Source organism: Lynx rufus, unplaced genomic scaffold (genome assembly GCF_022079265.1).
Source record: "Lynx rufus isolate CCGP_SWC_20201006 ecotype Redwood Valley unplaced genomic scaffold, mLynRuf1.p SCAF_11, whole genome shotgun sequence".
Classification (NCBI taxonomy): domain Eukaryota; kingdom Metazoa; phylum Chordata; class Mammalia; order Carnivora; family Felidae; genus Lynx; species Lynx rufus.
The window spans coordinates 43,423,643-43,532,585 of NW_025814825.1; the positions used below are offsets into that span (position 1 = coordinate 43,423,643).

Sequence of the window (108,943 nt, forward strand, 5' to 3'; positions counted from 1 at the left end):
CGAAGGGACGCGCGGGCCTCTCGCCCCAGGAGCAGACGGCTGTGGAGGAGACCTTGGGCTCGCGTCCGGAGGCGAGAGAGCTCGGCCTGCCGACTGCCCGCTTCAGGGGCCGCCGGCCGCGTCCCTCGCCCGGAGTGGCCGCCGCCCCAGGAGACTCGCCGTGACACGGGCCTAAGCCGCGGCGGCCGCGGACGTCCGGACCTCTCGGACCGGGTCGGGTCGCGGCGAGCGTCCGGGCAGGTGCCGCCCCCTGAGGGCCGGCCGGGCGCGCGGCGCCTACCCGCGCGGCCCGCGGGCCGGGCTCGGCAGAGGGGCCGCCCGCGCAGCACCCCCCACCCCCCCCTGCCGCCCGTGGGCCGGAGCCCGAGTAGCGCGCCCCGCCCTCCCCGGGCACGGCCCGGCCGGAGCGGCGGGAGCCGGGAAAGCCCGCGCCCGCCGCCGCCCGCCGGGCTCGCGCGGCGAGGAGGGAGGAGAAACTTTGCTTTTTATTGTTGCTTTTCGTGCTTAAGTGCGAGGAACTCTGCCGGGAGGAAAAATGTCCTTCTTCAATTTCCGTAAGATCTTCAAGTTGGGGAGCGAGAAGAAGAAGAAGCAGTACGAACATGTGAAGAGGGACCTGAACCCCGAGGAGTTTTGGGAAATTATAGGAGAACTGGGCGACGGAGCCTTTGGGAAAGTGTACAAGGTAAGAAGGAGAAAACGGGAAGTTGCACTTACTTGTAAGACAAAACAGCCACCGGTGCGGAGTGGCACGAGGAGTTCTCGCTCCCCTTGTCCCTTCCCTGCCTCTTGCCCCTTCTTTTTCACTTCGTCAAGGTGCGTTAGAACTTTATTTGGGTTTATCATCCAAGGAGTAGCTAAGACAGTGGAGCGTAAGGTTGAACAAAATGGGGCCTGCATGTAGCTCAAAGAGAGATTGCTAAAGGGAGGCCGGGTTGCAGAGGCTCCTCTGTCAAACTTTAAAGGAAATGAGGTGTTCTTTAATTTAAAGGAGGGGTCTGCCGATAGCCCTCAAGTGTTTTAAAATCAGACACTCAGTGTGCTTTTCAGTGGATTTATGTTTGTTTACGAGCTGTTTGCGTTCGTTTAGGTATGCTTGTGCCGAAGCAGTTCCCTCTTTAGGATCCAGGGCTTGTATCTGGTTTTATCTGTCGCTAGTAAGTACATAACCCATCTTCTGAGATGAGAGCAAAGTGCTCCTTGCAAGCTCGTCTTCAGTGGGTTGCTTGACAACATGCTATAAAATGGAATGGAATTTCTGATAGAACAGAAATTTTCCAGAAAGAAACCTGCATCTGGTCCTGGTTTCTAAACATAATTACAGCAAGCGTGGAGTAGAAGTCACTACCAGCGCTTAAAAAATTTAAAAAATACATACACACCCATCTTTATATATATATATATATATATATATTTATTTATTTCAATAGAAAGAGTTTTGATGTTGCAACGTGAAGGCATTAATGTTAACTGTTATTTCATAAGCAGTATATGAATGATGTCACTGGAATATTTTCATCCTGAAGGGTGAGGTTTTTATGAGACACAGTTCAGGAGGAAGGACCCACAGGGTTGCCTAGAAGTGAAGCCATAAATAACTGACGTTTACACAGGACTTTGTAGTTTTCAAGGCACTTTCTCATAATTCGGCCCCCGCCAAAGGCCTGTGAGGTAGGCAGGTCAGTGGTATCTACATTTCACAGATGCGGACACTGAAACTCAGAAATGTTTCTAAGTCATCCCAGTCAGTCTAGATTTGAACTCCCAAATTCTGGCCCTGTGTTTACTGCTGTTTCTCACTTTAATGTCCATTGGTAGAAATGATAGTATTTTTCTCCTTTGTAAGCACCATCATACTTTTTGCCTTTGCCCTGCCTCACATGCATCTCACAGCTCCCAATCCTTCCCATTTTCCACTCAGGCTGAAATAGCCACTCCTCTCTCTGTGCTTCCAAAACACATTGTCACACGGCTGCTGTAGCATTTGTTACATATTATAGTTAATGATAAGAACAGGCCCAAGATTGTGATATACAGTTGGGTTCATCTGTTGCCGTAGCTCATAGTGCATCTCTCTGTATTAATTTGTTGAATTGAAAGAATGTATGTTACCTGCATGTGAGTTCTGTGGAAGCTTTCATACTCTGGGAAAATTGGCGAAATAAACGTGCGAGTTTGTGTGGAGGGTAGAATATGGGCTGCAGCAAGAGCTTACAGCACAGTGTAAGATACTTAGAGTACAATGTAAGAGCTTTTAGTGCTGTGGGAAGATCACTCTTGGGAGTCAGGAATTGGGTTGTAGTGCTGGCTGTCACAAACCAGCTTTGTGGTCTTGCACCTTCCTTTTCTTAGCTGGAGAATCATGGATATCCCTAAATGTTTGTTTAGCTTCCTTCACTTCGTTAACATTACTGTGAGTATGCAGTTACCTAAGGCAAAAATAAATCCTCAAGGCACCTGGAATGCAGTAGTTAGAACGTGGTAGGTGATTATGAACAGTTTTCGTGGTATAAATGTTTTATCAAATAGAAACAGTGTAGTATTAAGACCCTGGCTTTGGAGTTGGACTGTATCTGGGCTCTCTCAAGTAGCAGCCTGTGACCTTGGACAAGTTACTCAACTGTTCCATGTCTCACTTTTCTCATAAGACTTGCTCCTCAGTCTGTTGAGAATTAAAGGACTAAATGTAAGGCATATGGGAAGGGCTCAGCAAGTGGTAGGAATTACTATTATGTTTAGAACTCAGAAGCAAGATACTGTTTGGGACAGGAAAAGAGGCCTATGAAGATACTAAACCATTTTCTTGTTCTCCCAGGGCACAGACAGATTGTGGGGACATACTCATAATGCTCAGTGATTTAATTCTTTAATGACACTTTCTGCAAAATGCAACACATCTTCCAATAATGAAACATCAATTGAAAATTTTCTGAAAAATAAGCAACTTACTCTATATAGTTGAACACTGTAAAATTGTGTCAAAGGTAATATTTGTGGGCTTGATGACTATTTTAGTGTGACATTTGAAGAACGTGAGTTCTTTGCATTTTACTTTTTCATTTCACAATTCTGTGCTTCTGAGGAATGAGCTCTGAGATTTTGTTTTAAAAGAAAATTTAAAATTTAAACTTACCTGGCCTGTTGTGCAACTTTTTCCGAAAAACTTTTGTTGTCCAAGATCTCTAGAAATTCTAAATCTATATATTTCCTCTGTGTGGACGAATAAGCTATCAAAGCTTTATATCATACATACAGTAGTATGCGGTAGAAAACTTTCAAAAATTGATTCAAACTATCATTTGCTTGTAAAAATTAGTAACTGTCACCAAGATTAAATGGTAAATAGGTAATCATCTTGTGTATATAATTTAGTTTATTTGAAACATTTTTTTTAAAAAAAATTTTTTTTCAACGTTTATTTATTTTTGGGACAGAGAGAGACAGAGCATGAACGGGGGAGGGGCAGAGAGAGAGGGAGACACAGAATCAGAAACAGGCTCCAGGCTCTGAGCCATCAGCCCAGAGCCCGACGCGGGGCTCGAACTCACGGACCGCGAGATCGTGACCTGGCTGAAGTCGGACGCTTAACCGACTGCGCCACCCAGGCGCCCCGAAACATTTTTTTTTTTTCTATCGTATAGTTGTATTCCTTCCATTCAGTTCAGCACTATATAACTGTAACAGTTACTTTCTTGTCTGAAAAATCTTCACTATTTTAAACTTATTTTCGCTTTTTAATGTGGTATTGACATATAAACAAAGTTATGTAATATCACAATTTTTTATGTTTGGATTTTTGTTGCTTTTAACAGAAAAAAAAAATGACATAAAGTTACGTATTAAATGGAAGCTGAATTACTGACCGTGTGCTGGATGAGTGATTCTTTTTATGGCTCTGATGGGCAAGTGCCTTTTTAAAAAAATAGTGAAATACATATGTGCTGTTCATTTTTATCGCTTAGACCTGTAGTTTATTTCCATTCTCAGAAATAGAAGTAGAATTGGGTTATAGAATAGCATATCTGTAATTTCACTAGTGATACCAAACTATATCAATTTATGTTCCCACTAGGAACGTATAAGAAGTTTTTCTTTGTATTTTTGCCTACAGTTGGTGTTGTCAGAATTTTTAATTTTTGACAATCCAATGTTATGTTTTTCATTATTGTTTTAATTCATCTTTCACTATTAATAAGTAATTCTTTTCATAGGTTTATTGGTAATTTGGATTTCTTCTTTTGTGTTCAAGTTTTTTCATGTTCCTATCGGATATCCTTTTATTGTTTATTTGTAGTATATTCTGGATTTTAACCATTTGCTGGTTATAGTTATTGCAGATACATTCTTATTCTCTGGCTTGTCTTTTCAGTTTCTTTATGGTATCTTTTTATGAACAGGAAGTTCTTGATTTTAGTGTGGTGTAATTTGTCAATTTTTTTCTTTTCAGTTAATACTTTTTGTATTATGTTTAAGAAATTATTTCCTAACCTGAGATCATGAAGATAACCACTTGCATTATCTTCTAAAAGGTTTATAGTTTTGCCTTTGACAGTTAGGTATACAACCCACCTGGAATAGGTTTTTGTAAATGGTTTGAGGTAGGGGTCCAATTTCATTTTTTTCCTCATCTGAATACCTAGTTATCCCACAACCCATTATTGGGGGTAAACTATCTTCTTACTGCTCTACAGGGTCCTGTCTATTATGTAATGTATCTGTCTCTATGATCTTGATTGTCTTCATTGATGTGTTTCTGTTCCCATACCAATATCTCACCATCTTAAGTAGGAAAGCATTAAAATAAATTTATGCTAGAGTACAGCTTCCTCATGTTCTTCATCAACAGTGTCTAGTATATTCTTGGCTCTTGGTGCTTGTATGGATACTGTAGAATTAGCTTAAGTTCCACAAAATTCTACTGTGGGTTTTTTTTTTTTTTTTGAGGGATGATTTTGAAATCAATTTTGAAAAAATGAACATCTCTATGATATTGAGGCCTCCTATCTGTGCATATGTTTTCTCTCTAGGTCTTCTTCAGTATCTCTCAATAACAGGTTATAAATTTTCTCCCTAGAAGTCTTGGGAGCTCAAACTACTTCAAGAGTGTCTTAAATGTTTTGTTTTTCCTATTGGAGTTTCCTCCTTGATTTGGTTGTATACAATCATCAGTAAGTCTTCTGAGAAAGGATCCATGAAAGGTACATTTTTAAAAATGTTGGCTGTTTGAATATATCTTTATTATAATGTCATACTTGATGTATAGTTTGGTTATAGAATTCTAGTTCAAAAATAAGGGTTTTTTAGAATTTTAAGGACTTTTTCCATTCATTCCCTCTTATCTTCAAGCGCTGATGTTAAAAGTCCCATACCATTTTGTTTAGTGATTCTTTGCGATCTTTTTCTTTTCATCGTTCTTAAGGTTCTCTTTTTATTCTGTTTATGGTGATGTACTTTGATATAGGTTCTTTTCCCCCTTTCATCTTGCTGGCCTCTTGGTTAGTTATTTCAATCCAAAAACTTGTATTCTTTGATCCTGTGACTTTTTTTTTAATGTTTATTTTTGAGAGAGAGAGAGACAGACAGACAGACAGAACACAAATGGAGGAGGGGCAGAGAGAGAGAGGGAGACACAGAATCCAAAGCAGGCTCCAGGCTCCAAGCTGTCAGCACAGAGCTGAACGCGGAGCTTGAACTCACGGACTGTGAGATCATGACCTGAGCTGAAGTCAGAGGCTTAACTGACTGAGCCACCCAAGTGCCCCAAGTCCTGTGACATTTTTATGTGTAATTTATTTGAACCACCCCTCTAGGTAGTGGTTCTTGCTATGGTCTCAGGATTTCCGTTGTTTCTAAATTCAGTAGGTACTTATATCATATTTGTATTCTCAGGGGCATTTGAGACACTTGACCAATTCTTTATTTTTTATTTATTTATTTTTAATTATTCCTTTTTTTTTTTTTAACGTTTATTTATTTTTGAGACAGAGAGAGACAGAGCATGAACGGGGGAGGGTCAGAGAGAGAGAGGGAGACACAGAATCTGAAACAGGCTCCAGGATCTGAGCTGTCAGCACAGAGCCCGACGCGGGGCTCGAACTCACGAACCGTGAGATCATGACCTGAGCCGAAGTCGGCCGCTTAACCGACTGAGCCACCCAGGCGCCCCTTGACCAATTCTTTTTTTTTTTTTTTTTTCAACGTTTATTTATTTTTGGGACAGAGAGAGACAGAGCATGAACGGGGGAGGGGCAGAGAGAGAGGGAGACACAGAATGGGAAACAGGCTCCAGGCTCTGAGCCATCAGCCCAGAGCCCGACGCGGGGCTCGAACTCACGGACCGCGAGATCGTGACCTGGCTGAAGTCGGACGCTTAACCGACTGCGCCACCCAGGCGCCCCTGACCAATTCTTTAAAAACCTCAACTTTTGGTTTTTAGATCACCACATTCTTGATATTTTTCCCACTTGTGTCTCTACTCCTCAGATGCTTTTGCTAGCTCTTCTTTCTCTTTCTGACTTTTAAGTGTTGGGATTTCACAGGACTTGGGTGTAGGTCCCCTTCTCTTTTTCTTTTCCTATGAGAATCCATCTTCTCCTATGGCTTCAGTTACCATCTAAATGCAATTTATGTCTCTACCCCAAGGCCTCCCTTTTGAACTCCTGACCCATGCAGCCAAGTATCTGTTAGAGATTTCCACTTAGATATCTCATAGTTTTCTTAAACAACAAGTCCAAAACATGAACTAATTGAACTCGTGATGTCAGCTCTGTATTTGCTTCTTTTATGTTTTCCATTCAGTAATTGGCATCTCTGTCTACCAGTTGCACAGACCAGAGACCTGAGGTCATTCTTAACACCTCCTTCTTCCTTACTACCAAACCCAATTAATCACCAAGGCTTGTTAATTCTATCTATTAAATATTTCTTGGGGCACCTGGGTGGCTCAGTCACTTCATGTGACTGACTCTTGTGTCTGACTCTTGATATTTGCTTAGGTCATGATTTCATGGTTATGAGATTGGGCCCCATGTCAGGCTAGTGCCTAGCATGGAACTGCTTGGAGTTCTCCCCCTCTCTCTCTACCCTAGCTGGCACGTGCTCTCTCTCTCAAAATAAATAAACTGAAAAAAAATATTTTAAAATATTTCTTGAATCTGTCTCCTTTCTTCACTGTCATAATACTAGTCAAAACTGCCACTACCTAGACTTTTGCAAGTTATTGGTTTGTTTCAGGCTTCATATATATGTAATCATACATGTGTTCTCTTGTGTCTGGCTTCTTTTGCTCCACAGTTTCATTTTTTTTTTTTTTTTGTATAGGTACCCATTTGTACCAGCACCATTTACTGAAAAGACCATCCTTTCCTTACTGCTTTGTGGTGCCTGCATCATATATCAAATGTTCATATATACATAGTATGTATTTCTATGATGTTTATTATTTCTTTAGGACAGATTCATAGAAGAATTGCTAGGGCAAAATAAATGATCATTTATCAATGGTTACTGTGAAATTATCCTAGAAAGGTTGTGCAAATTTATTTTTCAATTAATTTTTAATCACACAAAGAATTTCTATTTATTGTAAAAATTAACTTATTAGAAATAAAGTTAGTTTTCTTTGACCATTACTCCAATTATTGTTCCTTCCATTATCTCCCTAGTTTTACCTATTATTATCTGTTTCATGTACATGTTTCCATATTTTTTTATGTACTTATGTAGATGTACATAGGTTCTACCTACTTAGACAACCCAACAGTTGGTCTTTTTCTGTGCCTTTGTTCCTTAACTTGAATTCAGTGTTAGCCCTTATCCTTTAAAAAAAAGTATTTACTTTTTCAGTAGGCAAAAGAGTACCAGTTTATTTCATTTTCCAATTTTTTGATTTTACACATTTTAAAAATCTATCCATATTCTAATAGAGTTTGTTGATTTGTAAATATTTTTTATGTACTATGGAAATGAACACTTTATCATAGATGCTGCAGTGTATAGTTACCTTAGTTTATGGTACTTTTAAAAAATTTTTTTATATTTATTTATTTTTGAGAGTGCACGAGTGGGGAAAGGACACAGAAAGACAGACAGACTCAAGCAGGCTCCAAGCTCTGAGCTGTCAGAGCAGCACCCCATGCAGGGCTCAAACTCACGAACCATGAGATCATGACCTGAGCCAAAGTCGGATGCTAAACCAACTGAGCCACCCAGGCACCCCTTTTTGATATAAAGATGTATTCTTTTCCTTATTCTACAAAACCTGTCAATATGATACTTTTTTTTCTTTTTGCTTTCATGCTTAGAAAAACCTTCCCTACCCAGAAATTAGATAAATGTTTATCTATATATTCTTCTAGACTTCTTGATAGTTCAGTTATAAGGAATTTTACTTTTTGTTTATCTGAAATTTAATTTTCTCTGTGGATTGATATGAGGCTCTCTTTCTACCCAAAAAACTAATAATGTAATCATTTCCAGAAATTTAAATGCTATTATTTTGAAAATATAGCAAAGTATAAAAAATACATAAAAATAATTCTACCATCCAGATAACTTTTGTTAGCGATTTTTTAAAAACTCAAGAGGGCATTAATATGGTTAGATTTTTGAGCACTATAAAAAATGATAAAATTGAAAAATAAAAGACTTCCCACCAGTTCTTTTTCCCAAATGGGAAAGAATTGTCAAATGGGTTTGTTACTGGTAGTTATATTCATATTATAATTCTGGAACTACTTTTGTATATATCATAGGAATATTATAGGATAGAGCAAATGAGTTGTTATGTTGATTGTTTTGCAAATATTTATTTATTTTTGAAAGAGAGAGTGCAAGCAGGGGAGGAGCAGAGAGAAACAGAGGGGCAGAGAATCTGAGGCAGGCTTCAGGCCCTGAGCTCTGAAGCAGGCTCTGAGCTGTTAGTGCACGTGGGGCTTGAACTCATGAACCGTGAGATCATGACCTGAGCTGAAGTCAGATGCTTAACTGATCAAATCACCCAGGTGCCCCGGTATATTGATGTTTTAGAAATTAGGGTTGAAATTCTGGGAAAAAGGAGTTAGAAACTTGGAAAGGAGAAAAGATAAGAAAGAACCCTGTGATGTTGATTTTTGAATTGGAAGTTTCAGTTTGAACTTGAGATAGTACACACACACACACACACACACACACACACACACACACACACGCACACAGTCCTGTTTTCCCTGAAATGGCCTAGAAATAATTATATTATAACTAGCATTCCCAGCTCTTGGCTTCTAAATACCATTCCACAGTAAAAAGAACCAGGGCTCATTGAAATGGCTAATCCAGGTCTGGGGTAGGGAAGTACAGAAATAATTGAAAAGTGAAAGCTTTCCCACTAGTCCTTTTTTTCCCAAAGGAGCCTGGAATATCTTATACCAGAAAGCAAGGACATGCTCAAAAATTAACGGAGACATGCCAAATGTTCAGGGTAGTTTGAACAGATCTATCAATGATAAAATAACAACTTAATAGAATAATGGTAGTTAATATATAAAGATTGATAAGATTGGAAAAACCACTATTTTGCAACCACACTATAATAATTTAGGCAAAGATTATTGACAGATGCTAAGATCATTGTGTGAAGAGTTTTGGGGGAGCAGGATTTATATACATGGTTTGAAATTATCACCCTTTAAAGGTACTTTTTACAGTAGAGAGATCTGATGGATACTGTCTTAAGTGATCAAATCTAAGGTTAATCACCAGTAATAGGACAAAGTGTCATTACGTGTCTTCTAATGTAATTTGATGAGAAATATATAATCACCTAATGCAGTATTCTTGTCAAAAATAGTTAACTTGAATCTAATATGAAGAATAATCAGACAAATCCAGATAGTGGGACATTCTACAAATAAATGGTTTGTGTTTTTTAAATGTAAGCAATGAAAGATTTTTCAAAGACATTTGAGGAAATTTAAATATGGAGTATATATTAGGTATATCAATATTAAATTCTTTTGGCATGATAATTGTAGTTATGTTGGAAAACATCTTTGTTCTTGGTGGACATATGCTGAAGTTTTGGGAAGTGGAATGTAGCTTACTTCCAGATGGTGTAAGTAAAAAAGGAATGCCTGTATGTGTGTGCTTGTGTGTACATATCTATATGTAAAATGTATGTGTATGTATGCTTTGTGTGAGAATGAGAGTACCAAATGTGACAAAATGTTAACAATTGGTGACTCTTGGTGAGGTGTATAGGTATATGAATGTTTACTGTTCAGTTCATTCATTTTCTCTGTAGGTTTGAATTTTTTAAAATAAAGTGAGGGGTCATATTTTATCGTTTAAAAATTTTTAATTGACATACAACATTATATTAGTTTCAGGTGTACAACATAATCACTCTATATGTGTATATGTTGAAAGTAATCACAGTAAGTCTAGTTAAGATTTGTCACCTTACAGAGTTACAAAAAAAATTTCTTGTGATGAGAACTTTAAAAATATTTTTGTCATGTTTATTTATTTTTTTAGAGAGAGAAAGGGAGGGAGGGAGGAAGGGGCAAAGAGAGAGAATCCCAACCAGGCTTGTGCTGTCAGTGAGGAGCCAATGCAGGGCTCAGATCCACAAACCATGAGATCATGACCCAAGCTGAAATCAAGAGTCAGACGTTCAACCAGCTGAGCCACCCAGGTGCCCCAATGGTGTATTACATGTTTAAAAGTTGTTCTGTGCTGACAGCTCAGAGCCTGAAACCTGCTTCACATTGTGTGTCTCCCTCTCTCTCTCTCTCTGCCCCTCCCCCTCCCTCCCTCCCTCCCTCCCTTCCTCTCTCTCTCTCTCTCTCTCCCCCCCCCTTCCCTTCAAAAAAAATTAATAAAAATGTTAAAAGTTGCTAAGAGACTAGATCTTAAAAGTTGTCATCACAGGGGTGCCTGGGTGGCTCAGTTGGTTGAGCATCCCGACTCTTGGTTTCGGCTCCTGTCACGATGTCATGGTTTATGAGTTTGAGCCCCGTGTCTTCTCTTTGTTGACAGCACGAGCCTGCTTGGGATTTCTCTCTCTCTCTCTCTCTCTCTCTCTCTCTCTCTCTCTCTCTCTCTCTCTCCGCCCCTTCCCCACGGAATGTTCACTCTTTCTGTCTCTCTGAAAATAAATAAGTAAACTTACAATACAGCATTGTTAATTCTAGTCACCATGCTGTACATTATATCCATGTAACTTATTATTTTATAACTGGTAATTTGGTACTTTTGACCTCCTTCCCCCATTTCTCCTACCCTTACCCCCTGCCTCTGGCAACCACCTGTCTGTTGTCTGTATCTGTGAGCTTGGTTTTTTGTTTGTGTTTTTAGATTCCACATATCAGTGAGATCATATGGTATTTGTCTTTATCTATCTGACTTTTTTCACTTAGCATAATGCCTTCAAGTTCCAACCATGTTGTTACAAATGGACCCACATAACCTGGGTCATACTTTTAAATACTCTTCTGCACCATTACTTTATTACACTTAACAGTTTCCCTTTTCACATTTTCTTTCTCCCTCCATATATTCATTTTTTCTCTCTCTTTTTCTATGAAAGGAGAAAGAAAGTCTCCTTTCAGTCAAGTAATTATTTTTATATCATGCTGTTAAAGTTATTTGGCATTTATTAAATATTATGCTTTCTACTCAATACCACATGAAGTCTAAATTCCTAGCACATAGACATTTATGTTTTAAAGAGGTAACTGAGACTTAGGATTGTAAAAATAACTTTAACATGCTGGCTTTTCTTTTTTCTTTCCTTGTAAAATTCATGGTGAGTTCCTTACCTTAACACCATGCATTTTAGTCCTTTATAATTTTAGATTTCAGAATATTTGTGTGGAAATTATCATCCCTAATATATAAAAACCTTTATTTTTCTTGAAATAAGTGAGAAGACTGTGTGATCTGAGAAGTGGTGAAACATTTTGGAAAGTGCAGATTTAGCCAATGTTATCTTATTATTGACATCATTTTGTTGGTGGTTATCTTGACCGATCAAAGACTAAGTTTTGAATAAATAACCAGAACATGGGATGCTTGAGTGGCTCAGTCGGTTAAGCATCTGATTCTTGATTTCAGCTCAGGTCATGATCTCAAAGTTTGTGAGTTTGAGCCCCACATGGGGCTCTGTGCTGACACTGTGGAGTATCCTTGGTATCTCTCTCCCTTTCTCTCTGCCCCTCTCCTGCTTGCATGCATTTGCTTGCTCTCTCTCAAAATAAGTAAATTAACTTTAAACAAAAATAACCAGAACAATATAAATAAAATGGTGTTTTGAAATATAAAGAGAATATAAGGTGTATTCCTCTCACTTTTGCAGAATTGAGAAAATGACATTAAAATGGTTTTTTGAGAAAGGATTTCTGTAATATTTTACAGAAATTATGGAAAGCGCATGTACAGTCAGTACTCATTATTTGCAGATTCTCTATTTGTGAATTTGTCTGTTGTTAAAATATATTTGTAGCCCCAAAGTCTGTACTCAGTGCTTTCAGTCATTTGCATGTATGTGCAGAGCTGCAGAGAGTGAGTGTGCACATTCCCAGCTGAGATGTAACAGAGTGACACTCTGCCTTCTTGTTTCAGCTCTCACACAGCTTTGACCGGAAGATGAGAGACAGTAGAGGGCAGTGCAGTGTAGTGTAAGAAGTCTGGCTTTGGTCCCATTTGGATGGGATTTGAATTGTAACTGTACACCTATTTTGGGGCTGCCTCAAGCAAGGCACTTCTGAATCTTGTTTTCTCCTTTGTAAACTAAAGAGGATGGAATCTCCCAGGATGAATTATTTTTAGGATATAAGGTTATAATCTATATCAGATATGTTTGTTTGTGTACATATTTCTCCTAGGAGCAATGGGTCAGTATTTGCTAACAGTGTTCATACCCATAACTACTTTATGTCTATAGCGACTTTAGAGAACATAACTACCACAAATAATGGAAATCAACTGGATGTCTTTACTAAGTGATGTTGAATAATTTTACTTATTTGACACTTGTTCCTATCAAAATCTTACCAGGACTCTGAAGAGATCACTAGAATTAGCCTATAATCGGAAACAGGTAGGAAACAGGTAGCAGTAGTATCAAAAGTCAAACCGTATGTTTTCTTCAGTGCTGTTTCCTCTCTTCTCACTTAACAGTTCTTTGGAACTCTAGATATTTATTACCTAGATACTTCATACTACTCTGTTCCTTCATTCTCTCGTCTGTCACCCTGATCAATTTTAGAAGGATTATGCCAACTATTAAATTATTGTTTTTCAGCTCCAAACACACCCTTCTCTGCCCTGCTTTGTAATACTATTGTGAGATTCTGCAGAACTCATTTCTACCTTGCCAGATGCTCACTTTTAGGTTTCACAAGTACAGGGTGCTAGAGGGAGGCTGCAAGGTGGAGGAGGAAGAAGGGACTCGCGCCTTTCTCTCTGTTTCTTGAGGGCTCCCTGTCTGCTTTTCTGTTAGTGTGACCACCATTCTGGTGGAGTTCTTCATCCTAGCATCAGCAGTTTCTCTAGATAGCAGCAGTTGAATCCAGTTAATAGTTTTTCCTGTACTCAAGAGCTGGCCTCATCATAACCCTTCATAACACCAGCTGCAGTTGGCTAGCCCCCCTTCCTCAAAAGGTACCCCAGTCCCATAGGACCCCTCTTCCAAAATCAGAGAGGTTGACACCAGCTGAGCAGCACTCTCCTCAGGGATCTGAGTTTCAGCTGTTTAGAACCTTCCCTGCAAGCCTCTGGGTTTTAATAATTCCAGTCTCTTACCTTGAATCTCTAGTCCTGTGGGTGGTAGCTTTTCCCTGTAGTTGTTACATCCCTCATTTTTCTCATTCTTTATCTTTTTAGTTGTCTACATATCAACATAGTTAATGATGACATTGTCTCTATTAAAATATATTGATTTCTTCCTGTGGTGGGGCCTTTTCTGATACAAAGATTAAATAAGTTAATAAGTGGAGAGTGCAGAGAGCAATGTTTGGTGCAAGGTAATTACTCAGGGAATAATATCATCTAAAGCTTAATGGATATTATTATATAGACTATCATACTTGGAAGAATTTGAGATTTTTATAACCTGTTTCTTTGCAAAACACTAAAATTTCCAGTTTAACTACATAGCTCAAAAAACATAATCATTGAATTTATTAATCTTGATATGCTTGTCATCTTCTCGTGAGGTCTAACTTAACTACCCTATTTAAGTTGTAACTTCTTCCCTGTGTACCTGCCCACTCAGCCATCTCCTCATCTTTCTTATTACCTTATTTTTTCCGTAGTATAATTACTAATATATTCTTTATTTCCCTATTGACTGTCCTCTCCCCACAGTTATAAGTATCATGAGGGCAGAGAGATTTTTGTATATTCTTTATATTGTCCGTATCTGGAACAGTACCTGACACATAGAAGGCATTCAATAAGTATTTATTGAAAGAATGAATTGATTTTATTTTATTTTATTTATTTTTTTTTTAATTTTTTTTTTTCAATGTTTATTTATTTTTGGGACAGAGAGAGACAGAGCATGAACGGGGGAGGGGCAGAGAGAGAGGGAGACACAGAATCGGAAACAGGCTCCAGGCTCTGAGCCATCAGCCCAGAGCCCGACGCGGGGCTCGAACTCACGGACCGCGAGATCGTGACCTGGCTGAAGTCGGACGCTTAACCGACTGCGCCACCCAGGCGCCCCAAGAATGAATTGATTTTAGCAGATCAACTCTTGAGTACACTTTCAGTAGATCTTTATACTGTGTTTCTTTCCTACAACCATGTTTGTGGAATGTTGTGTTTGTGTTTCTACAGCTCTGGCTAGTGTCTTGTATGTAGTTGATGTTTATGAACTATGATTTTGATTGTTTGGTTTTTGTATTTTGTTGTGGTTGTGTATCTTTATACACTGGACAGTTAGGGTCTTACCTCTTGGTAGGAGGAGGAATAAATACCTTTGAACTCTCAGCCTTTAGACAAATCATCCAAATCAGTAAATCACTCTCAGTGATTACTGAAGTGATTGAATTAATTTCTCTCTCTTTTTATTTTTTGTCTTTTAGATTCTTTTTAATTAATTAACTTGTTCATTTTTATTTTTTGGTCTTCCCCTTTTGATTAACACTTCTGTGTTACTAAAAAAGTCATCTATATTTTCTGTGCTGGTGTTTCAGTTGCCAGCTGAGAATTGTATTGAAATATATTTCTCATTATGTAAGTATGAAAGAGCTTTAGAAAATGTAGGAATATAGAAAGAAAATAAATGAAGGTTTAAAAATCACTTATATTCTTACCACCCAGGAAATAACCACTGTTAAAACCAGTGTAATATAAGAGGATATAGTTTTTACCCTGCTTCTTTTAGAACATGAAACCAGTTCAGGAAACTCATTGTTTTCCCTGCAGTCACTTACTTGTTTATATAATGTAGCCAGGCTTTATTCATGATCCATGAAAATAAAAACATACTGATTTTTAAGTGATCATGACTGATCTTTGAAAACTTTTTATCAGAAGTTATATCTTATTTATCTATTTATGAGAGAGGGGGGAGAGAGAGAGAGAGAGAGAGAGAGTGAGCGAGCCAGGGAGGGGCACAGAGAGAAGGAGAAAGAATCTCAAGGAGGACGTGGGGCTCAAACCCACGAACTGTGAGATCATGACCTGAGCTGAAATCAAGAGTTGGACACTTAACTGACCAAGCCACCCAGGCACCCCGGTTATATCTTCTTTAAATTAATATCTGGGTATTCATTATTCCACTATTAACATTTGTTTAGTTATTACATTAAATCTTTATATGAAGAATTTTTGTGCTTTTAGTTAGGTGAAGCTGTTTCTTTTTTTAACATTTTATTTGTTCAAAGTATAGTTTCACACATTTACCAGTATTTATTTCAATTTTGATTTTCTGAGTTCTCTAGAACCAGATCCTGATGAGTAATCAAGTTATTTCCAAGCAATAATGTAAGAGACACTATATTTTCTTAAGTTTATTTATTTTGAGGGTGGGGGAGGGACAGGGAGAGAGGGAAGGAGAACCCCAAGCAGGCTCAGCACTGACAGTGCCCCACTGTGGGGCTCAAACTCAGGAACCATGGGATCATGACCCAAGCTGAAGTCAAACTCTTAACTGAGTGAGCCACCGCAGGCACCCTGACACGCTTTATTTTCTAAATGTTACTTTCATTTATTACTTATAGTAAACCAAGTGGTACCATTGTTGGCTTAATTTTATCCAGAGGAATGGAATAATGAAGTTTGTTACTATAAAGAAGTTTAGAGAGGCTCCTGGCTGGTTCAGTTGGAAGAACATGTGACCCTTGATCTTAGGATTGTGATTTCAAGCCCCATGTTAGGTATAGAGGTTACTTAAAACTTTAAAAAATTTTATTTCTTAAAAGAACTTTAAAGGTTATCTAGTGTTAATTATTTTTTCCATTCCATTTACAAGGCACATCTTTAAAATCTTAAAGGACATCAGTAGAAGTGTGCAGAAGCAGGATGACTTTTAACCCCACATGGTCTCCTAAGGGCTCATATATTATAGTGTTTCTGTTCAAGGACAGCTCCTCTGGTCTTTTTCCTCTCAAAGTATTACAGTAAAATAGTGAGAGAACGGCTTACCTCTCACTGGCTTGTTTCCTCTGGCTCAGAAGACGATGAATTCTAATTATCATTGGCTCCACTGTAGTCTCTTTCTTTGAGAGACAAACTTGATACCATGTTTCGCTAGTTGTGACAGACTTTTTTACTTTTTGACATCTTTGGAAGGGATATGTCTTTTATCCAAAGATGCCTTCGTATTTTTGTTGGCCAGGGTGGAAGTCGTGCTCTCTTTGTCATTGCCTGTGCATTGTGAACTTAGTTGTATCCCTAGTGTCATGTAGTTGCAGCCCCTTGATGTTTCAATCAGTAAACTATTTAAGTGCCTTTGGAAGAAAGAATGTGAGGACTGATTGTTATCTAAAAATCTTGTAGCACCTGTGTTAAGATCAAGACAGTATCAGTATTATAATTGGAAAACAGGAGTCTATGGTTTCAAAGAAAATTTTGGTGACAGTAGTAGGGGAGCACTCTTAAGAAATGCTGCATCACCAAAGCTTTTAATGGCCAGAGAATGATGTCCTGTGGAAAAACACAGACATTAGATAACTGAGTGACAAAGTGTTTCAGAAGTGTTCAACTTAAATACCAAAAGGCGTTTAATTTCTTACGTATGCACAAGGAGAATGGATACATATTAACCATCTTTGTCTGAATGTGTCCAAAAGAGCTCTTTAAAAAGGTATAAGAATTCAAAATGATAAAATCTTGTCATAGTTTAATTGGCAGATTTTCTTCCTTAGTGGAACATAAGATAGTGGTGCATCTTAAAAGGCATCCTAGATTTGACAAAATGTGGTAGATCAGACTATTCTTCTAGAGTGGTAGTGATGACCAGTATAAAGTTCTCTTTTTATCCAAAACATATTTTCTGAACCCTGAGTCTTAGGGTTATTTAATTACTTAAGTAGTAATTAGTATTACTTTTTACTTTTGTTTTTTCTTAAGTAAAACATAGCAACAATCTACTTAGGAAAATTGCCATATACAGGCTGATACCTGCTTTATCTTTTCATCATCATTTCCAAGGTTAGATAATAGATCCCTAAGAAATCTCCCGTATACTGATACAATTTTTGGTACTTTATTGCATCTGTAAAAATAATCCATTCATTTAAAAAATTCAAACAGTATGAAAAATACAAAAAAAGTAAAAAATACTTGAAACTCCACCATTCTCACTGATGATGTCTCTCCAGATACTTCTTGTGCAGCTATTTGTATGTGAAAGTGGGTGTATACTTTCTGTAAAATTGCTTACCTCTCATGTTTAGCAAGTTGCCTTTGTTCCATTCAGTGTTATATTATAGCTATTGTTACATCTGAAATATTAATTGATTAGTTATTGACTTTAATGGCTGCATAATTTTCCATTGTAGAACTGTGCTGAATTATTTAAGCAGGTTCCTGTTAATGGACATTTATGGTCATTCAGTTTTCTTTACTCTAAATAGTGTGTTGATGAATATTTTTGTGTATGCATATTTTTTATTTTATAAAATTATCTCCTTATGATAAATTCTTGAAAGTAGGATTTGGACATTATATATTGAAATTTTTATTAGTAGCTTTTAAAAGTTTGGTATTTTTTAATTTTTAAAAAAAATTTTTTTTTCAACGTTATTTATTTATTTTTGGGACAGAGAGAGACAGACCATGAACGGGGGAGGGGCAGAGAGAGAGGGAGACACAGAATCAGAAACAGGCTCCAGGCTCCGAGCCATCAGCCCAGAGCCTGACGCGGGGCTCGAACTCACAGACCGCGAGATCGTGACCTGGCTGAAGTTGGACGCTTAACCGACTGCGCCACCCAGGCGCCCCAAAAGTTTGGTATTTTTTTTAAAGGGTAATAATAGATGCAGTTTTGCTGAAGCAATGATAACATATAATATTGAAATGTCTTTTAAAAACCTACTTAGTATTTTAAGATCTGATTCCTAATTTTTAAACAAATGATCTTGGCTCCTGTAGCATACTTGGAAACCTTTCATTTATAATAAATGGAAGTGAAAAGTTATTCAACCAAAGAAAGAAAATGGAAGAGTTAAAGTACTAAGTACAAAGAAAAATATAGAAAATGGAAAGAAAAAGAAAGAAAGAAAGAAAGAGAAAGAAAGAAAAAATGGAAAAGTTAACGTACTAAGTATAAAGAAAAATAAACTGATGGAAAGATAGGAAAACTGGAAAGGGTAATAGAATGATTCAGATAAAGAAAGGGCTTTGGAAACAGACCTAGATTTGAATCCTCATTTTGCCTCTTACTGCATGACCTTGGGGAAGCTTTTTGATTTCTCCAAGTTTGTATGTCCCCCTCTAAGGATAATAACATATCACATAGTTGGTGTGAGGATTAAATAATAGGAATAATTATAGCTAACATTATTGAATTCTTACTATCTGTGGCAGGCATTTTATTCAATGTTTATATGTATTTTTTCACTTGGCTAATACTTATCTTAATTTTCACAAACTTTACAAACTTGTGCGATGTTAATATGTTTTACTGATAAGGAAACTAAAACAGAGAGATTTTTTAAGTTGCCTCAGGCAACATAGTAAGTGGCAGAATCAGAATTTGAACTTTGACCAGTAGAGCCTGCAGTGTAAAACACTATTCTATGTGTATACAAAACACTTAGCACAGTGCATAGCATATGTGAGTTAATATACATGTTGAGGCTGTCTTTTAAAAATAAGCATGTCAAGAGAATGAGAAGACAAGCCACTGACTGGGAGAAAATATTTGCAAAAACATATCTGATAAAGGATTGTTACTCAAAATATATAAATAACTCTTAAAACTGAGCAGTTAGAAAATCAACAGTTTCATTAAAAACTGAGCCAAATATGGGGTCCCTGGGTGGCTCAGTCGGTTAAGTGTCCGACTTTGGCTCAGGTCATGATCTCATAGTTCATGAGTTTGAGCCCTGCATCATGCTACGTGCTGACAGCTAACACCTGGAGTCTGCTTCGGATTCTGTGTCTTCTTGTCTCTCTGTCCCTCCTTGCTCACTCTCTCTCTCTCTCTCTCTCGATCTCTCTCTCAAAAATAAATATTAAAAAAAATATTTTTTAAAAATGAGCCAAGTATCTGGACAGACACCTCACTAGAGAAGGTGGCCAGTAAGCATATGAAAGGATGCTTATATTATTATATATTAGGAAATTGCAAATTAAAAAAGGAGAAACCACTGCATACCTTTAGAATGACAAAAAATTCATACTGACAACACCAAGTGCAGGCGAGCATGTGTGGAGCAACAGGAACTCTTGTTCATTGCTGGAGGGAATGCAAAATGGTACAGTTTGGCAGTTTCTTATAAAACTCAACAGTCTTACCATATGATCTAGAAATTGTGTTCCTTGGTGTTTACCCAAAGAAGTTGAAAACTTAGGTCCACACAAAAACCTGCACATGGATGTTTATAGCAGCTTTATTCATAATTGCTAACACTTGGAAATATCCAAGATGCTTTCAGTGGATGAATGGATAAACAAACTGGCACATCTATATGTAATGGACTATTTAGTCCTAAAAAGAAATGAACTATTAAACCATGATAAGACATGAAGGAAATTTAAATGCATGTTACTAAGTGAAGGAAGCCAATCTGAAAAGGCTACATACTGTATGATTCCAGTTATGTGATAATTCTAGAAAAGCTAAACTGTGGATGCAGTGAAATGATCACTGGTTGATAGTGGTTAGGAAAAAGGGAGGGATGAATAACCTGAGCATAGAGGTTATTTAGAGCAGTGAAACCATTCTGTATGATATAATGGTAGATACATATCATACATTTGTCAAAACGCATAGAGTACACACTAAGAGTGAATCCTAATGTAAACGTGGTCTTTGGGGATGATGTGTCAATGAAGGTTCATCAGTTGTAACAAATGTACTACTGTGGGGCAGGATGTTGATAATGGGAGAGGCTGTACATTTGTAGGGGCTGGGACTACATGAGAACACTCCAGCTTTGCTGTGAACCCAAAACTACTCTAAAAAGATAAAGTTTATTTTAAAAAGAAAATAAAATTTAAAAAGTCAAGTATACATTATAAGTGTGACACTTGTGATGCTTTCATTTTTAGGCTCAGAATAAAGAGACCAATGTTTTAGCTGCTGCAAAGGTGATTGACACGAAATCTGAAGAAGAACTTGAAGATTACATGGTTGAGATTGATATATTAGCATCTTGTGATCATCCAAATATAGTCAAACTTCTAGATGCCTTCTATTATGAGAACAATCTTTGGGTAACTATTTTCTATTGATATTATTATAAGAGCCAAAATGAGTTAATTGTCTGAAAGAGATTTCTAAGTTGTGGTAGTCTATTTTATGTATTATCTCTTCTGTTTTATTACTTATGTTACTTGAATGGGAGTTGATCTGATGAGAGGGTCATTAACAACATAATTATCCTAGCTTCAGCAGATGTTCAGATGAATATTTCAAATGTTTATTTCTTTTTTTTTTTTTTAATTTTTTTTTTAACGTTTATTTTGGGGACAGAGAGAGACAGAGCATGAACGGGGGAGGGGCAGAGAGAGAGGGAGACACAGAATCGGAAACAGGCTCCAGGCTCTGAGCCGTCAGCCCAGAGCCCGACGCGGGGCTCGAACTCACGGAGCGCGAGATCGTGACCTGAGCTGAAGTCGGACGCCCAACCGACTGAGCCACCCAGGCGCCCCTTCAAATGTTTATTTCTGAGAGAGAGAGACAGAGCACGATCAGGGGAGGGGCAGGAGAAAGGGAGACACAGAATCCTAAGTAGGCTCCAGGCTCTGAGCTATCAGCACAGAGCCTGACGTGGGGCTGGAACCCACGAACTGTGAGATCATGACCTGAGCCGAAGTTGGACGCTTAACCAGCTGAACCACCCAGGCGCTCCTCAAATGAATATTTCAAATTGTACAGTATTTCATGATTGTTTGACATTGGACCCAAACGGAGAAACTTGGTTAAGAATATTAAATTTTCTAAATTATGAAATTAAATGAGTTCTCTTGTTTGTAATTTAAATTTAGGCATTTAAATTTTTTGGAAATTTGTTTTCTTAGAAATTGTTTTAAATTTCTTATCCTAAACTTTTTGTAAATCGTAATAAATTACAGAATACTTATTAGAAATATTAAATATTTATTTTCTATTCACCAGACTCACCTTTGAATAGTAGTAGCTAAGGCTGAATATATAAATTTTGTTCATTTTTAGAAAACATTAGGCACAAGTGCATATAGAAATAAAATATTTATTATAATAGCTGGTCAACCATTTGCTCCAAACTGACACTCATTTAATCAAGATGGCTTTCTGAAATGGAGTTTCTTTTCTCCTTGAAGGACAGTGTTATGAGAGAAATGCTAAGAGTATGTAGTAGAAGTAATATCTGATTGGAAATCAAAAGCCCTATATTTTTTGATCCTGGTGTTGCTATGTTGAATAAGTCAGTTAACCTTTGAGTGTATTTACTCATCTATAAGATGAGTAATGACCTATTTTTCAAATGATATAATGAATTTGAAAACCATCTGTAACTGGCAAACACCTGTAAAAAAATAAGAGTATTGTTATACAAAAGGGAAAAAGCAGGAAGCTACACAATTTGACAAGCTAAGTAATTAAAAAAACTATCTTATAATTATCATCAGTGTGGTGTCCTCTAATATAGTTGTTCAGGGCTCTAGCAGAATGTTCCCGGAGGTTCTAATGAAAATGAATTCCTAGATAATAACCAGATAAGATCTTTACTTGAGATTGTTGCAAAATAAAAAGTTGGACAACTGTGAGATATAGTCTAGTGGGAGAGATTAATATTAATTATCTATAATAATTCAATGAATTATGATATATATAAAATTACAACTGTGATGGGATAAGAGAGAAATGTACATGGTGGTATATACCAGGGAGATCTGGGAAGGCCTCCCTCAGGATGTAATCATTTAACTATGATCTGAAGCTTTGTGTATGTCTGTGTGTGTGTGTGTATGTATGTGTGTCTGTGTGTATTTTAACTAAAATAAGTCTCTTAAGTATTTTTAGGATTTATTCCTATTAGTAAAGTTAAAAAATAGATTTGATCACTTAAAACACAGTAGTTACATTAAAAATGAGTATAATAAAATCTGTCGGTGGTAATGAGATGGATATATAATACTGTCCTGAATAAAAATTGTGTACCTAGTAATTTTAGAGAAGCAGGGACACTAAAAATGGTGATTTAAAAATGCACATATGTCTACAGTGTGTTCTCTTTGTGTTTTCTCAAAATGTATATCATTAAGACTCTTAACTCTTTAAACAAAAAAAACCCTTTATGGTCAGTGTAATATTGTTTCCATAACCTAGTTATTTATCTTTTTGCTAAATTGAAGAAAAAATACTCACTGTCATGTTAGACACATGCTTTTTTTGTTTGCCTGCAGATCCTCATTGAATTTTGTGCAGGTGGAGCAGTGGACGCTGTGATGCTTGGTAAGCATCTTTTTATTCTTTATTTTGTTTATTTTATATTTTAAGTTATTCTTAAAGGATTTAAAACATTTATACATATATATCTTATTGAGTGAAGTTCAATAAATTAAGAAATCAGCTTAATTACATTTTATACTTTTAAATAATTGTTACAAAATTTCTAAAATGAAATGTTAAATATATGAGGAAAAGTAATCTTTGCAGATATTTAGTTCTTCTAAAATGAATTCATTGTAAAAAAAATAAATTCACTGTGCAATCTTTGACAGTGATGGTAAAGATATATATATTATATTGCCGATGTGTTTTCACTAGATAACAATGCAGATTTGTTTACCCTTTCCTTACAGAACTTGAGAGACCATTAACTGAGTCCCAAATACAAGTAGTTTGTAAACAGACTCTAGAGGCTTTGAACTACTTACATGATAATAAAATCATCCACAGAGATCTGAAGGCTGGCAACATTCTTTTTACCTTAGATGGAGATATTAAGTTGGGTAAGTTTCTTCCCTTAAATAAAACATTTGAATTTGTGCTGAGACTTTGCTCTATATGTATGTGACTTAATACTGTTTAGTTATGGCTTAAATATGTAAAACATGGAGAATTACTCCATGTTAATTTTTTAAATACTTAAATATAAATAAATAGTGGATAAATAATTATTCATTAACTCCCATAGTATAGACAACTAATGTAAAGATGCTTCAAAAAGAAAGGATGGATTTCATTTTCAAAAAGACAAGTTTTAAAAAGTCTGGTTGGGGTGCCTGGGTGGCTCAGTTGGTTAAGCATCCAGCTCTTGATTTTGGCTCAGGTCTTGACCTTACCTTTCGTAGGATCTAGCCCTGCATCAGGCTCCAGGCTGACAATGTGGAGCCTGCTTGGGATTCTCTCTCTCTTTCTCTGCCTCTCCCCCACTCAGTCTTGCTCTTTGTCTCTCTCTCAAAAAATAAATTAATTAAAAAAAAATAAAAAGACTGGTTAATTATTTTTTACCCTAAATTTTTGTATGTAGACTTAATACTTATAAATGTAATACATTTAGAATATGAGCAGATATGTCAGACTAACTTAGTTTTATCTTCATTTCCAAAACTCTAGTGGGTTTCTTTTCCCATGTTTAGTTTTTTTTTTTTTTTAATTTTTTTTTTTTTTTACGTTTATTTATTTTTGAGACAGAGAAAGACAGAGCATGAACGGGGGAGGGGCAGAGAGAGAGGGAGACACAGAATCGGAAGCAGGCTCCAGGCTCCGAGCTGTCAGCACAGAGCCCGACGCGGGGCTCGAACTCACGGACCGCGAGATCGTGACCTGAGCTGAAGTCGGACGCTCAACCGACTGAGCCACCCAGGCGCCCCTCCCATGTTTAGTTTTATACTCTATTTTATAAATATGGAATCTTAGCTAAGCTAACAAAGTAGATCTGAAATGGATGCCTAAAATAAGTATTGAGGACTAGAATTTTTAATTTTGTTTTTTACACTGAGGAAATAAATAACTTCATAAGAAGAAATAGATGTAGATTTTAGATGGAAAACGGATTAATTTCGTATGTACACACATACAAATGGAAGATACAGCCCTCTTTAAGTGCCCCCAAGATATGACTTTTTAAAATATTTTTAATGTTGGGCGCCTGGGTGGCGCAGTCAGTTAAGCGTCCGACTTCAGCCAGGTCACGATCTCGCGGTCCGTGAGTTCGAGCCCCGCGTCGGGCTCTGTGCTGACTGCTCAGAGCCTGGAGCCTGTTTCCGATTCTGTGTCTCCCTCTCTCTCTGCCCCACCCCTGTTCATGCTCTGTCTCTCTCTGTCCCAAAAATAAATAAACGTTGAAAAAAAAAAATTAAAATATTTTTAATGTTTATTATTTTGAGAGGTAGAGAGACAGAGCACAGCAGGCGAGGGGCAGTGAGAGAGGGAGACACAGAGCACAAAGCAGTCTCCAGGCTCTGAGCTGTCAGTACAGAGCCCAACACAGGGCTCGAACTCACAAACCATGAGATCATGACCTGAGCCGAAGTCGGGTACTTAATCAACTGAGCCACCCAGGCACCTTGTAGATACAAATTAAAAAATATATATATCTAGTGCTGAAGGGGCACCTGGGTGGCTCAGTTGGTTGAGCATCTGACTCTGGATCTCAGCTCAGGTTATGATTTCATAGTTTGTGAGTTCAAGCCCCATGTCTGGCTGTGTGCTGACAGTGCAGAGCCTGCTTGGAATTCTCTCGCTCCCTTCTATCCTCCCTCTCTTTCTGCCCCTCCCTTGCTCATGCTCACTTGTTTGCTCTCTTTAAAAATAAATTAAAAAACTTAAAAAAGATAAGTAAAAATCTAGTGATGAAGTCTAAATTTGTGTAATTTGGAAGGACATGGAAAGGACAGAATATATTTAAAAGCCATCTTGATACCGGTGATCATAGTCATTTCACTTCATTTTCATGACATCAAACAGGTATAATTTGATATACTAAATTTTAATCTTTTTATTATGAAATAAAGATACAGAAAACCACAAGAAATTGTGTAGCTTAGTGATTCTGTAGCATTGTAGATGATAGCTTTGTAACCACCACCTAGGTCAAGAAATAAAACTTTGTCAGGCACCCCAGCAGCTCTTCCATGTGTCCCATCTGAATCACTGTCCCTCTCTTCTCCACAGGTAACCTTTATCCTGACTTCTGTAGTAATTACTTCCTTGCCTTTCTCTATGGCTCTATCACCCAGTGCTCATCTCTCAAGTTTAGATGTGCTCATATTTGAAATCTGATTTTCTTTTTAAGTCTCTTAATTTATAGGTCTCCCCTACTGGCCATCTCTTTCTTTTCTGTACATTTTATTTATGGTGTGCATTCCCATGAGTGCCAAAATTGGTTCTTTGGGGGCAAAAAAGATCTTAGATATTACAATGCTTAGTAACTCTGCAAAGGCCCACGCTACACAAACAGTATATCTGTGGCGTTAAAATTCCGTGGGGGGTAAGAGGATTAGGAAAAAAATGTCTAAAAAGGCTCCTTAGGAGCATGATGATGAAAAAAAGGTTGAGAAACACTGATCTATGAGACCTGAGTGTTGGACCTGTAGAGTTTCCCTCAACCTGCATTTTGCTAATTGCATATTTATGATCATTTGTAGTAAGTTCCTCTGTGTATTTCCTTCAGATTTGCAGATAAATAAGGCCTCATCAGTCTCAAGTTTGATTGTTTGGCAAGACTATATATAGGTGGTTTTGTATCCTTTCATTGGGCGGCACATATGTTTTGCTTTTATTTTATTTTATTTTATTTTATTTTATTTTATTTTATTTTATTAGCAGCTCTTGATGCATAATGCCTAGATCTGTTCTTTGAGTTGAAAAATGAATTGTCACTTTGTTTTCGTTTATTTTTTGATAATTTTGATAGAATTATTCACCAATTATTTCATTATTTTTATTTATCCTTATTATAAAATTAGGAATAATTATATGAAATGACACTTCCCTTCAACTGTTTCGTTATTCAGGAGTGTAGTTCATATGGAAAAGACAGGAAAAATGGTTGATTCCTTCTTTTTATTTATGTAACTTGGAAGACCATGAATTGGTTCTCTCTCATCCTCAATTAGTGACCAGTATTTTTAAAAATATTAATTCATGAATTTAATTTTGTAGATTTCAAATCTATAATTTTTTTAATGTTTATTTATTAGAGAGAGAGCATACGTGTGTGCGTGTAAATTGGGAAGGGAGGGAGGGAGGGAGGGAGAGAGAAAATTCCAAGCAGGCTTCATGCTTAGCACATAGCCTGACTTGGGGCTCGATCTTGCCATCATGAGATCATTACCTGAGCCGATAACAAGAGTTGGGTGCCCCCAGATCTATAATTTTTATCCTTATTGAAGCTTAACATTGTACCATCTTTGGTCAATGGGAGCCTCTTCATGTTGGTATATTAATCTTTTTGATATGACTTTAGTAGCCTTTGATAGCTTCGTTATCAATATCGTGTAACAGTCTAACCTGTTAGGTTGAGATGTTTCAGGCTTGTCTTCTATATTTCTTGCCTCCAACCTGTAATTAGCCATTTCTTTAAGAAGTCCTGGTTTCTTTTAGTAGGATATGGTATTTCAAGATTATATCTGGGGTACTTGGGTGGCTCAGTCAGTTAAGCATCCGACTTCGGCTCAGGTCATGATCTCACATCTCCTGAGTTCGAGCCCCACATCAGGCTCTTTGCTGATAGCTCGGAGCCTGGACCCTGCTTCCAGTTCTGTGTCTCCATCTCTCTCTCCCTCCCTCACTCCCTCCCTCTCTCTCTCTCTCTCTCCCTCCCTCCCTCCCCCCCCCTTCCTCCCTCCCTCCTCTGCTCACACTCTGTCTCTGTTTCTCTCTCAAAAATAAACATTAAAAGAAAAAAAAGACTGCCTCTGAATGTTAGAGGTACTTAACAGTTTATGGATTGGTCATCATTCTGGGCCTTTCTAGAGGACAAAGCTAGGCTGTCATATGAGTTCCTACATATTTTCTGATCAAATTTAGGATAAGATGTGTTTTATTTTCTTTTTAACCTAACCACTTCTGTATTACATGTATATCTCCTTCTATCCTCAGAGTCCTGGTTCTTAAGGACATTGATGATAGATTTATAATATCCCATAATTACTCATTTTAGTCCTGTTTTCATACGTTTAATGCTCATCACTGGTCCTTAATGTTAGTATTCTCTGTGATCATGTTGGTTGTCTGAAGTTCATTCTCTGGTAGATAACTCTGGAAGGGCTCTCCAAGTTCTTATATAATAACAGTTCCACCCATATTTATACTTTGAAGGTCGGTTTTGCTGGATAGAAAATCCTTGGCTTACATTTTGTTCCTTGAATCTGAAATATCTTATTCTTATTTTTCTGTTCTAAGTGTTGTTGTTGGAAAGTCTGATGATAATCTGATTTTATGTCTTTTTCAAGTTGTATGCTCTTTTTGCCTAGATGCCAAAGAATTTTTTTCTTCAAGGACTAATAATTTGACTATACTTTTCTCTAAATATGCTCTTATAATATTTATGCTTTTCACACTGTAGGAAAAATGTTTGTCAGTTAATTGTAGCATGTAGTACTAGTTGTTTTGAAGTGGGTAGACTGGTTTATTTTAAAGTTACTTTTTTTTTTATCAGTTGTGAAGTATTCATGATCTGAAGATGTATAAAGGAGGTAGTAGTTAGTATATTAATGATGGGATATTTTATTTGACAGTTATTTTGGAGGGGGTTTGTCAAAATTAGGATGGTAGAGAAGTTACTACTCTTTCTGTTTTGTTTACCCTTTAATAAGAGTGGCCTTGTTAAAGACTTGAAATGCTTTTCCCTGTGTTAAATACAGTGAGCTTTGCTAAAAAACTATCATTAATACTTTTGTATCATTGCTTATTTCAAGCGGATTTTGGAGTATCAGCTAAAAACACAAGGACAATTCAAAGAAGAGATTCCTTTATTGGCACACCATATTGGTATGTATTCATCTTTATGGATGTACTACTGTATTAGTTATGTTAGAAGCTATTATCACTCATTAACTTATCTACATAATTGATTATACTGTCTATCTTTTATGTGGCTTGCAATCAATATTCTTAAGCTAAACATCTTAACTTTCAATTCTCTGTCTGTACAGGATGGCTCCTGAAGTAGTCATGTGTGAAACATCTAAGGACAGACCCTATGACTACAAAGCTGATGTTTGGTCCCTGGGTATCACTCTAATAGAAATGGCTGAGATAGAACCACCTCATCATGAATTAAATCCAATGCGAGTGCTACTAAAAATAGCAAAATCTGAGCCCCCTACATTAGCACAGCCATCAAAATGGTAAAATATTCTAAACAAAACCTTATACAAAGCAATACTTGATGTTTTATTCTTTGACCTTTTCAAGGGTAGATTTAGTTACATGGTACAAAGACTGTATGAGTAGAAAACTTGATTTTTGGTACTTTTTTTTAAGAGTTAAGGACCATAGTTGTGCCTGGGTGGCTCAGTTGGTTGAGCATCCAACTCTTGATTTCAGCTCAGGTCATGGTCTCACGATCATGGGATTGAGCCCTGCTAAGCATGGAGCCTGCTTGGAATTCTCTCTCCCTCTCCCTCTGCTCCTACCCCACTCATGTGCATGTACTCTCTCTCTCAAAATAAATAAATAATCATTTTAAAAAAAGAGTTAACCATACAAACTCTTATAACTAACTCTTCTTATAAATTTGAAATCAGTGATTTGAGTTCTACACGAAACAACTGTATGTAGTACAGTATTTACTATGAGAAAGTGAGGCATATATGTGGTTGATTTATATTTGTGGAATTTAATAGAAGAGTTTTGTGATTTTTGGCATATATGACTAGATCACAGTGGCTAAAACTATGACTCTACTTATATTTAATTTTGTATTTACAGATGATACTCTAGTATTTATCTTAATATTATTTTGAAATCTGGTATTCTCATTAACTACTTATGTTGAATTAATACAATTACATACATCATAAAATACAAGCATAACTTAGAATTTTGTTTGATTTTAATAACAAAGTAAAATAGAATGTCATTGTCAAAAATTTCATTTTGAAGGTCTTCAAATTTTAAGGACTTTCTAAAGAAATGCTTGGAAAAGAATGTGGATTCCAGGTGGAATACATCTCAGCTACTGCAGGTAAGATCAGAGTAATATGACAACAGCAAACTGTGTAATTATTTTAATATCTCATTGAGAAGAGTACAATTTCAGATTCAGTGTATTCTCCTTTCACTGGAGTTTCTCTATGGAAACTCAGAATACATTGTAAAATATGTTGTACACATACAATGTGTACAGCATACTTGAGTACAAGTAAACATTTCCTTTATAAACATATGCTGCCTTTACTAAAAGGCATTTAGCTTATAAGTCATTCCTTTTGTGTTTTTTTGATTTCAGTTTGTGTTTTTATTTTGTTAGTTATTCCACTTTGTTAGTTACTTGCAGTTTTTCTCTCCAGTTACTAGAAAGCAAGCCCCTTGGGCGCAGGGGTCATGAGCTAATTGGTTTTTTTAATATTTCTTACAGTGAGGATAATGTTCAGTAAATATTGCTGACTTTTTTTAAAAAAGTGTTAAAGTGATTAGATAATTTTGTTTTATAGCAGGACCTATTTGTAATATTTGAAATAGGAATTTGTTACATAATATAGGTGGACAAACAAAATGACAAATCTTGAGGCACTTACTGTTAGGTTGAGTTACTGTATAATTCCTGCATTACAGTGTATTAAGTTGATCTGTTTATCTCAGGGGAAAAAAGCAGAAGAAATTGCCTTCTTCTATGCAACAGTACATCCCTAGAACACACTTTCTCTTATTATTTTTTTACCCTCACTTTAGAAGGTCTTAGTCTGTGACAGACACTGTTAAATGCTGCTGAGTATACAAAGGTGAATAAAATTTTTTCTTACTCTTAAGAGTGTTAGAACCATGTCAAGAAAGCAGTTATTTGCAAGACTCTAAACAAAACTCTAAGGCTTTTTGTAAACATTTTATTAAGGATTATACAGGATTTAAACATACTGTTGTTACTTTTAAAGAACTAAAAATGTACCAGTTTGAAACTTTTAAAATTTAATTTAAATTTAATTTAATTTAAAATTTCAAACATACAGAAACGTACATGCACCTATTATCCAGATATGTGGTACCATTTTTGACCTATTTCCTTCAGATTCTTTAAAAAAGATGTATAATTGTAGGCAGTCCCTATTATTCCTGCTCAATCCCCTTCTTCTTCCTTGCCCAGATGTAACATCATCTGAAGTTTTTTATATTTTTCTTACTCATGTGTTCATATTTTTACCGCATAATAATGTGTATTTTTTGTGTTTGAAATTTTGTAAGCCAGCATTTCAGCTGTTAGTAAGTTTGTTCTTCTTAATGATCAAACAGCATCCTTTTGTTACGGTTGATTCCAACAAACCAATTCGAGAGCTGATTGCAGAGGCAAAGGCTGAAGTAACAGAAGAAGTTGAAGATGGCAAAGAGGAAGATGATGATGAGGAAACAGAAAATTCTTTGGTCAGTATTTAAAAAGGAAATGTCATTTAGGTAATATTGAGGGTTGGGTTTTGAGGTGTGATTGCACCTGTATGTAAGGATTAATTGTAATTGATAGCAGTACAAAAGTGTTAATTTTAGGGGCGAAGATTAACAAGTTTGCTCCTTGCTCACCATTTTTGTCCTATTTATTATGTGAAGATTTGTCAGTTCTTTATTTTTATAACTTCATCAAATTTTAATTGAGATACTAAATCATGTATGTATGTTTTAAATATTTATTTATATACAAAATATAGTTTTGGTCACTATCTTGAAGTTACGTTTTAACATTAAAAATGTACAAAATCTTTTTCAGCCAATACCTGCAAGTAAACGTGCCTCTTCTGACCTTAGTATTGCCAGCTCTGAAGAAGATAAACTTTCACAAAACGCTTGTATTTTGGAATCTGTCTCTGAAAAAACAGAACGTAATACTTCTGAAGATAAATTTAACAGCAAAGTTCTTAATGAAAAACTTACCACAGATGAACCTGAAAAAGCTGCAGAGGATATTAATGAACATATTAATGATGCTCACTTAGAAGCTATGGCTGAACTTGATAATAGGACAATAGTAATCAAGGAAAATGGCAGAGAGGAGAAGAGACCCAAGCTTGAAAGTCTGCCTGATACAGAAGACCAAGAAACAATGGACATTAATTCAGTCAATGAAGGAAAAGAGAATAATATAATAACTTTAGAAACAGATACTGAACAGAGTCTGAAACCTGAGGAAGAAAGGGATCAAGAAAAGCAACAGATATTTGAAAATAAGATTATAAGATCTGAAGAAATTAAAGATACTGCTATTCAAACAATGGACTTAGTTTCTCAAGAGACTGGAGAAAAAGAGGCAGACATTCAGGCAGTTGAAAATGAAGTTGCACTTACAAAGGAAGACACCCAAGAGAAATTGGGAAAGAATGACGAAACTCCAGAAGAAGTGATCAGACATATAAGCGATGTCATAGGAACAAATGAGGCAGGAGACGTTGCCCAGAAGGCAGTTGAAAACAATGCTGAGGATGCTCAGAGTAATGATGGGAATGAAGTGGTTGAAGTAGACCAGAAATTAGTAAGTAAGCCCACAGAGGGTCCTGAGGCTGGTGGTTCTGAGGAAGTTCCTTTTAAAGACATAGTGGAAACTAAGGAGATAGATCAGAAGTCTTTGGAAGATAAAGATGAAGAACAGTCACTCAGCAGTTTAGAGAACATAGTGAAAACCAGTGAGGAATCTGGCACAAATGAAGGTGAGGAAATTACTGAGTCCAGTAGCACTGAAGAAATAGAGGTCAGACATGCAGTAATTTATACTGACCAAGAGGCTTTAGGAAATGAAATTCCAGATGCTCATGAAGCTACTGCTCAGATAGATACAGAGCAAAAAGCAATACCATGTGAAGTGCCAATTGAAAGAGAACCTCCCGTGACTTCCTCTTCACAGCCTAGTGAACCTCAGCCTGTTCCAATACCCAGTATTAATATCAACTCTGAAGATGCAGAAAATAAAGGGGAAATAGGTGCTTTATCAAAAACTGAAGCCATGTTGCTTCCAGAATCTGAGAATCAAAAGGAAAATGATACTGATTCAGGCACTGGTTCCACCGCTGATAATAGCAGCATTGACTTAAATTTATCCATCTCTAGCTTCCTAAGCAAAACTAAAGACAGCGGATCAATATCTTTACAAGTAAGTGTATGTGGGCCCTTCTTTGTCATTTTGGCAATTTGCAGTTTATGTGAAGTATGTTTTGAAAATAAAACAGCACTAAATCAGTGTAGTACTGACCCTATAAGATTCGTAAGGCCTATGAAGGCAATCAACTAAAAACCCAAGGAGAGAGATAGATACTGGATGTAATCATAAATTTTTTGGTAATATCTACCTGTTTTTGCCAACTTGATGTAAACGGTGTAAGTTACTTGGTGTGGTTGGATTTTTTTATTGAACATATTTAAATATATTTTAGCAAGAATCCATAATCTATGAAAAAATTGAGAAATTGAAAGAATGATCTCTTTAAGCACTTTTAGGATGTAAACAGCCCTCGATTTACCAGTGGTCCATGGGGTTTTGCCGTCTTGGTCATAGTCCTCACAGCTGCCATGAGAACCGATGTGGGAAAGCAAAAAAACAAAAAAAATCAAAAACTAAAATGCAAAAACACTTGGAGCTTTTAGAGCCATTCTCAAATCTTAATGTGTTTAAGAGTTACCAGGGGTATGTATGATTAGGGATGTTAACTAGACTTATGGTGATCATTTAGCAATATATGCAAATATTGAATCATTATGTTCTGTACTTGAAACTAACATACTATTATATATCAAGTATACCTCAACATGAATAAATTATTTAAAAACAGAGTTTTAGGGGGAGCTATGTAGAGGTCTAGGGTGGAACCCAAGAATCAGTATTTGTAACATAAGATTCCGTGGATTTCTGATACAGGTGAGTCATGTATTACTTAGAGACTCTGGGTTGACAGCAGAAAAGAGTGGAACAACTTAGGAAACTGACCTTGGGAACAGGACTCCAGGGCATAATTGCAGCAAATTACTACACATATTGCATAGATTGTCTTCAGTTTTCAGTTTATTTTGTTTCACTGACTGGAATTCCATTAATCTGAAATTTATTCACTGACTTAATAGCCTTTTAAAAAAATCCGAATACTTTTTTGAGAATTAAGGTGATATTAATTGTGGATACTTTACTAAGAACTGAAGAAATAGAAAGTTTAGATTTTCAGTGTGGTAGATAATATTTTGGGAGCATGCCCACTTTAGATTTTAGGGGAAGCCTGGATAGGGTATCATAGTCCAGGGCTTAGGAAGAGAAGCGTGAGGATACCAGCAGCCTGGAGAGTAGAATAATAAGAGGTTGCAGAACCATGCTTGGAAAGTGCCAGAGACAAACTAAAATCTAATGCATTTTGAATTTAGTATTTTCACATTCCACTTTTGCTCCCTCAGCTTTTAAACCCCTTCCCCTATATCAAAACCAAGTAATTATCTGCTGTCAATACTTACATGTTTGCCAAACTGTGTTTTTTGGAGTGTCATACTTCTGTTATTTCTATTTGGATTTGAAAAGCATTTGGATGAGGAATGGAATTTGGTCTTGATAAAGAATTGTAGGCAATAGCTATCAGGCAGTAGACATTTTATCTTTCTAGTAACTCAAGAATCACACATTCATCTCTGTTCCTGAGATGGAGGAGGGCTGTTGATAATATTGTTGCTGATGAAATGGATTTTGATTCCCAGTCCAGGCAGTGTTTAAAAATTACCTGGGGAGCCTTTTCAAAATGCAAATTCTCAGCCACCCTCAGACTTATTGATTTAGATTCTTTTAGGGATGAGCCCCAGGCATTCCTTTAAGTGTTTTGTTAGTGGTTCTAAAACTGAAAAGCCAGAGGTATCTGAGAAGTTACAAGATCAAAAGAAGAAGAAAAATGATTAACATGTAAAAGTTATACTAATTAGTCATTTATATGAATTGTTCTTTATGATTTGTGCCTAATTATGATGTGGTATAAAAATTATATGTGTACAGTTCTGTGTTTTGTTCTTTTTTTTTTTTTTAAGAAGAAAATGTTTTCTGTCTCCAGTATTTTCCATATAAAGCCTAACTAAAATAAAATCTCACTCAGGAAACAAGAAGACAAAAGAAAACATTGAAGAAGACCCGCAAATTTGTTGTTGATGGCGTAGAAGTGAGTGTAACCACGTCAAAGATAGTTACAGATAGTGATTCCAAAACTGAAGAGTTGAGGTTTCTTAGGTGAGTAGAGAACATAATTAAAATCGTTTTTGTAACGACTTTTCAGTTTTTGCAAAGTATAAGAATAGAAGCAAGAGTAAAGTCTTGGCTGATTATTCTTACTACTTTTCCATTTGAAAATAGTATTTTTTAAGTTTTTAAAAAAGTATTAGTTCAAAGGTGTAATTTTTTGCTGTCTTTCCCTGTTATTGATATTAAATTTTATCAGACGTCAGGAACTTCGGGAGTTAAGATTCCTTCAAAAAGAAGAGCAAAGAGCCCAACAGCAGCTCAATAGCAAACTGCAACAACAACGAGAACAAATTTTCCGGCGCTTTGAGCAAGAAATGATGGTAAAGTTTTAGATTTTGTATCCTTTTATTAACACTGAAATTTGATGCTTTAAAAAAATTCCACTAGCATGTTTTAGAACTTGTTCTTTGATTATTAGATTTTCTCTGGCTTTGTCAGTATTTCTGGCCTTTGTTTCTTCAGTGTTCTAGATGCTGTTTTTTTCCTCCCTTTTGCCTGAAAGCATTTTCTATCTTAGGCTTCCTGTCACTGACTTATAGTGTGATAGGTGTCTTCCATTTTCCTTTGGTTAAAATTTGTTGTGAAAACCTGGAATCATGAAGCTGGTAGATGGTTTACAAAGTTCTTAGGTGTGCCTATTTCTGGATACTTTTTTAGTGTTATAATTTGACCTCTCAGATTTAGAATCCAAGAATTTTTTTCCAAATGTTTATTTTATTTTTGAGAGAGTGCACATGAGCAGGGGTGGGGCAGAGAGAGAGGGAGACAGAGGACCCGAAGCAGGCTCCACGCTGACAGCAGAGAGCCTGATGTGGGGCTCGAACTCATGAACTGGGAGATCATGACTTAAGCCGAAGTCGGAAGCTTAATTGGCTGAGACACCCAAGCACCCCTAGAATCCAAGATTAATTTTTTTAAGTTTTTTTTTTTTTTTTAACATTTATTTATTTTTGAGACAGAGAGAGCACAAGTAGGGGAGGGGCAGAGAGAGAGGGAGACACAGAATCTGAAGTAGGCTCCAGGTCCGAGCTGTTAGCACAGAGCCTGATGTAAGGGCTCGAACTCACATACTGCGAGATCTTGGCCTGAGCTGAAGTCGGATGCTTACCTAACTGAGCTACCCAGGAACCCCTAGAATCCAAGATCTTAAGGCAGTCTAGAATAGTTGTCTTCAAACCTGGCTGAGTATTAGAAATACTTGGGGCTTTTTCAAAACACACTTCTCTGGCTCCTACAGGTAAGCTTCCACATCCCTATTCACAGCTGCTAGAGAAGTTGGTGCTGATTAGTCAAGGGTAATTGTCACTGAGTCTTTTAATTTTTACCTTGTGTCCAGAGTTGGAAAAGGAATCAGTAATGTGATAGAAAATTCCAGTAATTTATTTAAACATCTAGCTTACTGTAAGTTAGAAAACTGATTATTTCAAATGTTACTATATTCATGTTTTGAAAATAGTTCTTTTGCTGTTTTTGTAAGTGGTAAGAATTATTTTCTGTGAAGTGTGGTATTGTTGATTACATTTGTTGGATTGTAACAGAAAATTCTTAGGAAAATAATGAATTTTCTCACTGAGTATTTTTATAGTATTGAGCATTCTATTTTAAAGAACCTTATGAAAACTGCATCTCTTTCCCCAAAAAATATTTTCCAAAGTGTTTTGCTTTTTATTTTTTAAAATACCTTTTACATATATTTAACTCCACCTATATCCAAAATTATATTATACTCAAGTATTATGTAAGCAGGAATCTTTTGTTGAAAGATTTATAATTTCAGAAGGTTTGTTTCAATAAAAGGATGTTTAAGAATCTTAATGAGGAAAAGTAAATCTGAATATGACAAGCAATTGTACATTATTAAAATAGACTTTGGATAACACTTTTATCAAAAGTTTATTGGATAAATACTGAAAGTTTTCTTTAGTACTTTAGCACTTTTAGCACTTTTCTTTAGTACTTTAGTACTTTAGCAACTGGATATTCTTCTGGATGGTTTAAAAATTTTGAACATTCTATAATAGAAAAAAGTATTTTTTGTGTAGAAAAAAATGAAATGCTCATATTTTTGAAAAATTCCTTAATGTGTTTATAGCATTCCACTTGTGCAGTACTACAAAGGTTGTATGTCATATCACTACATTTAAATGCTGGTTATGTACTCTTCAATACGTGAGTGATAGACAAGTTAAATGATCCTGAGCCACATTATTTTACAGAGCAAAAAGCGTCAATATGATCAAGAGATTGAGAATCTAGAAAAACAGCAGAAACAGACTATTGAACGTCTAGAACAAGAACACACAAATCGCTTGCGAGATGAAGCCAAACGCATTAAAGGAGAACAAGAGAAAGAGTTGTCCAAATTTCAGAATATGTTAAAGAACCGAAAGAAGGAGGTAAGTGTAACTACTACTTTTAATTATTAAAGGTTGTTTTTTTTTAATGTACACTTAAGACTAAAGAATTAGGAATAATACTTGAGAGTTAAATAGCACCAATTTATTCTTTTTTTGTGGTCTTCCCAACAGTCATGTAGGGTAGTAGTAAGGTCAGGTGTTAATCTCATTTTACTACCAAGAAGACTGTAATAGAAGAGCTTTTTAATGGTCCCTTCAAGTTTACAGACTGTCATTAAATGTCCAGCTAAGCCTTGAACCAAGTTTTCAAACTAAGTCTAACCCATTTTCCTTCCAATCTATCATTTTCCTTTATTAACAACAGTTAAAGCCTCTGTAGAATTTTCTTCTTTCATGAAAGCTTACCATGTTGTGTTTGTAGGTGGCAACAATAATTCATCTATTTATTTGTAATATTTAATTCATGCTTAAAATTTTTTTTCTTGGTTAGCTTGATTTCCTTTCATGAATGTTGTATTAAAACAAAAGCTCAGTACCCTGAAATTGGAAATAATATCTGTAAGTTCAACAAGTTGAGAGCTACTTTGAAGAATCATGTGTGAAAAATACCTGTGTAAAGTCATTTGATTACAATGAATTTTTAAATTTTTCCTAAAACTGTTCCATATTGTTATAGGATCTGTGCTATTACTTACTATGAAAGATTGTCATTGATTCAGAAAGAGGATTTATATATTGTAATAGTGTCTTATTTGCCCCCAAATTAAGACAAAAGAGTCTTACATATTAGCAGAAGTGGTTTTATGATTTATTCTATACTTTTAGTGTAGGGGGAGAATTTACTTTTTCGTGATACGAAAGACCCCAGGGATAATCATTATGATTAGTTCTATTAGGATTAGAATAAAAATCTCAACCAAACTAGTAAATGCATTTTCACTTTAGTTATACATCTAAAGCACCCAAGTTAATTGACTTTAGCATTTAAATTGTGTATAAAACTGAACATCATATTGCTGAACTTGAGGAACTACTTTAAAAAGCATAGAATCGAACATTAATATAGTACATTCTATAATTTCTTTAAGTAAATAATGAAATGGTCTATAATTTTATTTGATGCGACTACCATTTCTAAAAATTAGTTTTGTTACTGTTTAATATTTCACATAGTGTTGCTCTGTTTACCATGATATATGATGTTACTGAGGCTCCATATCAGTTTTCTTGAAACTAGGGGAAGTTTTTATTGAGAGCTTATTTTTTAATATCAGGTTAAATTTTAAAAAATTTACAGATAAATATATGATTTAATCTTAAATATATAAAAGTTTGTAGTTATTTTTACGGTTTTTGAGCTTGGAGAGTTTTAGCTAGTAGACATATTTGAGATCGCAATATGCATATTTTAAATAACTATATTATGTATTTTTTTTTCCTTATTGCTAAATTTCTTGCATTTGGGGAGCCTCTTCCTTTTAATGGTGATTTGGTTTCATGAGGGATTACTGATGGGGAATTTTAAATACACTCTCTTCAATCAAAATCAGTCTCTTTCACAGACCATCAATAGCATGTGGTGATTTGGAATCTGATTGCTTTTGGTGCTTCTACTTGTGAACACATGATTGTTTTTCATAGTTGGATTACAGATCTATTGTTAGGTGGAATACATATCTAGGATTTTGAAATAATTAAAAGAAGGAGCTCCAAATTATACTTCATTTTATAATATACTTTATTTGGTATAATAAATCATAGCATACTACACTGTTACTTTATGAGTACTTTATAATATTGATTTTAAAGTTGACAAGTTTGGCTTACATTGTCAGCAAAGGAGAATGTTATTCTAATGCAACACAAAATCATCAGACATGTTTTTATCACACCGTATATAAAATGGTGTGTTTGATGAAAAAAGAAAACATAGTATCCATTTATTTCTCCTTTTGTTTTATTTTGGTCTCATTAAATGAACTTAATTTAGACTCATTTCTTTGGTTTTATCAAGCCAGTTACGAAATTTTGTACTTTTATAAATGGCATTGACTTTCCTTATTTTCAGCATTTCAAACAATGTCAGTAGATGTGTTCAGTGCTGCTAGTAATCCTTTACTGATTGTCTTTGGATCTTTAAGAGAGAATAATATATAGGGATAATTAGGCATCTGATTAACCTTTATATGGTGTGATGTCCCTTTCTGCACCGAGATTCAGCATGTTCTATCCTTTCATTCTTTTTCACCAAACTAACACCTATACTATTGCATGTTGAAAGGAACTTTGTATCAGCTTTAATCTTTGACTTGTAGCTTGTCTGCTACATAAATGCTTGCTGTGGAGAAAGTATTATTTCCCCACCTCCTGCATGCTTATACACTGTAGGTTATAAATGAAGTGGAGAAAGCACCCAAAGAGCTGAGAAAAGAGCTCATGAAACGCAGGAAAGAGGAGCTTGCACAAAGCCAGCATGCTCAGGTAACAGCAGCAGCTTAATGCTACTAAAAACAGAAAGCAGCATTAGTCTCGCAGCTCAATAAACCATGGTGGACAGGGTAAACTCCTACTGTAGTTATTATATGATGTTGAATTCTCCTAATACAAAGGTTCCCAGGGCATTCTTTATGTAGAACTAAATTCACATGAGATGGTGACATTTCAGTTGCAAATATGAAATTAAGTGGAATGTTTGGAAAGCTGACTCCGGATGCAATAAACAAGGATGTTGATGTATAATTCACTGTATTCTTATTATAATCATGAGGGAAACTTATATACTTATGTAGTAATGTCACTGTTTGATAGAAGACTTTTATGACAAAATATAGAGGTTGAGTGTGTAGGCTTTGTACACGTGAAAAGAATGACTATTTAAAAGACCATTGTTGGGGCACCTGGGTGGCTCAGTTGGTTAAGCACCCAACTCTTGATTTCAGCTCAGGTCATGATGTCTCGGTTTGTGGGTTTGAGGCCCGTGTCAGACTCAATGCTCTCAGCGTGGAGCCTGCTTGGTAGTCTCTCTCTCCCTCTTTGCCTCCCCCTCCTTGGCTCATGCTTGCTTGCTCTCTCTCTCAAAATAAATAAACTTAAAAAAAAAATAAGGCCATTGTTTTTATAAAGTTGGGAGTTAAAAGAAAAACCATAAACGGTAATGTTAAATAGTAGATTAAACATTTATTTTACTATTAAACTCAATAACATAAGCAACTTAAAATCAGATTTTAAATACTAACTACCTTGTTTTTCTTTTTGATTCAGAATCCAGCAGTTTAAAAAAATATTGCCTGTATAAACTTGATTCTAGGTTATGATAAGGATGAGCCAATTAAGATGGGTGAATTCTTTACAAAACTAGACAAGCTAGTACTTTAAACAGATTTTTTTTTAGAATTATCTGATGACTGTATGAGGTCTTTTTACTAGGAATCATTTTTCTTTTAATTAAGTTTGCATTCAATTTAGGAGCAGAGAGGTGAGCTCAGTTTGTAGTTATATATGTCAAAGGAAGAAGAGACATGGATTATATGTTAACGGTTGCTTTAAATTACCAATTTAATGTGGTTTTATGTGGTATAAAAAGTGGTTCCCAAACTTTTACAGACCCATGTGAAAACATGGAAGAAACAAAAACCACTGGGGACCGACAAATGGAATGACATTTAAATTTTTTTTATTTTTGTCCAGAAGGATATTTTAAACTGCCGTTTAAAAATTTAAAGGAAAGAATATCTTAACACCATGAAAAATAAGGGAAGTATTTTGGAATTTAAAATTTAACAAAACTAGCCTATCTGAATAAATTTCATGTTTTTGGGGGGGGGTTTGGTTTGAAGCAGTGAAAAATTTTGTCTTGGCCTAGTGTGGGGATTATTAAAGTGTTAAAGCAGACACAGCATTTACTGTGTGTCAAGTGCTGTTCTAAATGTTTCTCCTGCATGAACTCATTTAAACTCACAACATGTGAGGTACTCTTATTACCTCTATTCTACAGGGGAGGAAATGAAAGCACCTCTGAACTACCACACTGTACTGCCTCTCATGTTTAAACTGTTATTTCTGTGCTTAATCTGAACTCTTATCAGCTTAGTCCAGTGGTTATTGGTCATGTTGTTAATAGGTGAAGAGGAAGTCCTTGCTTCACACATCTAATTTTGGATAATTTGGATTTCAAACAAGATAAGACCAATATGGTTTTTCCTTGTACAGGAATGTAGGCTTTTTAGATTCTAAAAGGTAATACATATTTCAGATGCTAGAGCTGACATTGAGAATTTAGTGTTGAAGGAGTTAAGTGATCCCATGCTTTAATAAAATTTTGTTGGTGATTTTTCATAAAATTTTGGGGGCTAGCCTGTATTTTCAACTAAAGCTGAAAGCAACAGTAAATTTCTTTCTGTAAATTTAATGAAAATTTAGTAATCTAACAAATTTAAAAGTATTTCTCTTTAGCTACTGCTTTACATGAAGGTGCTAAAATGATAACTTGGTACTGCGTCTATTTTAAACATTTTGAGAATTTGTGAATAATAGTTATATAGTCATGGAGCCAGAAGTATTTGATTGTCTAGTCCAGTGGTTTTTAAACTGTACTCCCAAGAGCTGTGGAGTCTGGAAGAAGCACCTCAGGGATCCTTCAAAAAGAGAGGACTGGGGGTTCTGGGTCCCTGCTTAGACTTTAAAGCAGCACTACTTTTCATCTGTTTCATACATTTTGTGGTAAATTTTTTGAAAGAGGGTTTGACTGGTTTAAAAAACAACAGCATAAACTAGAGTTTGGAAACCACTGATCTCATTCAAAACCTTTTTACAGATGAGAAAGAGGCCTCTCTGTTAGGTAACTTGTTCGAGGCCTCCCGAAACTCAACATTTGTATAATTATTCTTTCCATTTACAAAAAGTCATCAGCTGTATTCTCACCTGGGAGGTGCACTGTACTCTGACCCGCAGGGTGTTGCTCAGGCCATGATCCAGTCTTTTCAGTTGTCCTCTTGCGCAGTCTCCAGTGCCCAGCTGCAGGATGTAAGTCCCACGCATCTGTGGGAGGATGCCTTCTCCCGTTTTATCTGCCTTTTCTTCAGCTCACATGTGCCTTTTCATTGTTTGCTTTATTTGTTAAAGCCTAGAAGATTGATAGATGATAATGTCAGTAATGACAGTAATAATCTGAAATGAACTTTATAGTATAGTATTCTTCAAAGCGTTTTCACATTTGATTCTTACTGCCTCCACCCTAATATAGGGATGGAGTGTATCCATTTTATAGATAAGGAAATCGCAGCACAGAAGACTAAGCGGTCCACTTGAAGCCACAAACGATATTAATGGTAGAACTGGGATTAGAACACTCCGAACAGTGTTCTTTTTTTCTACCTCACCACAAATTTTGAGATTTTCATTTCCAAGAAGTAGCTTCCCAGGAGTATTTTATAAACTTTGCACATGTGAGAAATTGAATGCTGTGATTAGATTTTTATCTTTGTGTGAAGTGACATTTTGATTTTATATGTTATATATATGTTTTAATTATGGATATGGTCAGAAAAGGCATATTAAATGTGATCATAGTTCCATTTAACTTTAGTTTTCACTATTCAAATTGTATAAGGAATAGTGAGTTGTTCTTCCCCTTGCTGTAGTTTTAAATTAAGTCTGGAATTCCAGGCTGCATTCTTTCTCACAGTTTCTATGGGGAAGTGACTAGCTCACTTAATGCTATAATTTTTGTTTTTGATGTTTGATATACACAACTGGAGTAGATAGAATACAGCTTGATTTCACCCATTCCTTTCCCCTCTCCTGAAATTAGACTTATTTTTTTTATTATTATTGGCAGCTGTTGGACTCTGTAGTTTTCTAAAGAGTAAGCAAAACAATTTTTTTTAATGAGAGGGAGAAATTATGAATTAAGATCACTTTTCTGATCATTACCATTTTTATCCTTTGAATTAGAAATAAATTCTGTACAAATAGCCCAATATAACATAACCCTTTCTTATAGTTTTCTAGAATCCGAAGTTGTGTTCTTAATATTTATAGTTGTCTGATTAATATGACAAAATTCCTTATCAGCATTTAAACTTACACTTTTAAAGGGTGCATTTTATAGTTGCTGTGTTGATTTAAATTGTTACTTTTATTGATCAAATCCATCTTTTTTTTTTTTTGGGTAAATTTGTTCAGTCTTTTTGGAATGTAAGATCATTTTTCTTTCAGATCTTAAGAATAATTTCCAATTACAAATTCCAATGTGAATGTGTTATACTTGGCTTTTGTAGTTAGGAAATTTAAAGAAAGCTCACTAATATCAAAATTTTATTTCTTTTGAAGTAACAAAATATACGAATTAGTATGTGAGGGACCTGGACCTTTCAGGTAATTTTTACCTTTAATATGGAAGATTATTTGAGGTGCCTGGCTTGCTCAGTTGGGAGAGCATATGACTCTTGATGTTGCAGTTGTGAGTTCCAGCCCCAGTTTGGGGTAGGGATAAATAAATAAATAAAAATAAATATAGAGATTAAAATAAATGAAGGAAGGAAGAAAAGAAGTAAAGAAAATTGTTTGCATAGTATTCTTGACTATGTAATTATCCAGACTTTGCTTAATTATTTAAGTCCTTGGCTCTGTAAGACAACTGGTGTCTTTGCTAATTCTCATTGTTGAAGGCACTTGCATACACAGCCTACCTTGACTCTTACCTGTCAACTCTTATTTTACTTTCTGGAGCAGCACAATGGTAGTTCTGCCTCCTTCTGTATAACAGTCTTAGCTCTTATTTTCCCCTGATGGATTAGCTGCTTCAGGACAGGCTTCTGTAATTCTTTCCATTATTCATTGTGTGGCATGGTTTCTAGACCCTGTATTCACAGCTTTCTGTTTTCTGTGGTTTACTTTTGAACTTCTGAAAATGTGATACTAAGGGAAGAGACCCACTATTCTTTATGTGGGCATACAGAAACCAGTTTGGGATCACTAGAATGGAAGGTCCTTAAAGGCAGTACTGTCTTTTCTTAATTTTAGTAGCCCCTTTAGTGGTACAGTGCCTAGCATTAGTAAATACTTAATAAAGATTTTCTTTGAACTGAACTGTCATCTTGCTTAATCTAGACAAATATAGTAATATGACCAAGAATTAAACTCACAAGAAATTCCATTTACTTTTTTAGTGGCACTGGCATGTATTTACTCTTCTTAATTTTCACATAAATATTTATTCACCCTCATCTTGTACTTTTGCATTTACTTGAGTCTAAATGTAGTATTTATATTTATGGTAGTTAATTTGGGCCCATTGTTTCTGTCTACAGAGATATTTTTTAAAAGTCCTTTATACAAGTTAATGGTACAGATGTGAAAACCTTTTGCTATATCTGCAGGTTATATTAAGTTATAGATTATATATTAAGTATTGTACAAGTTTGTACATAGAAATTTTACTATGAAATTAGAGAAACAATTTAGTTTTTATTATGTGATATTTACTGTAGGAAAATGACCAGCTTGAACAACTTTCTTTGTTATAATTGCCTAAAAAATAGGCATGGAGATTTCATATCTCTTTAAATAAAACTCAAAAGGCCTTATTCTAGATAGTTGAAATTAAATATTCATTGTGGCCTTTTTTCTGTGATAAAAACTTGGCTGTGGTGAAGCTCACAATTGTATTTTACAGAGGCAATTCATTAGTCTTTCTGCTAGTGTGTAATTGTATTTATGCTGAAGTACAAATTATGACACAGATGAGACAGCAGTATCTATAACTCCAGATTACTTTAACAGGGCGTCATGAATGGTAAGACCTAATTCTCACCTCCAGACACATAGTAAGGCATGCACCTTAAGGAACATGGCTACACTCACTCTCAGTGCATTGAAGACCAGGCTGGTAGTGATCCAGATCCTGTCAGACTCTGTCAAAGGCACAAAGAGTAGATCCAAAATGGACCTTGAGGTTTTATCTTCTCTTGGATGTGCAAGAGGAGGGATTATAGGTGGAGTGGCACTTCAATCTTAAATTTCTAAATCCACACTCAAATTGATCAGAATATCCCTTGAGCTAATCATATATAGACTGCTGTAACTGCCAAAAGAGGGATGGAGAGCCGAACATTTACTGGCAAAATTTACATTTCTTCAATTTGGATATTGTTCCTTTTCTTCTGTGAATGTGCAATCTAGCATAAAGACCATAAGTCACTTTAACATTTCCTTTTCTTACACAGTTATGGAAGGATTTTTTTTAAAGCATAAATTTTTGCATTTGGGCAAATAGTATGTACTCAGTAAATATTTGTTGAATGAATGAGTGAATCCCAAACATGTTGGCAGAAGTTTTTGACTATCAGGAATTTGTGTGTGTGTGTGTGTGTGTGTGTGTGTGTGTGTGTGTGTGTGTGTATTTATTTATTTATTTATAAAATGTAACTCACTTTATGAGTCCTAGATCACATTTCTCTAGCAATGCACTATTTCTCATTAAGTCCATAAACTGTTGTTCTTTTTAGGCACATGCTAGAGATACAGAAACTATTTCTCTGTTAGTGTTGCCATGGTATTACTTCCTAAGTCTTTATTTCTTGGAAAAATAGAGGTGTTAAATATTCTGATATGTGTTTTACTTATTTGCTCTTTATTCTCTTTTTCATAAAAGGCATTTTGTTTTTTCTTGTTTTATCCACACCATAGTGTAATGAATGATCAGTTTTAGAAGCTCTAAATTTATTATTTTCCTAAAGATGTTCATATCATAGGGCATTCTGAGTGGGTGACTTCTTTCATGTGTATTATTTTTAATACTGAGTTTAGAGTATTATGTATCCTAGTACTTTTTTCTGGGCTTGAATTGAGTGACTAATACATTTATATATTGCTATATAATTGGTGATTTTTAAATCCAGTTAACTTTAGAAACTTGGTTTAGAAATCTTGATAGCTACTAATGTATATAGTCATATAGATAAATGGATGTTTCACTCAGTAGATGCTTATTAACTCATGGTTAACTGTCTAATAGGAACAGGAATTTGTTCAAAAGCAACAACAAGAATTAGATGGCTCTCTGAAAAAGATCATCCAACAGCAGAAGGCAGAACTGGCCAATATTGAAAGAGAGTGCCTGAATAACAAACAGCAGCTCATGAGAGGTATGTGAAATTACACAGCATATGTGTATATATAAAATGGTGTCTGAAGACCATTGCTAAGATATATGTGTATATCTAGTATCCATAATATCGAATAATTGGAAATTATGTGAATGCTTTCCTTTGCTAAAGTGGTAGAGAGATAAAGTTGAAGTTAATAAGAGGAAAAGCTTTATGTAAAATTTTAAGCATTTAAATTTTTAAAATTCTTTATAAAGTTAAATACTGTAAGACATAGAATGAATGCCTTCGTGACAGAAGTGAACATAAACATACAATCCTTAAAACATCTTATTGTGCAGATGATGCTAAAGCCTTACCTGAATAGTTTTGTATACTCATTATGCCTTACAATTGTTGGTATACTTAATGGCATCATGACAGAATGGGATTTTAACAAAAAGCTTAGATTTTTTTAATTTTTCATTAAGATGATTAAAAGGAATTTTGGTATTGTGGGTGGGGCATTTTCTGTTTATAGAGCATCAGAACAGAATGGTAAATAGTGGTAGATATTATCTGTCCATTGGTAATATTTCATTTATAGTTCACAATGTCAGTGTGCGTATAAGTTACTGTATGTAGAACACATTTATGTAAATATTAAAATGAACTCCAAAGTACATTAGTAAAAAGAACAAAGTGACATTTTGAAAATTGCTTTCTTCTAGCTCGAGAAGCTGCAATTTGGGAGCTTGAAGAACGACACTTACAAGAAAAACACCAGCTGCTCAAACAGCAACTTAAAGATCAGTATTTCATGCAAAGACATCAGCTACTTAAGCGCCATGAGAAGGTTAATGAAAGGAAAATTGGTTTACTTTTTGTTCATTTGAAGTTTGCAGAGTTATTCATTTTTGAAACTTCTATTTCGTAGAGAATGAATTTTAGATTTCCTTTCTATTTTTTTAATCCTAAAATTTCTTTGGTGAAGTTTGGAGTAATTAATTGTATCTTGATCATGATTGCAAACTTCTTCTCTATGAGTTTCATGGAAGGTGACTGATTTCAATGCTTAAGTCCTCTTCTACATTATAATCTTCATGCTGTCTCAAAGGTAGCTATTGTGGCCCCATTTATGGTTCAGATACCTTAAAAAATGTGGACTTTCTGACTTAGTAATGAGAATTTCAATATAAGACTCTTATATAAAGCTTACTAATAGCTTTATTTTTGTTATAAATTATATTTTGACTAAAAGTTTGCTGGTTGATAATACAACAAGGGAGGGAGTGATTTTGGGAAACAACACAAGAACATGTTTGAGCATACATGTGGGTACTGAGTATTAAATTATATTTAGGGGCACCTGCATGGTTTAGTCAGCTGAACATCCAGCTATGGCTCAGGTCATAATTTCATGGTTTGTGGGTTCAAGCCTCACATTGGGCTCTGTGCTGATAGCTCAGAGCCTGGAGCCTGCTTTGGATTCTGTGTGTCCCTCTCTCTCTGCCTCTCCCTCGCATGCACTCTGTTTCTCTCTCTAAAATAAAAAAATAAATAAAAAATTAAAATTTTAAATTATATCTACATCACAAGATTGTGTTTGATACTTTCTTAGGAAACAGAACAAATGCAGCGTTATAATCAACGACTTATTGAGGAATTGAAAAACAGACAGACTCAAGAAAGAGCAAGACTGCCTAAGATTCAGCGCAGTGAAGCCAAGACTCGAATGGCCATGTTTAAGAAAAGCTTGAGAATTAACTCAACGGCCACACCAGATCAGGACCGTGACAAAATTAAGCAGGTAAATAAGCCAATTATTCTCTTCTTTTTTAAGTTTAAAAAACTGGAATGTCCTTTAGAAGTGTCAGATAATTATGTCGTAAACATTTCGAGCCCCTTTGGGCTTGTTGGTATTTTCTTTGGCTCTGTGGACTGGGCTGGTTATGTGGCATATACCACCTTAGTATTCCTAGGGTGGTGGCCACAGAGGGCCCCAGGCCCCACACCAGCTCTTGGGCCCTAAAACCAACCTTGGGAATTAGGTGACTTGCACAGCTTTTGAAGTTAAAATGTAGGGGCCTCACTGTGCTTCTGCAGTCTCAGGTACCCCACATAAATGAACTGTGGTCACTGATCAGGTAGGAGGAACAAGGTACCAGAAGTCCACCCCCCGTCCAAAGCCGTAATGTCGACTCCAGCTTGAGTCACAGTACGTTATTCGTGCTTGCAGCTTTAGTTTATTGTACTTTAAGATTTGTTAAGTTCCTTAATTATTCCTTTAGAAGATGCAGAAATTATATTGCTTGTTAACAGTATTTTCTTTTTCTTATTTATAGTTTGCTGCTCAAGAAGAAAAGAGGCAGAAAAATGAGAGAATGGCTCAGCATCAGAAACATGAAAATCAAATGCGGGATCTTCAGTTGCAGTGTGAAGCCAACGTCCGAGAGCTGCATCAGCTGCAGGTCAGATAGAGAAGCATGAGAACTGAGCTGGTGGGAGCAGGGCAGCACAAGTGGTGGTTTGGAGAAAACAGTAGCTAACTGGGATAAACTGTACTGTACTCATGGAAATGCTGGGATTGAGAGATTTGTTTTCTGTATAGACTCGAGTAAAGATCAGGTTAGTATCATAGGCACTTGTTGAGAGTTTATATAACCATGATTAATATAAACATGAAGCTAAATTGTAAACCTAAGAAGTTGAGTCTTTCAAAAGCAGTATTGAGTTATTTGTAGTCTCTTCTGCAAAGAAGATGACAAAGTTTTCAAAATGAGGTAGGTGGTTTTGTTGGCAGATTCCGCATTCAAAATTTCATTTAGGGAGAAATAGTTCATTTTCTTCTAGGTTTTTGAAAAAAGTGATGGACTAAATATATGAGAATTTTTCTCAAGACATTTAAAGGTTACCCTAGGGGGACTGTTTTGGGACCTTACCTGGAGTGTGCAGCCCACCCAGTATATAGTCTAAAATGTTTAATATTTCAGAATAGTGTATACTTTATGGATACTCTTCATATTCTCTTAATTTACTAAAGTAGAATAGTCCTGATCCCACATTCTGGCACCAGTGGTAAATGCATAAGAAGATGCCCTTTGAAGTGTCAGTTTTATGAGCAAACCTTCTTAGAAAGGAAAAGTAGGATCAAACTAATTCTATTTTAGTTCATTTCATATGGTAACAGTTCTAACTTCTAAACTTGCAAAAATGAAGCTATGACTCATTTCATAGTTCTTGGCCCTGGGTTTTTAGAGGAGAATCTGAACCTCAGTAATAGTTTGATGTTTGATGAGTACTTTATTATTTTGAAAGGTAATTATATTTGTGAAAATTTGCTTAGTTGATTGGAAATTTTTTAACCCAAACTTTATTTTCAGAATGAAAAATGCCACCTATTGGTAGAACATGAAACTCAGAAACTCAAGGAATTAGATGAGGAACACAGCCAAGAATTAAAGGAATGGAGAGAGAAATTGAGACCTAGGAAAAAGGTAATTTTAAAAGCTTTAGTTAAAATATGTTTATGTTCATCCATTCATCCACCCAGTTATTGGCTGTTTACATAATATATATCAGGTACAGTGTCAGGGACAGGAGATACAGAGATGAAGAGACAAAGCCCCTGTCCCTCAAATGTTCAGAATGTAGTGACACACGATTACAGATGAGTAGGATCATTGCTCTGAAGGAGGTAAGTATAGGAGATGGGACGGGAACATAGTGTTCAGGCCAAAGCAGAAGAGTGCTTCAGTCTGGGAAGTTGGGGAGGCTTTACAGAGAAGATGCATTGTAAGCCAAGTGAGACTCAGGATGAGTAAGATCTTGCTAGGCATACAAACAGATTGGGGTGTGATGGGCAGTCTAAGTACAGTGATGAGAATGGGTGAAAAGGGTGTGTACAGGAATTGTAAGCAGCTCCCTGTCATTGGGGCGCTGGGGGAGTGTGCCTTTGTGTCGGCATTAAGGAGGGAGAGAAAGAAGGAAGTGATGACAACTCAATCTGGACAAGTTGGCTGGAGCCAGATTACAAGGCCCTCATACGACAGTAAATTGACAATCTAGTAAAATAGGGAAGGCTTCCCTCCTGCCATCTAGCTCTCAGCCATCTTCCTTTTTTGTACTTGCTTTTTGATTCCCTGCTGGCCTGGTCCAATTGGTCAACCATTTCAACTCATTTTTTTTTTCTGTCACTATGTGATCCTCTCCCTTTGCTAACTCTCAAACCTTTATTTTCTCTTGGGCTTCCTGCCTGCTACACCTTTTGACCATTCCTTTCTTCCATTTATCCAGTTAGTCAATTAAATATATGTAAGTAGCACCTACTATGTGCTAAATGTTTCTAGAAAAAGTGAAATGACCAAGTCAGTTAATAGTATGGCTTTTTTTTTTTAATATTTAAATTTTTTTGTAGAGAGATCACAAGTAGAGGAGAGGGGCAGAGAAGGGGAGAGAAAGAGCGAGGGAGTGTCTCAAGCAGGCTCCACGCTGAGCTGACATGGGGCTCCATCCCATGACCTGAGCCAAAATCAACAGTTGGACACACAACCAATTGAGCCACCTAGGTGCCCCAGATAATCAGTATGGCTTTTTAATTTAAACTTTATTTATTGTTAAATTTTTGAATAGGTAATACATTCATGTGGATTGAAATTATAAAAGTAGGGAAGGACCTTTCTCCAGTTTCTTTAACTCTTTGCAGTCTAGCTTTCACCTCAGACTCCCCAGTTGAACTCATTGACTGTGGTCATAAGTGAGTTGCTAACAGCCAAATCCTATGGTGTTATTGAACTGTTGTTAAAAATCTTCTTTCTTAAAATTCTCTTCTCATCTGACTTTTGTGACTCTCTTCTTTCTCTGTGCCCTTTATCACTTTTTCTCTGTCTTCTAGTTATCTGAAACATAGACATCTCCCATCTTTACACCCTTGATGATCCTGTGCCTAGTCATGGCTTCATCTATCGCATATTTAAGGACAATTCCTGGGGCACCTGGGTGGCTCAGTCAGTTAAGTGTCTGACTGGCTCAGGTCATGATCTTACTGGTCATGGGTTCAAGCCCTCGTCAGGCTGTATGCTGACAGCTCAGAGCCTGGAGCCTGCTTTGGATTCTCTTGTCTCCCTCTCTCTCTGCCCTCCCCTACTCGCATTCTGTCTCTCTCTCTCAAAAATAAAATAAATGTTAAAAAAAAATAAGGATGATTCCAGAACTTGGAGGGGTTCTAAAGTCCTGCAGATCCGGGTTCAAGGCTTAGTGCTGTCATGATTAATTCTGTCACTTAACATTCCTAAGCCTAGTTTTACTCATTAGTAAAACAAAGATGACACTACATACCTAATTGGGGTTGTTAAGACAGTTGAAAGAAGTGATGTTTTTTCAAAGACAACACTTCCTAGTACCTGAGCTGTAGTTAGGGTTCAGTGAATGTCTGCTGTTGCTATTATTTAATTTATTTTTAGAGAGAGAGTGTGCACATATGTGTGTTAGGGGCAGAGAGAGAATCTGAAGCACGCTCTGTGCTATCAGCTTGGAGCCTGATGCAGGGTTCAATCTCATGAACTGTGAGGTCAAGACCTGAGACAAAATCAGGAGTCAGACACCTGACTGACTGAGCCACCCAAGTGTCCCTGCTATTGCTATTGTTTATTGTCTTATTATTGGTTCATGTCCTAAGCACCCATTTTCCACCTGGATGTTCCATTCCTTCTTATATCATTCAGGCCTCTGTTCCAACATCTCGTCGAAGGTTTCTCTTTCTGATGACCATATATAAAATAGCCCCCATGCTCCCCTCAGACATTCCCTGTCCCCTCACCTTTGTTTTCCTTCATAACATTCTTCACCAGCAGACAGACACTTGTTTATTGTTTGTCTTCTCCCACAAGAATGTATGCTCCTTGAAAGCAGGGACATTATCTCTTTGTTCACTGATACATATCTGCTTCTAGCACAGTTCCTGGCAAATTGTAATGATCAATACATACCTGTTGAGTGTTTACTGAAGATTGTGAACTCGGAGAAGATCAAACTGAACTCAGCAGCCTTTCTCCTTCATCTCCACCTCACTTTTCCCACGTTCAGTCCCACCCACCAATAGTGTTCTTTCTGATACCCCGTCTTCTTAATTACATCTAGTCTAGCAATGTGAATTATCTTTCATTTCCATCACATCCCATTTCTTTTTTTTTTTTTTTTAATTTTTTTTCCAACGTTTTTATTTATTTTTGGGACAGAGAGAGACAGAGCATGAACGGGGGAGGGGCAGAGAGAGAGGGAGACACAGAATCGGAAACAGGCTCCAGGCTCCGAGCCATCCACCCAGAGCCTGACGCGGGGCTCGAACTCACGGACCGCGAGATCGTGACCTGGCTGAAGTCGGACGCTTAACCGACTGCGCCACGCAGGCGCCCCCATCACATACCATTTCAATGAGATGACAAATAACTTTGACTCTCTCTTTATAATATTTCTCTTTCCCATTGCTATCATTCTGCTTGCTTAAAATTGGCCTTCTGATCTCGAGTTCCTTTTCGTTTCTTCCTACTTGCCCGCTATCACCAGAGTATACTCAAGAATGTCTCTGACACTGGCATTGTGGTATTGATAAATCTACAGTTCCATCAGAATAAAATAGAAATGCTTCATTTTGACTTGGAAGCTGTCATAGTGCCATACATTGGCCGCAGTCAATTTTTTTTTTCTTTTTTTAATGTTTATTTTTGAGAGAGAGAGACAGAGTGTGAGTGAGGGAGGGACAGAGAGAGAGGGTGACACAGAATTTGAAGCAGGCTCCAGGCTCTGAGCTGTCAGCACAGAGCCAGATGCGGGGCTCAAATCCATGAACTGTGAGCTCATGACCTGAGCCAAAGTCAGACGCTCTACCAACTGAGCCATCCAGGTGCTGCGGCCACAGTCAGACTTTCTAACTGCATCTTCCACAGGCCACTTTCTGCCTGTGCATATTCTGGTATTGAGTCTAATCACCATTACTCACACCAAGTAAGTCTGTGGTTTCCTGTCTGTGTGCATTGTTTCAGTCCCCTCTGTCTGGCATGCCTTCCACATCCTGTCTATCAAATTTTTATCTTTCCTTCAAGGCTGAGCTCCTGTTTCACCTCTGAAAAACCTTCCTGTTTCTTTCCATTTTCTCCTAAACTTTGTGCCTCTACAGCAGCACTTATCCCTGAGTCATTTGTCCACAAAGTCATCGATACCTAGAGTATTTGTCAAGTACTTACTACATTTGCTCTGTATTGTGTAAAGATGAATCCGCTTTAGGGCTTACCTTCAAACAGCTTATTATCTAGTGTGGAAGAAAAGACCTGCACACCAAAAATCAAAATAAAAAACAGAAAACGGAAAGTGCCATGTGGGAGAGACAGGTAATAGTTAATAATAGATGCCATCTTTTGAGTGCCTAGTATGTTTCACATTTAATCCTCACATAGCAACCCATTGAGGTAGGTGATATAGTGATATAGTCCCTATTTTACAACAGAAGAATAAAATGCATCTGTAATAGGGAGAAGGTAAGTAATTGACCCACGTTATATACATTCACATGGCTGAGCCAGAGGCTTGAGTCTAGGGCTGTTCACAGCCTATTCTAAATGTTGAGCACTCTGGTCTTCCTTAGGATAGCATACAGAGAGAGTGTTTTGAGCAAATAGTTTTATTCTTGGCTGTCAGAGTAAATTCTATTTGTAATACCATAATTTCTTTTTCCCTTCCTTTTTAAGACACTGGAAGAAGAGTTTGCCAGGAAACTGCAGGAACAGGAGGTGTTCTTTAAAATGACTGGGGAGTCTGAATGCCTTAACCCATCAGCACAGAGCCGGATTTCCAAGTTTTATCCTATCCCTAGCTTGCATTCCACAGGGTCGTAACAGTAGGAAGCAGTCTGTGGTTCGGTTTGGCTTTTTAAATATGTCATTCTGTTCTCTTCATCTTCTGCCACAATCTATATCAGAGAGCTTATGAAGACAATCACCTGCCTCACCTTCTAGGTGTTTTTTGTTTGTTTGTTTGTTTGTTTAGCAAAGATGAAGGGAAAGGAACCGTGACAGATGCTAGGCCATGTTGGCGAAGTGGCATCTTGCAGTAATTCCCTAAGGTGATTTTGTATATTAATCTTAAAAATTGTGTTCTTTAGACACTGTTAGGTGAAATACTTTAGAAATAAAATGTTTGAGGTGTTTGTTTTTTTTTTTTTTAAAGCTGTTAGGTCACTGAGTATTAGTGAATATCTTTTTACCTGACCTAACTTCTCAGTGATGCCTAAATTCTGTAGTTGCAACTCTGCTGTAGAGAGTTGGAATAATTTTATTTTGGTGAATCTGCTCTCATGAAAAAGCTATGAGTTGCTCAAAATACCATATTGGTTGAGTAAATAAATCTATTTTATCTTTAAATAGCAACAAACTTTTTAAAAAGAAACATTATTTCAATAGTTTGTCTCAAATAATTACTTTCAGTCATGAGCTAAAAATTAAGGGTGCTAGTTTTATTAAAATAGTGCCTAAAACACTAAATTTCATTGGAGTCTAAAGTAGGATTTTCTCTTGACTCAACAGGGACAAACATCCTTAGCATTAAACATTATTGTATTTTAAGTCTTGCTCCTGTTACCATTTGATGAAATTTCCATCCTAAAATCTATGTTTTGCAAGGTTGGAAAGATGTAAAAAAAAAGTAGCTTTTATATACTGAAATTCGGCATGTAACACTCACCAAATTAAAAGTATAGACTTAGCATTCCAGCTCATTTCCTAAAATAGTCTGTGAGCTGGGCAAGGGACCTCTTCCATCCTAGCACACTTCGTCCATTGAAGGCTCTGCAGGCTCTGCGTTAAATGTACTTTTTGAAATTAATCTTAAAAGAGGCATTTGTTCAGAATACTTTTTCAGAAAGCATTTATTTTATTTTTTTTTTTTTTTATTTTTTATTTTTGGGACAGAGAGAGACAGAGCATGAACGGGGGAGGGGCAGAGAGAGAGGGAGACACAGAATCGGAAACAGGCTCCAGGCTCTGAGCCATCAGCCCAGAGCCCGACGCGGGGCTCGAACTCACGGACCGTGAGATCGTGACCTGGCTGAAGTCGGACGCTTAACCGACTGCGCCACCCAGGCGCCCCCAGAAAGCATTTAAATAAAATACTTAGGCACCGTCAGAAATGACTGTGTTGTTGAGAGAAAGTCATTTGTATTTTGGTTTTATTTAGTTCCATGTTTAAATTATTTGATTTGAATGGGAAAAGCCTGACACCTTTACCATCTGGTTGCTGATATGTGTAATTATTAATGAAATGTTCACTCTTGGTCCCTCTTGCGGCTTAGAATTCCAAGCCCGCGTCAGGTCAAGCAATATTATGAAATGTACTTGGGTCGGTGAGACGGCACATTTGTAAATCATGCTTGCTGCTTGCCACTTCCAGCCTGTTCTCTTCGAAGAGTACCAGGTACCAAGTTGTGGAAGTTTCATTTTTTAGTTACGTTACATTTGAGGCTGGTGAAAAATTCAAGTGTAATTTTGTGGGAACACTGATTCATATTAAGAAAATGTAAATATGTGTAGTAGCACTTTCTTGCAGTTAATTTGAAAACTTTGAATGCTGAACCTTATTTTGTCAGTGGTTTAGATGATTTAAAAATGCATGTGTGATTTTAATTTTGTAATTGTTTTGACAAGCATAATTTCTTGGACAACTTTGTAGGTAGCCTTAACTTCTGGCCAAGTTTGTTTTTTATAGAAGTATATATACATATATATATATATACATATATATATATATATATATTATGTATGGTTGTAAATTCATACACTTATCACATTGAATGTGTTGCTGTATACAAAACTCTTTTAATGCTTTATTCTCAAATGCTGGGTTGAAAAATGTTTTGAAAGCCTTTTAAAGTATATATCTTTATAAAGTAATATTCAGGATGATGATGGAAATTGTTTATATTATTATGATAAAAATGACATTATAATGTTACCCAATGTATTTAATGATTTATTTGCAGAGGGAGAGAGGAGGAAGGTTCTTACTACTCTCTCCTTTGAAATTTTCAGTTTATTGGCTTTATAAAAAGAATTCAGGTAGTGGACATTTTTTCAGTATCTTTTAAAGGATATCCTGTGTGCTAAATAGCTTGTGGCACATAATCAATTTAGTCTGAATATTTGATTCTTTTTATTCTTTTCAACTTGTCGTGAGAGTATTGAATAAAGAAAAGAGGCTCAGAGTAGAATGGTTGACACTCTGGTAAATTTATTAGCAAATCTTGTAAAACCCTTAAAACTGCCCTTTGGATTCAGTGTCCTTGCTGGAGTTCTCTTTCATATGTAACCATACTCATGTGGGTGCAGGACTGCAAAATGATACATACGTAGAGATGAACAATTCATTTTAACGCTTAAGTTACACAAATCTTTGCAAAAAGCATTTTGTTACAGAATATGCTGTTTTTACCCATCCCCGCTCACTTCTTGTTAAGCCCTATATTCAAATAGATAATAGTGGTCATTTGTTCTTGCATGAAGTGTAGGTGGAGAACTGGGGGCGGGCACAGACTTCTTTGAAGTCAAAGGGTACAGTCAGACCCATTCCGTTTTTGGTGGTGGTGTTGCTCTGGCAGGATGTGCTATGAAACACATCAAAGAAAGTCTGTGTGTGCCCCGACGCCGGCCTCCCTCTTCTCCCTGCGTGCTCTGAACACACCGCACGCCACACTTCTGCAGGCCTGGCTCCAGAGCCAGTTGCACCGGGTTGCCTTTCCTAGTCCTGTCCGTCTGTAGTTGAGTGTGAACTGCTGAGTTAGCTGCTATTCTTTATGGAGTCACAATTAAGCTTTTCTTACCCTTTCCAGTGGGCAGTCTGTGGGGAGCGGGGGGTAAAGAGGAAATTGAGAGTGCTTATACTTTGTTGAAAATATTAGAACTTTCCTGTGACAGGACATGGCAAATTGTAATTAAATATAAACCGAACCAGAGCTACCTCTAAGTAGTGTTTCCTCAAGCACAAAGCTCTCAGGCATATGAGACCCGCTGTAATGGAGGGTCTCTGATTTCTTGAGCATCAGCGAGTTCAGAAGTGACTGTCTTTTGTACTCTGTTAGTTCCCTGGTGACTACACACTTTCTCCCATTCCACACTGTGCTTAAATGACAAAGACTCTTCTGAGAAGCCAAATTCTGTCCGAGATTAGCTATAGATATTGATTACAGGAGAGCTTAGAACTGGCGTGGAAGAGGAGTTACTTTAGCTCCAGTTCTGAGAATCTTCTGATGAAATACATCACTTCTTTTCAAGGAGACGATCTTTTATAGGAAATGGGATATTTTAAATGCTTTTCTTGAAGGCTCAACAGTTAATGTCTCTATTGTTGCTAGTCTGTGGCTGACATGGTTTTGACATGGCTTTAAAATTTCTGCTAAGCTTGAGTAGAATGTTACACCAGTTTTAAATGTTGGCTGCAGCTTTTGGTGATCCTTTGCTGATTTTTTACAGTGTAATAACCTCATAAGCTGTTTTCAAAATGAGTTTTGTTTCTGATTATGCCTCTTGTCTATTTGGGAGCAACATGTCTTTTCAATCATGGGATTGACAACTGAAAAATAAAGTTATTTCTTAATCTACTCTGGCAAGTGGTCTTTTATTAAGAATCTTTGATACTGGGTTGTCCTGCATGAAAACGTTTGGCAGCATTTTTTGGTCCTAGTTACATCTTAAACCCTCACAGTCCTCCAAGCAGCTGGACCCTTCCAGACTTGCTAGTGTTCCCACCCGACTCATCACCACACACAAGAATGTAGTTTTTACTGCTAATTTGGAAAGGGGGTGTCTTTTAGGATATAACCCCCTCCTTTGGGTGGTGCCTAAAATAGTTCCATCGACATACATATATACATGTATGTATGTACACATATATATTCCCCCCCCCCCCAGGATGGATCTTTTTTCTCACCAAATACTTCACTAACCGTATGACCTCATTTCTGCTAAAAATAACCTCTTTTCCATCATTGATAAGTTCATGCAAGATTCAGTAGACACTAGGCAGCATCACTTGGCAGGTTTTTAGCTTGGCTGGAGGGAGGCATAGCATGTCATTTTCTAATCCAGGAGCATCACACATTTTTGAGCTCATTCTTTTTTTTTGTTTTTTTTTTTTAAGTGAAAACAGGCTCAGATCCATTGCCATCCAGCCGAAGATTTATCTCGTTATCTGTCCTTCCCTTTCTGGTTCAGTCAGAGAAAGTAGCAGGTTTGGACCTTTATCCTGTTTCGCTTGAGCATAGGACTCTATGAAGATTCTGGATAGCTTGGAAAGGTAAATCGAGTAAGGAAACACTCCAATCAAATCTGATTAATAAAGGTAAGAACGATCAAAGGGGGTGTAACACTTGAGCCTGTTAACTTGATTCAGCCTTTAAGCCTTAAGCTATTAAAAAGGTGTGATGTGGTAATTCATTAAACAGTTGTCATTACATAGCAAAAAGTTTGAAATTCCGAGGGCCTTATGAACTCATTTTTTGGAATTCCTATGATGATTCCTAGCAGGTAGCTGTCAGACTGTGATAAAGGAGGCTGGCAGACCACGTAGAATGTGGCCTCACTGTGTGTTGCCGCTAGTTCAATACAGAACTAAAGGGTCCGTCTTCCCAGGACAGTATGTGAGGTACTCAGAAGAGACCACATAGAAAGTAAACTATCCAGACTTTTTTAGAAGGTGGAGGTAGAGAAGATTTATTTTAATCCCATTTTTAATCTGGCAATTGAGAGTCATGGCTTGTAACATTTCACAAGTTGGCCAAGTGTAGCCTCTTCTGAAGTTGAGTGATTGTACTGTGCATTTCTGTGGGACATTTGATATTTGTGCAGTTTTCCTGTTAGTTTCGGTCTTCTGCATCTTGTGTGTGCCATACAATCCTAACTCCTTTGTGCTGGGATAAGTTATTGCATTAATTGCAGATAATCTTGTCATCTGTTGCATAGGTGTTCATTTCAAATAATTTATGTTCAGGGAAAACCTTTAGATGCTTTGTAACCTGTCCACATTAATAGTTGTAGATCGAGGTCTGCCTATAAAAATCTCCATGATTAAGAAACGGGAACCCTCTTGCACTGTTGGTGGGAATGCAAATTGGTGCAGCCGTTCTGGAAAGCAGTGTGGAGGTTCCTCAGAAAATTAAAAATAGACCTACCCTATGACCCAGCAATAGCACTGCTAGGAATTTACCCAAGGGATACAGGAGTACTGATGCATAGGGGCACTTGTACCCCAATGTTCATAGCAGCACTCTCAACAATAGCCAAATTATGGAAAGAGCCTAAATGTCCATCAACTGATGAATGGATAAAGAAATTGTGGTTTATATACACAATGGAATACTACGTGGCAATGAGAAAAAATGAAATATGGCCTTTTGTAGCAACGTGGATGGAACTGGAGAGTGTGATGCTAAGTGAAATAAGCCATACAGAGAAAGACAGATACCCTATATTTTCACTCTTATGTGGATCCTGAGAAACTTAACAGAAACCCATGGGGGAGGGGAAGGAAAAAAAAAAAAAAAGAGGTTAGAGTGGGAGAGAGCCAAAGCATAAGAGACTGTTGAAAACTGAGAACTGAGGGTTGATGGGGGGTGGGAGGGAGGGGAGGGTGGGTGATGGGTATTGAGGAGGGCACCTTTTGGGATGAGCACTGGGTGTTGTATGGAAACCAATTTGTCAATAAATTTCATATATAAAAAAAATAAAAAAAATATTCTAGTCTATGAAAAAAAAAATAAAAAAATAAAAATCTCCATGATTAAACAAAATGCCAGAGGCTGTGTTCCAAGTACACCTAGTTTTGTTTTCTTGTGTTTATAGTAGTGTTATTAGCATAGGGCTCACTTTTTTTTTTTTTTTTTTTTACCTTTCTCTCCCCTTTTGTTTCTCTTTTCATCTCTCTCCCCTACTTTTTCATTCTATTTCCTTGCATCTCTTTCTCCCTCTCCCTCTCTTCCCATCTGTTTTTCTCTTCCTCTTTTTATCTCTCTTCCCTCTCTCTCTTGCTTTGTCTCTTTCCTCTTTCCCTTTTTCATTTTTTTTTCATGTTTTTTTTTTAACGTTTATTTATTTTTGAGACCGAGAGAGACAGAGCATGAACAGGGGAGGGGCAGAGAGAGAGGGAGACACAGAATCTGAAACGGGCTCCAGGCTCTGAGCTGTCAGCACAGAGCCCGATGCGGGGCTCGAACTCACGGATCGTGAGATCGTGACCTGAGCTGAAGTCGGCCGCTTAACCGACTGAGCCACCCAGGCGCCCCTTTCCCTTTTTCATTTTTATTCCCTCTCTTTCTTTCCTGTTCTTTCTTGTCTCTATTTCCCTCTTTGTCTCCCCACCTGGCCCCCAGTTTTTCTCTCCCCATTTCTCTTCCCTGCTTTGTCTCCCTCTCTCCCCAACCGCGTATCACCACCTTCCCTCTTCCCTTCTCTTTTTCATTCTGTTCCTTTCTCTCACTTTGATTAGATGGATCACAGTAAACATGATATTTAGAAAAACTCTTTAATTGGAAATTTTGTATCTGAAATGACTTTTCATCTAACAGACCACATACATATTTTAGGTACTGAAAAGTGCTTAAAAACCAACCATGCCCAGTGCCCCATGCCATTTCCCATGTGCAGAACAGAATGACATCTTTCCTAGCATCGAGTTTCCTATTTTCCCTCCTTCCCCGCTGCCCTTCTCCTCCCCCTTACTGTGATCAAGTTCAGTAGAACCCATCTCTAAAGGCCAGCATGGTGCCGCGGAAACCACAGCTACAATCAATCAGACGATCTAAGCAAGTGGGAACGAGGTCTGTGGCCAGAAAGGACTATTAGAAACCCTGTCACCATCTTCAGCGGAAGTGAGTTTCTTAATTTTTTCAGTTACAAGAGTTGCTTCTTAGCCAAGTCTTTTCTATGACTAGAGAATGCGAAATGAACGGAGGAAGGAGCAGACGGTGCAGCCTTGCAGTGACAGAACCAGAACACTCCCCATTCCCGTCTTCCCTTTTCTGGTCATTCTCAGGCAAAGCTCAAGGACTTCTGAGCCCGCAAGTATGCACCTGGCTTTCCTGGGTTGCAGCTACATCTAAGAGCTAAGGAAACCAAGGAGCTCAGGTTGAGCCAGTAGCCAGTCTCGCTCGCCAGCGGAGTGGGTTCAGGTTGGGGGCCTTTGGATACTATATCTATATAGAGAGATGTAGATCTATATAGAGACTGTTCCAGACTAAAACAGGGGTTCTATTTGGCTGTGCTGGCTCGGTAGGAAGTGAGCCTCCAGCTTCTGCCCTCTGGAGAGAGTTTGACAGGAGCGTCATAAGCCATTGCATGAACTGGTGCCAGGGGCTGTTCCGCCAAGGGGAGCTCACGGCTTGATGGCGATGCTTCTCTTTCTCCGCCTGCCATAGACTTGGTCACCTAGAAGTTAGAGGAGGAAGTTAAACCTCCTGTGGCCTGTGGGCCTTTAGGTCAGCCAATTATAGCGACTGTTACAACTGCAGAATGGGCTTGTGAGATAAAGTCGCTTGTAAGACTCAGTTTCTTGACATGGTTTACCCTATTTCATCAGAGCGGTCCTCTTGTTCTCCACACATGGGCAGTCTTTCTCCCTAGCGGCTCATTGCACTGCCATGCCAACGGTGGTTGGGGTAGCATCTGCCTTCAGTAATTGGCATTCGCCTTCAGTTTTCAGGGTTGCCCCGGAACAAATCCCCTACTTCTCTGAGCATCAGCCAGCCTCCCAGCCCTGCCTGAACTGGCAGCCACGGCTTACCTCTGTCTCCTTTCTCTCCCTTGTGCCCTTGAGGGCCGGGTGGCCCAGGCCGACCTGGTGGTCCTGCAGGGCCCCTCTCACCTGGGAGGACAGAGCGGGGTGTGCTCAGTCAAGTGGGAGCGCAGGACCCGGAGGAGCCACACGGGTCCCTGGATAGCACTGTCAAGGGGTGGCTTCCCAGCCAGAGTGGGTGGTCACAACGGGATCCCGGTAGCTGTCTCCCTGCCACCACTTACCTTTGGGTCCTGGGGTGCCCACCTCTCCTTTCTGCCCTGGGGGACCTGGAATGGTTCCATAAGCTGCGGGGAGACAAGAGTGGTCTCAGACAAGAGGTCACCCTGGAGTTTGGGAGGTAAAGGGCTTTGTTCAGAGAAGCACAGAAGGGAGAGGTACAGCTGGGACCCACAAGAAGAAAACGGACTTAAGAGTTTATCAGATTTTCAGCCTTTCAAGTGTTAATAACTGAAGTTTTTCAGGAGACTTTCTCCCACTTGAGACCAGGCCGCAAGGTAAGTGTTGGGAAAGCGATCACAGGCTGCCCTTACTTCGGAAAAAGTCCATGAGGTCCTCGGTCACATTGCTGTAGGCAGAGAAGACCTTGCTGATGCCGGGGGGACCCTGCGGCCCTGGCCGGCCTGGTGGGCCCTGGATGGTGTAGGCCATCCCCTGCAGCAGACCCTGACCTGTGAAGCAACAGATTGTGGGCACAGGAAGCAGGGTCTCTCAGCCCCTCTTTGCAGGACAAAAGCCCTCGGGTTGCTGAACTCCCGTGCCGTTAACCTAGATGAGGCAGCAGCAAGGGAGAAACCCTGCTGGCTTCCTGTGTCCCTCCCTGCGGACTGGCCTTTCCTCAGAGGCTTTCTGGCGGCAGAGCTGTGCTGGTAGCTACCGGGAGAAAGGACTTCTTAACCAACCTCCCCTCCCCCCCCCACCAGTAACCATCGTCATCATCAAAACTTCTGACAAGACCAGGTAGCAGGAGTAGCAAAAGTCCAAAGACCAACACGCCCTATTCCCGGCCACACTGATCCCGTTCTGACTGGGGCTTCTGAACTAAGCTGGCTGAGAGAACTCGCCCTGGACCACCTGCCTTCTGTCCCCCCACCGCCATCTGATGCCCGAAGTGCCGTCCCCGTAGCCTGGGTGCTCCGTAAATGAGAGGGGGAGTTTCTGGAGCTTGAAATTCAAGCTGCACAAGGGCTCCCACCCAACCTCCCGGCTGCGCTAAGGGTCATGACTTACGCTGCAAGCTCTCAGACACCCGAACAGCCAGCTCGTTGTAGTCCAGACTTCCGGCAAAGCCAGCCCCGAATGGTCCACCTTCGCCACCATACGTGCCACCTTCTGCCCCGTAGCCTCGGCCCCGGCCCATGTCCATACCAAAGGCCCCCCCTTCACCCAGGGAGCCTCCGCTGGCTCCTCCTACGCCCATGGAAGAGCTGTAGGAGGTGTCCCGACTGACTGACGAGCTGTGAGAGGAGGAGCCGCTGCTCCGACTGTAGGAGCCGTCCATGGACACCAGGCGGCTGTCCCCCGGTGGCCCTTGTGGCCCTGGAGGGCCCGGTGGGCCCACAATGAAGCTGCGTACATCCGGGCCTGTGGGGAGGAGGCCACGTTAGGTGGGGCTCAGGTTTGGGGGTGAGAGAAAGGGAGTCTTGAGGCCTCTCCCAGGGTCTCACGGCCCCAAAGCAGAAGGCAAATGCCAAGGCACTTGCACGGGAGCAGGCGTGCCGGCTGGGAAGAAGCTGGGCTCTCCTCGCTGGAGCTCACACATTTGGCCTCCCGGTGCCTTCCAAGCACCAGCTGCCCTCTCACAGGGAGGAGCAAGTTCTGGAAAAGGGGCACCTACTGGTGAGGTAGCTGATCAGTTCGCTCCGGAAGCTGTCGCTGTTTTCGGCGGCATAAGTTGCCAGGGCTCCGGAGACACCTGGGGGCCCTCGAGGGCCTGGGGGACCAGGAGGGCCTGGGGGGCCAGGGATAGATGACAGGCCGGCAGCTGGAGGGGAAGTCAGAGAGAGGTCAGGGATTGCCCTGCTGGCGCACTGAATTCCCAGCCTGCGCTCAGGGGTGCGGTTCCTGGGAAGGAGGGGGGTAGGGGAGGAGGGGATACTGGGAGCCCAGCTCCTGCCATCACTCCAGAGCCACTGCTCTGCCTGCCCTCACTCGGCCCAAATCCTGTCCCTTCCCCTGCGCCCTCCTGCCACATGATCATGCACTGCTTGTGAACTTCTCTAAGGGCTGCACTTGGGATCACCGTCTCTCCCACCAGTCCCCCCGTCACGGCTGAAAGCACCTCAAAAGCAAGCGTGTTCCTCTCCAGGCTCAGCCCGGTGTGTGCATCGGGAGGACTGCGTTTAACTCTCCATGGCTGCCCTTGCTAAACCATGGGGGCCCCGGAGGCCAGGCTCTGGTCCCCTGCTCTCCTCCCTGAGCCTTACTGTGCAGGTAAGAGGAGAGGTCCTCCACGCTGATGCTGGACCACGCATTGCCTGGGATCCCTGGGGGCCCAGGGGGACCTGGGGGCCCAACGATGCCTCTGTATTCAGACCCTGAGACAGCAAAGGAGCACGGAGTCAGTGGAGGGGCCTGGGCCAAGGCCTCTGCCTTCCACCCCAGGCCACGTGGACCAGTGGCCCCTGTCCAGCCTTACCTTGGAGCAAGGAGAGGAGTTCCTCATAGGATGTTCCTGGCAAGCCGGGAGGCCCCGGGGGGCCAGGAAGCCCAATGCTGATTCCAGAGCCTGAGGAACAAAAGCCCAAGTTGTGATGGATTCTGATCAGACAGGGCAAAGCAGGGGGAAATGCCTTGTCAGAGAGGAAGCCAGACACAGGAGTGATTTGGACAGAAGTGGGATCCCAGCAGGGGAAGAGGGGCAGCAGGAAGAAACAGGCCGAAAGAGGAACTCAGACTACAGTTGCCATCGACACTGAGAAGCTAGGGCCGTAGGTCCTGGGACGAGTGCAGGTCAGCGTGCAGGGGTGTGTCGGAGGTTTGCATGGGCACAAGTGGGGTGTGTGCAAACTGCCTGTGGGACGGCATCCCAGATACTCCTGGCTTCCCGGGCCAGGCTCGGGGCCTGCTCTTTCCCACAGACCAGGCCCTCTGGACTTGGTCTCTGGACTCTGGACACAGCTCAGCGCCCACCTCCTCCCTGGACCACCCCACTGACCGCCTGCCACAGGGGACAAGCCGGAAGGGTGGGCACTCACTGGACATGTAGCTGAGGATACGAGTGCTCAGTTCGGTGTAGTCCAGAGACTGCAGGGACCAATCCGTCAGGTACTGCCGCAGGGACTGTCTCACATCCTCCCCTGGAAGGACAGGCTGCGCTGGTGTGGGCCCCACCCCGGGCTCCTGCACACCCACAGGCTGGCCCTGAGCTGTGGGTTCTCAGTCCCCCGGGAAGCGGCAAGCCTGCAGGTCCCCAACAAGGCACCCACGCGGTTACCCGGCACTGGGGACCCTGAGACTTGCGGCCCCCTCCCCAGTCAGTGCTGACCCACGGAGGCTCAGAGGCTGGGAGCGAGGAGGAGCAGCACTCTGCCAGCAGCTCTCTCAGCGCTCAGGTGGGAGCGAGCTGGGCCGCAGAGCTCCCGCCCTCCTGCCCGGGGCGGCCACTCACGCTGCAGGGCCGCCAGGATGTCCGCAGAGGAGATGGAGGCCGAGGAGCTGATGCCGGCCCCCGAGGCTGTCGGGAAGGAAACCTCAGGTTACCTGCTTCCTAGCAAAACCGAAGCAACACCCTCGTTGCTCCAGAACCCCGAAGACCCGGCCAGCTAGCTGTTCCGTTTGGGGAAAATGAACGAACGGCGGCATTAGGAGGCTGTTGTGAATGCACGCAAAAGTCAACAGTGGGGCTGTGTTTGTGTTCGTTCGGTAAGAAATGTGGTTTGTTTTCCAGAGTAGGCTTTAGCCTCACTCCTCCCAGATCCTGCCAGTCTCGAACCCTCTTCACATACTCAGGACACCTCTGTCAACCGCAAGAAGGCTTGCTACACGTGGCTGTGCACGTGGCCTCTGTTCTCAAAGCCGGATCCCAGTGGCAGACAGCCCCGAGTTCCGAACTGAACTTCACATCCCGAAGGGCGAAGCAAACAGCAAAGTAAGCGAGGAGGCTCTGGAGCAAAGTGACCACGGGAGGAGGGGGGTCATTGTGGGGGTGGGGACAGGCTTACTCTGTAAGTAGCTCCCGACACGGCTTGCCAGCTCCGAGTAGTCGAAAGTCTCTCCGGCAATGGTGGTGACAGGCCCTGGGGGACCAGGTGGGCCTGGGGGACCCTGAACTCCAGACAGGTAAGACCTAATGCTGTCGCCTGCCGACAAAGAAAGCAAAGTCGTGCCTGTCCCCAAGAGGGCGTGACCTCCCCCCAGAGACGGCCGGAAGCACCTCATCCCATCCATGGCCCAAGGTGGGGCCAGCAGGGAGCCTAGACTCTTGGTTACAGAGAAAAGTTGAGGCCAAGGCCTGTGCTGGATTAGATGCTTCTTGAAGACTGAGGACCGACGAGGCTCCAGTCGGCCGCCATTTGACAAAGTCTGTACGCACATTCTTAGAAATCACACCCAGACGTGCAGCGGGAGTATGGGATGGGGGGTGCACACTTGTGTGAAAGTGTGTGTGTGGCTGTGTTCCCATGGATGAGTGTGTGGGTGAGGACGCACCTGTGTGGGCTGCCATGAGAAGGTGGGTGTTGAGGGAGTCCATGGTCATGTGGTCCTGGCTCCCGGGGTGGGTTTCTGACCTAGGCCTGGCCCACAGGCTGCTGTATCCCGCCGTGCGTGCACACACACGCGCACGCACACAGGCAAGCACACACACGTGTGCACACACAAGCACATCTCTTTGGTAGCCTCCTGGCTCCCACCCACTCCCAGAGCCTCCCCCGCCTCGCCGCACTGGTATGGGCAATGGGATATGTCAGGTCTATTCACCTGGGGGGGAGGAGACCAGAGGCTTCCCGAAATAGCCAGGCTCCACAGAGCACTGGAGACGCCCGGCCGAGCAGACACGTCGGCACACGCACCCACACAAACTCACTCAGATCCCGGGACTCACTCTGCATGTACTCAGCGATGTACTGCTGGACCTCCCGGCCCGAGCTGCTGATAGAGCCTGGAGGCCCCGGCGGGCCCGGCGGGCCTGGCGGACCCGGCACGAACATGGTGCCCGACGACGATCCCCCTGTAGGAGGGAAAGCCTTCCGAGTCTGCCAGGAAAAGCCCACCTTAGGATCAAAGAAGGGCCCAGACACAGCTTCCACAGCACGAGGAGGGAGAAATAGATGGTGGCAAAGAGAAGGAAAGGAGGAGGGGAGTGCCTATAAGCAGCCACTGTCTGGAAAGGGCACAGAGTTGGGATTTCGCTGGACTGGACCCTCCCTTCAGCACCCAACTTCAGCAACTCAGCCCCAGAGGCCCCCTCAACTCCAAACGCCCCTAGCTCCCAGGTCTGTCCTGTTCTCCATCATTCGGCATCACCAGCCACCTTCACTGTACTGTCCTTCCCTCCCATCTCCACCAACCTGTAACCTCCTTAAAGGCAGTGCAGAGGCCCTAGCACATGGAGACGCGACCTGATCAGCACTGAATCATGGGTGTGGGAGGCGGACAGGTGAATGAATCAGTGTCCTTGCTTGAGGAAGGGGAGAAGACCTTTGGTTCTTACCTTGAGAGAGACCACCAGGAATGCCAGGAGCCCCTGGGATACCAGGATCGCCTAGAATCCAACACAAGAAGACCTGTTTGTATCACCTCCTCTAGGAAGCCTTCCCTGGTTGGGCCCAACCAAGTTGATCAGCATGTGACTCAACAACTGTCCCAGGTCTCTCAGTCTTATTTCTGCAATGCTACCACAAGCCCCCTTCAGGCAGAGACTGGACTCACGTCCTCATCCCTCTCTCCGTCCAGCCGCTCCTTCCTCCCAAGCCTTTAACACCAGTGAGTACTCGCTGCCTTCTATTCACACTCTGCGGGCCATCCTTGCTCTCACGCCCCCTGCCTTCTTGGCTGCTCCCCTCACTGACCTTTGTCACCCTTGGGTCCCCGAGGGCCAGGCGGTCCCTGCAGGTTGAGTCCAAGAGAGCTGGAGCCTGGGAACCAACAACACAGTACAGTCACCCAGAGCTGAGGGGCTCTGGACAGAGCCAGCAGCGGGGGTGGGGGCTCAGCACTTACCTGAGGCTGAGAACCCTGGGAGGCCTTGCTCGCCTGAGGGACACACCCGAGGGGGGACCGTCAGTGGCGCGCTCCTCCCTAGGCCCAGCCCAACGCCACCTCCCTCCCGAGCCTCCCCAGCCCTTACACACGCACACATTCCCAACCCTTCCCAGAGACACCCACTCAGATCTACCCTCACTCATTTGTATCAGACTCATTCATGGGAAGCTCAAGGCTTGGAAGGTCAGCCTTGGCCACCTCACCCCACCCCACATTTTGTTTGATGTCAGCTCTACTGACCTTGGTGTCCTCGAGGGCCTGGGGGGCCTGATGGAAGGAGGCAGACACAGTTGTGAGATGCATACCTACCAGGTGCTATGGCTGCAAGGGGCCCGGAGGGGAAGAGATGGGGCTCCTGCCGGAGTGTGGGGTCGAGCCACGGCCATGGCCACGGGTGCCAGCAGGCCAGCACAGTGGTGGGGAGTCTTTCTGGAGCTTCTAGCCACTGTGCCTCCCGCCATGCTCCAGACCGCCAGGTTCCTCCCAGGGTACGGCAGGAGGATGCACAGATGGCCCGGGTGACCCAGCCTCGTCCAGACTCTCCTGGCCACCCCGAGCAAGCAGGGGCACACGGGCTTCTGTGCCCCAAGACGCTACTCACCTTGGTCTCCCTTGGGGCCCGGGGGCCCAGGGGGGCCTGGGGGGCCAGAGAAGAAGGTCTCTGCAGAGGAAAGAAGGACTTCTGAGTGTCATTCACTTCAGCTCTGCGTCACGGCACAGGGCCCTCCGGGACCCCCTCTGCTAGGGGTGCTCCTCGCTCACAGGCGGGACAGGGCAGAGCTGCCATCAAATGCCCTGATGGCCAAGTACTTCTGAGTGGTATTTGTAAGGGAGCAGCTGCTAGCATGGAGCCTGGCATCCTGCGGGTGCTCAATTGGTATGTGGCAGATGGGTGGGTCGATGGATGGGTGGATAGTGGGAAGGTTGGACCGAAGGATAAAGGAAATAACAAATGGTGGATGGATAAATAGATGGGTGGGTGGGTGGATCTTCCACAAGGGACAAGTTTTCCCGTTCTACGGAGTCTATGCAAACACACCCTGGTGACAGGGCTGAAGGAGGAACATGGTGAGTCTGTCAGGAAGACCGCAAGCCTGTGACCACGGCGTGTCCCGGAGCTAGGGCTGGGGTGGAGAGCGAGGGGACTGGACTCTAACATTACCTGAGTTGGTCAGGAAAGATCCTGGTGGGCCTGGTGGGCCTGGCAGGCCTTCCCCTAATAGGAGAACCACCAAGACTTAGTAAAGCCAAGCTATGGGCCATGAACCCTCTGCCCAGGAGAAGTGGCCAGGCAGCCCTTTCCTGAGAGCCAGCCCAGAAGAGGCCGTGGGCGCCATGGTCTCGTATCTCTCACCAGGGAGCTCAGCTCTCACCTGCTGGGCCTCGGGGTCCTGGTGGGCCTGGAATGGAAGGTCCTGCAGAAAAGAGTGAGCAAGAGGCAATGCTGAACTCAGGGAGCTGATCCTGCCCCTGTGATCAGGACCCCGGCTTCCTCACTAAGTGCCCTGTCCCCCACGATTCCCCACCTTCCAGTGATCCCTGAGATGCTCACCTGGAGGCCCAGGTGGGCCAGGTGGGCCGGGGGGACCCCGTAAATCAAGACCTTCTGTGGAGAGAAAAAAAACCAGAAATAAGCAAAAGCTCTCATGAAGCTGTTCCCCACCAGCCCTCATTAGGCTCATCAGCGCCAGGCGCCCGGGCTACACCCACACCCCAGAGGCCAGCTCTGCGTCACGGCACAGGGCCCTCCGGGACCCCCTCTGCTAGGGGTGCTCCTCGCTCACAGGCGGGGCAGGGCAGAGCTGCCATCAAATGCCCTGATGGCCAAGTACGTGGCTTTGTGTCAGCCCGAGTTCACAATCCTGCTCTGCTACTTCTGGCTGGTGACCGGGCAAGCTCTTGACTTCTTTCGGCCTCAGCTCACTCTTCTCTAAACCGGAAGTCTAAGACCTATGTCCCAGGAGCACCGTGAAGTCCCAGGGAGGTCCCAGGACAGAATGTCTAGCACACGGCAGTTGCTGGGCCACGGCTGGCTGCTGCCTTTGCCATCAGGTGTCTAAGTGGGAGACCCAGCGGCATGTCTGCTTGGGCTCCTTAATGGACTCTGGAAACAGAAGAACCCAGAAGTCACCCTCCCAGGCCGGGGCTGTAGCTGAGAACCCGTGGACCCTCGTCATTGCTCCCTGTGGGGGAGGCAGTTCTCTTGCCAGTCATTCTCCCAGCGCCCAGCTCCCTTCAGAGGCCCCACTTGACCCCGGTCCTCCGAGAATCCCAAGAACCTCTCCGACAGCTGCCCCATCCCTATGACTCACCCCCCCAGGGCCGACAAAAGGCCTGCTGTTCCTTGGAGGCTGGCATGGCCTTTCAGAGGAACCAGTCACCCTTGCTCACATGAGGGCTCAGGATGACTCACTGGTCCAGCTGCTACAGGCCCCAAATGTGCTGCCATCTGTCCCGCTCCCGCCTCAGTGTCACCTCGCCCCAGAGAACATGGGGGCACTCACGGGCAGAGAGGACCTCAGAGATGGAGCTGCTGCTGCCCATGAACGATTCACCGGCAAGTCCTCGCTCCCCGCGGGGGCCTGTGTAAAAGACACGAGTTCAGGGGGGCTCCACCTGCAGCAACCCCTCTTCCTTCCCCATGCTTTCTTCTATAGGGCTTGGGAGGGTCCTGGTGGGTGGGGCGGGGTGGGGCGGAGTGCCAGGAGTGGGCGGGGTCTGGAGCATCAGGAGTGAACATTCCTGTTTGCAGGCCCAACAGCCCAGGGGAAACTGGACCATTTTTTCCTAAGGCTGTTTTCTGGTGTTTGGATAAATCACTGGAAAGTAGCACAATTATCAGGATCTGGGCACAAGAGCCTCGATGCCTATGAAATAGCCAAGCTTGACCCTGACCAGCTTGCCACAGAGCCCCAAACCCCTGTCCAGAGGACCGCTATCTTCTCAGAAACCCAAGAAGAAGGGCCCTGCAAGGCCCTTGATGAAGCAGCGGATCACCCCGTGACCTCTCTTCCAAAATGCAGGTCTCCCACTTTAAGGCGGGGTCCCAAGTCCAGCCGGGAAAGGAAGCCTCCCCCCCCCCCCCCCCCGAGCCCAGAGTCCTGTGCTTCAGGACTGACGTACCTTGCTGTCCAGGGAGACCAGCTGGGCCCACGGGACCTAGAGATGGAGTTGGGAAGAAAAGGCTTTACCACATCTCTAGGGTCACAGTTCTAGAAGGAACTGAAAAAAGGGCATGTCCAAACACACCTAGCTTGCTTACTTGAGAGCAATAAGCAATTTGAGACCAGACCTGTGGTCCATCCCATGAGAATCATGAGAATTCCTCTGCCAAAACCCGGGCTCTGGGACAGACAGAGCTGCCCTCTCTGTTCCCAGTGTTTAAGAAACTTCTCAGCGCCCCCGTATTCTCCCTCTTACTGGAGCTTAGCAGAAGGGAAGGCTGATCCGTACTTGTGTTGGTTGTGCTAAATCACCTACTGCGTTTACACATGTTTTAAATTAAAAAAAAAAAAAACACAGATAAGGGCATGTGGCTGGCTCAGTCAGAGAAGAGCATGAGACTCTCGATGTCTCAGGGTCGTGAGTTCAAGTCTTACGTTGGGTGTCGAGATTAAATTAAAAAATTTAAAAAAATAGATATAACAAAATCACAGGTATTTTGGAAAAATATAAAAAAGTATCACCTATAATCCTTTAACCTGTAAACATCTCATTTCCTTACAGCATGTTTTCTTTCTTTTTTTTTTTTTTTTAATGTTTATTCTTGAGAGAGAGAGTGAGAGCAAGGGAGGGGCTGAGAAAGAGGAGACACAGAATCCAAAGCAGGCTCCAGGCTCTGAGCTGTCAGCACAGAGCCCAACGCGGGGCTCGAGCCCACAAACCGTGAGATCATGACCTGAACCGAAGTCAGACACTTAATGGACTGAGCCACCCAGGCGCCCCCCCCCAGCATGTTTTATTTTCATCTTGTAAAAGTACAGTTGAACCTCAGAGCCACACTACTGAGTATCCTGTACTTTTAAAAACCAGGATGATCTTCTAGGCTCTAAGTCTTTGTGATTTGTAGGGATGTCACCGTGGTTGGACAATGTGGAGATAGTTTCTCCAAACAGATTCCTAGTAATTTTGTTGCCCTTGATGCATTTTACTCAATTGTTTTCCAAAGGGAAATCAACTGAAGTCACACCCAGGCTCCAGAGGCAGAACCACCTGGGCCCAATCCTGATTCTGCTACTTCTTCGCCCAGTGGCCTTAGGCGAGTCATTTACCCGCTGAACCTCCAAGGGTGCTGTGGGGCTTGGTGAAGGGTGCCTGCAGGGTGCTTGGTTGCTCGCTGGGGTGGGATGAGGGCTTGCTAGGCTGGGTGGAGGGGGCTCCCTACTCTTCCTGGGGTTCCTCCCTGGGGTTCAGGATTTGAGCAAACACCAAATGCAACCAAACGGCAAAGCAAGAAAGCAACTGACCTGGGGCACCCGGAGGTCCTGGTGGTCCCATGGCTCCAGGAGGGCCCGGGGGCCCTGGGACAGTGATCGTCGATGACCCCTCTGGAAACAGAAGACACATGGAACAGGGACCCTCACTCTTCTTGCTTAGAGGTGCTGGGACCCAGGCCATACTGTGGGCGGGTCAGGCTAGCGCCTCCTGCTGTCATTACCTCTGACCAGAGAGCCCTTCCCTGCCTGCCCTCCAAAGCCCAGACGAGTGCTGCTTGGAGGGCGCTAAGGCAGAGACAGGGAGGATGTCCAGGACATGGGAGAAAGTCACAGGAAGAAGACCCCTCCTGGGCCTGCTTACCTGAGGTCACAATTCTGCCTGGAGATCCAGGTTCACCTGGGAGGGGAGGAAAAGGAAAACAGTCATTCCCAGGTTCAGCTGGTGGCTCCATAAATCACTTCCAAGGCTACTGATGGAGTTTGAGAGCCACTCCTGTGGCTCCAACCTGTGGGCTAAAGGCATTTTAATGAGCTGAAGGGGAGCACACAGGATGCATTAAGCACCAGTCTCTCTGCCAGGGACCCTGAGGCCACATCAGGCTTCCTGGTCCACATTAGCTTTAGGAAAAGCCAGCACTCTGCAGAGGAGTGTCCTTGGAGGATGTGGGAATCTGCCTCTCTGCAAGGCCAGAAGGAGGCTGACCTACAGTCAGCCACGCTCCCACACTGGGCCTCTCGGGCTCTTGCTGGGATTTGCCTTAGATGGAAAACTCCCAAGAGGTCAAAGGACAGAGGCAGTAAGTCTGAGGGGTAGAGCCTGGTCTCCAGAGTGCCCCTCAGGATGCCAGTTCCAGGTCTGTAATGGGGGTTGTGCAGAGTCGAGGGAGGGTGTGAGTTACACAAAGTTTGGCAGGTTTCTCTTCTGCCCGAGTCTGAGAGGGTCGAAAATGCAAATGTGGGTGGAGGACTTCCAACAAGGGGATTTCAGGCTCACACTTCCCCAAACTTTACAGACCACTGGATGCTGCCTCCATGAAGCATCTCTTGGGACTGTAAATGCACAGACTCTGGGGAACTGAGTGAGCAGAGTGGAGGACAGAAAAGCCCTCCCCCGGGGATTCCTCGGGGGCCTCTTCCATAATTTCCCATGGTCTGTGGGCAATTCCATCACTCACACACTGAGGGAGAGTACGAACCTCCTTGGAGGAAGTAGAGGGTGGTCTCTGCTTGCTATGGGCCAGTCCCTGGGGTCAAGGCCAAGAGGAGAAAGCACTGGTGTTTGGCCTGTGTTCCACCACAATCCAGTGTTGGGTGAAATGTCCACCTCTTGTGCACACTGCCCAGGGAGGGTCTACAATCCCTCTTGGACAAGAAGTCACAGGCCCTCGGGAAAGACAGGGTGTCTGGTTTCCCCAAACCTAGTGGTCTCTTACTAAAGGTGCAGTCAATCCATGAGCAGATCTATGGACCCAGAGGTATGTCTGCCAGGGAGGCAGGAACTCAGTTGTGATTATTTTGGAATTACATTTATTTATCCCAGAAGAACTCCCTGGCCCAGTTAGTCACTGGAAATAGTTTCGAGAAAGTAGTAATTTTATTCCTAGGGTCTCCCCAAGATGATAGTGACTGCTCAAGACAGCACAGCTCCGCAGGATGTCAGGACTTGGGAATGTGGAGTCACAGGGATGGGTGGAGAAAGACTGTTTATCCCTGGACTGGCTCAGGGTTGGTATCTAATGGTTACAGAACTGGACATTGGCAGAGGAGAACAGGAGGAGAGCATCTCCCTGCATGTAGGGTTAGCGTGCTGGCCCTGGGCAGACCCCTCCCCTGAAGAAGACTTTCCCTCTTAGGACTCAGGCTTTGCCCTCTAAGGGCCATCTGAGGTACTCCTCCCTGCCTGCATCAAAGCCTCCTGAGAAAAGGACGTGGGGCCCCAGCCACACTGAGGCCCCAGTGAATGGAAAGGATGAAGGTGGTCCCTATTCCAGGGAAGGGTCATGCTAGGTGTGGGGGTGGGGGACCAATCCTGAGCCAGGGAGACAGAGAACAGATGGGGACATTTTAGAGGAGATGGAAAGGCTTTGAGGGGCCGCATACTTCCAGATCCTCCTCCAGCAATGGCCTGGAGACATCTGGTACCAGGGAGGGCTCAGGACTCTGGGGTCAGGAGGTGTGGGGGGAGCAGGCTGGAGGGAGGGTGTGAGGATTCAGGACTAGAGATCCAAACAAATCCCTGGTTCCCTAGCTTCCCGGCTTTCTGCTAAAGCCACTAGATGCCACTGTTGATCCAGGCTCTGGCCAGAGAGGGGCTCCCTCCTGCCAGCCTCTCCCCTCCTGCAAAAAAATGGCTAGTGAAAAGAAAGAACATCTGCTTTGGAAAATCACTTACCTTTGGCTCCTGGTCGGCCGGGGGTTCCAGGAAGTCCTGATGTGATTAAAAACAAGTCAGTCCAGGTGATTAAGGCCAGGAGATTCCAGACCCCTCTGGTAGTAACTGTGCTCTGTCACTGGGCACAGCCTTAAGCGCTGCTGAAACATGGCTCTGCCTTCTGCTTTAGCCTGGGGGCCCCTCGGAGGAGCCCCTTGCTCTGAGCCCTCCCCCCCTCTCTGCGAAATGGAGTGACCGCTGGGCTTGAGGACATGGGCTCAGCTTTGGGGGATCCCAGGGAGTCTGGATTATGAGCCTCTTATAGCCTGCCACTCAGCCATGGTCCCCTCCCTCTGCGGCTGGTGGTGGGCCAAGCTCTACCAGGAGCGCGTGAAGGAGGTCCCTGTGCACTCAGCTTTTGTGGGGAGATCTGCTGCTTGGTGTCATTTTACATCTTTGCCTAATTTCTTTTAGGAGTTGGGGCTGGGCATGGTGACAATCTCTCAAACCCAAATGTCAACACCAGTGCAATCATAGGACAGACTCTGACACTGAAGCTGTCCCAGAGACACTGGGCCTCACATGAGGTGCGCTCCCCTCTCCTGCCCCACCATTGCGGAGACCAGGCCTCTGGGAGCCCAGCAGGGCTCCTGTGCCTGAAGCCTCGTCTCCCGGGGTCCTGCACCAGTGACTGGGCAGACAGAATCGGTACATGATTTGGCCTGGTTTCTCCAGAATGGCTTTCTAGATTGTTCTCTGTATTTTTCCTTCCTAATATGTTTCTTATGACTCACAGTGAAAGAACCTGAACTAGTTTTTTCCAGGGGAGTGCAGGGAGGAGAGGAAACTCTTAAGGTGACTGGAAAGGCATTTGCGGAAAGCTGGAAGCAGGAGGCTGGGCAGGTGGCATCTGGAGGTGGGAAGGGCCTGATGACTCACCCTGAGGTCCCTGAGGTCCTGTGAGACCTGCGGAAAAGAGAACACATGAGAGAGATTGAGAGAGAGAGACATGAAGGGCTGAGGAGCCACACCCTCGGCTGCGGGAGGACAAACTCAGGACGCTCCCCACACTGGACAAAGAGCTGTTCTTTGGGCTTTGCAAGGAAGTGACCACTGCTCCATCAGGCAATGGTTCTTAGCCTGCTTGGAGTCCTAGACTCTTTGGCATCTGAGAGCGATGAACCCAGAAAGCTCATACAGTCATGGATCCCCAATGCTGCCCCCCAAATCCCCTCCCTTGGTGCTCCCCACCTGTGCACCCACCAACGGAGCCGGGAGGCACCCCTGTTCCAGCAGCCCCTTGTCGAATGCTGCCTTGCCTCACAGCTCTCTGGCTTGCTTTGGTCTGACCCTCCCGTAGCCTTGTGGCTCTGGCTCCTGCTGGGCCTTCAGGTGGAAACCCTAACAGTGGGCTCTCTACTCAGACTGGTGTTGATGAGTGTCCAGGTATGGCCAGAGAGGAGGAGGGTGGAGGGGACGGGCTCAGAGGAGCAAGGCACGGAAATGGCCTTAAACTGCATTTTTTAAGAGATTCCTTGCTCCTTTCTAGAACTCCCAGCTTTCTGTTAATCTCTGCTAATTAACCGTGAACCTCTCTCTTCCAAGTTGCCAGAGTTGGTGACCCAGTGGTGTCAGAACCCAGTCACTGAACACAGCACCAGCCAGCTGGTGTGGCCACTCCCTGCTGAAATGCTGGAGGAAAATGCGCTAAGGCACACACATTCACATGTACACGCACACACAGGCCGTAGCTCCCCTTTGCCACTCTGTTACCTGGCTTTCCTGGGTCTCCAGAAGGCCCTGGTGGGCCACGGGTTCCAGGCATCCCTGTCAGACCCTGTTCACCTAGAGAGAGCATGAGATAAAGAAGGGTTTTCCTTTTAGGAAAGCTGAGCCGGCCGGCACATCTCAGCCTATGGTTTCTGGGGTTTTACTAATTTGCTGGCAGGTGGAAAGGAGAAGGGAGTAAGACCTGGGCCTCATGGGGGTCCTGCTGCCTTATGATTAAGGGGACTGGGGACTGCATGCTGGGATGTGGGCAGGGCAGGGCCAGGCAGTGAGCACGAGGAGAGCAGATCTGCAACCCACCTCTTGGGCCTTGGTGTCCATCAGGGCCAGCGGGTCCTAGGAAAGCAGAACCACATATCACCAGTTACCCCAAGAGCTACTTTTGGGCCTCCCTCCCTCGATGGCCCCACGGGCTTCAGCCAGTTGTCTCCCAGGCGGGAGCCCGTGCAGCCCTTCCCACAGCTGCCGACCACGGATGCCACTTTCTCCCTGGCCTCTTCCCCTAAACCAGGGATTGTGTATTTTCCTGCAGAGAACTAACGGGTCAGCAACTCCCCATTGCATCCCCAGGGCCTACTGCAGACTCAGCATGCACCAGATGCTCAATAAATGCCTGCCTCGTTTACTCAAGGTCCTGGAAGTCAAGGTCCTCCAAGTCCTCTCCTCTGCTCTGGGTGTTACGCTAACCTTTGTCCAAAGTGGCGTCCTTCTGGGACCGTATCTTGCTTTCTCCCACCCCTTTGTCTCTCCTCACTTGTGTTGTCTCTGCAGAGACTTTTCCAAAATGACCATGATGAAATCTTCCTTGCTTTGTAAGGCCACGTGAAATGCCTCCTCCTTCATTTCTAGTAGGAAGGAATCTCTCTCTGCCATACCCTCATAGCGCTGTGTGCCTTTCAGGGCACCTGTCCCTTCTACAATCTTTATCTCCCCTTGCGAGAGGTAAAGCGTTTTACTTGCCCCACATGGCATCCTGCCTACAGTCAGAGCCTCCTCGTTGTGTTACATGAACGGGAAACTGAACATACCACATCCCCACTGGTGGAGCTTAAACCCTTTTGGGACTTGGTGCTAAACGCTCCGCCCTCTGAGGGTTGTTGGTCAGCTTCCAAGTCCTGGCTGACAAGCACCTTGCTAAGGGTCAGCAAAATGGTTAAACCCTGGATCTGGCTGTGACACCAGCTCTGGAGTACCAGGGTTATGCTGGGAACAGCGTGGGTTCTAAGGGACCTCAATGCTTATCCGTCCTCCCCAGGGGCCCAAGTGGCCTCGAGGCAGGGACCAGGCTGGAAGGGCCACCAACCCCCAGCAGTGACAAACCCAGAGACAGAAACAGCCTGCACATGGGCCCTCAGACAGACTGGAGAACAGGACACGCAGCTCTAGAAGCAGGCTCTCGGCTCTCTGACCTCGACTGGAAGGGGCAAACCCACTGCATCCGTTCCTTTGGGACACTCACCCATTGCCCCTTTAGCTCCAGGCTCACCCACGGCGCCAGGCAAACCTCTCAAGCCGGGCTCGCCTGCAAAGGAAACAGGCTTGCTGACTGGGACTTCCACGATACGCGTGTTCCCCACCCCCAAGACTGCCACCTCCCCAACCAGAGGAGCTGGAGTAACAAACAGAGGCTGCGGACACAGCCCCTGCTTAGAGTCTAGGGTCAGGGTCCCCAGGCAGCAGACACAGGCAGGTCCGGAGCCACGTCCGGTCTGAAGGGATGTGCAGATGAATCATTTCCCTGGCAGCACAGAGCTGCCCCTGTAGCCAAAGCACCGTTTCTATGGATTTCTTTTTTAGTCATTCGAGCTGGCAGAAGGTTAAGCAGGTGAGAGGCTTGCAAGTAGTGTCAACTTTCTGCTGCTCTGGGAAGAGCCTAATTTCCCCAACTGGATCCCCCCGAAATAATCCAAGACGATCATAAACTCCCTTTCCTGTTCCAAACATTTATCGTCTGGACTATACATACATTTTGATACTGGTTTCTACTCCATTCATTGTTTTTTATTTTATCCTGCCTTGTGCTTTTTCCCTAGATTACAAGTTTCCCGAAGGTTTTTAGACAGAGCTTCTGCCTCATATTTGTGTATTTCTTTCCACCTCCAGTGCCCGCTGGGTTTACAAGAAGTCTTTAGTGGATGAAATCAGATTCCTGTGCAAGACTGACCTGTGAGGCCTCGGGGTCCTTTCTCCCCCTGGTCACCTGAAACAGACATGGGGCAGGGTGGGGTGGCAGGAAGCAGCAGTGGGAGCAAGGAAAACACCCTCACTCAGTGAGAGGGACCCTGGCTACAAACAGTTCTCACTGTGCCCTTGAGTTGCTGCCAGCAGAATGTCAGTAAGACCCAGGCACTGCTGAGGCCAAGGAGCTTGCTCTCCCCCGGGGTCAGGACGCCCCCCACAAACTACCCCAGCCCCTGCTGTTGCACAGTGAGTGCCATGAGTGCAAGGAGAGCCAGACGAGAGAGGATGTGCCTCAACACTGCATCCTGACCACCCTGCGGGCCACCCGACCACAGTGCTTGTGACATAGGTGCTCCGTTTCCCCTCTTCCTGCCTTAGTTTCCCTATCTGAGAGGCTGGGCTAGAATGAGCTCTCAGGCCCAATCCTGGACCCTGAGACAGGTTCCCATCGGGGCTCCCAGGAGTCAGGCGGACTATGGGGATGTCTGAGCAGTGGCAACGTACCTTTGGGTCCCGGTGATCCCATGGGACCTTTGTCACCTGAAAAGGTAAGGGACAACTCTGTGTAAGGAGCCCCAGAGGGGATGACCAAAAAAGGGCGGTGTCTGTGTGCAGACAGGCTCTCTGCCATCCTGACCTGCCCTCTGCTTACGTACCTGCCAGCCCATACAGCTGCTGGTCCCTTCCTGTCCCACCGCCCAGACCTCCTTCTTGAGTGAGTGGCATCTACAGGGTGGCATCCCCTTCCCCAAGCTCACCTTTGACACCAGGGAGTCCAACTTCACCTCGGAGCCCTTGGGGACCCACAGAGCCTGCAAGCAAAGGCAACCATGCAGCTAGGTGAGTGGCCTGATGGACCGATGGACATGGACACAGGCAGAGACATGCACACGCACACACACACACAGGTGCACGCACAGCCTGGGGTAAAGTCAAGGGCTGCTCTCCACAGACTCCTCCCCACAACCCTGCTACATCATCCCGGCCCAGTTCCTTGCCCTAGTGTCACAGGCCCTGATGTAAGGACACCTCATGGGGCCGTGGCAGAAACACTGGTCCACATTACAGTGTGGGCTACAGCTCAAGATTCCCAAGACAGCAGAAGGGCTCTGGCCCACAGGGAGGAGGTGGCCACAGGGACTTTGCTCAGGTGCAAGCAGGACAGTAAGTGCCTGCTGCTGAGGCTGCCAGAGGGCCATGCGCCCTGAGCCAGGTCAGCACGGATCTCCCCGAAACCACTGGGAACCTGACCTCAGCTTCAGGGGACACGTGTATGGACGGGAGTTTTGGACCTCTGGAAGGCTCCATATAATTGCTTCTTTTGCTTTAAAAATGTGTTTCTTTTTAGCATCCCTTTCTTTTCCCCAGAAACAGCATCTATTTTTATAAGCAGCACACTGACCTGGAGGACCCCGTGGGCCAGGAGAACCACTGGAACCTGAGAAGAAAGACAAGACCACAATCATCAGGGGCGAGCCACAGGCCAGGGACACGTGACCCCACAGTGAGGGGCAGGTGGGGGCTCACTTCCAAGTGAAGGCTGTGTGTGAGCATTGCCCACACAGTGTGGGTTCGTGCCCAGACCCCAAGTCAGTGGGTCTGAGAGGGACCCCAGTGCAAAGTTCTCCTGAGGGAGGACACTACAGCTGGTGGGATCGAGAGACCCCTGCTCCTTCCCGGTCAGAGTAGAACATGTGGGCCCAGGGCAGCAGCAGGGAGGGGAGACGGGCATCAAACTGAGAAGGCCCCGTTCTCCCTGAGCTGTCCAGACAATGCTTTTGAAGGAGTGCAATTGGGCAGCTGTTGGGTGAGGAACTTAATCTGACTTGGGACTTCCTGACCCATCCACCACTTAGGGGCCACATAACAAGGCCACTGAAGAGAGACAGAAACATGGTCCCAAAAATTCCAGCCCTGGGGTCAGTTCCAGCCCTGACCCCCCAGGCACTCCTTTGTCGGGGTGCTCTCTGGGCCCATTGTCCCTGCAGCAGGTTAGGGCTGTCAGGATCCACTGCCTGGACCTCTGTGATCCGCACCATCCTGGCACTTGACTTACCTTTGGGACCCACAGAACCTGGGACACCAGGTGGGCCCTGAACACCGGGTTCACCAGCAGCCCCTGGGGAGAAAGCAGAGGATGCTCAGTTTGCTCGCCCACCCAGCCTGGCAGTGTCATTTGTGGGCAATACTTCCCAACTGCTGGTGGTCTCTGATCCATCAGATACCTCCTTGAGGCCACAAAGCTGCAAAACACCTTCAGTTTCTACCCCCAGAGCCTTTATAGCCCATGAGGTCTGGCCCACAGGAGCCACTCAATAAATATTTGTTGCCTGGTTGAACAATATTTTTAAGACAAAGAGGAGCTAAAAATAAAGCTCTTGCTCGTGCTCTTTTGGCATTGTGAGAATTTCTAGAATCTGTGCCTGGTTTCATCTGATGAAAGCTGACTCCTGGTTAAGAATCTAGTTGTAAAATCTTCCCAGCCTCCTCCAGGGCTGGGCCTGTGTCTAAGTCTTTCTATCTCTCCTTCCCTGCCGATTTCCAGCCATGAAGGTTTGCGGGCCCACCACCCTTCTCCACCTTTGGTCAGGCTCTGCCCTGAGCCTCTTACCTCAGACCTGACTCTGCACTGCCTACGTGGGACGACCCTTTCTCCTTTTGACGACCTTCTTTGTGGATTCCGAACGCTGCAGGGTTGTTAGATTCAGACCCAAACCCACAGCCCAGCCCACACCCCCATTAGAGTGTGGTCTTCACAGGGCCTGGCACAGAGCCTGGCTCGAGGTAGCTGCTCAGTAAAGGCCATTGAAAGAAGGAGGGAGAAAGATGTGAGAAGGAAGCATGGATATAGCTAACCCTCCTGGTAAAGGAAGAGCCTCTTACCTCTGTCCCCTTTCTCTCCAAACCCAGGAGGCCCTGCTTCACCACGAGGTCCCATGGGGCCTTCTCGTCCTCTCTGGCCCATGGGACCCTCCATGCCAGGCTCTCCTGAAGAAAGGAACCTCAGAGTTAGGAGCCAGTGCCCATGGCTAAGGGCTCCATTGGCAGCATCTCACATGATCAAGAGGCCCTCTGCTCCTCCGTCTGGACACTCGGGCTTTGGTGGGCTCTAGCCCGGCCCCCATTGCCTCTTTCTCACTGCTCCTGGGCCACAGCACACCCTTGCCCCAGGGCCCACGGCTGCTCCCTCTGCCTAGAGCATTCCCCCCAGATCTCCCCATGCCTGGCTCCCTCACCATCTTCAAGTCTGTTCAAATGGCACCTTCTCAGTGAGGCCTTATTCAAATTTACCCCCTCAGTGTGTAGTGCCGTTGTGTGGCTCTGTCTTTCCCGTTTCATGATCTACCTCCTACCCTGCTCTGTACTTCACTAATTTATCATGTCTTTCTCCCCAACCCAAAGATAAGCAGCGATTTGTGTTTTGTTCACCAATGTCTCCCGGCTCCTAAAACAGGGTCTGGCACAGAGCAGGCACTTAATGAAATGTTTACTGAATGAATGAGTAAGGGAATAAGAGAATGGAAAAAGCGCCTCTTACCCACACTGCCTTTTTGTCCCTTTGGTCCTTCTGGACCTGGGTGGCCCAAGAGCCCAGGGATGCCTGTGGACACACAACGACACCTGAGCCCTGTTTTCCCCCAGAACCCGGGAGCCAGGGACAAGCAGCCCCGCAATACCAGCATGCCATCAGAGGTTACATACCTGGAGTCCCCGGGAGCCCCCGATCTCCTGTGGGGACAGAGATAAAAGAAGTCAGAGGACTTGTGCCTGTTGCCTAAAGGAACCACCGGGAGAACATAGGATTGCCACATTTAGTAATTATATGGGATGCTTAGTTCAATTTGCATTGCAGATAAATACTGAGTAAATTTCTAAGGTAAGTATGTTTAATGTGATATTTAGGACACACTTACAGTGAAAAATTATTTATCTGCAATTCAAATTTAACGTCTTATATTTTATGGCAAGCACAGAGTCAGGGACTCCAGGACCAACGGTCCTCCTCGCCATCGTGGTCAGGAGGGGTGTGTGGCCTGCAAGCTGGAGCCTTGGGGAAGGGGGCTGATGTAGTTACCCAGGCTGGGGTGGGGGGGGCAGGGAATCCCCAAGAGAAGTGGATGGCCATCAAGCAGACGAACCCCCAATTCCTGCACTGAGATCTCTCGGGAAGGGAGGTAAAGGTGGGGATAGAGGGACGACTCTGTCTCTTGAACCGTGGCTCTCAGCATGGACTCTGCACCACCAGCCTCAGAACCACTTGGGGCGATCAAGACCCTAGACTCCAGGCCCCACATCTGCCGAATCAGAGGCTCTGGGAGTGGGGCCCAGAGTCTTCTGGCAACGCTCCTACCCACTGAAGTTTGAGAACCCCCCTCAGCTAGAACAAGGGGTGCTGCTGTGGTCATTAGGATTGGAAACCTCTTCCACCCGTGGGCCTGTCCCACTGTCAAACCACTTTTCTAAGGAAAGAGATCAATTTCCTACAGCATATCAATGAGTGTCACACAAGTTAGCACATGATTGTCCCTCAACTAACACTGTGGGGCACCTTTTCCTGTGTATATGTCCTGTCTCCCTGCCAGACTGCCTACCCCTGCAGGTAGGTGGCACTACCCCAACTGGAGTCCCCGCCCCCCAGGGGCCCCCCTCCTAAGACCCCTGGGAGCAGGCTCCTCAGCTGCAATGGTGGTTCCTGACCTGGTTCATCAGAATTAACCTAGGGGGAGGAGGATCCAGTCCCAGAGGATCTGATTCCTGCAGGACCCAGGAATCTGTATTTCTAGAAATCCCCCCAAGGATTGTGTATAGTAGCAGGTCCTCAGGCTGCCCTTTGTTGCCGAGGGAGATGCAGATCCTTGATGCAGATCCCTTGTCCTTGTCCGGGAAGTCCCTAGAACCCTGAGAAGAGACAAGGGACAGTGCTGCCCCAGAGACATAGAGCCCTGCTCTGTCACTAAGCCCTCTGACCTCAAAAGCCCAAGGGTCTGCAAGTCCTACATGGAGGGGAGCTGGCCCGGAAGATTGGGTGTGGGGGAATCAGACGCAGGCTGCTCATTTTAAACCAGCCCTTACTGATACTTTAGGTTAAAATCTCCACATTTGATTTACCTTTAGGTCCTTGACTTCCCATGTCACCTAAAATCAGAAACACACAAAAACTATGAGGTGGGGTGAGAACCCAAGAGCCACTCTCTCCTGGTGTTTTCGGACCCACAAACGTCACTGCGGTGTGAGCGGGCACGCAGCTTGGTGCCCTTCAGTCTCCGACCACGTCACTGGGGCACGTGGCTGGGCCTCTCTTCAGTGATGCCCAAGGTCCCCTCTCATTCTAAGATATCCTGACTGTAAAGCCAATTCTCAACCCTCCCGACAGACACCTTAAGATCTTTCTACTGCTCATCCTTCAATTTGGAAAATTTCCACCCAGAAAACCTGTTCCACAGGCAGGAAATGAGAGCAGCGTGAGGGCTCAGTCCACCCCAGTACCTTTAGGGCCGGGGCTTCCTCGGAGATTTCCTACGAGAGAAGGTAACATGGAGTTAGCTGCACAGCTTGTACGTATGTGTCACACACACACGTGTGCATACACACAATGGGGTGGGGGGGGGCACCGCGGCCTGGGGGAAGACACAGAACATGGGACTAGGAACCAGATTCCAAGGGGTGGTAGTTGTGTGATCTTGGGCAATTCTCCTTCACAGACCTCAGTTTTCCCAGCAGTCAGATGGGATCACAATGCTGGTCCCCCCTCCCAGGATCCCGCACAGGACGGAGGGAGCACAGGAGCCCGGAAGGCCTTCGCCCTGCCCTGCGCTGTACTCACCGTTCTCCTGTTCCGCCATCAGCTTGCCCTTCACGAACAGCCAGAGCGCCTCCTGCCCGTGGCCATCAAGCCCCAGTTTCCCCAGGTCGGCCCCGACGCCGGGCGCGGCGCCCTGCAGCCGGTCCTTGTTGCTCCGCTCCACCTTCTCGTCGTAGAGCAGCACCCCGCTCCGGCTCTGCTCCAGCTCGGCCACCCGTGCCTTCAGTGCCCTCACCTCCTCCGCTGAGACAGGTGGACAGAGACCGGTCAGCCAGGCAGGGCCTCCCAGCCGGCGGCACCCTCCCAGCCTGCAGCACACCCCGAGGTGGGCCTGATGTGGGGCTCTGGGGACCTTTGGCCAGAATCTGTACAGAGACCACGTGTCATGACCACCAGTGGGGGCAGCTGCTCAAAATGGTAACCACACCCTGAAGAAACCAGGCCTGGGACTCTTCTCACAGGAGGAGGCCATAGAGCAGTCCCCCATCCTCCCTGGGGGCTGCCGCGAGAGCCGACAGAGACCCATAGGGGTGCTTGGAAAAGGTGAAAATCAAAAAGGCCCTGAGCACGCACGGCCTGATGATTACAGGCAGCCAAATGCGTAGCAGGCTGTGACAGGGACGGAGGGCCCTGGGCTGGGAGCCACACCAGAACCCCAGTTCTGCCACCAAGTGGCCGTGGGACCTGGACCGAGTGCCTCCAGTCCTGCCACTGAGTGGCTGTGGGACCCGGACCGAGTACCTCTAGAGCCTGGCTCCCCACCTGCAGTAATGAGGGGTCCTCCCCGATTGCCTCCGGCCCCTGGATCTCTGACACGCGGGACACTCACTGCCCCTCCAGACGGGCAGTGAGGCCTGGTGTCCTGCCACTGTCCTACGTACCCAGAGCAATGAGGCCGAACAGCAGCCCCAGGAGCAGCAGCCAGGTGAGCAGCAGGCCCAGCAGCCACTTCCACCAGCTGCAGCAGGAGCCACAGGGGCACCAGGCCGGCGCCGCCCCCCACGGACCCCCTCCGCCGCCACCTTTGCCGCCACCTCCGCCTCTACCACTGCCCCCGCGGTGATTGTAGCTGTGAACATCTGTGGAAGACAAAGGAGGGGTAAGGGGAATGCAGTAGGCTCCCGCCCTCTTCCCTCCAAATTCTGGGGTTTTCGGTGACTTCCTGGGGGCCTGAGTGAACGCTAGTCGGGGCTGGCAGCTCCAAGGCGGGCAAGGCTGGCTCCTGGAACACACACAGGGCCACAGCTGGGGAAGAGCACACATGGGACAAGCCTGGGCTAGAGGTGTATGACACAGTGGAAGTCCCTTCACCTGTTTCCTTTCTCATAAAGTGGGGTTAAAAGATTCCCCACTTCATAGAATGCTTGCTGATGAAAGGAGGTTAAGGCAGGTATGGGCATTAGCAGAGGATGCAGCCCAAAGCACCCAGTTTAAAAATCTTGATGATGAGCATGGATTTTGCTACAACTTCCTGAATTTGGTTATGGCCAAACCCAAAGTGTTCCCGTCTCCCTCCACACCTACATTCCGTTGGGCCCCTCAGCTCCTGTGTAATCCCTGCAGTGCCCAAAATTACACTCAGCACTTAAGGGATGGCTGGGAAGCTGTTGCTGTTGCTGCTGCTTCTTTTTTTTAGTGAAAAGGATTTTTAGTGTCTAAAACAGACTGATAACCCTTGGTCTGTTTCCCTCACAAGACTGTGTAAGCAAGTGAGAAAAGTCTAAAGGGCTGGAGATGTGCGTGGTCTTAGAGGCACCCTGAAGCCCAGGCATGGGGTTCTGGAAGACGCAGCAGTGGCTCCTCTCTATTGGGAGACCCTGGACCCTGGACCCTTCTGCAGCCCTGCCCCAGCCCCCTGCCAGCCCCCTCCACTGCCCTCCACCCTGCCACCTCAGGCCTTCAGGGAAATGCTTTAGAGGTGCAGGGCTCATGTGTGCCCTGGTTCCAGGTGAGGGGGTGGTCATCTGTTCTGTTCATCACAACCAGCCCTCTCAGCTCCTGTCACTGCAGGATCTGCTGTGGCTACCTACCTGCGGAGGTGACCTTGCCCTTTGTGGACACAGTCTTCACGTCCCCTGGAAGGCAAACACCAAGAACACAGGTTTTGATCTGAGCTTTTAAATTTTTGTTAACATTTACTCATTTTTTGAGAGACAGAGAGAGAGAGCACGAGCAGGGGAGGGGTAGAGAGAGGAGGAGACACAGAATCTGAAGCAGGCTCCAGGCTCTGAGCTATCAGCACAGAGCCTGATGTGGGGCTTGAACTCACGAACCGTGAGATCATGACCTGAGCTGAAGTCGGACATTTAACCAACTGAGCCACCCAGGCACCCCTGACCTGAGCTTTTAAGCTGCGGAACCACAGGACAGCCTGTGAGTTGACTTTGGGCAAAACTTGAGGTACATGTGCCATCCAAGCACCTTGAGGAATAGCACCGTATGGGAACGCTCATGGACTCAGTCCTCGCTGATGTGATATTTGCGACCATTATATCAATGAAGACATGGCTGGGCCAGCAATTAATGGTGGGTGAAAAGCAGGATCTTAACTCTCTTGTGACCTAAACCTTTCAAGCCCAAGACATTTTTGGAGTTCCGTGTTAGGGGTGACATTTGCACTCAACCATAAATATGTTTATGAGAAATGACTCTCGATTTCTTGGTTAAAGGACTTTATGTTCCTCACCAGGGGTGGAGGGGCAGAGGGCTAGTTCACCAGTCCCTGATGCTATTCGACCACTGAGTGTTTGTGGGCACGGAAGGAATTCTCTGAGAAAACTGTTTACACCTTTCATCAGATTCTATAAAGGGTCTTTTGGTTCCATAGCCCCACCTCCACCCCTAAAATGTAAGTCTTCAAAGTAGGTACTTCCTCAGAGTCGGGCCTGGTGAAGATCATAAGGGATTTCATTTGCATTTTGAAAAGATGTTCTAAGACCCAACTTTTCAGGGAGGTCGGTAAAGGAAGAGAAATCAGTGATCTGGAAAGAGTACACAGGACCTTGAGCATGTGAAGAAATGCAGTTATCTGGGAGAGAATCCAAATATTTGGGAAGGAAAGAAATAAGTGTAGCAAGTGCTTTGTAAAGAGTTTTCTAGTAGCTCTGGAAATTATGGAACAGAGAGAAAAAAACCCACCGTAGATGGCAGACGCGCCATGGGAAGGCTTCTGCTGCACTAACATGCATAGGAGACAGCTGCAGAGCTGCTTAAAACACAGCCTCTGACTCAGCAGGTCTGGGCCAGGGCCTGGCAGCCTTCATTTCTAACACGCTCCCAGGTGGGGCCGAAACTGCAGGTCTAGAGACCCAACTTTGAGTAGCCAGGTCTCAGAAGATGAATAAATTACATGCAGATAGACTAAAGTCAAAGGAACAGTGACCAGATTTCCTCTTACCATTAGCGTCTGATATCAGACAGGTGTCAGCAGTGTAGGCAGCTTGCTTTTCTTTTTTCAGGGTGTCGTCTGAAAAAGAAGCTGTGCATACAACCTATGATCACCCAGGATACTCCATCCTCACTCCCCACTCTGCCCCAGGGCCTCTCCTGCTTGGATACCCCAGTAGGAAGAGAGCTCAGCTTCCCTGAGTCAATCTCCCCGATCTGTGCTTGTGGTTAGGAGACTTCCCATTGCCCAAAGACCTCTCTGGGTGTGTTTTACCAGAATGTTCCTGAATGTTTATCTACATTCAAGGCAGACCCTGGAGCACCCTATTCAGGCAGGTAAATTTCATTTGAATGGGGCAGCTCCGGTTTTCTTATTAAAATGTCTCAATCCACCTTGCTAGGACATTCTGTCTCCTATACCATCTGCCTCTCTCCTGAAACCTGCATGGCGTGGGCTCCCTCGTACTTGCGGCGATGGTGGCCGGGGAGGCGGTAAAGACCTTCCCACTGTCCTTGGTCATGATCAGCAGCTCCATCTCCTTCTTGGCTGGTGTGTTGTCTTTCTCCAGGATCAGGAATTTACAGTCCTTGTGCAAGAGTTCATCATTCTGGACGTTTGTGGTGGAGGCTGGGGAGGAAAGGAGCAGGCAAGGAGAAGGACAAGAGAGGGAAGAAATGACCAGAACAAGAAAAAGGAAGAAAGGCGGGGGGGGAGGGAAAGAGAGAGATCAGCAGCTGCATCTGAGGGTCTCCTGCTCTCGCTGACAGTGTTTACTAAGAAGCATCCTGGAGAACAAAGCCACCCTCCCCTGCCTGGCTGAGCCTGGCCACCAGGAGTGGGTCAATGTGGGAATCACCAGGTGGCTGGCCTACGGTACTGTCCCCTCACCTGGACACTACAGGATCTTTAGCCAAAGGGTCAAAGTCCCCTTGTCAGTCATGCCCTTTTTTAACTGATGTGGTGGGTTCATTTCTATCCCTCAGTCTCAAGTGTTACCATCCTGGAGGCACTTTTCCTGACCAGCCGGTCTAACATGAACCCCTGCCCCATCTCTGCTACCTCATCTATTTCTTCTAAGTAGGTATGATTTTCTGTCATCGTTTCCTGTCATTTGTCTATTTGTCCATCTGCCTCCTCTCCGGCTGCAATGGTCAGCCTGGTGAAGGCAGGAGTCTAGTCTGACCTGTTCACGTTCATACTCCGAGCACTTAGAACAGCATCTGTCTCATACAGAGCAGGTCCTCAGTAAATCTTTTCTGAATCAATGAATTGTTGAATGTAAGGGAACAACAGGATCACAGCAATGGAAGAAATAACCCACTGGGTGAGGAGAGCCCAAGTTGATAAAGATCCTATTGAAAGTGTGTATGGTGTGGGGCACCTGGCTGGCTCAGTTGACAGAGCATGTGACTACTGACCTCAGGGTTATGAGTTTGAGCCCCACACTGGGCATGGAGCCAAGAAAGGAAAAGGAAAAGGAAAAGGAAAAGGAAAAGGAAAAGGAAAAGGAAAAGGAAAAGGAAAGAAAGGAAAGAAAGGAAAGAAAGGAAAGAAAGAAAGAAAGAAAGACAAAGGAAGAAAGGAAGGAAGGAAGGAAGGAAGGAAGGAAGGAAGGAAGAGTGTGTGGTTGGGGTGGTAGCTTCTGAGGGGCTCCCGGGTTCTTGCAATGGGTGACACATAACAGGAGCAGGCCAGGGGCTTCCAGACAACAGTGGGGACTGGGGTATGAATACCTGACCCTAAGCTCCCTGCCCCACCCCTTGGCCCTTGAAGGCCAAGGTAAGGCTGGGGCACACTTATCTCTGCTCTGTCATGGGAACCAGGAGGCCTTTGGGGTGAGTCGTATTTGCAGACCTCAGACCACCAATAGGTTATACCTCCCCCTCCCATACGCCACGTGTCACTGCAGAGCACTTGTCCCCCACACGTGGTTGCCATCGGCAGCTGGCAGTAGCACTCACCTGCAGAGGTGGACACGCCTGCGCTCACAGCGGCAGGGCCCTGGGGCAGGTTTTTCTTCACACCATATGCTACAAGAAAGGAACCACTGAGTCAGCAGGGCCAGTGTGGGAGAGTGGCTCCACAAAGCCTAGAATAGCCTGAGCAGTCCCAGCAGGGGGCAGGCTCCCCAGGTGACAGGAAGAGCTTAGTGGCGACTAAATAAAATGAATTATAACAACAAAGGCAACTGTCTCCAGCCACAGGGGCGGCAATGAGTTTAGATGACACTTTCTTTGGTCTAATCCTCATTCTTTTAGGATTGTTCCAAAATTCCACCTCCTCCATGAAGTTCTCCTAAGACTCCTTCCCTTCAGAACTCCTAACACCTGCTCTGCACAACAGGATTCATGTTGTCCTATAGGACACCTGGTTGTTTGACGTGCATTAGACTTTCTACTCCAAGTAAACCATAAACAAGCTGAGGGCAAAGGCTAAGGTTCACCCCTCTCCTGTTCCACCTCCCCGGGTTTGCACAGGGGTACACCATAAAATCAGCTAGATGATCGAGGTACAGTGACAGGGGACCAACAGGAACGGCAGTGAGACACAGGGGTATACAGATGACACTCCACAGCAAGGGCTCCCCTGTGGTTTCCCTCACATCCGAGCCAGCAAATGATCGAAGTTGACATCTTTAGGTTGGGAGGTGGGGGGGGGGGCTGTTTCTTTGTTGGGAAAGGTTGATTGGTTTTTAGGGAAATCTGGTCCCTCTGATTCAGTTACTGGAAAGGGATATTGTGAGTTACAGCTGCAACAAGGCGTTACTTCCCAGACCCTAAGCTCCAAACCTTGGCTACTGACCTGTGGAGGTGGTGGCCGCGCCATGGGACAGGGTGGACGAGCTGGGGGCCAGGTTGTTCTGCATGCCAAACACTGGGAGAGGAATGGAGGGTGGGTGAGCGCAGGTGGAGAGGGGGCCCCTTAGCTTGAGGCAGCCCCTGGAGCACCCCAAAGCACTTCCATGATAAAGATCTTGGCACAGGCCAGAGATTCCCCAGATTTCTCAGTTCTCACATTCTCAGTGACACGGTGAGCTCTTCAGGCCCCACCCCTCACTACTGGCCAACAGCTACCAGCAGTTTCATATATTGGGTAGTTAGGGCCACATAGCTGAATAACAGTAATCTGCACAGGGTCTGACAGATGCCACTGTATTTAAAAATATCCCAGGGGTGGGGAGCCCGGGTGGCCTGGTTGGTTAAGCATCCAACTCCGGATTTTAGCTCAGCATTGGGCTCTGCGCTGAGAGGGCAGAGCCTACTTGGGATTCTCTCTCTGCCTCTCTCTCTCTCTCTCTCTCTCTCTCTCTCTCTCTCTCTGCCCCTCCCCTGTTCGTGCTGTCAAAAATAAATAAAACATTAAGAAAATGGTCATATGTTTGCACTGGAAGCCAGGCAGTGACACTGAGCCCCCAGTGAACGACAGTGTTTATAAAAAGATCTAAAGTAAGATCCTTCAGGAGCACCTGGGTGGCTCAGTCTGTTGGGCATCCAACTCTTGATTTCAGCTCAGGTCATGATCTGAGGGTCGTGGGATGGAGCCCCGTGTTGGGCTCTGTGCTGACAGTGGGGAGCCTGCTAGGGATACTTTCTCTTTTCTCTCTCTGCCCCTCCCTCGCTCTCTCTCCCTCTCTCTCAAGATAAAATAAACATTAAAAAAATAAAGTAATAACCTTCTAACATAAGAGTACTTTGCACCTGAAAATGTCCACAGTGCCGACTCTGCCCCTTTACTTCCATTTCTCCACCGCTCACAGAAAAGAGACCAGAACAGAACAAGTAGGTTCTGGACACCCCAAGCACCCTCCCTCAGGCCTTGTCCTTGGGGGCTGATCTCCACCTAGGACTGAGGGCAGGCACCCCTTGGGCCCTGTTTCTGCATCCCGTGTGCAATGAGGAAAGTCTTCACGCTCATGGGCAGAAAGAACATCTTCTGTGGAAACCCCTCTGTTTTCCTCAGCAGTAGGGAGCATCACTAACTAGTAAAGCAAACGTGCTAAAAAGGGCGACGCAAACTGGCAAGCACTGACCTGAGGAGCAGGTGCTGACCCCGGGGTGCAGTGTGGGAGAGCAGGATGCCATGTTGTTTGGGACTCCAAAGACTGCAGGGGAGGAGGAGGAGGAGGAAGGCTTGTGAGAGGGACCTCCAGCCCAGAGCAGGGGAAACCACAGAGGCACCAGAAGAAGTGCCAGGATTAAATTTTTCTATTTTGTTACATTTCTGGTTTTAGGGAAATCTTGGGCTCTTGCCTTGCAGCCAAGGACCAAATTGTCCATAGTGTGCCTTGAGTCATAGCCAAGGAATGGTCATAAGGTGGTCAGGCCTCGCGTGGACCCTGGGTCACCCTTTTGCAGAAAAGGCATTTGAAGCCCAGAGGAGTTAACCAACTTTCTCAAGGTCACAGTTAATCCATGTGGAACGAAACTAGGTTCCCTATACACATTTTCATGTTCTTTCCCATTATATTTTTTTTCCTGATACACTGTGCTATATAGTCCTTTTTATAGGGGACCCACCAAAAGAAACACCTTAGAGACTGAATTGAGCTGGGGTTTCAATGGGAAAATCTTGGGATGCTAGGTCACAGAAGACCCCTAGAGAAAGCCTCCAGGGAAGGTAAACAGCAGAGGGGTCGTTCAGCTCCAGGTAAAACTGCAAAGGGTTCAGGGGTAGGAGGGGAAGTGCACTGTACCACGTACCCGATCCTGCAGAATAGGCATTGGTGTTGAGGAGGGATGAGCTCTGGGTGGTCACATTGTTGTGATAGGTCCCCATGGAGGACCCCGCCGGCAAGGTGGAAGACCACATATGGGAGGGAAGGTTGGCGTCCAAGATGGTTGTATCATAGGTTCCAGACACTGGAAACAGACAGGCACACCCACACCCCAGTGAGAGACAAAAGCAGCACCCAGTCAGATCGGTGTGCCAGCACATTCTCGGGTTTAGCCCTGAAGGTCCCATGTCCCGGGACCTCCCTCAGTCCAGGGAAGTTGGTCAGTCCACTTTCATCTGAAACTTCGGAGCTGGTGAAAACTTGATCTCTTGTATTAAAAATTCTTTTTGTGGCTAACAGACACATGAAAAGATGCCCAACATCACTCATCATCAGGGAAATACGAATCAAAACTATAACGAGATACCACCGCACACCTGTCAGAATGGCTAAAATGAACAACACAGGAAACAACAGGTGTCGGCAAGGATGTGGACAAAGGGAACCCTCTTGCACTGTTGGTGGGAAGGCCAACTGGTGCAGCCACCCTGGAAAACAGTTTGCAGATTCCTCACAAAGTTGAAAATAGAACTGCCCTCCAACCCAGCAATTGCACTACTAGGTATTTGCCCAAGGAATACAAAAATACTAATTCAAAGGGATACCTGCACCTCGATGTTTATAGCACCATTATCTACAACAGCCAAATTATGGAAGCAGCCCAAGTGTCCATCAATTGATGATTGGATAAAGAAGTGGTGTATATATACAACAGAATATTACTCAGCCATAAAAAAAGAATGAAATCTTGCCATTTGCAACAACATTTTTGCTAAGTGAAATAAGTCAGAGGAAGACAAATACCTTATGATTTCACTCATATGTGGAATTTAAGGAACAAAATTGATGAACATATGGGGTTGGGGGGAAAGGGAAACAAACCATAAGAGATTCATAGCAATAGAGATCAAACCAAGAGAGGATGGAGGGAAGTGGGTGGCGGATGGGCTAGATAGGCATGGCAATTAAGGAGGGCACTTGTGATGAGCACTGGGTATTGTATGTAAGCTATGGATCACTGAAATCTACTCCTGAAACCAATAATGCACTGTATGTTAACTCAAATTGAAATAAAAATTTGAAGAGAAAAAAAAATTCTTGCTGACTCCTGGTGAAATCTGAAGTAGGTCAGTTTTGCTCTGGGGTCTGCCCATTTTTCCAAGATCCCCTCCCCACCTCCTGGTGTGCTGTCCCCTCCACTGGGACATCCATCGGTTGCTGATTCTGCCACTGGTGCCAGGGGGCCACAAATCCCACACAGAATTCCAGGCATGAGGCAGGTGCAGAGAGCAAAGCCCCTGGTCCGAGACCATCCCGCACGGAGGGCAGTCTTCTCTGGTTAAACTCTCCTTAAACCTTCCTATGTGCCAACCAGACCCAAGGGGCACTCTGCCCCCAAGAGAGGGGACTTTGGTGCTTCTTCAAATCCGAAGCCAATTCTGCCTCTTCACTATACAAGGGGGAACTAGCCATGCAAGTCATAAAACCTGCCCTGAGGTTTGGTTTTATATTTAAAAATAAGAGAAATATCACAATCTCAAGGATTGTTGTTGTGTTTTGTTATTGTTTCTTTTTTTCAGGAGTAAGGGACAGAAAGCTTCACAACATAGCAGAACTGGCTTCTCTCCTCCTCTCCGTCCAAGGATCTGCTTATTCATCTTTCTGCTTCCCACAGAACCCACCTTGCACTTGGTAGGCATGTGATCCAGGAGTGCTCAACAATGTCCATCCTACTTGACTATGACCCCCTGGTTATCTTTTTGACTTCCCCCAGAGGCCCTCACCTCCACGAGTGGCCATGTCTCTCCTGTTCCTTGCTTCTCCTCAGTGCCTGCTACTTGGCACAGAGGAAGCACATAATAAATATTCACTGAATAAATGAATGAAAATACAGTTGTCCCCACTATTCTTCACTCGGGGAACCTGGCCAACACATTCCCAAAAGATGTCAAGAATGTCCTGGGAGAGAGTCTCTAGGATTGAGAGCCCGACTACACGCTCGTGGGATGGTGGACCAGACAGGGCGCAGCCCACATGCTCACACAGCATGAAGAGCAGACTCTTGGTAAGTACTCTGTGAAGTCTCTGCCACGACCTTGGAGGCCTGTCGGGGCACGGCTGAATTCCGGGGCCAGGACAACTCTGCCACCTCGTTCCCTTCCCTCCATGGAAGCTGGAGCCCCGGGGCTTACCTGACTGGGAGCTTGCCGTCACCATTTTGGTCTCCACCGTGCCTTTCTTGGGGATGGGGAGTGTATTGGAGCAATTTCGGGTGGGGCTCACGCTTGCAGATCGACTCCCCTTGAGCAAACGCTTAACATCATCCAATTCCGTCCCTGTAAAATAAACCCCCAATTTTCCAATAGGCCCAGGATTCTTTCCTGAGTCCAGCTGCAGTGGAAAAACATATATGGCATTCTGAATGAGGCGGGGGTGGGGGGAATGACATTTGCTTCACACGCTGGGACATTTTTGGTCAGCCTTGTAATTTTTGTATTTTGTCAATTTATAGCATCTATCAACCTGGCACTTTGTAATATTAATGGCCTCATAAATACAGGGCCTCCACAGGGAGGTCCTCAGTATGTATTTCCTAATTAGACCTCATCAGACAGCACAGGGATAATTCTGTGGCTGGAAGACCTGGTCGTCCTAGATCAGGGGGCTGGGAGATTTACACACAGGGCAGTGAAAGAACCAGATCTCTTGAAACAAATGATTCAACAGTGGTCTCATCCCCCACCGGGACACGCTGAATGTCAAGTGCCTGACCTTGTATGCTCTGGAGTGTCAAAAGGAATTCGTGGCTCATAACTCCTAAACATTATGCTGCTTTCATGTGGGTTTGGGGTCTATTTGGCCACTATTATTTGTAGCTAGGTCACCTAGAGGTGTTAGCTCCCTGTGCCTCCCAACATGGCAAGGAGGAGAGGAAGGAGACATCATAGGAGGGTAGCACATAAGAGGTCTGCAGACAATGTGTCCTAGAAGACTGCCCAGGTACCCCCTTCCCTGAAAGCTCCATCCTTTGGCTCAGCCCTGCCAAGCCTGGAAGGACTCTGGTGAGATAGCCTCAGAACCCATGGCACAGGGCCCTGAGCTCTTTGCGCCAGCCCCAATCTCTGATTCCTGGGCCAAGTGGCCTCTTTCTCCTCCTGCTTTTTATACTTGGCTCTCACCCTATCGGTTGGGCTCTTTTCAAAATGTCAAATAACTTCTAACAAGAACAATAGGAGTGAAACAAAGTCAACAGACTAGGGAATCCCTGACATTTGAAATAAAGTTCAAATTCTCACACTCGACTTGCTTCTGACTCTTCTCCAATCTTAAGTATTCTATCATGTCCCCTCTTTCTCCTTTTCCTTTGGCCACACTGAACATTCCTCCAACGTGTGGGCATATGTTCCTCAAATGTGTCATGCCAGCGTATCCCACAGAGCCTAAATGACCCATCCTTCGGTCCCCCTTCAAGGGACATGGACCCGAGAAGGCTTCTTTGACTCCCTGCTCCTTCAGCTCCCTGAGATGTCATGGTTGGTTGGTTTACGATCTCCCTGTTAGCAGCAAGGAACATGACTTACTCAGCTTCTCATCCCCAGCACCTCGCTAAGGGTCCCTCTCACAGAAGGCCCTTCAAGACGTTTTATGATTGAGTGACCACACACACAGACACACAGACACACAGACACACACACACACACTGGTGACCCTGGATTCCTGGATCCTTTATTTTCAGACAGACAGTGACCACTTACATCGGGTAGATGGGGATGCACTCTGTAGTCGAACTCGGATTTCGCTCTCTGCCAGGGAAGAGATGGAGAAAGTGTGAATGAAGGAGCTTGGATCACAGTGCCTGACACTGAGCTCTGAGCAGCAGAAGAGATTCTGGGCTGTGTCCTAAGAACAGGAGGCCTAAGTGTGCCCAGAACAAGTGCTATTGAAAGGAGAGGTCCTCTCCCCACATCCCAACCTGCCCACTGTACACATCCCAGCGCCTGGGGATGCCCTGATGAAATCACAGGCTGAGCCGGGAGGCTCCATCACCATCAGCATCGACCGAACCCCTTCCCACTGCCTGTCTCCCAACTGCCCAAACCAAGCTGCTGTCTTGCCTCCTGGGTCTCTGGGTCATGAGAGAGAGAGACTTCTAAAACCCGTACCATTTACTTAGCCACTTGGGCCTCCTTTGGGCAGGAAATGGATGGTTTCGCGTTATTAGTTAGCTTCAGGTAGGCCATTGACATCTTTCAACTATTAGCCTAAAGTTGGTAGCTGGTATGTTCCTAACTTTCAAGTTACTGATGCAAAAAGGCACCTGGGAAGTCTAGACTGATCAGTGAGGGCTACAGCAGCCCAGCCCATGAGGAGCCCTGCCTTCAGCAAGGCCCTGACACGCCGCTCCTCCCCACCCCCACCAGATCCATTGGGGCCGCTTTCCCCAGGACCACATTTCCCTCCTAGAGCCTTCTCCACAGGCAGACGTGGACAGTGCAAAACTGTCACGCAGCCCTCTGTGCCCTGGAATAATTTGAAAAAGAAGGGCTTTTGCTCATTTCTCGATGCATCACGGTAATTACAGCGGCTCTAGTCAGCCAGGAGACTACAAGTGAAGTCAGATGTGGCGCCAGCATCATCAGCTAATCCGCAGCAGGACAAGCTGCTCCCCAGCTGGCTACCATGTGATTTTAGCCTTGCTTCCACTCGCATGCTACGTCACCGCCAGAATCTACCCTTCCCATCCTGATGGGGCCGGCAAAAGATTCCCAGGAAGCTGTAAGCTCCTCAGACGCAGAAACCATGCCTTATTTATTCTTCTCTGCTTCTCATATTTTCTGGTTCAAGGCTGGGCACCCGTGTTAGATGCTCAGAAAAAACTTGGTGAATGAACTGAAATGAACCCAGCAACAGAGCTCACCTCGTGTTTGGCTCCGTCCTCTGGTTGAAGATGATGCTGAGAAACAAAGACAAGTAATCTTAGGCATATGTAAGAGGTGGCATGCTAAACAATTTTCACCTGGAAGTAGGTCTGTTTAAGTGGGGGGTGGGGAAGAGACGGTTTTCAGTGTGCATTTATATCCAGATGGGCACCTTTCTCTTTGTTTCTACTAATGTGTCTTTGTAAAGTCTTTGCAAACTGAGTGTCCTGCCCTTCTTCCCTGAGCTCAAGTCCTGTGCATCCCAGTTCCTACTTGGTGCCCCCACCCGGAAGCTGAGCCACCAGCTCTGCTTCAGGATGAAATGACTGAACACGTCAGTCCATGTGGAGGCCTCCACCTGGCTCCCCTATTTCAATCACTGGCCCCACAGTGAACCCAACCACCTGGGGTTGGCAGTGGGTGCTTAATAAATGATGGCCACATAGCCAAAGGGCAGAGAAAGTTTTGCAAGGCTCCAATGCATTTAGGGTGTTAGCTAAATGAATGTTAGATTAGCTCACACTTAGAGTGTTAACTAAGGTAATCATTTGGAAGCAAGGTCATTAGGGCTGGCTGTCTACACAGATGAAATATATTAAAAAAAAAAAAAAACAACAGCCAGATCTCTTTAGCTTTTTGTTAGAGACTGCCTTGGACTTCCAGCCATAAGCAAATAAATAAAATTATAATCACTGTACAATCATCGTATCAATTCAGACGCACAGTGAGAATCCAAGAACATGGACCAAAAGGTTAAGGCCAAATGAAGACAGATCCTTGGGTTTCACTTGGCATAAAGTGTGCCCCTTTGCAGCCAATCATGGTGGAGGTGATGGGATGTTTGGCATTTTGAGTTCAGCCCCCTGCTCCTCTTTGCTGGGAGGTCTCTGTGTGTCCTGTGGAAGGAAAAATCCTATAATTGTTGCTTGGCCTTAGGGGCTTCTCTGTCCAAGCCTGAGCCCTGTGTGAATAACTTGCCACTTCAGTAGTATCAGGAGCAATGGCGAATGCCAGCAAGTTAATGTGGAGGTCAGTCGCCTTAAGATGCTTCAGGGTAAGGAAGCAAGGGGTCAAACTCCTTTAGAAGAATCCATTTGACTCCAGGCATTTCCCCAGTGCCTCATTTGACCATTTCTTTAGAAAGTAAGGAAAGGACATACCAAATTCCTTCCGAGGGTACTCCGGAGAAGAGTTGCCGCTGGAGCTCCCTGCAGAGGGAGAAAACACTCAGCACACAGAGCCAGTCCTCCCAGAGAAAACACTCAGCACACACATGGCCGGCCCTCCCAGAGCTGCCCAGGGGAGAAGGTGCACTGGGCACCCCCTACTGAACCTCCCGGCCCAGCGCCCTGGACGGCAAGTGCTCTACAGCAGGCTTGCTGTGGAAATAGGACACACCTCCAGGACGCAGCTGGGGCATTTCGCCGTGACCACTGATCTATTTCACGTGGCGAAGGGTTAGAACAAAGGAAAGCAGGACGTTTTCATTTTTTTTGTTTTTACGTCCTTGACTGAGTGTGCCCTATGCCAGTGTTGGTGCAGGTGACCTGTCCCTGGTCATACAAATAACGGCAGTGTCACTGACCTTGTGAAGCCAGTCCCAAATGTGGACCCTGTTACAATGAAGGCGCCAGCCCCCAGGAAGGCCTAACATCAGAAAGCACTGTGGTGACACCCTGCCTGGCCTGGATTTTGGCTCCCCACCCCCACCCCTGCCATATGCCAGCTCTGGGTCTTAACTCACTTACTGGGGAACTCAAACCCTCAATCCGTCTTCTCGACCACCACTACCCGTCTCCATTCAGTATCAGAGCCACTTGCTGCCTGGCTGGTCTGTTTCCCACCAAACCTGCTTCTGCAGATGACCAGGCACTGCAGTGACCTGAGGGGCAGGACCCAAATGTCTTCCTCCGGCCTCCTGCTTCTTGACCGTGAGCACCTCCCTGCCCCACTTCCATGTCTCTGCCTGGTCCTGCTCTCCCCAGCCGCGCACACTCTTCCTCCTCCTGTGTCTTCTGACTCTTCATTCCCTTTCATCCCCAATGTTCTCTTTCTTTGCCCCTTTCTGCTCTCATGCTCCCTTCCTTGGCCAGTTCCTGAGGTTTCCATCTTCTACTAACTAACATCTCTTCATAAATGCCGCCAAGCTGGGTATCCTGCCCGACTTCTCCCTGAGCTCAAGTCTTGCGCACCCCCCTCTCCCTGCTCGGCAGCCCCACCGGGAGCTGTGCGGCAGCTCCGCTTCAGGGCACATCCCCGAGCTCTTCAGCATGGGGGCCTCCACCTGGCTGCCCTCTTTCAATCACTGGCATCACCACGGTCCCAACCACCTGCGCTTCAATCTCAGACTCTTTCTCCCCCCTCTCCCTTAGTACTTAATCAATTGTCAAACATCAATTCCGTCTGCAATACATCTCACCCCTGCTCCTCTTTTCCACTCCAAATGCTGCCACCCTAGTCCCAGCCAAGTTTTCCCTTCCTTGACCATGGAGCACCTTCTAACTTGTCACCACGTTCTGCCTCTTTCCTCCCCATTTTTCCTGCACATGGCTTCCAGAGTTCTAGTCCTAGACCTCAAAGATGATTGACTTTTCATTCAAAAATCCCAGGGGCTTCTCACTGTGACAGAACAGCATCCAAACATCATAGGCCAGCTCTGAATCTGAGCCCCTCCAGCTCTCTTCACGTCAGCACCTGCTTGCTAGTGAGCCCTGACTGCTGCCTGTGTGTGGCCCCTGCAGGCTGGAGCGACCCACCTCTCCAATGGGCGTCACACATCACACATGAAGGCCCATCTCAAATGCTACCTCCACAAAGAGTCTTCCCTGAAGACTCAGCTGGAAACCATAATCCCCTTCTACTTTATATCATAGTTTTTAACTTATCATCTTAGCTTATCCAGTAGACTGCAGGCAACTTGAAGCAAGATCCACATCTAATTCATTTCAGTATCATTAGGGAGGAAGAATTTCCTCTACCCTTCAAGATCCTTCTAGCTGGACCAAGAAGCAAACTGACATGAGACAGATTAACAGGAGAAAAATCAAATTTAGCTTCTGAATCCACACAGACATGGAAATTCCAGAGACTGGCAACATGATGCTCATATGAGCTGAGGAGAGGGGTAGGGGCTTGAGAATACAAAGGGGAGAAAGACCGTTAGCAGGAAGGTGAGAGGAGATGGTTGGAAAACAAAGATTGCCTTATTACGTAAGTAAGTTTCCTAAGTAGAGGGGTTTCTATTAATAGCTCTCTTCTTGGTACAAGCAAGCAACTGAGGGGGAGGTAAAGAGCTTTTCCTGAACCTGCTGGGTTTTGATTGCTTTTAACTCAAACTACTGTTCATGCCAAAGTGACCCATTTGGGGGCAGCCTGCCCTTGGCCCCTAGAGCGTCCACTAAAACATTCCAAAGGGTGTTAAATACATGGTAGATGCGTGATAAAATGCTAAATGAAGGAATGAATTAAGGGGGTGGGTAAATCAATGAAATCTCTAAGTAGCATGAGTCTGTGAAAGAAATGAAAGAAGAGTGAAGACACGGCAGAAACAGGTAAATAGGGGTGGCCGATAATTTCATCCTCAAAAGATGAGCGAAGTTATCTGGGGAAGAGAGCAGCACTCTTGTAAAATCTGTGGGACCAATACCTTCGTATGTTCCGTGGCGGGTGATGTGAGTCTTCCTCTCAAACGTGGAGCCTGGTGAGTTGGGCAGAGTGGAGGCGGGGGAGTGAGCCCTCCTGTAACTGGAGGTGGAGGCATTGCCCCGTGTGCTTCCACCTGCAAGCGGGGAAAAGCGTAAAGTCTCCCAGGGCTCCAGTAGACCGGCATGTGGTCACACTAAGTACACTCAGGCTGCTCAAAATAAAAAAGGGCCCCGTGGAAGGCCAAGAGGACTTCTGGAGAACATTGCTGGAAGGGTCCACCTTGGCATTCCAATGGCCACTCAGAAATGGGAGATGGAATCATGGCTGCTGCCCTTCCCCAGCTGACCATGGCAGGAAGGCAGGGGGCCCCTCTGTGGATGTGGTTACACATGGCAGCTGAGAGGCTTTGGCAGGATTTTTCTTGAGACGTGGCACTTCATTGTAGCTCACTACTGGATGGACCAGAGTATAACTGGACATGGGAGTGTTCCTTGAAAGCAAACAGCGACCACTCCTCTTGGTCAACCCAGCAATTTGTGTGTTTTGGGTCTTCTTTTTCAGTGTCAGTCCAAGACTTTTAAATGGCTTCAGGGGTTAATGTGTGCTTGTGTTTTATTTGGTTTGGTTTTGCCTTGCTTTGTTTTGTTTTGCCTTGCTTTGTTTTGTTTCAGTTTGAAAGCTACCCTGAAAGAGTCTTTCACTGGGAACAATAGGCCTGTGTTGGATGCTTGCCCAGTGGAAACTCCGTGTGGGATTGTATGTCACTAGATTCCGTAACAGAGTAATCCAGTCCTAAATTTCTTTTGTTGTTGTTGTTAACTGAAATTATAAACCCTCATGCGTGCACACCCTGCCCTAAAAGAAATGGCTTTGGGGCGCCTGGGTGGCTCAGTCGGTTAAGCGGCCGACTTCGGCTCAGGTCATGATCTCGCGGTCCGTGAGTTCGAGCCCCGCGTCGGGCTCTGTGCTGACAGCTCGGAGCCTGGAGCCTGTTTCAGATTCTGTGTCTCCCTCTCTCTGACCCTCCCCCGTTCATGCTCTGTCTCTCTCTCTGTCTCAAAAATAAAAATAAAAACTTTAAAAAAAAAAAGAAATGGCTTAAAGAGAGTGATTCAGTGGGGAAAGAGCTACCTCCCTATGAAGCATTCTTGATTACTGTTATTTATACTGGGAACTTAATGAAAATGGATCCCACTGTAAGTAGGCTTCGAATGTGGCCGATTTGAAAGTGTCCCAGTGGCTGGGACGTGTGTCAGTTACATAGTAATTTGGGGCATTTGGAATGGATGACAAGCAGTTGTGACCCTCCCTCTCCTTGTAGGACTCCCTCTCTCCCTGTCCATCTGTTCTCCCCCAACCCCATTCACCCCCAGGCACTTACTTGAGTTTATGTAGCCACTGCTGCCATGTGTCAGGCTGTGTTTCTCCAGACGGCTCCCTCCACTAAGAGAGCCTGTTTTAGCATAGCCGTTGCTGGTTCCCCCTTCTGCAGAAACAAGAAGCAGGTGACAATTTATGGGTGGAGTCAGGCCAGGGGATCCCCTCCTCCTCTGCTTGCAGAGATCACCCCTGGCTTATCGCCCATGACCCTCTGGTCCCTTTGCAAGTGCAAGTTGCCATACTCTCATTTTTGATAGAAACATCGAGAACAAATATTCCATCCAATTTAAAAGCAAAGTCTTCTGGGCAGAGCATAGCAAGTTGCTCATTAGGAAAATTTAAATATTAGAAAAGGCAGTTGAGTGAGGAAAAGTTCTGCGAGGCCAGGGCATGGGTTGGGCTGGCTTTTTTGAAATTGCCTGGTCAGTGCCACAGACATGCCAGCCACTAGACTCACTGAAAGGGTGAGTGACAGCTCTGTGTTGCTGGTGTTCCATGTGGCAGCCCATGGTGCTCTGACCTCTTGTTCCCACCCCCTGTGAACGAGGCTCCCTGGGGAGCAGGGGTAGCTTTAGGGCTGCGTCTCCATTATAGAATCCACTAAACCTGAAGACCTCCTCAGGAAAAAAAGTGGATTCAGAGGCCTGACTGGTGGTTCCCTCCTCCCACCCTGTGCTCAGGCTGGATAAGGTTTCTGCCAGGAGTGTCCAGATCAGGTAAATCTATACAGAGAGCAGACTTGTAGTTCTCAGGGGAGAGGGGAGAGGGGCGGGAGAATGGGGAGTGACTGCTTATGGTCATGAAGTTTCCTTTTGGGGTGATGGAATCTTTTAAAATTAGATTGTTGCAATGCCTGCACAACTCTGTAAACATACTGAGAACATTAATAAAAGGAAAGGTCACTAAAGTGAATTGATGCTAAGGGGAGGCTGAAGGGGAAGCCTTGCCACTTAATGTCAATTTCAGGAAGCACCTGTCAATTGCAGACCCAGCTGAAGAATCCTCAGAGGGAAAGTATCCTCAATTACAGGCCCCAACAGGAAAAGATATAGGTTGCATGCCTGCAGGAAATCTACGCCTGCAACTCAGCCAATAAGAAGCCATCCATCACCCTGAACTCTTGCTTTTCTCCAATGGACTTTAAAACACCTCCCAGCTTCTTCCTTCTCCATAAAATAATCTTCCTTTCCTTTGTTTGTTGGACTTGCTTGTGGTTCTGCCTTAGTTTGTTCCAGTCTGCAGTTTTCCAAATAAACCTGCTTTGCTGGTAAAATAACTGGCAGTTTTATTTTTAACATTAACAGTACTAACAACCATTGAATTATATACTTCAAACTGGTGTGTTTGGTGATTCGTAAATTAATGTCAATATAGCTGTTAAAAAAGAGATTTCAGATCTTTTGGATTTGCTCAGCTGAAGAGTACATAGAAAAAAGGTTACATGTGGAGTCCTTCATACATGCCTTACTGAGCAGGAAGCTCTTGGTAGCCACTTACTTGGTGGTAAGGATGTAAGTCTTGTAGTTACTGTTTCCGTAATAACTGGAAAAAGACAATAGAAAGATAAGATCTTAAATAACACACTGAATTCCATGTATGTTGGCAAGGTCTAACATCTCTCATAGGCTCAGCATCTTAAATTAGGTTCAACATAGATTTTTGTATACTTGTGCTTTAAGGTATGTGATCTGACCCACTGTCCGTGAAAATATGTGCAGTAACAATGGGGTTTAATTTACCTGGAAAATAAGTTTATATCCTTTTGGAACCAAAAGTAGTTACCTGCTGGTTTGAGGGATGTCGTACTTACCTTGACGTCTATGGCTCTCATTTAACAATTAGATCCAGTCCAGGCCTGGATTCACCTTTGAAGGAGGACCAGGGCCTCAAATCACTCTGAAGTGTGCCAAGTCACACTCTGTCTCCACTAGCTTTTCCATATGGTCACCCCATCCGGCTGGGGCCAACACATTATCCTGGCTGATTTCACTGTGAAGTGGATAATTATTTTGTACTTCTTTATCAACTGGGGGTGTCTCAAGGACATAATTAATTCCCAAATCATCAGGGCCATCCCTGAGAGTAAGGAGGTGTATGTAGGAAGGCAGGGGTCAGTAAGTCACACTTGGTGCTGGGTGAAATCGGGGATAGATGAACATCAAAGTCAGACTTGAAGAACCAGTCCCTTTGCCTCCCCAAATTGAGTTTCTCTAGACTCCAAGTCATGGTGAGTCTATGGAGGTAACAAAAGCTTCCAGTATGCTTTTTGTTTGTTTTTTGTTTTTTGAGAGAAGAGATAGAGAGTGAGCAGGGAGAGAGGCAGACAGAAAATCCCAAGCAGGCTCCATGGTGTCAGCACAGAGCTAGCATCGAACTCAGGAGACCATGACCCCATCAGAAACCAGGAGTCAGATGCCCAAGCCACCCAGGCCCCGCACCTTCCAGTATGTCTTAAACACCAGTTAGAAGACCTGTTGCCTTTCTGAATCTCTCTCTCCCCTGCAGCAACATGGGGAGGTGGGTGGATTCCTAGAACCAAAGTGGGGCCAATGTTCTCTGACAGTGACCATCACTGCCTCCTCCCTCTGTGTGGGATATAAAGGAGTACTGATATAGCTGAGGTCACGGGTCTTTAACAGCACACTTCTGGGGTGCGTGCGTGCGTGTGTGTGTGTGTGTGTGTGTATGTGTGCGCACATGCCCGGGTATATATGTGTGTGCATGGTGTGCATGTGTGTGTGCATGTTGGAAGAGGTGGTGAAAGGGGAAAAGGTGGAATTTCCTTTGTGCCACTTTAGGCTCTCCTGCTGACTACTGCTCCATCCCACACCAGTTTTGCTGCTCCAACCCCCTTCCTTCTTCACACTGTATTTTCCTAACTGATTTCTTGTCCTAGCAGGAACCACATTCCATGCATAACAGGAAATGGTTTTTTAGACTAAAATGGCAGCTTGATTTGAATAATAGTCCTTGAGCTTTCACTAAACCTCTCATTGTGTGGACCTTTGGGATTATTGGACACATAAAAATAAATTATTTCTTAACCTAAAGTTCCAAGTCTGTGAAGCCAGAATATTTTCATTAGAGATATATGAAAGTCACAGGATAAATGAAAGAGAACTGTTTAGGGGACAGTTTAAATGTCTCTGAATTTATCATTTGGGCAGTTTCACAAAAGAAATGTGTCTGTTTTCAATTTCACTGTCGACTGCAACTGTGACACTGGTGTTACTGTAACTCTGTCCCTGCAGTAACTGGGATATTATTCTTTTGGATTCCTGCTGCCCTGTATTCTAAATAAAGAAATGGTTAAACAACTTATGACAAATTCATTCAACAGAATATTATACAGCTACGGAAAATGCTAATTATGAAAACTGTACATCAAAATGGTAATTTTCATTTTTGAAGAAAAAGCAGAACACGGTTTGATTATAAGTAGGTTAAAATAAAAATCAACAAAAGCCATCTTATGGGAAGGAATAAAGTCTACTTAGGAAACATTTTAAATGATACATTGAAAAAAAAGCAAAAAAAAAAAAACCCAAAGAAAACTAAAAATAAATAATTTAGAAGTGATATAGAAGTTGTGATGGAATTAGCAAGGAATTATTTACTCTTTCCAATTTTTTTATTACTTTCATAAGGATAATATATTGTTCTCTTACTTCTTTCAGTGACTTCGGTGCCATCGCGCTTGTTTTTCTTGGTTACATCCATACCATAGCCACCTGCAGAAAAGCCAGAAACCACGATCAGCCATGACTCTGACCATCACTCTTAGGAAGGATAGGTCCCTACTATGCAAGCTGAGAACCAAAAACACTTGATCACTAGAATTCAAGGCATAATTCTTTCATGTACATATTGTTTACAAGTCATTTCCACTTCTTGATTCAGTTCTAAGAAGGAATAATTTAATAGTTCCACTTTGGATTCTATTCTTTTGTGTGGAAAGCTTATTTTTCAGGATCTCATTGACCAGGCTGCCCCCTGATGAGCATTAAAGGGATTACATGGAAGATGTGGTGTCCTGACCTTTGACTATAAAACCTCCATTTTTTGCCAAAGTAACAAACAGCTGAAGGATATCTGTCAAGGCACTTGCTGCTTTTAACAAACTCATTTTGATGTATCCCATAATTTTCAGTGTTCTATTGGGATTCTATGACTATAAGACATTCATGCTTCATTATTTACAGTTTAGATGGGAGAATGATGTTGGAAGGATTTAAATTAGGGGGAAAATCATTGTGTCGTTGGTACTTGTATGGAACTTAGTACTTTTCACAGTATGAAATTTTCCCTTTGTAACAAGCTAGCCCATGATGCTTATTTGCAGACATGAGTAGGAAAAATATATGAAGAAAATGTGTAAAATCTACAGAAGTACATAGGAAAAGACATATCTGTGTGTTATGTATGTTGCCCCTTCACTCACTGCTTCTGGAAGGGAAAATCATTGAGATCTTGTCCACTGTGTCCTGAAACATAGATGGGCTGAGGCCAGTTGACAGCAAGAAGCTGGGTGGGGGTTCAGGTTTAAACACACAGGAGACACAACAGGGTTCCCCACCCACCTGGGTTCTCGTTGCTGTGCTTCTCAGTCCCATGTTCTGGGAGGACGTGAAGTCTGGCTTTTCCTGTGGTTCTCTCTCCTCCCCCTAACCTTCCCTTCCTCTTTTGGATGCAGTTCAAATTGGATTCTAGAATTCTGGGCAAGCCACTCTGCCCAGGATTCCCCTTGCTTGAAGATTTCTCCTTTCAGTCTTTTTTACCTGCCCGGTGATTCTAGGGTCAACTTATCCATTAGGCATAGAAGGCACAGTGCCCAATCCTATCATACTTTTAGGTGCCTACAAAAGTGTTTTAATTTCTTTTTAAAAATCAGAAGAGAAATGAACACAATCCGACCTGGTTTATATTCTTTCAATGCAGTTATAAAATATAACTTTTAAGATGTTTTGTTTTGTTTTGTTTTTAATGGATGAAGGGGTCCACGAAAGAACAAGCATCTAGGGCCCATGAACGTCAGAATGCAGGCCTGGGTGACTTCCCCACTGAAAACCAAGACCACAGGAAGGAGACAAGCTAGCTGCTCAGCTATCCTGTGGAATGAACCAAGATCAGCACAGGTAGCCTCAGGGCCTGGGTGAATGTGCCAACTTCTTGCTCATTGGAGTTTCTTAAACAGAGCTCTAGGCAAAGAATGAGGCATCATGGAAAAATTCCTGGCTGGATCTGAGAAGCCACAGAAAGTCTTTGCAGGTATGTTTCCTAGAGCCAAAAAGGAGGGGCTCCGTAAACAATTTCACAAGGGAGACCAGCGTCATTAGAAGGCCAAACCTGGCCTATGTCTGTGTCTGCATTCTGGCTATAACTTATATGACTATTGTCATGCAAACATACATGTAACCATACATTGTCTTTGAAATCTTTTGTTTAAGCAGTAATGGCCTTTGGTACCTCTGAAGCCCGCTCCACCTTTTTTTTCTTTTTTTGATTGGTCATTACCTGTGGACCAGGAGACATTTTGGAGATTAAACATTCAAATGGACCTGGCTGCCAGTAGAGAGCCACTGAGGGGACACCTGAATTGGTATGAAATGTTATCCTGAAAGGAAGTGTTTATAACAATCCAGGGAAGCTTTTACTTCCTGCAAGTTATTGCTTATTTTGATCTGTTAAAGAAAGCTGCTGTCAGCAGCTACACATATGGGTTTGGCTGGGTTTATTTTACTTGCAGCCATCAAGGCAGACTGATGATAGCTCCAAGTGATCGGGGTCTCAGT

General features: G+C 43.6%; 2 protein-coding genes across 2 annotated transcripts; one reads left to right on the forward strand and one right to left on the reverse strand.

Annotated features, from left to right (window-relative positions):
• The first annotated feature begins 424 nt into the window (after nucleotides 1–424).
• SLK (STE20 like kinase) lies at nucleotides 425–55,354 on the forward strand. Its single transcript, XM_047073410.1, has 18 exons — nucleotides 425–685; nucleotides 20,707–20,871; nucleotides 23,047–23,095; nucleotides 23,446–23,595; nucleotides 28,510–28,582; nucleotides 28,747–28,941; nucleotides 29,699–29,780; nucleotides 31,043–31,171; nucleotides 31,509–32,882; nucleotides 34,849–34,979; nucleotides 35,188–35,311; nucleotides 37,208–37,387; nucleotides 46,365–46,494; nucleotides 47,166–47,290; nucleotides 48,056–48,244; nucleotides 48,780–48,905; nucleotides 49,818–49,931; nucleotides 54,177–55,354. Exons 1-18 carry the CDS (start codon nucleotides 536–538, stop codon nucleotides 54,321–54,323), a joined length of 3,633 nt encoding a protein of 1,210 aa, XP_046929366.1. The 5' UTR covers nucleotides 425–535; the 3' UTR covers nucleotides 54,324–55,354.
• Nucleotides 55,355–61,746: 6,392 nt separating this feature from the next.
• COL17A1 (collagen type XVII alpha 1 chain) lies at nucleotides 61,747–106,871 on the reverse strand. The gene is made up of 55 exons (XM_047073411.1): nucleotides 106,820–106,871; nucleotides 104,649–104,693; nucleotides 103,153–103,257; nucleotides 101,773–101,904; nucleotides 99,287–99,334; nucleotides 98,126–98,161; nucleotides 96,963–97,010; nucleotides 95,400–95,543; nucleotides 93,134–93,292; nucleotides 92,464–92,535; nucleotides 91,236–91,307; nucleotides 90,395–90,463; nucleotides 88,899–89,060; nucleotides 88,443–88,523; nucleotides 87,076–87,120; nucleotides 85,927–86,124; nucleotides 85,067–85,288; nucleotides 84,730–84,759; nucleotides 84,352–84,378; nucleotides 82,945–82,971; nucleotides 82,781–82,843; nucleotides 82,126–82,230; nucleotides 81,299–81,361; nucleotides 80,645–80,680; nucleotides 80,001–80,054; nucleotides 79,747–79,782; nucleotides 79,226–79,261; nucleotides 78,521–78,583; nucleotides 77,362–77,397; nucleotides 77,047–77,118; nucleotides 76,213–76,239; nucleotides 75,295–75,330; nucleotides 73,264–73,299; nucleotides 72,933–73,013; nucleotides 71,590–71,625; nucleotides 70,019–70,072; nucleotides 69,840–69,881; nucleotides 69,629–69,682; nucleotides 69,068–69,127; nucleotides 68,707–68,733; nucleotides 68,425–68,457; nucleotides 68,274–68,339; nucleotides 67,916–67,966; nucleotides 67,307–67,432; nucleotides 66,426–66,563; nucleotides 65,873–65,938; nucleotides 65,460–65,561; nucleotides 64,901–64,990; nucleotides 64,689–64,799; nucleotides 64,100–64,246; nucleotides 63,493–63,846; nucleotides 62,796–62,933; nucleotides 62,487–62,549; nucleotides 62,251–62,331; nucleotides 61,747–61,895 (listed from the first exon to the last, which is right to left on the reverse strand). Exons 1-55 carry the CDS (start codon nucleotides 106,869–106,871, stop codon nucleotides 61,843–61,845), a joined length of 4,410 nt encoding a protein of 1,469 aa, XP_046929367.1. The 3' UTR covers nucleotides 61,747–61,842.
• Between the last annotated feature and the right edge of the window lie 2,072 nt (nucleotides 106,872–108,943).

Coding starts and splice junctions, on each gene's coding strand:
- COL17A1 (XM_047073411.1), bottom strand. CDS start 106,871: ATGGATGTAACCAAGAAAAACAAGCGCGATGGCACCGAAGTCACTGAA. Junction 85,289..85,926: donor GTTCGGCCTCATTGCTCTGG/GTACGTAGGACA, acceptor CACCTGTCTCAG/CGGAGGAGGTGAGGGCACTG. Junction 68,458..68,706: donor AGGCCCTCGAGGACACCAAG/GTCAGTAGAGCT, acceptor TGTGTCCCTCAG/GCGAGCAAGGCCTCCCAGGG.
- SLK (XM_047073410.1), top strand. CDS start 536: ATGTCCTTCTTCAATTTCCGTAAGATCTTCAAGTTGGGGAGCGAGAAG. Junction 32,883..34,848: donor GCGGATCAATATCTTTACAA/GTAAGTGTATGT, acceptor AATCTCACTCAG/GAAACAAGAAGACAAAAGAA. Junction 49,932..54,176: donor AATTGAGACCTAGGAAAAAG/GTAATTTTAAAA, acceptor TTCCTTTTTAAG/ACACTGGAAGAAGAGTTTGC.